At 33.1% G+C, this 144,179-nt stretch overlaps 13 protein-coding genes and 1 long non-coding RNA gene across 19 annotated transcripts in view; 6 read left to right on the forward strand and 8 right to left on the reverse strand.

The window, feature by feature from the left end:
- LOC108343068 (uncharacterized) overlaps positions 1 to 660 on the reverse strand; it is an 8,755-nt gene extending 8,095 nt beyond the window's left edge. Inside the window, exon 1 of one of the 2 annotated variants that reach the window (XM_017581113.2) lies at positions 1 to 660. This exon is cut by the window's left edge and continues 439 nt beyond it. In XM_017581113.2, the coding sequence (XP_017436602.1) occupies positions 1 to 342 (342 nt within the window). In that variant the 5' untranslated portion in view covers positions 343 to 660. The other variant, XM_017581112.2, reaches the window with a different exon arrangement.
- Positions 661 to 7,230: 6,570 nt separating this feature from the next.
- LOC108340964 (CBL-interacting serine/threonine-protein kinase 11) lies at positions 7,231 to 9,814 on the reverse strand. The gene is made up of 2 exons (XM_017578553.2): positions 8,973 to 9,814; positions 7,231 to 8,215 (listed from the first exon to the last, which is right to left on the reverse strand). The coding sequence occupies exons 1-2, from the start codon at positions 9,547 to 9,549 to the stop codon at positions 7,449 to 7,451; spliced, it is 1,344 nt and encodes a 447-aa protein (XP_017434042.1). The 5' UTR covers positions 9,550 to 9,814; the 3' UTR covers positions 7,231 to 7,448.
- A 6,992-nt stretch (positions 9,815 to 16,806) lies between these two features.
- On the reverse strand, positions 16,807 to 17,956 carry LOC108341507 (uncharacterized). Its single transcript, XM_017579181.1, has 3 exons — positions 17,786 to 17,956; positions 17,514 to 17,711; positions 16,807 to 16,860 (listed from the first exon to the last, which is right to left on the reverse strand). Exons 1-3 carry the CDS (start codon positions 17,954 to 17,956, stop codon positions 16,807 to 16,809), a joined length of 423 nt encoding a protein of 140 aa, XP_017434670.1.
- A 21,454-nt stretch (positions 17,957 to 39,410) lies between these two features.
- On the forward strand, positions 39,411 to 39,950 carry LOC128197588 (uncharacterized). Its single transcript, XR_008250194.1, has 4 exons — positions 39,411 to 39,430; positions 39,504 to 39,585; positions 39,660 to 39,749; positions 39,861 to 39,950. It is a non-coding gene; the product is annotated as an uncharacterized LOC128197588 (long non-coding RNA).
- A 3,027-nt stretch (positions 39,951 to 42,977) lies between these two features.
- On the forward strand, positions 42,978 to 43,991 carry LOC108341508 (protein FAR1-RELATED SEQUENCE 5-like). Its single transcript, XM_017579182.2, has one exon. It carries the CDS (start codon positions 42,978 to 42,980, stop codon positions 43,989 to 43,991), a length of 1,014 nt encoding a protein of 337 aa, XP_017434671.2.
- Positions 43,992 to 44,222: 231 nt separating this feature from the next.
- Positions 44,223 to 45,399, forward strand: LOC108341510 (protein FAR1-RELATED SEQUENCE 9-like). Its single transcript, XM_017579183.1, has 2 exons — positions 44,223 to 45,164; positions 45,250 to 45,399. Exons 1-2 carry the CDS (start codon positions 44,223 to 44,225, stop codon positions 45,397 to 45,399), a joined length of 1,092 nt encoding a protein of 363 aa, XP_017434672.1.
- An 8,968-nt stretch (positions 45,400 to 54,367) lies between these two features.
- Positions 54,368 to 55,719, forward strand: LOC108341511 (protein GRAVITROPIC IN THE LIGHT 1). The gene has a single exon (XM_017579184.2). It carries the CDS (start codon positions 54,368 to 54,370, stop codon positions 55,679 to 55,681), a length of 1,314 nt encoding a protein of 437 aa, XP_017434673.1. The 3' UTR covers positions 55,682 to 55,719.
- An 8,190-nt stretch (positions 55,720 to 63,909) lies between these two features.
- LOC108318754 (transcription repressor OFP4) lies at positions 63,910 to 65,269 on the forward strand. Its single transcript, XM_017556027.2, has one exon. The coding sequence runs from the start codon at positions 63,996 to 63,998 to the stop codon at positions 65,139 to 65,141; it is 1,146 nt and encodes a 381-aa protein (XP_017411516.1). The 5' UTR covers positions 63,910 to 63,995; the 3' UTR covers positions 65,142 to 65,269.
- Positions 65,270 to 69,478: 4,209 nt separating this feature from the next.
- Positions 69,479 to 75,073, reverse strand: LOC108343228 (probable serine/threonine-protein kinase WNK4). 2 transcript variants are annotated; one of them, XM_052879313.1, is made up of 8 exons: positions 74,230 to 75,073; positions 73,071 to 73,143; positions 72,633 to 72,898; positions 72,129 to 72,352; positions 71,882 to 72,039; positions 71,489 to 71,792; positions 70,977 to 71,309; positions 69,479 to 70,096 (listed from the first exon to the last, which is right to left on the reverse strand). In XM_052879313.1, exons 3-8 carry the CDS (start codon positions 72,869 to 72,871, stop codon positions 69,630 to 69,632), a joined length of 1,725 nt encoding a protein of 574 aa, XP_052735273.1. In that variant the 5' UTR covers positions 72,872 to 72,898; positions 73,071 to 73,143; positions 74,230 to 75,073; the 3' UTR covers positions 69,479 to 69,629. The 2 variants fall into 2 exon arrangements, with proteins under 2 accessions (XP_052735273.1, XP_017436854.1); XM_017581365.2 differs by lacking the exon at positions 73,071 to 73,143.
- An 11,945-nt stretch (positions 75,074 to 87,018) lies between these two features.
- Positions 87,019 to 89,375, reverse strand: LOC108341049 (expansin-A8). Its single transcript, XM_017578655.2, is given in 4 exon segments — positions 87,019 to 87,318; positions 87,320 to 87,608; positions 88,140 to 88,452; positions 89,159 to 89,375. Coding segments are annotated over 4 exon segments (840 nt in total). The 5' UTR covers positions 89,289 to 89,375; the 3' UTR covers positions 87,019 to 87,210.
- Positions 89,376 to 100,511: 11,136 nt separating this feature from the next.
- LOC108341202 (uncharacterized) lies at positions 100,512 to 103,478 on the reverse strand. The gene is made up of 4 exons (XM_017578873.2): positions 103,130 to 103,478; positions 102,567 to 102,646; positions 101,616 to 101,784; positions 100,512 to 100,894 (listed from the first exon to the last, which is right to left on the reverse strand). Exons 2-4 carry the CDS (start codon positions 102,624 to 102,626, stop codon positions 100,698 to 100,700), a joined length of 426 nt encoding a protein of 141 aa, XP_017434362.1. The 5' UTR covers positions 102,627 to 102,646; positions 103,130 to 103,478; the 3' UTR covers positions 100,512 to 100,697.
- A 5,613-nt stretch (positions 103,479 to 109,091) lies between these two features.
- Positions 109,092 to 109,635, forward strand: LOC108341512 (agamous-like MADS-box protein AGL80). The gene has a single exon (XM_017579185.2). It carries the CDS (start codon positions 109,153 to 109,155, stop codon positions 109,633 to 109,635), a length of 483 nt encoding a protein of 160 aa, XP_017434674.1. The 5' UTR covers positions 109,092 to 109,152.
- A 903-nt stretch (positions 109,636 to 110,538) lies between these two features.
- LOC108342975 (nardilysin-like) lies at positions 110,539 to 122,493 on the reverse strand. 4 transcript variants are annotated; one of them, XM_052879314.1, is made up of 19 exons: positions 121,910 to 122,493; positions 121,590 to 121,665; positions 121,185 to 121,231; positions 120,339 to 120,451; positions 119,695 to 119,768; positions 119,474 to 119,569; positions 119,240 to 119,359; positions 118,580 to 118,810; positions 117,912 to 118,057; positions 117,639 to 117,795; positions 115,303 to 115,455; positions 114,587 to 114,969; positions 113,547 to 113,696; positions 113,258 to 113,440; positions 112,589 to 112,792; positions 112,399 to 112,505; positions 111,899 to 112,052; positions 111,324 to 111,445; positions 110,539 to 111,024 (listed from the first exon to the last, which is right to left on the reverse strand). In XM_052879314.1, exons 1-19 carry the CDS (start codon positions 122,459 to 122,461, stop codon positions 110,781 to 110,783), a joined length of 3,312 nt encoding a protein of 1,103 aa, XP_052735274.1. In that variant the 5' UTR covers positions 122,462 to 122,493; the 3' UTR covers positions 110,539 to 110,780. The 4 variants fall into 4 exon arrangements, with proteins under 4 accessions (XP_052735274.1, XP_017436423.1, XP_052735275.1 ...); XM_017580934.2 differs by having other exon boundaries at positions 117,912 to 118,060; XM_052879315.1 differs by lacking the exon at positions 121,910 to 122,493 and adding an exon at positions 121,739 to 121,803 and having other exon boundaries at positions 117,912 to 118,060.
- Positions 122,494 to 137,665: 15,172 nt separating this feature from the next.
- On the reverse strand, positions 137,666 to 138,541 carry LOC108341513 (agamous-like MADS-box protein AGL80). Its single transcript, XM_017579187.2, has 2 exons — positions 138,463 to 138,541; positions 137,666 to 138,323 (listed from the first exon to the last, which is right to left on the reverse strand). The coding sequence occupies exons 1-2, from the start codon at positions 138,539 to 138,541 to the stop codon at positions 137,698 to 137,700; spliced, it is 705 nt and encodes a 234-aa protein (XP_017434676.1). The 3' UTR covers positions 137,666 to 137,697.
- Positions 138,542 to 144,179: the final 5,638 nt, after the last annotated feature.

Here is a 144,179-nt window from a genome sequence, read left to right on the forward strand (position 1 = left end):
CTTCTCACCTTTCTCAAATAAAGTTCTCTTCTTGGATGTCGCCACACCCTTCTCTAACTTCCCATTTTTATCCCTCCCCTCCTTCGCATATACCCCTTTCTTCTTCCCAGAAGAATCTAAAATCCTCAACTGCCCTCTCTCCTCAATTTCTTCACTTAAATGCTTTCCCTTGAAGTTCACCCTTTTCTTCAACTTTCCCTCGGTCTCGTTTCCTCTGCCAAAAAACCCATTTCTCTCAAAAGAAATTTCATCCTTCTTAGTTCTCAAAGAGTTTCTTGGAATGCTTACTACATGTTTAGTCCTCTTTTTAAGCTTCTGTCTTAAACTGTCCTCAGAAGGCATATTGAACAATGGTACACTCGCTTACACTCTTCTCAACAGACAAAAAACAACACCCCACGTGAATTTTGTGTTCTTCAAATCAAATAACAGGGTCAGAAACAGCTTAAGTTCCCAGAAAATAAGGTTTAGAACCATAACCTTGTCATGTAATGTTCGAAAGTTGAGAACTTTGGTGAATATTTGAGGGATTTGGATTCCTGCTGGGTTTTAGGAGCTTTCAGTGTTGCAGTGGAACGGGGAGGCAGTGACCTTCGAACATCGGAGGGGGAGCGCAAGGTTAAATTGGGTTTAGAATTGTATTTGTCATGGGCTTGTTATCACTACCAACAGGGGGTTTCACCCTGCACCTTTTTAAGGTTTTCTTCCCGCACCTCCAAAAGTTAAGATAATTCCTATTTCATCCCTAATTAAAAACGTTTTTAATTGTAAAAAACTAAAAAAAATCTAGTAAAAGATTCTTCAACAATTTCTCTCACATTTTCGGATTTCAGTTTTTCCTTCCCTTTGCTCTCTTTCGTAGGCAAACAGACATATCTTTCTTCTCTTCTTCGTTGGACTTCTTTTTGTTGGTGCATCCAGGCACAAAGAGAACACAACTTATTCTTCTCCTCCGTTATAAAATCATAAACTAATATAATAAATTAAACATTTATAAATAATCTAATAAACTTAAAAATAATTTAAATAATTATAAAAATGCATTTTTTATATCATAAAACTTAAACATTTAAAATGTATTTTTTATATTAACAAAATTAAATAATTATAAAAATTAAGTTAACATAAATGCTGGTTTTATTTAATTTATTATAAATCAAACTTGCTAAATATTGTTAATTATAATGTTAAGATGATAAATGAGTAATAGTAATAATAAATGAGTAATAAGAATGATACTTAATTACATTAGGCTGGTACTATATTAATACTTTGCAAAAAAAAAGAAGCAATAAGACCAGAGATTAACATTTTTATAAGGCCACCTTCTCTGTCAACAAAACTGCGATCTCTTCATTAGAATATATTAATGCTGCTTTAATCAATGGTCAAAAAATTTAATGCACAACTACCTCATTAATTAAGAGGGCGTTTGTGGAAATTAGGGATGTAGAATGAAACCTTTGGAGGTGCAGGGTGAAACACCCTACCAATATGGGCTCTTAGCCTTCTTAGATTTGGGCTTAACCAATTACTTTTTGGACTTTCTGAGTTTCTTCTTGTACCTTCATTTGGCCATGGAAATGTCTAACACTGTGAGAGTTGGAAATACATTTTCTATTATATAATTCATAATACATGTACACATTTTTAAATTATGTAACCCAAAAGGATATTTCAAATTAAATAATCTAAAATACATTTATAATTTTAATATAAAAATTCATTTTAAAATGTGTATTCAAAATATATTTTTGGATTTTCAGATTACATAATTAGAAACTATATTTTAAATTATGAGATTTAAAATATGTGTTTTCATATTAGAATTATATATATTCATAATATATTTTTAAAATTTTAAATTATATCATGTAGAATAATTTTTATAAAGTTTGAAAATATATTCTAAACTCTAAAATCTATAATATGTTTATCACTATGTAATGTAAAATTCAGAATTTTAACTTGCAGAAATCATAATAGCTTTTCGAATTACACACTTTGTTCAACCAAGGTAGATTCAACTTTTTCAACACCCTTATAGATACCTTTATAAATGTAAGAAAAAAAAAGGTTGTTTTATCTTGTGTTTCCAATCCATTCATCCTACATCTTTAAACTTTTCTTAAATTTCTAAATTGTTTTTATAATGCAAAAATCTCTACATGTTCTTCATCAGATTTTAAAATTCGATGAATTTTTTTTTTTATCGGATTTCGAAATTTGATGAAGGATTTTTCAATGCTTCATCGAATTTTGAAATCCGATGAAGAAAAATGTAAAGTTATTTTTCGAAATTAAAGGTGTAGGATTAAATTATTGGAGGTGTAGGGTGAAACAGCCAAAAAATAAAGGTTGTATTTTCTCTTAAATTATGGGCGCTTTCATTTCGATTTTGGACCCTTCTCAATATTTTACCCATTTAATTTAAAGTGACAAAATAGGGAGTGTTTTTCCGTGCACCTCCACATTCCAAAAATAATCTCAGAATTATGTTTTTCTTCAACGAATTTCAAAATCTGTTAAAAGATTTTTTTCTTCATCAGATTTCAAAATTCGTTGAAAAAAAAATCTCTCAACAAGTTTTGAAATCCGTTGAAATAAAAAGAAAATGAGGTGTAAGATGTTTTGAAATGCAAGGGATAATTTTGAAATTTTAAAAAGATGTGGAGGTGCACGAAGAAATGTGAAAAGATGCAAGAAGAAACAGTCCAAAATAGGTTGACTTTGATGGGTCACCTACGAGTCCAACTATAATAAAATGGACTAGATTAGATTTTTAAACTTGTTATCCTAAAATAGTATGGTCAACATGAGGTTGTTTCTTCTTGCACTTCCAAACATTTCATCATACTCTTCCAATTTTCAAAAATAGCATTTTTTCAACGAATTTTGAAATTTTCAATGGATTTCGAAATGTGTTGAATAATTTTTCCTTCAACAAATTTTAAAATTCGTTAAAGTCTTGAAAAATCTTTCAACAAATTTCTAAATCTATTAAAGAAAAATTCTTTTAATAAAATTTGAAATTCGTTAAAATACAAAAAATTAAATGTAGAACTTTTTGAATTAAAAAAAATATTTAAAATTTTTAAAAAAATTTAAAGTACAAGGGAAAATGGTTGAAAATAGAGAAAGAAACACCTTCTTAAATTATAGGTGAGAAGAAGTAACCTAACCTACTAATCCGTAAATAGTTAAACCTAAGATTGTGTTCTCCCATTCTTCATCTTTAAGTTTTTCTTCTCTCTCTCTCATTTACATGTATCTTTTTGTGCTAAGAATATTCCTGTCAATGGTAATCAAATCTTTCTTCTTCTTTTTTCGTTTGGCATAACTTAACATACATTTTTTTGTTTTTGTTCTTCAACTTGTTTCTTCCATTTTAACTTTTATTAGGTAAAAACAATGGTGAAAAAGGAAAGAAAGGGCTTCTTGCAACAATCCTATTTCTCGCTCGTCTCATGCAGGAATCCAAAATTTTTCCTTTTTCCTTTTTCTCTATGTTAGTTAAAGTCTTCTACTTTCTCTATTTCCAATTTTAAACCTTCACTCCATTTCTTTTCTCTGTTTACTTTTGTTTTACCTTAAAAAAGACAGGATAGTGTGATATAAAGCTGGAAGTTGAAAACTGGCCAAACAAAATTACAGAGAAAACAAAATGAAAAATTGCGAAAAAAATTTAACTTTTCAACCTAATGAAAATTTTGTCATGTGAGCTGACTTGGCTCTGCTTGAATTTAGCGGGTTAAAACAGGACGAACTGACGGTTTTGTCATCTTTGATTTACTTTCAACTTTTTCATATCTTAATTTTTTTTCTCTATTTTTCCTTATTATTATAAAGTTATAATATATATATATATATATATATATTCAAATATTTTTTGTAGAAATTAAAAGCAACAAATATTGTTTTGTAATTCTTATATGAGTGTTTGAAAACAGGAAACATGTTAAAAACATATCAGTTTGCAATTAAAGAGTGAAAATAGAAAATAAAACACAAATAGTGACGGAGTCGTAATGCTTTTCGATGGATACTACAAAAATTATTTAGGGTATCCTCTAACAATTAACCAATACTTTATTTTGATTCATAGTCTATTGTTGGTTTACATAATGCATGTGTGATGACGTAAAGTAAATTATTTAAATTTGAGTTTAAATGTGAAAAACTGTAAGACCTTGGAAAATTAGACCAGCCTTCCCCTCTTAAATCACAATTAATGCACTGAAAACCTTCTCTGATTCATTAAAAACCCACTACCTTAATTCTGCAACTTCTGCCAAGTGTCACAAAGGGAATGCTCTGAAATTTGTAGTGGAAGACAAGTGTCCGTGTGTGAGAGAACGTCCGTTTGACTTGGGAAGAAAACCAATTTTCCAGAAAAACCTTCTTCCCACTCTCTGCATGCATTCTTCTTCTTCCTCAAAACCCAACTTTTCATTTTCTCCACCTTCTCTCTAGAAAGCCTTCAACTTCTCTCTAATGCTACTCACCGTTTCTTCTCCGTTCGACATTCAGAAACCATAGAACCATTCCTCGTGTCGTGAGCTTCATTTTGAACCGATCACCTCAACGTTCTGATACTGGTAAGTCTCTCTTCTTCGTCGAACGTTTTCTGTCTCATGCAAAGCCAAATCCTGGTTGCATGAAGGGTTAAGTTCTTAGTATTTCTTGGTTTTTATGGTTAGATCGGGTTGGAAGAATTAAGTGATCCTGTGAGAGTAGAGAACTGTTAGCGGACGAACCAAACACCTTGAGTTAGGACGTTCACTTCTGATCCAGGTAAGGGAAGCTTATTAAATTTAATTCATATGCTTTTGTTTGTGCTGTATGGATGTTCTGAGAGTTTTCGTGAAGCATGATCTGTAATATTTGATTTTGGTGTATGATTATAAGTATGAGTTGATATATGGTGAATATGAAATGTACTATGATATGAGTATTTGAAAATGTGAAATATATATATGCTGAGAAATGAATGAATGTAAGTGAAACTCTGAATATAAACTCCCATATGATAACGTACGTTCGACATTAAACGGTTCTTGACCGTTTGGTGTTCTAGTAAACTTCTTTGAATTGGAATACTTTCATTTGGGAAGAATTCTGGTTGAGGATGAGCTGTGTCGGTCTTCTACTTAGAGCTCATAATGAGTAGTGTCGATCTTATACCTATCATTCGTCCTGAGTAGTGCTCAGTCTTACACCAAGCGCTCATACTCTTTTCTGGTAAAATCTCTAGATGAACATAGTGTTGGTCTAACTTTAATAATGTTCTCTACCGTGCTCAGTCGTTTACTAGCATTGGTGTTCTGTCTGTGAACTATAGCAATTGGTCCCTCCGACAAGTTGGCCAACCTTGATATTCCGCGAACCGAACCTCAGGTCGACCGACCATGTTGACCATCTGTGTCGAACACCCTTGTGAATACGGGTCGACCATCTGTGTCGACCGACCATGTTGATCACCCTTGTAATACAGATCATTCATCTGTGTCGACCGACCATGTCGAACACCCTTGTGAATACGGGTCGACCATCTGTGTCGACCGACCATGTTGATCACCCTTGTAATACAGATCATCCATCTGTGTCGACCGACCATGTCGAACACCCTTGTGAATACAGGTCGACCATCTGTGTCGACCGACCCTGTTGATCACCCTTGTAATACAGACCATCCATCTGTGTCGACCGACGATGTCGAGCCACCTTGTAATATAGGTCGTCCATCTATCTTGTAGCCGGTATTACTTTATTTTGGAACGGGGCAAATTCTTCGGTCTCGTTCCTCACATTTGTTCTCGTTATAAAGAGGTCGTGATTTTATGTACTTGGACTGAAAGACAAAAATGAAGATAAAAGTGAAAGATTATAAATGATGAACATTATATGAGATGAATAAACGGTTGTGAATTTTGGACGAGCGTTCCAGGGAGGAACGACTCATGGTTGAATATGGAATTTTGTAAAGTATGACTGTGGGCATGCTAATGCTGGCTTGGTCCATCCTGATATTCCGTGATACTCATCTTCACGTAGAGGAGAGTAGTTCATGTGTGGGAATGGCAGGAGGTCCTTAGTCCATAAGTTAACATGGGCGACGTAAGAAACGGACTAACCTCGAGTGGCAGCTGTCGAGTGTAATACAGTTACTACATCACTCGGGTGCAAGGACGCCTGTAGCTACACAGATTCATACAGTCCGGACGGTCAGTCTAGTATCAGGAATTGATTGAGTTAAGGGATTGATTTAATTATATGTTGTGAAATATTTGATATGTTTGATGTATTATGAAATGAATGATTTTACTTGAATTAAATTCAATAAGCTTACCCTGTGTTCTCTTCTTTGCGTTGTCGATCGTCTTTGTACGTCCGTCCTGTCAATGCAATGATCATCCGTGTGGATGTGAGCAGATGGTGAGGTGTTGCTCGAGGAAACGATGGAAGGGGAAAATTTGGAGGAAGCAAACCCCGTAGATGTTGAAGTGAAGGCCGAACAGTAGACGTTCGGTTATATGTTTAGATTAGATATTTCATTGTACTGATTTTGGAGCGACCTTTATATTATTTTGACAGTTCGGTTTGTATCTTTGCCTTGTAAACCGTTGGTTGGGTACGCTTAGGTCGAGCGTGGTTTTGTAATTAACCTCTCGTAAGGTCGTTCGACCTAAACCTTTGCTTACGTTAATTAAGACTGATTTGGTTTATCATTAATCGTAATCAATTCTATTATATGGTGTCTACTGTATTTTTGGGATGTTACAAAAACAAACTTGCATAATTCTGTCTAAGAAACTATTATTTAGTCAAAAGAAATTAAAACCAAGAGTATGTATAAATGACTTCATAAAAATTATTAATTTTCAAAAGATGATATTGAACCTATAAAATAAAGTACTTTAATATGTGAAAAACAGTTTTTTTATTGTAAAATTTTGTGAAATAATTTAATCAATTAAACAGGAGATCCCATGTAAGTTCTAGAAGTATGGATGGGAATAAAAGTGGCCACTAAGTTGCAATAACAAAAATCATAAACCAAACAAAACTATGTGAGGTAAAGAGGAAACATAGTTGTTACAATGTCAAACAACAAAGTTCAAACAAATTATCGTGGACAATGCTTTTTCATCACTTAAATTCAATTCCATATACCCTTAAAATAAGGAGCTAATTCCGTTAACATTATTGGAGTCCCTTCCACTAAAATAAATTAAAAAATAGTTCACTCCTTTTTTATTCATTAATAATAACAATGATAATATACAAAACAGAAAAAAAAAAACTTAATCACTACCTGTTAAGTTGGCTAGTTGCACCTTCCAACTCCATCTTCTCTAACACAATAATGTTGTCTTTTTTTTCTTCACTTTTGTACATTTTCATTTTCTTTTTTTAATTTTTTTAACCCACCAATTCCATTTTTTTTTTCAGTCACCGGCAACCTGCTGCGACTCAGGTTGTTGTAGTTCTTGATTTTGCTGTTCATCTACTTGTTCTTCATCTTCGCTGTTATACGACGTCGTCGCACCTCCAAGCAACAAAGGCTTCAACTTCTCCTCCCAAACGCTTTTAAACGTCACGCCGTCGCCGCACCTCTTCCGGGCTTCCACAACCGTCAGCTCCGCCGTCAGCCGGTAAACCTCCACCTCAAACCCGAACCTTCCATTGAACTCTTCTAACTCCACCCCGCACTCCTTCTTCCACCGCACGGTCATATCCGCTGCCGCCCCCACCTCCTCCGCCATCTCCAGAACCTTTTCCGGCGACTCCTGCGTAACCAACCGGTCACCCTCGCCGGCGTCCCCGAACAGCCCCGACAAATCCAAACCGGCAGAGAAACTTATAATGTCAAAAGCGTTCAAATTCATTATCCTCTCGTCTTTCGGCCCGTACCCGATACCCGACCCAGACACGTAATCCTCCTCGTGAAATTTGATCTCTTTGTACCCTTTTTTGAACCACGGGTCACGGAGCATGCCGTCCACCGTAATCCTCGTTTCCGGGTTGGTGTCCAGCAGCTTCGCCAAAAAGCGCCGGAGTTCCGGGGACATCCACCGCGGGCACCGGAACTCTCCCTTGTAAATCTTCTTATACATTACCATCAAGTTCGGATCGTTAAACGGTAAGTAACCCGCTGAGAGAACGAACAAAACGACCCCGCATGACCAAACATCAATCTTGGCACCATCGTAACCTGAAAAAATGTCATTTTGAACAAACACTTTTAGAATTACGAAAATAAAAATAATAAATGAAGAGAAAAAATAAAAATTTAAAATAATTCTGTGTAAATCAATGTTGCAAAAATACCCATGATATAATTTTGTTGATTTTTGACAATAGAGAATTTTGTTGACCATTTGAGGTTGTATATTTTTTCTATTTATTATGATTATAAAATATTTGAAGATGAAATTGGGGTTGTAGTAGCAAGATTGGAACATCTAAGAGATTTGTAAAACGCTACAAATGATGTAAAATTTTAAAAATCGTGGTCATTGCAATAAACTACTACTGTGACTATAATTCAAAATGTTGGTAGAAAACGTTAAATAATATTGTGGCCAACATTGTGAAAGTGGTTTTTGGTTAGTAAAAAAATAAACCTTAATGAAGTGGTTACAATTGCTTAAATCCTTAATACAAATTGAAAAAAAAAAAAACTTCTGATCTGAAATTCTTGGAGAAGAACTTTTTAACTAGAAAGTCTTTGATACAAATCTCTGAAATAAAATGTTGTATCAAATTTAGCGACAAGTTATCAATAATATAATATAATATATGATATAACTATTAAAGCAAACTTTTAAAAAATACTTTTCATTCAAAACACAGATTAATAACGTGAAAGGACTAGTTTTCAAAACTACGCGGGGAAGAATAAAGAAATCATCACAGAATCTTAATTTCTTTATTTTGGAGTTGCTTATATAAATTTGTATGCATGTAACCTTTTTTGCTTAAAATCTCGGGTGCCACGTAGGCAGGGGTTCCGCAAAGCGTGTGGAGCAACCCGTCGGGTCGGATCTGGTCCCTGACGGCACTCAACCCGAAATCGGTGACCCGTAAATCGCCGTTCTCATCGAGGAGGAGGTTCTCGGGCTTGAGGTCGCGGTGGAAGACACCGCGCGAGTGGCAGTAGCCGACGGCGGAGATGAGCTGGTGGAAGTACTTCCGACTGAGATCCTCCGAGAAGCGACCCTTCGAGATCTTCCCGAACAGCTCTCCGCCGCGGACGAAGTCCATGATGAAGAAAATTTTGTTTTTGGTAGCGAGAACCTCGTGGAGGCGCACGATGTTGGGGTGGTGGAGCCTGCTCATGATAGTGATTTCACGCTTCACGTTTCCGGCGAGACCCGTTCCGTGTATCTTCTTCTTGTTGATGATTTTCACGGCCACGCTCTGTCCCGTCTGCACGTTGCGCGCATAGTGCACCTTCGCGAAGGCGCCGCATCCGATAACGCGCCCGAGCTCGTACTTTCCGAACAAGGCAGTGTCCTCCATCGCCACCTGCTCGATCTCCGGCATGGTTGCGCCGGCGGTGCAGCACCAGAGATCGAACCCTTGCTCTGAACGACGGGGGAAACCACTGGAAGCAAAATTGAAGGACGCGTTACCCGATTAGAGGGACGAATTGAAATGGGTCAATCGCAGAATTCGATTTTCGTGGGTAAATGCAAATGGGGCGTTTTTTGGGGGAAATATGATAAGGATTTTCAGTTTTTTGATTGTGGGTTAGGAGGAGTTCCGAGAAGACAGAGGATTGTAAGGTGTTGTGGGACACACGTGCTTCAACACAGTGTAATGTAATTTTGACACGTGTCCCAACCACTGCCCAGCGGGTGTAATGTGCTGAGTTATTGTTAGCCGTTGGATTTTGTATTTTGAAAAATAAAAAAGGAATAAAATAATATGCTTTCTACGTACTTTTTCATCTTTTCAATTTAGAATTTACCATTGTACTTCATTTTATTGTTGCATGTTGCAGTGATATAATAAGATTAACTAACATGTTAAAATTGACCATCTCAGTTTGCATGATTTATTATACACATTTTTTTTTTCAAAATAATGTGGTCAATAATCTTGAGAGTCAAATAAATTCTAAGGTTTGAATGTGCAGGTAGGTCAATAATGCAAATGGAACCTGAAATTTTCCAAACCACAAAATGGAGTTCCAAAAACATTGCCGGCAAATGGTAAATTGAAAAACGTGTTTGCTTGAAAGATAATAATGTAGTAACAGTTATTGAAAAATATAGCGCCAGCGGCTTTCACAATACATTATTAATTTGGATTTCTATTAATATAAGTTTTATTATTAAAAATTTAGAAGCTATACATACAGTGATATATCTTGAATTAAATCATGTCGCATACGACTAATAAAGAATATTAGAACACAACTATCAACAAATAGATAAAAATACATATGTTCTATAATTAAACAAATATATTGAACATGATATTGCAAGAATGTAAGGGAATAGTGTCGGCCAACTGTGTGGACACTTTCTGAAGTCGCGTGAAGCGTAGGGTAGGTCGACGTATAAAAAATAAAATAATTGTAGAGGAAGCGTGGACTAGCAGATGCTAAGATAAATAAAAAGAAAAAAAATAGAGAAAGTGTGAGCTATAGTTGTTGTTAATAACATATACCATACACGACCAATTTGATTGTTTTTAATAACTCATATTTCCTCTGCTTAAATTATATACATAATATTTATATATAATTATTCAACATCTCATTTAATCCATTTAGAATTCATTACAATTACAATCAAATTACAATTACAATCAACATATAATTTAATTATATTCATGTTTCCTTGAATCATAGTTAAAGTATCAAAATTATAATATATATAAGTTTATAAAAGCTAGGTAGTTATGGATAGTGTTAGGTCAACCCGTCGATCATAGTTTTGAGTTGAGTTGAGTTTGAAAAAAAATTCAACTCATCTGAGTTGAACTCGTGATGAATCAAATTCGTTCACCAATTCACCTAATTTAATTTAATTATTTATTATTTTGTATTTCAATATTATTAGTTAACACTTTTTTTTATTGTGTTATAGATGAGAATAAAGAAAAATAAATTTTCAGAGAGGAAAATAATATGGATTTATCCATTCAAGATTCTAATATTATAAATGGATAAGTGACACAAAAATGATATTGTAGAAACTTATTTGTTCACTTTTTATGTTTGTTTTTTAATTACATTTGAATTGTATGATATTTTTTTTATTTTAAATTGTCTTTGAAGTTTAACATCATTTTAGAGTGAAATTTATTTATATTTGAATTACAAAACAATTGTAATTTTTTTTAATTTGAAAAAATTGTAATTAAGTAAATTAGTAAGTCAACTAGTTATTTCCACCAACCTATGGTAGGCTAGGCTGAGTTCAAATATTTTCGATCCGTTAATAAATGAGTCGGATTAAATTGGCTCACTAAGTTACCAACCATATGATGGATCGTACTGAATTACTCATTTTGACAATACTAATCATGGATATCACATTAAAATATGAATAATTACAAATCATAATTTGATTATAATGTTTACCATACAAATAAGCCTACTAATTTAAATTGAAACTGAAATAGAAGTTGAAGTCATAGTAATACATAGTCACACAATATTAGAAGAAGCCAACTGAAGCTACATTTGTAAAATGAAAAATTAACATGTAATACATAAATATGTAAAACTTAAAAACAATGTACACCCTATAATTAAACAACACACTTTGAAGAAGAGGCTGTACAAAAATTAAACAACGACAAAGGTGTAACATAGATTAAATACTAAAATTAATACAATAATAAATATACTTCTAAGTATTGATTAAATTAAAAACACTTATAAATTAAAAACACTTATAAAAATACAATAATATTTTACTGTGTATTTATTATATACTCTAATTGAATAAAGTTATATTATCAACAAAATCAGAATACTTTGAATCATTAGCATTTTTCTAAGTGGTTTATTTTGAACAATTAAAATAATCACTTCAAATGTTTTTAATCTTAAATTTATGTGTTTTCATTTTTCTTAAGATGGAAAAGAATTATGTTTACAAAAAATATAAGTCAGTTTCTTAAAGTAAGCAAATAATAAATAGGTAATTAATGAAAAACATAATCAATTTATCTAGTAAAATATATTATTTATAATAATTTAAAGATTTTTTTATTTGGATAGATTTGGGTCTAAATACTTGTTGTCTCCTGGATAGATTTTTTTATATAATGTTATATTAATCAAATAAAAATAAACTAAATACATATTAATTCAATGGCCTGACATTTATTTGTCTAAAAACGAGACTTATGTATGATCTATAAATTTTATCATCAATAGATTGAATACTCACTAGGAGAAAAAAAAGAAGTTTTTTAACGCGCTATACCTCGGTTTTACTGAAATCGAAGCATATAAAAGCGCGGTGACATTTTTGTAATTTTAGAGAACTTATATACCTCAGTTTATAGGAAACTGAAGCGTAAAACGTCTACTACCTCGGTTAAGTCAGAAATCGAGGCATAAAGTGGTACTAGCACACACTTAAATCACGTGATAGAAGCTAACATAATTTTTGAATAAGGTCTACTGCTTCGGGTATCAGTAGAACCGAATCAGAAAAGTTTTCCAGCATCTGTTACGCGCCAACCGAGGCATATAACGCGTAGGTTTTCAAATTTTAATTATTTTCTAACACTTTAGGCATCGGGTATGCTTGAAACGGAGGCAGTATGCCTCTATTACCTCAGGTAAATCTGTAACCGAGGTAGTATACCGTTTTATAACCTCATAGATCTCTTTGCTTTCACGGTACCCTTCTCATTGTTCCTCTTCTTCTCTCTCGCTCAAATCTCCTTCTCAATGTTCCTCTTCTTCTCTCTCGCTCAAATCTCTTTGCTTACACTGTTCTCCAATCACCCTAAAATAACCACCACTCCGCTGCTCCGTCGCCACCACTCTGTCGCTGTTCTCGCGCAAGATTCAGCCTCACATTGCCTCCTGCTGCATCGTCTCCTGCTTCTCGCGCAACCGCTTCGCTGCCTCGCCGTCACGCTCTCTCCTCATCGTCGCCGGCATGCTGCCTCGACGCCATTGCCATCGTGCTCCGTCGTCGCGCCTCCACCTCCACCTCCGTCGACGAAACCTAAAACCTAGTCGAAGGGAAGGTTCTGCATCCAACCTCTCCTTCAATGCCGTTGCTCCGTTATAGCCGCCCATGGATGCATCCAACCTGCTCCCGCGGAAGCCTATTCCTCCGTCTCCGCCCCCAAAGCCCGTGGCCGCATCCTCATCTTGACCCGTCTCACCCTCAAACCCGTCACGCCTCCCACCCCGCAACCCCAACCCCACCACCAATCGCCACCCAATCTGATCCATCAAACCCAGGACCAGTCGGAACCACCACCGAACGCGATCTCAATCTGCCACCGGACGCGATCTCACTCTGCCATCGAACGCGATCTCGCTCCGTCCCCTCAGTCGAACTGGCACTGCTTCCTCGTTCTCGTCTCTCCTTGTTCAATTTTTTTTTTTACTTGGACTGTGTATGAATGATTGTATTATTATGTGTTTTGCTGGATTAGAATTTTCATTGGCCTTTTCAGAGTTTTGCTATTGGTTCATGAGAGGCGTTGCGGTTCTTGAGAGGCTCCTTGCGGTTCTTGAGGACGTTGGATTTGACCTTCTTACGGTTCCCATCGAGGGCAGGGAGAGGGATCCAGCGGGAAAAGTTGCGACGGTGTTTTCGGCGTAGTTCTTTGAGCTTGGGATTTGGGTTTAAGGGTTTGAGTTTGAGGGTGAAGTGCCATCGAAGGAAGAAGGGAAAAGTGCTACCTTGCTTACTGACCAGAGAACTGAACAACGTGAGAAACAACTTTTTAGAGAGAAAAGCCAAAAAAAAAAGTAACCACTCTACTGCCTTGATTCAGAAGGAACCAAGGCGAAAAATCCTTTAGAAAAAAGAAAAAAAAACCTACTAATTCGGTTAACTGTGAACCGAGACAAAATCCTACTCTTTTTTTGTCTCGGTTATGAATCGATGTCAAAAGCCTACTTTTTTACCTCGCATGTATATGTATCGGTTCAGAAACCGCTGTCTATATGCAAAAATAATCGTTGTCATTTCCCTTCACTATACTAGTGACTCATAAAAACAACAATGAGTCTTCAAATTTTGTCCGAGAACGGGGAAACACATTGCTTTAAACCTAATAACATGGTTTTCGTACACTTCATAATTTGGATCATTATAATCTCCTCTTTCTCATAATTTGTTTTGATTTCTGCTCATGAAACATTAAATTTTCTATAAGAAGTTTTACTTTTATATGTTTCTCGATTTTTGGATATTTTTGCTTACACCTTTTGACAAATGTAAATATTTTAATATTAATTTATGGATAAAGTTAATTTAAATATGACTCTCTCTTCTTTTTTTTCATTTCGTTAATAATTTAAAATTTTTGTTTTTGATTTAAAAGTAATTATCATACATAATATCAAACTTTGCGACTCCTAGCTAGATTGTCATTAATATTTAAATCAACTAATTTAATCATTAATGATTCATATTGTAATTATTAGCAAGCAAATGTGGTATACCAAAACCGATCAGATCTTAATTCTATGATGTGCATCTTGATTATTAAAGTCACACTATATCTGTAACACTCTGTTTAATTTATGTGAAAAAGGAATAATAACTACATAGCTTGCTTTTAAGGTTAATAAGATAGCAAGTAATATATTTTACTAACTTATAAACTAAACTAATAACGCATGGGGTAAATATATATATATATATATATATATATATATATATATATATATATATATATATATATATATATATATATATATATATATATATATATATATATATATATATTGGTTACTTCGAAATTTTTTACATTTGATTGTTGTTCTTTTAAAACTTTGTCCATTTTTTATTTCTAATTTGATTTCACTTTGCTTATGTGCCACTTGCATATAGCTAATGATTTTAGGATTTTCTTTGCTACAATAATTGTTGTTTATGTTGCCCTATTTGAAAGGTAGATGCATGAATACATTGTGCTTGCTAATTAGCAGACAAGCATGAAGCAGCACAGTGCATGCAAATGCAATTGGCGTAAATCAAGTAAATTAAGACAGCTACTCATTAATAATGTCAATTAATTTGGAGAACATGCATGCATCGAAAAATTTAGAATTTTTAATTTTATTACTAAGTGGATTTAGTGTTACAAAAATAATTTAAATATGTAATTTAACTTGTAATAATTATGTAAAAATGTGATGTAGGATAGATTTCGTTAGATCTCACATCGATTATAAATAAAACAAATTTATATATAAGAGAATGCAAATATCATCATACAAGTCAATTTTATATGAGATTGAATTAGACTGACACATTTTAGGTTTAATACCCAATTTTATCCTCAGTTTGCTTGGGAAATCTCAATTTAGTCCTTCGTTAAAAAAGTAATTGAAATGAATCCTTACTTGTAAATTTGTGAGTCAAGTTAATCCCTTCTGTTAAATATAAGCAAACAGAGTTAATGAGATGATAATGTCGCATGGTTACGTGTCAAAATGTAATTGTGTGCGTGCTTACGTGTTGGTGAATTAGAGAAATTGGGTTTTATTAGAAATTGGGGATAAATTGATTTAGGGGTGAATTGTGGCAGATTAGGGCATTTTGGTTTGTGCGAAAAAAGAGAGAGTTGTTATCGCGAGAATCATTAACGTGAAGACAGAGATCGTGTAGACATCGTTCTAGAGGGGATTTGGACACACATTCGCGGAGATCGTGTTGGTGGGGTAAATTACGAAAAGCAGCATTCGAAGGTGCGTTTATGGTAGGTTTTGTTTAATGTTTGGTTGCTTTCGGTGTGGTCTCCCCATAACTTTTGATTTTTGTATGGTATGTCTGTTTAGTGTCCCCCATTGTCGGTGCATTTGCTTTGTTTCTGTTGCGACATTGTGGTTGTGGTCCCCCCTGATAGTGTGTGGTATTGTGTTGCGCCATTTGTTTTGTTTATTGTGGTAAATGTTCTTTTGCTTTGTTTGACTTGTTTATGGTCTGTATAGTGGTATGTTTATTATTTGTTTTTTGCTTAGATAACATTTGGGTTAAGGGTTAAGCACAGATTAACTGTGAACAATTTTTATATTAGATAATATCCAACTCAGACATTCAAGTCATGTTTCACCATAGGGGAAATTTGAGAATAATGGGACATTCGGATACCACTATGGTGAAATCACAACTTTAAAAATAGACCTTGATCGATGGAGTTAATTTGAAATATTAAGCATTCTAAAGGAGATGAGTTATAGGAATGTAAAGGAGTTATGGTATTAATTGGGTTGTGGTCCTGTATTAGAAGATTGTTTGGAACCTTTATTTGATGACAAAGGTGCTTGTCATGTGATCAATATTGCTATGTTGAATGATGAAGCTCACCTTTATGTTATACACATGGTGTGCGAACTTTAGTATCTTCTGGAGTTGGAATACTTTTCTGAACCCCAAATTGATAGACCTAGCGGTGAAGGACAAGTTGAGAGAGAGAGTGCTGAAAAGAAAGTTGAGATAGAGGTTGGTGAAGCAGATGTTGAGGTAGTGGGTGAAGCAGAGGTTCAGACAGTGGGTCATGTAGAGCCTTAGGAAGAAGTTGAATTAGAAGTAGCACTTGAGATAGAAGTTGAGGTTGAGGTAGTGGGTAATGTAGAGGCTATGGTAGAAGTTCAGACAGAGGCAGTGATTGATGTACAACCTCAGGTAGAACCTGAATTACAAGTAGCCCCAGAATTGATAGAAGTTGAGGTTGATGTAGTGTCTGATGTAGAGGGTGTGGTAGAAGTACAGACAGAGGCAATACTAGCATTTCAAGTCCAACCCTATGATGTAATTATGAATCATGTTTGGATGATTATAATATGAATTTCAATGATAGATTCTCTTTTGGATGTGCATTTCAAGTCCAATTTCTGATTATATTATCATGACAGATTCTCTTTTCATTATGATGTAATTATGAATGGATGTGCATTATCAACTTGAACAGAGTCCTGTATAATTTATTCACAGTAAAGTACAATGGATTTGTTCTTGAATTATATTACAAACAGTGACACTGTCTAAAAACTCCCTTACAGTGACACTGTTTAAAAAGTCCCTTATTATACACAACTCTCTTTTTGATTTTGTCTTGCTTTGCACCAATGCAATTTCAGAAGCCACTTCCTCATTTTATTGTCAGTTACACACCACTTCCTCATTTTATGTTCTATATATCAGACAAAATGTAAATTGAAACCATAATTTCAGATGCTTCAATTCAGATTTCACGTTCATTTCAAAACATACAATTTGCCCAAAGTGCTCTTCACATAAACTTTCTAATAGAACACATCATGGACTTTTAAACAAAATACATACAAGAATGATGTTAATGAACCCCAAAAAACATATCATCGATATTAACATCTTCTCCCTTTTCTGACAATCCATAACACATTTCTCCAAGCTATTAATCTTTCTCCTTTGCCTAACAATAGTACTAGCAGCATCATCTACATAATCTTCATTACGCCATTTAAATAAATTGCATCCTTGAAGTTCTTCATTTCTTGTCCTCTGTTCAAAATATCCAACCACAAAAATTTCATTAATCAACAAATTTTTTTTATCACAAACATTAAACTACAAACCTTGTAATTAGGGCAGCCCCAGAATTGTTTCCCCTCGTTCTTAACTGTTTTTGCCACTCTCAACACAGTAGCCTCCCCACAATGGCATATTTGGCTTCCAACAAATCCTCTGGATGAACCACCACGAGAGCTTCCCCATGAGCAAGACGAACAACCTTGATTCGAAGACATTGCGAATTCAAAGCGAAGCCCAAAGCGAGACAACTACATCAATCTTGTCCGCTGTTCAAAGTATCCAACCTCCCCACAATTGCTTGGTCTTCTTATCATTCTCATTGATAACATAAAAGCACAAAGAACACCATTGCTGGGCAAACAAAGCCTGAAAAGAAGAGAGAAGAGGAAAATGAACGCTAATTAATGTTTTATTATTGTTAAGTCAAAAGGAACACACTCACATCTTCAATCTCTCATCTTTTCAAAATCAAATTGCATCATTGTGAAATTGAGGAGCACACACACACCTTCAATCTCCCATATTTACAAAATCAAGTTGCACCATTGTGAAATTGAGGAGTTAAGGAACATTTTGGATCAAACAAAATTTATTATTTTGATTAAAATTATTTTTCTACCTCTTTTTTTTTTGAAGTAATTTATTTCTTTTTGTTGCACGTGGCCTTTCTACATTCCATGCATATCTCTATCTGTTAGAGATCATAAAATCATGCTTTGAACTTTGATCGAACTCTTCTTTGTGTAAATAGAATTATTTTAGGCTTTGAAGGTCTGGAAGAGAAAAATAGGGTTATTTAAGATAAGGGAAGTTAATCATTCTTTTTTATTGATAATTAGTTATAGAAAATGGAAACCTAAGATAAACTTAGATTGAATGTGAATTATGAATTTTTTCTGTCGATTTTGCATATTGTGTAGATGTGGTTTTTTGAAGTTTGAATTATAAATAAGTCTCGAATCTTAATTTTGTGAATTTGTTGAAGAATGTATGGTAAGTCTATTTTATGCATATTGAGTAATGTATCAATGTAGAATGAAAAAGGTACTGGGAGGCTTGAGGGCTTGGTTAAAATATTGTATCTTGAAAGATATTAAAATGGAGTATACCTGATGAATTAAACAGTATGAGAAACATATATTAGAATGAGAATCATTGGATGAGATTTGATATGTTGAATAATTTAAATTAATTCCTTTGCAAATTGAATGTACAATTGATAAATAGTACTTTAGTATAGATGAAAGTATTGAATGGATATTGTATATGAAATTTGTATAAGTGTTCTTATAAGAGAGATGACTTGTAGAAATTGTTGAATGAGTGTGATCTTGATGATGATGTGATAAATTGATGATCTTGGGTTTGAATTATTTGTATATCTTTAATGTGCATTGCAATTGTACTTACAAGCATTATATTTTTTTTATACTTATAGCCTAAGGAGATTAAGAGCATAAACAAATTTAAGTAAAACTTGATTGGTATGTAGAATGTATTTTGAAAGACATTGTTTTAGGAATTGTGTAAATGGTAGTTAATGGTTAGGGAGATAAAAATGATCTAAAGTTAGATAAGACACTTAATTTACACTAAAACTAGTTTTTTGTTGCATCACCTTTGAGCGCTAAGTAAGCTTCGTCAGATATTACTTTAAAAATTTGCAAACAAAGGTGTCAAAGGAATCTTACTGTTGGACGATACCTAGTCCGGTGGCACTTGAATACTATCGAACATGGGCGAAATAGTAAGTCCATGACTTTGTGGCGTTGAACAACAGTTGCTAACGCTAGATGATAACTCTATAAGACCTTTTAATACTGTATGTGATTTATATTTTTTATAAATAATTTTCTTTGCGTGATTAAAATGAGTCAAGACTGTTTATATGAAAAATGCTTAATGCAATTATTTTAAAAAACGTTTATTTATTGCTCATTACTTTATATCCATTCATGATTGATCCAAATGAAATTTGATTAATCTGAATATAATTATATGGTATTGTATGATTATATTGTATTGTGTATATATACTAAATATTTAAATAGTTCACTTTTCGTAGAATTGTTGTTTTTCCAATTTACTTAATACATAAATAGAAAATGTTACAAAATTAGTAAACAACTTTGGACGTAGATAGACAATTAGTTTTACTCTTTTTTTTTCATTTAAATAATAGGGTGAAAATTTTATCCCAAATAAATAAGAAAAAAAGCTAGTGCCCATTTTTCTTAAAAATGTTTTCGATTTTCATTTGTATTCTCCTTTTTTCTGAAAGTAGTTTCATTTTCAACTCATTCATGGACGCGTAGGGCTGAAATTGTTGAACTAAGTAAGTATATAATTAATTTTATTTAAATTAATTTCCACATCATTTTCCCTTTTTCACTTTATTCACTTTGTTATCATTGCAAATACCTATTTCTATCTCGTAACATGTTGAATGGGTTACGGATAATGTTTTTGTAGCAATAATTTAAGTGTTGTCTAACAATCAACTCCTGAAAGAATAAGGTCCACCAGTAAAACCTGACTTAGAATGCACCTCAAATTAACGTTATATTCAGAGACGTACACGAATCAATTAGATGAAGAATATAGTTATAGTAATAGATAGGTGATGCTGATGAATCCTTCAAGCAATTAGTGATGGCATTATTGAAAAGAGATTTTACACATGCACTGCTACATACACGTGTTGCAACTAAAAAAAGTGAAAGACCGACATGCACACTATTTGTTTTATACATTTGTCTTTGTCTTAATCCAAAACAATGTCTTTGTCAAGCGTCCGTCCAAATGAAGAAGTTTCAACCCAGAAGCTACCATGAACATGATCATGGCCGTGTTGCTTTTCAAAAGAACAAGGGAAAAACTGTATTTGAGCATGGTTTTTTATTATATCTAACACAATCTTATAAATTGTAATAGTAATATTTCTGTATACATTATAGTTATTTTTAGTATATTAGGTATTTCTCAATAATATATCAATAGTCTTACAATAAATGACATAACAAGTTAGAATACAAATTCTGATGTCATAATATAAATGAATTTATACTTATAAAATGAATAAAGTTGATAGAATATATTATTTAGTGAAACAACTTTTTTGATTTATTGTCTAACTTCTTTAAGATAAATATTTTAAATAAATTATGCTATATATTATTATGAACTTTAATTTTTTAACTATCTTCCCTCTTCAATGTTTATTAATCATTTATCATTATATAAAATTGTATTAAAATAAAGAAACGAGGTGCCATCATCCATTATCGCTCTAGTCACATACGTTGAATTGAATCATTTGAAACTTCCCTGCCACTACCAAAACGTCTTCTAATATCCCAACTGAATACCCTCAAAGACGGACATTGGTGTCCAACCTATCCATCGAACTTTCCAATGATGAGGTTGCTTTTAACGGGTCTAAAATATGTTGAAACCGCCCACGAGATTCATGTTGTAGGAGATATAATGTTGGTTGCAAAACCAATAAAAAATGCATAGATCCTAACTTAAAATATTGTTATTTCTCAAAGGACTTGTAAACACTCCATAAATTAATTTTGTATTGTAACTCAATTAGATCACAAAGTTCATATAATCACAAAAAATTTTGTTTGGTATTTTCATTAAATAGTTGGTGTATAAGGAATTTACAATTTGTTAAGATTAGAGTTCATCCACTTCATTCTCATGCATTAACAAACACCTCAATTTCATATTCAAGTCAAAATCAATTCACCAAAATACTCAAATCTTATACCTAGTGACTTTGATCCTACGATAACTCATCAAGTTCCAATCCCTTGAATCCTCATAAAGCAATCATGCATTAAGTTCAAAAGTCTTAAGATTACAATGAGTCATGTTCTATCCCTAGATACAAGCTCCATTAGGTATTCAATCATATTTCCTAACACATCAAGAACCATAAATCAAGTCAAAACAAGCATTAAGCATGATTAAATACTAACATGAATTAGAAAGACATATATCATTAACAACACAAAATTATACGAGAGTTTCATGTTTTACAACTAATATCAACAAATAAGAATAACCTTCCATGGTGGAGAACTTAAGGTTCGACAAATTGAAGAGATATGGAAGAAATGGAAACCAATGAAAAGATGCAAGCCCTCTCCCAAGGTACTTGACAGCTGCTCCATGCTCTAATTGTTCCTCCCCATTTGCATCAACGCCTCCAATTCTTGGTCCATCTTCCTCTTCAACCCCAAAAGGGGGAAAACCACCATGGATGAAGGAGGAAACCTAAGGAAGAGAGGAAGAGCTTCCTAACACTCCAAACAGCCTCCAAAGCCTCACATAAGCACCCTAGATAATTCTATTCATGTAAGAATGAGGAATTATGAAAACACTCGTGAAAACATGATTACATATCAACTTTCGCTTATCAGGGCTAATAAACTCCTCAACCGGCTTCATTCTCGCTTAGTGGGGCCTAAAAATTGATCCTCTCTAACTTGTAACTTGTTGAATGAGCCATATTTTCACCCAACGTCTCGAATATTACATTTTATGCTATCAAACTCATTCATTAGGCCAGCCAGCTAACCCAATGAGTCAGTCTGCGCCCAATGGTAACTTTTTGGTCGTTTGGGGTGGTCCATGGCAATATAACCCTACAAGTGAATCTTTTTTATGTTTTTAGCCATGGGTGCAATTTTGGAGCCCCTGAAGTGGGTATTTAATTAAAAATAATTCTTTCTTGTCCAGTCATGCTTTCTTGAGTTCCAACTTGTTTTCCTCCACTAAAATTGTGTTCCTATTTTCAGATTTCACACACTCAAAGAGAGATTAGCGGTAAAACAAACAAATACTAACTAAAACACAAGAACAACCCTACCAACATCGTTGCATTGGAGACCATCACCACAATTGTCACTGATACATGGTAAGGCAGTGCCACAATACATATAGTCGGTGTTAGTGTCACATGATAATCTTAGTGCCACAAATCAATATTAGTTTCATGTGTTAGTGTTAATATTAATGTCAATGAGTTTTTTATATTTAATTTGGTTTTTATATTTATTTATTTATACTTGATTGAGTCTCAATCTCATTTAAAATCGTACGATATTAATCATGTCCACAATATAGAAATTGTTAAATATCAACTTACACTAACTTAAATATTAATTGAATTGAGTTTACTTTTTAATAATAAATAATAAATAAATATTTTAAAAAAATTGGTAGAAAATATTATTTATTTTATAAAATTGTAAATGTTGAGTAAAATTTTTATTGTATTTTTAAATTTTAATGTTTGAAAAAATTATTATTTTTTTCTTTTATTAGCTTATTTATAAATTTAATTTCTAATATTACTAAAAAACATAAAATTTAAACTAAATTATGAATATATTGTATATCTTTTAACTTAATTCGGATAATTAAATCAATTTTATAAATTTGTCATTTATTTATTTTTATTGATAAAGTAAATATAATTCAACTAATTCTTAAATAAGTTAGTGGCTAGTTAACTTGAACAAATCATATATTTTGGATAAAAACAACATTGCTTAATTTTAAACAAATTTATGATTAAAAAATAAATATATAAAAATTAAATTAAATACAAGAAATATCAATATATAACATTGATGCTAATTCTAACTGCTGACACTGACACATATTATAATCCTTTCATGTGATGCGACTCTAATACATTTTTTTTTTAAAAACAAATCCAAAAAAATTTAAAAACAAATAAAAATATTAAAAACTAACATGTGACATTTACAACTACCATATTAATCTGAATTTATCCAAAGAAATAAAAAACGAATTAACGATTAGTAATTAAAGTTTATTTATATGCTATGCCTTAAATTATAAAGTCAATAGAACCTGCACAGAATTACATAAACATTACGTATCAGGTACTTAGATATACAAGGCACTAAAGTAAACAGTTACTGAAAGAGTGAAAATAAAGTAAATTAAAATTTTGATAACAAAACTAATAGTCGATATTATGCATGATAATTCAAGAACACATGAACTATTATTTTTATTTTTTTTATCAACGTACAGTTGCTGACTCTTTCTAAAATCATGGAAAATTCAAGGCATGTTCAACTTGTTACCACACTTGCACCTCCACGCTTCTGGATAGTACTCTGCAGTCACCGGAGTACCCGGCGGCACCGTCACATGCACCGGTCTGCAGGGTGTACAGTTGCCACACTTGGAGGTGCACAGGGGAGGTGATGACCCAGGTCCAACCAGAAACCTCCTTGCCCAATCCGAGGAAATCTTTGCTTTGCTTTCAAACACCGTACCATGTCCAATTCTCCCCTCATATTTCTGTTCAAAAACATAGTTACTCAGAAATTACTTGGTGTTCAATTACTAAAATTGCAACAAAAAAGGACACAAACACCATGGACCATACAAACAGAAATTTGAGTGTAACGTGTTTTCTCTAATCTCTAATGGATGTGGCAAGTGGGACCAGAAGGATGCATGATCCTTATTAGCATGCATGAATACTGAATAGTCAGTGATCAATTCAGTGCACTGTGGACCCAATGAGGAAGCACATGGTCCACTGGCCCCTTGTGTTACTCAATCACAGTTGACTCATGTATCAGACGGCTCACATTTTGCAAAGGTTCCTGCACCCTGCAACTATTTTTTGCTGCATTAATTACATCTTCTGTGTTTGGGAGGGTAAAATGTTGGACACTTGAGAAAATGCTGTCAAGTTTTTTCACTTACAGAATTAGACTTACACTATTCTAGCTTAATCCCCATTAAGAAAACTCTAATGAGGTAATTCCTATAGTTAGATGGACTTAACATTATAATAAGGAACATGACTTCTATTGTGACAATATGGTAACGTTAATGGTAGGTGATGGTTTATACCTGATGATGTGCATGAGTTTTGGCCAACACGGGGCACTTGCTTGCATCTGCATTGGAGAAGGAAGGAAGTTGAAGTGAATTTAGTTTGATTTGAGGAAAAGTAAAGAAGGTGAGGGAAAAGTAGAAAGATTGTGGTTTTGCATACCTAAACATGCAATGGTGGTGCTGAAGATGAGAGACAGCATGAAGAAAAAGAAGTTTGTTTTGTTTATGAAGAAGTTGGCATTTGATATCTTCGTCTCCATTACAAGAAGAAGAAAGACCTCTGAATCGATGAACAAGACTTCGTTGGAGAGGTTGCAAAATATGCCTGACACTCTCTCTGACCTTTAAAGAATCTCTCTCCACTCTCAAACTACAAGCCACAGTTGTAGGGTTTACATGTACGTGCCATGCAAATGTGAAGCTAAACAAACACCTAAGTACCTAACACTTTAAACCATTTGTCTGATTTGTCTAGGGTTTAAAAACCATATATATGTATATATACATGACATGATGTAATTTAACACAGAATACACCAATGTAAAGACAAGACTGTTAAACTGAAATTTAATATCTATATACAGCTAACTGATAAGTTATTGTCTGTTAAACATAATTATTAGTTTTAATTTAGAAGTAAAAGATGTAAGATTGAAGGAAGAATATTGAAAATGAGTGTTGGACAGTAGTGAATTACTGAATTAGGGTGATATAGGTACAATGTTGAAGTGTAGACATCAGACGTACATTGGTGTAGAGAGAGAGAAGTAGAAGAAGAGAAAAAGTGGTGGATTGATCGAATGTGACAAAGGGTTGTGCAATGAGGTGGCGTGGGTTGTGGCAGAGGTGTTTGCGTTACACAAGACATGACAGATTAAAAGCAAACTAGTAAGAAAACATCCCAATCTATGCCAATCATAGCTTCATAGGCTATATACCATGTTTGGCAAACCAGACACTCAAATATTGTACCAAACACTAACACTCACACACCCTATAATTAATCACTCGTTTTACTTAAGTAAATCGTGTAAAGTTTCAATCTTTTGTGACAGAATTTGGATTTCAATAAACATCATTAAAAGTATATATTAATTATTTACACTTAAAAATATGAAGTTAATTGTTTTTTAATAATGATTGATTTGTATTAATATAATAAAAAATATTACTACTGGAACTTTTCATGTTTTAGGAATTAGAAAATTTGGGGAAGGATTTTACAAAAGATGATGAATATGTAATATTAAAAAGTAAAGTTAACTTTAAATTCTTTAACCCTTGTATAAATCTTATTACTAGAGTAAAATCAAAATGTATTCCCTGGCTTTCTTTTTTTTTTTTTAATTACAAATATGTCATTTGTATAAGGAAACATAAGCATCATGAAAACATTTTGTTCTTTTTTTATGGACTAGATTATCTACTTTCCTTGACAGTGATGAAATTTGGATGAGACAACTTGTGGAGGTAATCATTTCATGTATTAAGAGATTTATTTTTTATTTTTTATGAAAAAGTGTAAAAGGACTTTATCCATAGAAGCCCAGTTGGAGATTTTTGTAACAGGATTGTCTTGCATGCTTTTTTTTTTGTGTTATTTATTATTATTTTTCCAACACACAGAAAGGAAGAACCATTCCATTCTTCCGCTGCTTTCTGCTAATCTTTGTCCTCACTTTTACTTTCTTTTTTCCCTATGCCTTTCCCTGTGCAGAATCTATTTAGCAACTCCATTTTTGAAATAATTGAAAAAATAATGAAATATTTTTATCTAAATAATTGTAATTTCGGTCCTGTATCTTTTTCATGTAACTTCAGTTTTCAAATTTAAAAAGTAATCATAGTTTTGTTTCAATTTTTAATTTTACAGATAATTTATTTTATTTTCATCTAATTGAACCTTAAAATTAACATATGTGTTTAAGGTATCATATAAAAACAAAAATTAAATATAAAATAAAAAAGAAACATGTATAAATTAGAAAATTTGATTAAAATTATTTATCTTTTTTCTAATTTTGAAAGCTAAAATTGCAAAAAAAAAAAAACTTAAATCATGGATCAGAAATTAAACTTTGAGTCATATTTTTACTTTAAAATTAAATGAAACTTGGTCATAATATTCATTATTCAGTAGAAAATGATATCTGTAAGTGATTGACTTAGTTTTATAAATTGTGTGAAGGAAATTTTCTTGAATCACTGTGATTTTAAGTCCACTAATAACTTTATACAATTTGAGAATTCAGACACATGTAATGTATATGTAGCCAATGTCGAAGAACAAGCTTTAAAATTAACATTGAGTTTGACCATAGCCAAAGGCTGTTGGAAGTTCCACATCGACTAGAGGGGGTGTGTTGGAAGTCCCACATCGACTAAAGATAAGGCCAAATTATAATATATAAATGAGGTGCAAACCTCACCTTACAAGCCGGTTTTGTGGGGTTGAGTTCGGCTTAAAACCCACTACTAATATGGTATCAGAGCCAGGTTAGAGCCTATCCTAGCGAGTTCTAAGTGGGCATTCTATTCTTCTCTTCCACCCGCAATCGGGCCGCTATCGGACCACCCAATTTCTACTATCACGCACGAGATGTCTATACCTCGGCGTGAAGGGGGTGTGTTGGAAGTCCCACATCGACTAGAGATAAGGCCAAATGATAATATATAAGTGAAGTGCAAACCTCACCTTACAAGCCGGTTTTATGGGGATGAGTTAGGCATAAACTCACTTTCTAATAAAGGCTGAGAAGTTCATATGTTTGTTCCCAGTGAAGCACATTATCTGGTTCTATACTACACAGTCTTTCAGAGATCACATGTAGTGTTCCCTAACTTTCATTTGGTAGCAATTTGAAATCTATAACTTTTTTAAAACTAGGGTTTTCTGTTTTTTTTTTCTTTTTCTTTTACCTTTTGCTAACAATTAGCATAAGATTCACTAGCTAAGAACTTTGTCAACTCTACTTACAATATGCAAAAGCTGCAGTATATTCAACATCTATGCCCTAATCACAGATCCAAATATGAAAATCTAATATAAGTCTAAAGCATATATAGTATTTGGGTATCACAGCTTACTTAAGATACTAAAGTTATGCTAAAGTTGAAAGTGTGGATCTATATGAATTATTTTAATAAACTTGCATTGTACAACACTTTTTAAATTTACAGGTCTCTCTCTTCTCTTATACTTTGTGTCTTTTTGGTTAAGGAAATCGAGAATGCTTTAGGTTGACGTTATGATATACATCAAACATTAGCTAGCTCTAGGATTCTGACAAAGCTCTTATGAAAGCAGTTTATTTCATGTCAGGTTGACAGTGTACCAAAGCTTCGCCTAGTTTGAATTAGGGCCACGGAAATGAGTATGGAGACAAAGAAGCAAAGGAGGTAAATCTAGAACATGACCCGCATGTTATGGTGTTGAATGGACAAGTAGAGCACTTTTAGCACAACACAAGCACAATAATACATACTGCAGGCTTTATATGTGTAAGTTGTTTTGTTATTGTGTGTGCACTGTTGTGCATGATGGAATTTGGTGAGAAGTAGAGCAAGAGATGAAGGAATCACGGATTTGGTGAAAAGGAAAGTGACCACCTTAGAGAGTTATAGGTTGTTCAGACGCTGTTGTTTTGATGCATGCTTCTTGAATGGCTGTCATAATATGCAAGATATGATGTCTCCAGCAGCTTCCTTCGAATCACATAGTTTGCATGGTGGGAATGTGATGGTGACATGTGCAGGCAACTGTGTCCTGATAAGGTTCTCATTCTCTCAATTATTCAGCTTGGAATAAATGCTGGCTGACACTTTTTATTCTTTCTTTGTTTTTTCTCTTACCCTTTTTTCTTAACTCATTTGAATTTGGTAGATGGATATATCTTTGCCTGATCTCTTTCTTTATCGTGTGCTATGGTTTTCCACGTTCGAGGAAAAGTATAATCCGCAAGACAGTGATGGATTCTTGTGCTTTATGCAGAAGTTCACGTGTAATATATAATGACCTTTTTTGTCACTAACTATCACTGAATTCAACTTTCCCGATTAAAAGAACTGACTCTTATTTCTGTTTGCTTAATCATGTCAAAATAGAAACTTAATGTAATTGTTTTGTTTCGGTTTGGTTCATTGAACAGCATTAACTCAAACATTATAGGATGCTTACGTTAGTTGATGGAAATTCTTATACGATCCATCTTGTTCACTTGCATGGGGATATCCATGACTTAAAACATTGAAGGGTATTTGTACCATGGGATACCTGACATTCGCACAACACACATCTGAACTGATGTCGATCACTAGACGATCGACCATTTTGTATGTCGAGCACTGTTGGTCGACCGATCGACACTTTTATGTCGACCATTGATGGTCGACCGTTTACGATTCAACGTCGAGCACTTGGCAACTATCGACTTCCACTGACATTCGTATGTATATGTCGATCATCTGATGATCGACAATTACTAAACGATCGACCGTTTGATGTCGACCACTGAGGATCAACTGTTCACGACTCGATGTCGATCACTTGGCGATAGACCATTTATGGTCTGATGTCGCGACACAAAATTCTCTCACAAAGGTCAAGCGGTTTAGCAGATACGAACAAAAAGACACTGTCTTAATCAAAGACCACGAATCAGGGAAATAACTGATCCAGGCAATGATAAAGGTCCTAATAATGGCTAAAGCACTAAAGGTGGAGGGACCTACCACTCACGTTTGCTGCCCACTTCCAATAGATCCAGGTAAGAAGTAACGGCAAGCACTAGAAGTGGAGGGACCTACCACTCACTTACTGTCCACTTCCAATAGATCCAGGTAATGGGTAAGAGGACGGACCAGGTAGGAAGGATTGAATTCCATTCATTTTTTAGCTAAGAAAAACATAGACAGAGAGAGATCTGATCTAACTTGAGCGTCGGAGTGCCTTTTTCAGGTGCCCAGCCCACTTCCCTCGAAGGATCAACAACGTCAAAGGCAAGATAGCATGGAGATGGTCTCATCAGAAGAAAGAATCCAGAATTGTTAGGTTGATATCTTGGTCCCCATACCTCATACCGAAACAGTATTGTATCCATGGCAATTCTTAGGTAGTAATAAAGGTAACAAAGTTGCTTAAATCATTGAAATACATTAAATATAAATGCCAGAAAAAAGAATTGAATTGCAATCACAGTTTACTACAATTAAAAAAAAAGTAAAGTTATCATAAGGTATAACATTTTTTTATAAATATAATTAGCGAAAGTAATTAGAAGTAATCACAACTTTCAATTTATAAAATATCATTCATCATATTGACTCATTTCAATTGAACCAAAGTCATAATTTTGATTCAACATATTTATAAAAAAATTATCATTATGACTTCATCTTTTTAAAATTTTCAAAATGACCATTTTACATTTCATAAAACTGACTTTTGAAATATATGTTATGGAAACTTTCAAGGAAAAGTTTTCCAGAATAAAATATCTAGAACATAATTTTTGGAATAAATTTTCGAAATGTGTGAAATGCATTTCGGAACAAGCTTTCTCGAATAGAATTTTCGGAATAAATTTTCCATAATGTAACATCCCAAAAATACAGTATAAAACTATATAATAAAATAATCACATGTTAATAATACTACAAATCAGTCTTACAAAAGATAAGACGTTCGCTTATGGCCTAACGGCCTTACAGAATAACGAGAAAGTTAAAACTGTACAAATAAGTAATCTAGACCGAACGGTTTACAAAAAGCCTATACCGAACGGTCATACAAAAGAAAAAGGTAAAAGATGATCGAACAATCATCGTACAATTAAACTGACTACTGACCAAACGGTTCTACTGTTCGGTCTTAACTTCTACCTCGACCAAACTTTCTTCTTCTAGCGCTTCTTCCAGCTGCTCTTCTCCTTCTGCTCACATCCACACGGATGATCATTGCGACAGGACAATAACCGAACGTACAAAACGGACAAGACAGAAAAATAGGATAAGCTTATGTAATTTAATTCATGTATCAACATATATTTCACACAATCAACTAAACAAGATAAATCATTAACTCTTTCATGCAAAGCCTAATACTAGACTCTGACTGTCCGGACTGTATGAATTCTGTGTAGCTACGACGTTTGTGCACCCGGGTGATGTAGTAACTGGGATACCCTCAACAGTTGCCACCCGAGGTTAGTCCTATCTGTCCAAATTAACCATAAGGACTAGGACCTCCTACCATTCCCACACATGACTTACCCTTCTCTACGTAAGAACGAGTAATCACAGAATATCAGGATGAACTGCCAGCTTAGCGTGCCCACATTCATACTTTACCAATTCCAATATCCATTCATGAGATATTCCTCCCCGGAATACTCTTTCATAATCAAATTCATTTCATCCATACCATATTCCATCATCTTTCATCATTAAAACTTCAACTTAACCAATTTGAATAAAGATCCCGTAGGATACCAAATACTGAACGTTAGTTTTTAACCCAGAACGAGACTGAAAACTTGGAGTGAGACCGAGATGTCTCCAACTCAAAACTAATCAAATCGAGAGAGTTACTCACTTGTTGTGAAAGGGACCGAATACAATAATACTTCTCAGAGACCAATAGAATCGAACGTTATTTTCCAAGTGAGCCAATTTAATGAACTGACTCTTGAGATTTCAAACCGAACACCGTAAAGCCTAGGCCGAGTACTAAGACTCTAGGCCGAAACCAATTAAGACAGATACTGTAGGACATCAAATAATAGCACTTGACGGAATCATATGAAGAAACCGAACGCCAATAAATACTTAGCTTCTTAATGAGTTAAACATCAAGGAAACCGAATGCTAGTCGAAGGCCGGGCACTGTAGAGAGTGAACACTATTGAGTTTGGACAAACGCTCTTATTATAAAGATAGATTACGAAAATGAGAACTAGCTCCTGGTGTAAGACCGAGCACTTAGTACGAGCGTTTGGTGTAAGACCGAGCACTACTTAGTACGAGCACTTGGTGTAAGACCGAGCACTACTTAATTTATAGAATAAAGGCTTGATAAATATAAGATATCATTTAACTAATGTTCAAGAACGAACGAAATATACAAATACATATAGATATACTGAAGTTTATAATCAAATACCAAGGAACGAATATCCTTGGTTGAACGCTTAAGTACAAATATTACAAAACGAAACGAAGACGCTAGTCTTCAACTAGAACTCTCTCCAAATGAAAGAATCCAGTTCCAACCGAGTCCACAAGAAAACCGAACACTATATCGAACGAGCGCTGGTCTAATACCAAACACTTATTAAGAACGAACGCTACTGAGAACGAACGCTTGTATAATTGAATGGTCAATACTGACTCTCGACAACATCCCTACCCATTTCATGTCTTTCATTAATCATCAATACTTTTAAACAACATACCATATTTCATCATCAACCAAATCATCAAACACAATCTCATTCTAGTTTCTCATACAGTCAACAATGCAGTAACAACCATTTTTCATATTCATTCAGCAATCAACGAACATGCATCCATTCAAAGCAAGAATCTAATCAAATTATATAAGATTTCCTTACCTCTTAACGTGACCGAACGCTCACAGATATGGTTACTGGTTCACCTCTACAAATCCTTCTACCCTCAATGCTCAACAACTTCCGAAACTAAACCAAACAGAAAATCTAGAAACTCTCAGAACAAGATGATTGATTCATGCAACCCATAAACTAGGTTTGCATGTACCAGGAAACCACACGACTGAGGGAGAGATGAACTTACCAGCTCGAAATCGAAAACTGATCGGTTCAAACGAACGCCCTCGACGCCGGGAATGCTCAGGTGTGGTCTGTTTGATGATCGGAGGAAGAAAATAGTAAGATTTCGTAGAGAGAAGATGAAGAAATCTTAGAGAGAAGGAGGAGAAGAATGGAGTTTCAGAAGGTTGAAGAAGATGGTTGCATGCAGAGAGTGGCGTGAATTTTTGAAAACTCAGAGTTTTACTCCTACCGTCAAAACCGAACGGCCACTCCACTGCTCACACCTGTCTTCCACTTTCTGTTTTCCATCTCCCCTTCCTCGACACTTGTCTTCCAATCAGCTGGATTTTGGATGGATTTTGGATGGATTTTTAATGGGTCTGACACATAACACATATAATGCCTTTCATTATGAGTTTTTTAAAATACCTCTTCATGAAATATATTTAGGAAAAAGTTTTCTGAAACACATGAAATGCAATTGAGAAAGAGCTTTCCAGAATGAGTTCTTCTATGCATTTTCTCTCTTCTTTTCCTTGCAACGTTCTTCCTCTCTTCTTCTTTCTCTGCAATGATGCAATAGCAACCACGACAATAACAAAAAATCATAATGGTGGTGTGGTGCAACGGAGAAGGAGGTCTAATCTTTTCCAGTTATGAAAGGAGTATAGTCAGTAATTATGGGGTGCAGGAAACAATAGCATCTGAAGAAACTCTTCTACCCAATAGGTGTTCCTAGAAAAGTTTTGGGCTTGCTATTTGTATTACCTATACGTGCTGAATTCATTCCTTTTTCTTCCTTCATACGTCAAATTGCCTCATTATTCTTAATTCGTCCCTCTTTTTAAAATGGAAAATGATATGTCGACAACGATTTTTTGACAACAATTTCACAACGCCATGTGGCGTGTTTGCATTGGGTGATTAAAGTGAAGTGAAATATGGAAGAGGTTATCAGGCCGAGGGGTATTTTTGGAATATCTGAATTCTAAATTTTAAGAAATGGGTTTGGCGGTTTATTTGGGCAATACGTGCGTAGGTTTTTCAACCCTTCCATCTTCTCTGAAGGTCTGTCCTCCATCTTCACCCTTCCATCTTCTGTGGCTTGGTATCCTGTATGTTATCTTTGAAACCCTAGTGTTGTTGGTCGTGTTGTTGTATTTGTGTGGTTGGAAGGCGGTTGTGGTTACTTTGTTGTGGATTTGCCTTGTGCTGGAGGAGGCCGTGGAGCATTGTTATCCGTCTTTGTTGGTGTAAGTAAAAATGGCCGAGCCCTGACATTGTCTTTTACATTGTCTTTTTGGTGTTTCATTAACCTTAATGATATAACGAGTGTGGAATGTTATCTTGTTAGGGCGGTTTCAATGGAAGGGAAAAAAGCAAGTGCAAGAAAAATGATAATTTTCTGTTTATTGATTATTTGATTATCGTATCAATTGTAGTTATTAATATAGTTATCATCATTTTTGTGTAGTGGCGGCTTCTGATCTCGATGGACTCATCGATCATTATTGAAATGAATCGTCTACTACGAAAGTGTCATGTGGAGCGGATTAGGATGACTCCATTTATGTGGTGTTTGAATATTCATAGCCTTGTGGAGGTGAATTTGAAATTATTGAAGGTTATGGTTTGCAGGTGGGCCGGGCATGATAATAGTTTTAGAGTAAGTCAACAGTTGGTACCCTTTTCAGTTATTAATGTGTTCATGAGCATAGGTTTAGAAATAGGTGGTTTAGAGATTCCGTTTGATGAAGTAGTTGTTGGATTGGTTGGTGAAATGTTCAAATAAAAAACTATCAGTTTGAATGAGTTGACGGACATGTTTAATGTCATTGTGCATGATAATAACATTGATGTTGATGTAGTATGTAGGTTATATATACTAGTTTGTTTGGTTGTTTTTTATTTTCCTAGGAAATCAAGGCATGTTTGTAACATGCCTTTTGCAGTGTTAAATGACTTAGACAGTTTGTGTCTATACGATCGGTGTACTGGTGTACATAAACATATTGTAGAGAATTTAAATAAATGTAAGAAGAAAATTATGAGAGGAGGTATCGCGCAGTCACTTACTCTTAGTGGCAATGTGGCAGTGTTGCAGGTCACATGATTTATAGTTTATTATTTGGATGTACTGCAGAACATTGTCAATTAGGTTTGATGAAATAATATTATGATATTGTAGGCTTGGACGGTTGAAAGACTTTCTTTGCATGGTCATGCTTCACATAGGTTTTTCTCGCGCATAATGCGATGGTTCCCGTATAAATCAAGTACCGAAAAAATTGAACATATATTTATGACCGGAGATGTAAGTGTTTTGATATTCGTTATTTTTGATGTAAAAATGGATTGTCTTATTTGTCAAAATTTGTTGTGTGATAATGGTGCAGTTAAATCTGGAGTGGTATGTAAGAAAGGAAGATCGTCATCACCCGGAAATCCGTGCATCTTTCCACATGGATGACGGAGGGATGAGTGAAGGATCCTTGGCTGAAGGATCCAAGGTTGAGAAAGATGATGATGAAAGCTCTGATGACGGGACATGGAAGCAGGTGCCAAGGAGAGATTGAGGAAAAATAGTGAAGATCTCAGAGCATTGAATGCCAAGATTGGAGTTCTTACTAGGGAGTTATTTGAAATTTGTCAAACTCCAATCTTTACTGAAGAAGATGCATGTGGCATTGATGAAGAAGTTGGTGGTGGAGTTGATGAAGCATCTGAAGTTGGAGGTGACGAAGAGCCTGAAGTTGGAGGTGACGAAGAGGCTGAAGTTGGTCGTGATTGTGGATTTGAACAACAAGGTGATGGTAATGCAGTTGATGACCCCCTAGGTGCATATACTGAAGTAAGAGGGGAGGATAAAACCGCACATGAAGATGAGATAGTTTCAATAACTGATGATAACATTGTTTGTATTGAAATCGATGATGATGGTGATGAAGAAGAACGGGAGGTCGTACCATTGGTTATCCCCCCATTGCGCAGTTTTGTTGGTGATCCAAGCACCACTGTTGATGTAGACCAATTGTACAGAGCAGTCAGTGTTAGAGAGATCACTGTATACAGGTATATGCCTTGAATTGTAGTTGTGGTTGACGAATCTGTATTGTTTGTGATTGACTATTATTTATATGTTTAGGGTTGTATGCGAGATAATTGGGCAAACCTTGAGCACGACTTCATTTTACACTTTGGCCCCGATAAAATACGTTGATAACATGGTTAGTCTTGTGACATTTGTTTGTGTTTCATGTTGTAGTTTATGTTAGTAATGTGAAATTTTTTTATTGTGTAGGTGGTGTTATTTGCTTGTACGATGTTTATGTACTTTGAGAAAAGGTTGTGCGGTGTTGTTAAGAGGATTCATTTTAGTCCATTATACTCGGTAAATAAAATTTGATATTGTATCATATATTTCATTGAAGAAATGAATTTTGATTTTTTTTTATTGATGATTTTGAAATTGTCCACAGCACCATATTCTTACTGATTGTAGGAAACGTCCACAGAATCGTCATGTTTGGACGCTTCATAACTATAACAGTTATCTACGTTGCGATCAGTTTGGACTTGGAGACATTGCCACAGCTGACTTTGTGAGTAACCTTTAATTCACAATATTTGTCTAGTTTTGGTTGTAAATGTGTTACTGATATTGTTTTTATTGTTTGTAGTTCTTTATGCCATTTGTCCACGATGATCATTGGTGGTGTTATTCAGTGAAATTGAGTTCATTAGAGATATTTATGATTGACTCATTGGGTAAGGGGATCAGAGACCGGAAAAGGATAGACACAACTGTTGTAAGATTCCACATCTTTCATTGTTGATGACCCTGTGATTGTCAGATAACCCTATATTTTTTAACAATTTATTGTATTTGTTAACTGGTAGGTTGAAAATATGGCACGATTTTTTTGCATCTTGATGAATAGACCGGAAGGTAGTATTGGTCCTTTGACTGTTAAACAAGCAAATATCCCATCCCAACCAAACTTGTAAGGTTTTTGAATTGTACTGTTGGATTATATTGTGTTGTGATGAATATACGATCAAAAGTAATTTTATGTGGTGGGTATATTATTTCAGACATGATTGTGGAGTCATAATGTTGAAAGCAATGGAAATTTGGGCGTGAATTTTTGAAAACTCAGAGTTTTACTCCTACCGTCAAAACCGAACGGCCACTCCACTGCTCACACCTGTCTTCCACTTTCTGTTTTCCATCTCCCCTTCCTCGACACTTGTCTTCCAATCAGCTGGATTTTGGATGGATTTTGGATGGATTTTTAATGGGTCTGACACATAACACATATAATGCCTTTCATTATGAGTTTTTTAAAATACCTCTTCATGAAATATATTTAGGAAAAAGTTTTCTGAAACACATGAAATGCAATTGAGAAAGAGCTTTCCAGAATGAGTTCTTCTATGCATTTTCTCTCTTCTTTTCCTTGCAACGTTCTTCCTCTCTTCTTCTTTCTCTGCAATGATGCAATAGCAACCACGACAATAACAAAAAATCATAATGGTGGTGTGGTGCAACGGAGAAGGAGGTCTAATCTTTTCCAGTTATGAAAGGAGTATAGTCAGTAATTATGGGGTGCAGGAAACAATAGCATCTGAAGAAACTCTTCTACCCAATAGGTGTTCCTAGAAAAGTTTTGGGCTTGCTATTTGTATTACCTATACGTGCTGAATTCATTCCTTTTTCTTCCTTCATACGTCAAATTGCCTCATTATTCTTAATTCGTCCCTCTTTTTAAAATGGAAAATGATATGTCGACAACGATTTTTTGACAACAATTTCACAACGCCATGTGGCGTGTTTGCATTGGGTGATTAAAGTGAAGTGAAATATGGAAGAGGTTATCAGGCCGAGGGGTATTTTTGGAATATCTGAATTCTAAATTTTAAGAAATGGGTTTGGCGGTTTATTTGGGCAATACGTGCGTAGGTTTTTCAACCCTTCCATCTTCTCTGAAGGTCTGTCCTCCATCTTCACCCTTCCATCTTCTGTGGCTTGGTATCCTGTATGTTATCTTTGAAACCCTAGTGTTGTTGGTCGTGTTGTTGTATTTGTGTGGTTGGAAGGCGGTTGTGGTTACTTTGTTGTGGATTTGCCTTGTGCTGGAGGAGGCCGTGGAGCATTGTTATCCGTCTTTGTTGGTGTAAGTAAAAATGGCCGAGCCCTGACATTGTCTTTTACATTGTCTTTTTGGTGTTTCATTAACCTTAATGATATAACGAGTGTGGAATGTTATCTTGTTAGGGCGGTTTCAATGGAAGGGAAAAAAGCAAGTGCAAGAAAAATGATAATTTTCTGTTTATTGATTATTTGATTATCGTATCAATTGTAGTTATTAATATAGTTATCATCATTTTTGTGTAGTGGCGGCTTCTGATCTCGATGGACTCATCGATCATTATTGAAATGAATCGTCTACTACGAAAGTGTCATGTGGAGCGGATTAGGATGACTCCATTTATGTGGTGTTTGAATATTCATAGCCTTGTGGAGGTGAATTTGAAATTATTGAAGGTTATGGTTTGCAGGTGGGCCGGGCATGATAATAGTTTTAGAGTAAGTCAACAGTTGGTACCCTTTTCAGTTATTAATGTGTTCATGAGCATAGGTTTAGAAATAGGTGGTTTAGAGATTCCGTTTGATGAAGTAGTTGTTGGATTGGTTGGTGAAATGTTCAAATAAAAAACTATCAGTTTGAATGAGTTGACGGACATGTTTAATGTCATTGTGCATGATAATAACATTGATGTTGATGTAGTATGTAGGTTATATATACTAGTTTGTTTGGTTGTTTTTTATTTTCCTAGGAAATCAAGGCATGTTTGTAACATGCCTTTTGCAGTGTTAAATGACTTAGACAGTTTGTGTCTATACGATCGGTGTACTGGTGTACATAAACATATTGTAGAGAATTTAAATAAATGTAAGAAGAAAATTATGAGAGGAGGTATCGCGCAGTCACTTACTCTTAGTGGCAATGTGGCAGTGTTGCAGGTCACATGATTTATAGTTTATTATTTGGATGTACTGCAGAACATTGTCAATTAGGTTTGATGAAATAATATTATGATATTGTAGGCTTGGACGGTTGAAAGACTTTCTTTGCATGGTCATGCTTCACATAGGTTTTTCTCGCGCATAATGCGATGGTTCCCGTATAAATCAAGTACCGAAAAAATTGAACATATATTTATGACCGGAGATGTAAGTGTTTTGATATTCGTTATTTTTGATGTAAAAATGGATTGTCTTATTTGTCAAAATTTGTTGTGTGATAATGGTGCAGTTAAATCTGGAGTGGTATGTAAGAAAGGAAGATCGTCATCACCCGGAAATCCGTGCATCTTTCCACATGGATGACGGAGGGATGAGTGAAGGATCCTTGACTGAAGGATCCAAGGTTGAGAAAGATGATGATGAAAGCTCTGATGACGGGACATGGAAGCAGGTGCCAAGGAGAGATTGAGGAAAAATAGTGAAGATCTCAGAGCATTGAATGCCAAGATTGGAGTTCTTACTAGGGAGTTATTTGAAATTTGTCAAACTCCAATCTTTACTGAAGAAGATGCATGTGGCATTGATGAAGAAGTTGGTGGTGGAGTTGATGAAGCATCTGAAGTTGGAGGTGACGAAGAGCCTGAAGTTGGAGGTGACGAAGAGGCTGAAGTTGGTCGTGATTGTGGATTTGAACAACAAGGTGATGGTAATGCAGTTGATGACCCCCTAGGTGCATATACTGAAGTAAGAGGGGAGGATAAAACCGCACATGAAGATGAGATAGTTTCAATAACTGATGATAACATTGTTTGTATTGAAATCGATGATGATGGTGATGAAGAAGAACGGGAGGTCGTACCATTGGTTATCCCCCCATTGCGCAGTTTTGTTGGTGATCCAAGCACCACTGTTGATGTAGACCAATTGTACAGAGCAGTCAGTGTTAGAGAGATCACTGTATACAGGTATATGCCTTGAATTGTAGTTGTGGTTGACGAATCTGTATTGTTTGTGATTGACTATTATTTATATGTTTAGGGTTGTATGCGAGATAATTGGGCAAACCTTGAGCACGACTTCATTTTACACTTTGGCCCCGATAAAATACGTTGATAACATGGTTAGTCTTGTGACATTTGTTTGTGTTTCATGTTGTAGTTTATGTTAGTAATGTGAAATTTTTTTATTGTGTAGGTGGTGTTATTTGCTTGTACGATGTTTATGTACTTTGAGAAAAGGTTGTGCGGTGTTGTTAAGAGGATTCATTTTAGTCCATTATACTCGGTAAATAAAATTTGATATTGTATCATATATTTCATTGAAGAAATGAATTTTGATTTTTTTTTATTGATGATTTTGAAATTGTCCACAGCACCATATTCTTACTGATTGTAGGAAACGTCCACAGAATCGTCATGTTTGGACGCTTCATAACTATAACAGTTATCTACGTTGCGATCAGTTTGGACTTGGAGACATTGCCACAGCTGACTTTGTGAGTAACCTTTAATTCACAATATTTGTCTAGTTTTGGTTGTAAATGTGTTACTGATATTGTTTTTATTGTTTGTAGTTCTTTATGCCATTTGTCCACGATGATCATTGGTGGTGTTATTCAGTGAAATTGAGTTCATTAGAGATATTTATGATTGACTCATTGGGTAAGGGGATCAGAGACCGGAAAAGGATAGACACAACTGTTGTAAGATTCCACATCTTTCATTGTTGATGACCCTGTGATTGTCAGATAACCCTATATTTTTTAACAATTTATTGTATTTGTTAACTGGTAGGTTGAAAATATGGCACGATTTTTTTGCATCTTGATGAATAGACCGGAAGGTAGTATTGGTCCTTTGACTGTTAAACAAGCAAATATCCCATCCCAACCAAACTTGTAAGGTTTTTGAATTGTACTGTTGGATTATATTGTGTTGTGATGAATATACGATCAAAAGTAATTTTATGTGGTGGGTATATTATTTCAGACATGATTGTGGAGTCATAATGTTGAAAGCAATGGAAATTTGGGATGGAGACGACAAATACAACGGAAAAAGCATGCCTCAATATACAACTGTAAGTAGCAACTGTGTGTTTGTTAAAATTATTTTATGTGTTGGTTTCTAATGGGGAAAATGTTGGTTTCAGGAGGAGCTGGTTGGGATTAGATAGAAATATGTATGTGAATGGATCCTGGACAACGAGAACATAATACGAATGGAAGCCCTAGAGCTATATAGCATTCTTTAGGATTGCTTAGACATGAACAAATTTGACTTGTAACACAGCATGTTTATTTATGTACATAATGTTAGTTGACAATGTAGACTTTGTTTTTGTAATAAGATTATTGGTTCGATTTTCAATTTAATTGTTTTGACGTTTGTTTGTTATAATGAATAAATCTTTTATTGAAAAATTAACGCACCATTATAATAAGTATTCCAAAAGTAGGGGAGGGTTTGATAAGTTAAATTAAGGGTAATTACTGGGTGGGAGTTGATCAAGTTCTGAGTTGGGGTGGTGAAAATAGTAAGTGGTAATCGTTTACAGTGGGTTAGTAAACGATTACGCGACAATAAGGTGTGTTTTGTACAGAAAGTTGAACTAAAGTAGTCAGTGAGGGTAACAGGGGTGACCACTGTCAAAACCAGTGAGTTTGAGTGACATTTGCACTTGTGTTTGGAAGATCTTGGTGTTTGACTGTTGGCAGATGGTGGTGGGTGATGAGATGTGACCCCAAGGAGTGTGGAGTGACCCCTTATGAGTGGGGAAACCAAATTGTGCAAGGGATGAATGAGAGTGTTCAAAAAACCCTGTGGTAATCGTTTACAGTATGCTCGTAAACGATTACCCGAGAGCAAATGAGGTTTTGTACAGAAAGTTGAACTGAAGTAGTCAGTCAGGGTAACAGGGGTGACCACTCTCAAAACCAGTGAGTTTGAGTGACATTTGCACTTGTGTTTGGAAGATCTTGGTGTTTGACTGTTGGCAGATGGTGGTGGGTGATGAGATGTGACCCCAAGGAGTGTGGAGTGACCCCTTATGAGTGGGGAGACCAAGTTGTGCAAGGGATGAATGAGAGTGTTCAAAAAACCCTGTGGTAATCGTTTACAGTGTGCTCGTAAACGATTACCCGAGAGCAAATGAGGTTTTGTACAGAAAGTTGAACTGAAGTAGTCAGTGAGGGTAACAAGGGTGACCACTGTCAAAACCAGTGAGTTTGAGTGACATTTGCACTTGTGTTTGGAAGATCTTGGTGTTTGACTGTTGGCAGATGGTGGTGGGTGATGAGATGTGACCCCAAGGAGTGTGGAGTGACCCCTTATGAGTGGGGAGACCAAGTTGTGCAAGGGATGAATGAGAGTGTTCAAAAAACCCTGTGGTAATCGTTTACAGTGTGCTCGTAAACGATTACCCGAGAGCAAATGAGGTTTTGTACAGAAAGTTGAACTGAAGTAGTCAGTGAGGGTAACAAGGGTGACCACTGTCAAAACCAGTGAGTTTGAGTGACATTTGCACTTGTGTTTGGAAGATCTTGGTGTTTGACTGTTGGCAGATGGTGGTGGGTGATGAGATGTGACCCCAAGGAGTGTGGAGTGACCCCTTATGAGTGGGGAGACCAAGTTGTGCAAGGGATGAATGAGAGTGTTCAAAAAACCCTGTGGTAATCGTTTACAGTGTGCTCGTAAACGATTACCCGATAGAAATCCATATTTTGTACAGAAAGTTGAACTGAAGTAGTTAGTCAGGGTAACAGGGGTGACCATTGTCAAAACCAGTGAGTTTGAGTGACATTTGCACTTGTGTTTGGAAGATCTTGGTGTTTGACTGTTGGGAGATGGTGCTTGGTGATGTCATGTGACCCCAAGGAGTGTGGAGTGACCCCTTATGAGTGGGGAGACATGGTTGTGCAAGGGATGAATGAGAGTGTTCATAAAACCCTGCTGTAATCGTTTACACAGTCCCGGTAAACGATTACCCGAGAGAATTTGACGTTTTGTACAGAAAGTTGAACTGAAGTAGTCAGTCATGACTTGGTAGGTAACGTTTGGACAAAACAATTTAATTTTAGCCATAGATGCAGTGCTATGGGGTTGATGTTGGTATTACAGTTGTGGTAGATGGTGGGAATTGATAACAAAGCATGCAAACAATTAACTTGAAAACATTTCTATAAAAGAAACAAACTCATCATAACACAACATTAATAGAAATTCAGGTACACACCATACACAACAATAATACATTGTAGGTTTGAAATATTACAGTTATCCATTAAATACTTATAATGGTCTTAATATAAAATTATGGTGGACGTAAATGTTGAAGAGGAGGTTGGTTAGGACCATTTGACCTTCATTAAAGGGCTCTTGATATTCCACCACGGTACGTATTACTTAACTTTTTCGAAATGGGTTTATTTACATTATTTTTTTAGTTCACAGTGGTCATTGTCGTAAGTTTGATGAGTGAATATCATTTCGTTTATCTCTAAAGTTGGGTCTAATGTCGACGCACACAATTGATGTGGATGAAGTGAATGAGTATGATGACAATGTTGATGACCGTAATGAACGTTTATTGGAAATGGACCTAACAATGCATATGTGTTTTGAATCAATGATTGAAGCTAAAAAATTTTACACAAACTATGCCATTAGATGTGGGTTTGCGGTGCGGACTAGAACTTCTAAAAAAGATAAAGACAACAACGTCTACTACTTGAGAATAGTTTGTTCAAGGGAGGGCAAATATGTGTCTTCGGTCAAACCAGTGGTCAAAACACTTCCAAGTCAAATTAACCAATGTCCTGCTGGGATAACCATTGCAAAGAAGGACGACAAGTGGTTTATAAGAACCGTTGTTCTGGACCACAACCATGATCTTTGCCCGAATAACTCCAACCTATTTGCAGCGAATAGGAAGTTAAGCATGCAAGCAAAACACACCTTGGAGGTCAACCATGATGCTGGAGTTAGGTTAAATAAGAGTTTTCTTAGCATTGTCAACGATGCCGGTGGCTATGAAAACATGGACTTTGTCGAGCGGGACGCAAGAAACTACATTGGCCAACACAGAAGATCTTTATGTAAGGATGGTGATGGTCAGGCACTCCTACGACACTTTTCTTCAATGAAAGATACAAATAACGAGTTCTTCTATGACATTGCACTGGATGAAGGGAATAAAATTTGTAGTGTGTTTTGGGCTGATGCAAGAAGTCGTGCTGCATGTGAAGAATTTGGTGATGTTGTTTCCTTTGACACGACTTACTTAACAAATAAGTACGACATGCCATTTGCGCCTTTTGTTGGAGTTAACCATCATGGACACTCCATTTTACTTGGTTGTGGATTGTTGTCTTCGGAAGACACTGTTTCATTTGTATGGTTGTTCCAATGTTGGCTAAGATGCATGCGTAATAAGAGTCCTCAAGGTATTATTACTGACCAATGCAGGGCAATGGCCAACGCTATTGAACAAATGTTTCCTGATACGAGGCACAGGTGGTGTTTATGACAGATCCTTAAGAAGTTGCCTGAAAAATTCCACGGATATAGAAATAATCCCACTATCAAAAGCGAGCTACATGCGCTTATATATGATTGTGGTTGTCCAAGAGAATTTGAAAATGGTTGGGAGGAAGTATTTACCAAACATGGATTGGAGCAAAATGAATGGCTATGTAATTTGTACGAAGAGAGACATAAATGGGTTCCGTGTTACTTGAAAAAAAAAATTTGGGCCGGCATGTCTACCACTCAGAGAAGTGAGGGAATGAATGCTTTTTTTGATGGATTTATCAATTCGACAACCACACTTCAACAATTTGTGGTTCAATACGACAATGTCGTTAGGGTAAAGGCCCAGAAGGAAATAGAAGCGGACTTCTCCTCCATGAACACCACTGTTGCATGTGGCTCTCAGTCACCGATTGAGAGACAATTTCAAGTCGAATACACACATGCAAAGTTTGAGGAGGTCCAAACTGAGTTCCGTTCAAGGATGAATTGTTTCATCAAAGACACCTTAAAGGAGGACTTATGGAACACTTACACTATAAAAGAGGAACGAATGTGGGAGGGTAAACGTTTACCAGATAAATTTTACAAAATTCAATTTAATCCCCTGACACATACAAGCACTTGCTCTTGCCAACTATTTGAGTTTAGAGGAATTATATGTCGCCATTCCCTCTTGGTATTTGGTCAAGAAGATGTTTACAGTGTTCCCTCACAATACATTTTGTGGCGTTGGAGCAAAAATATCCGAAGAAGACACACACTAATAACAACATCGTATAGTAATTCCACTAATGAACCACGCATGGAAAGATACAAACTGTTGTGCAAACGTTTTTATGAAATTGCTGAAGTTGCATGTGAGTCTGAGGTTGCTAGTACTCAATTGGAAAAAGAAATTAATTGTCTCGGTAAAAAATTTGGGTTCAGTTCATCCATGACAAATAACATCATTAGTGATGCAGGTCAACTAAGATACGATACTGGTGCATGCACGTCAGTACCACATAGTCCAGTTGGAACATCTCATGTCCTTGTACACAGTCCTGCAACTGTTAAGCGAAAAGGACGTCCACGCACAAATAGGTTGAAGTCCACTATTGAGAAAAGAACCCAAAGAAGAAAGTCGGCTTCATGCACAAAGACTTCAACACCACCCACCGAACAATGCGTGAGTCATTAATTACGTTGAAAATATTGATTAAATACTTTATTTTGTAACAATTTAGTTGTACTTAATAATTTTGTTGTTGCAGGGGGCAAGGGCATCTAATGTTGTTGAACGTGATGAACATGTTCAGTTTCAAGCCGAGTCTATCCAACTATCACAAGATACAAAAATGGGTCATTTTGAATTTTTGTCGTTGTTGTCAGCTGTACATAATAATTTCGATAACATCAGTTGATATAAACAACTTCTTCGCTGTTTTTTTGTGAATTTATTATGTTTTTGTAAGTCATAATGGTCGTCGATGAAATCCCATTGATGAATGTTTGGAATGCATATGAACACACCAAAATTGACTATTGTAATCGATTACTAGTAAGTTGTAATCGATTACACGTTACAGTACATTACAGAAAACTGCCCACTACATCAGTACATATACAACGTCTATAAATTGCAATCGTGTACATAACCGCCCAATCACGTCCTTGCCCAAAAACGTTTACAAAACCTAGCTTCTGTCACTGCAAAACCCTAAACAAAATTAAATGGGTGATCGTGCAACCAAGAAACAAAAGGCATCTTCTTCCCTTGGTGGACGTCGACGCCGTCGGAGTCCAACCCCGTCACCATCCTCATCCCCTCCAACGCCTAACAATGATCTCTTCTCCTCGGATGAGCAACAGGAGAAATATGCCCAACATTTTGTCAATCGTGAAATATTGGAAAGTAAGTATGTAGACTACGGTTACTTTGAAGGAAAAAATTTTCAGTTCTATGACATATTGGCCGAAGCTGGGCTGACTGAATTTGTGTCTTTAAGAAGACATTACCACCCAGAATTAGTGAGAGTGTTTTACAGCAACATGTCAATATCGGATACTGGGGTTATTCGAAGCAAGGTAAAAGGCATAAAAATTAGGCTGAGCCCTAATCTTTTTCAACAACTCACTAAACTCCCCCTGATGGTGTTCGTTATGAAGAAAAACTTGTAGATGAGTGGAAAGAACAATACGATTTTGTTACTGCAAGGCAACTAGTCTGTAAAGATGATGCAGTCATACAATCCAGAATACTAGCGGGCCAAATGAAGGTTCAACCAAGGATACTTCATTACATTCTCACTCGAGTATTAATTCCTCGTGCAACCAATATTGGTCAGGCATCCGAAGAGGATATTATGCTGCGACGGGCATTTTTCAATTCCATTCACATTAACTGGGGACATCTTATTAGATATAAGATGAAAAGAGCATTAAGGGAGAACGCAAAGTTGCCATATCCACATTTGATAACCATCTTCATGGAACACTTTGAAGTGCCTACTGACACTGATCCCATTTCACAAGTGCAAATGTCACTCAAACTCACTGGTTTTGACAGTGGTCACCCGTGTTACCCTGACTGGCTACTTCAGTTCAACTTTCTGTATAAAATATGGATTTCTCTCGGGTAATCGTTTACGAGCACACTGTAAATGATTACCACAGGGTTTTTTGAACAATCTCATTCATCCCTTGCACAACTTGGTCCCCCCACCCAAAATGTCACTGAAATGAACTGGTTTTGACAATGGTCACCCATGTTACCCTCAATGACAACTCAAACACCAACATCTTACAAACACACCTACAACATATCGAACACAAAACTTCACCAGATTCTCAAATCCAGAAACCCTCAATTATATTAACAATGCTATTGAAAAATAAAATATGTGACCAAACCAAAAACTCAAATTTTATATTATTCAACTAAATCCGATACATTACACTTTGTTTTCTTAATCTATTTACAATGATCATTTACTTTCCATTAATCAACTCAATACACATATCACTCTTTTTTTTTTCTAAGCACTACGGTTCCGGTGTATGGAGTCCTAAGTGCTCTTCCCTTGTAACGCCTTCGTGATCCAAGCCTAACATACGTCTTCAAAGGTTGTTGGTTTCTGTCAATGTCATTAGGGGATACAAAACCAGTGTTCAGGGATGGTTCTGTACGAGGCACACTTTGTCCACCGTGATCTTTATTCTGTCGTCTTGCCTTCTCTTCACCCAATTCTGCCTCCAAACCTGCAACCCTCCTTTTAAGTTCTTCAATTAGAAATTCTTGGTCCTCTAAGGCACGCATAAAATTTTCTCTTCGATTTCTTTTTTGTATCTTATTTGGTCTAGGTTGGGCATCCTTTCTTGTTGGTGTTGGTCTGTATTCCTTCTTATCCTTGGTTGAAGCACCAACATAAACATCATCAACAACCTGAAATTTAACCACATATTTCAGACTACACAAGTTTTGTCAAAATATCAAAACATAACAAAACTTCGGATAACAAACCACATACCAAACCTGTCTCCATACACCGTTTTACGAACTTGTCTCTAACACTTGTATTAATCCAATGCAATATTCATGGAAATTTATCAATTGGACCTTCCGGTGGAACAAATAGCTCAAAAAACCATACCTAAGAAAAAAAAATCATCTTAAATTCTACTAAATAACTAAAATCACAAAACAATAAACAAACAATTTACATTTTACATCAACAAGTAATAATTATCTGCAGCATGTAAACACAACCATCCACGTAAACGTTTGTTGTACCTTTGCCTTTCTTCAAGCCTTCTGAAGCTTTGCACAAACTACGTAACAAAAAACGATAAACTAGACTACCCCAACAATAACTACCTAAACCACTTAAGTTGTCAACAATATTAAACATTACGAGAAACACTTTTCCGCTACGTTTTGGAAATAAAATCTCACATATCCCTACCAATAGGTAAAGGCTACAAAAATGAGAACAAGGGATCTTTTTCTTGTGTTTTCGCATTAGAATTTTGTATATCGAATTCACATCCTTTGTTCCTTTACCTATGTATTTCACACATTCAATATTTCCCATTTCTTCCTTTAAGTTAATATTTTCACCATCTGTACTCAATCCCAACCCTAAATAAAAATCATTTTCATTTATATTCAAAACTTTATTTCCAACTAAAAAACCACTACTCGAGTCGTCCCACTTACCCAATAACTCACTCAATATATTTCTACCTAGTTTAACATTCACATTCACATCTAAAAACCACGCAAATGGAGTCTTCGCAATCAATGACCGATGCTCGTCTGTCAAGCGTCGTTCAAAGTACATATATACTTTGTCGAAAAAGAGTGACGAACGGTCAACTGCATCAACCAAAATAAAATCAGCAAAACTACTAAACCCAATAACCAAAACAAAATGATACGAACCCCAAACCTTAACCCAAACCAAAAAACCATGGAACGAAAAACCACTTACCTTCGTCGTCGGACAATGCTCACCGGACCTTGCCATTACGCACGATAACATCTACGAAAAACACCACCTTTACGAAAATGGAGGGAGACAACACGACGCACAGACAACAATCACAGAGAAAGCAAAGTGAAGAGCCAGGGAAACGAGACCTTCATTTCCAATGAAACAGACAGAGGTATTTTGGGATTCTCACTTAAAACAAAACTTACGTACTTCCACTTCCACGGTTTTTAAAAAAATTTCATTTTAAAACAAACCAATAAACATGCGACACGTGGCATTGTAAAAAAAGTGTTAAATAATCGTTGTTGGAATATCGCGATCCTTTTAAAATACTTATCTTCACATGTTCTTCTTTTTCTCATTTTCAGTGTTCCCTTCCAAATAGAGATGAATGACCATGATTCCACCCTTATCAACATTAGAGTTGTATTAACCAATCAACCCATCTCTCCTAAACCTTTTTTTTTTATTTTCCAAAAAATATAAACAAAGTATAATTATAAGAAAATTTTCTGAAAAATAATTTTATAACCAATTCCTAAAAGTACTTTAACTAAAATTACTATGCAAGAATCACTAGAAAAAAAACATATTTTATAGTAATTATTTATACTTATTATAATTCATCATATATAAAAAGAGACGTGATAAATAAGGTAACGTTTGTTATACCGATTGTAATTAAAGCCGGTATAGAAAGTGAACGTGATAACATTTTTGTAATAAATAAGAAAACTTTATATATTGGTTCTAATTATAATTGGTATAAAAATTTGACATGGTTACATTTTTGTAAAAACAAGAAACTTTTTATAGCAGTTTTAATTATAATCAGTATTGAAAGTGGTTTCCAATTCATCCATTGTAGGGGTTTTCTACTTTCAATCCAAAATGACCCTTTTTTCTTCATCTCGCTTCCATCCACAAATCAGAATCCTAGCTGCATAGGAGACATTGCTACCACCACGTAAGAGAGACGTGTCGACTAAAGACCATCGCTTTCACCAACATTGACTGTTGCGACCTAGATCGTCATTGTGGTTGTGCATTCTCCTTTCGAAACTCCGATGCACTAGCAACATTACCACCAACGATTGTTTCTCCCCTTCTTGCTGTCACGCCTGACCAAATATTCACCCTCGTCGTCGCTAAAACTATTTGAATTTGGAACTTTTCTAGTCTGGTTTTTCTTTTTCAGGTGACACATGTAGTGATGCTCAGTTTGCTTGCGGTTTCAGATTTGCAATGGAGAGAGACACGATTTGTAGCTACGTGTGGTTTTGCATCTTGGAAATCCAATCTACTTTGCAATGGAGATGTAACTTGGGGTCGCTATGGTTTGCGCAATCTGTAAAGGGAATGCTTGTGTTTGTTAGCACGTGATGTAGGTTCAACAATGTTGTTTCGTGATGACAAATCTTTGAAATTACCTTCTTTAACGAGGAAAAAAGGAGGTTCGATGAGTTTGGCTAGTGAAAGAGGAAGATGAATTATGGTCGAATGTTTCTATACTAATTATATCTTTAACTAATATAAAAAATGATACTTTTGGTATTAGTTCTAGAACTGATATAAAAAGTTAATACTTTCTATACCCATACTTCTTTACCGTTTGAGAGCAAGTATAAAAAATCTTTTTTTTAAATATGTATAAAAATGTTTTTCTAGTAAATTTTTTAAAAATTATTTTTCAAAACTTTACCCAAGAGTTTGGAATGAGTACCCGGCATCAAGAATTTGGTGAAATGTTTTATTTGGACAAAAAAAATTAATAAATTGAAATGAAATTGAGGCAAAATTTGCATATTGAAAAAGTATAGAAAACTAGTAAATATGATTGAGAGTTCAACCAGAGTAAATTGTGAAGAATAGGGTTTCGAGTTTATACTTGTTTTTATAGTAAAAGTTAAAATTAGGAAAAGGTTGCATATACAGAAATTCAGGGGCGTGTAAATTGAAAAAACGTAGTTTGTCATATCTCATGTGTTTCAGGCCTACGAAAATGCCCCTAAATGCCCAATATCTACTTTTGGAAATAAAAAGTAAGTAAATATCTTTTTACACCTCATAATTGTTTTCTCCACCCTAATAATTTCCTTCTGTACCGAAGTCTCTACTTTGACCTTCCTGTTTATAAAAAAAAGATTATTTTTGTACTATGCAATTGAGAAATGATTTTATTTTTCACGAAAATGTTTTTAACTTACAATTAAGAAAGTCATTTTTTCATTAAAATAACTTTCGGATAGTATTATTGAGAAATGTTTTTTTGAGTTACATAATTTATGATCTTATTTTCTACGTAAAAAAATTTAAATTATGAAATTTAAAAATTACTTATAATTTCATAATTCATAAGTTATTGTTGAAGACGGAAAAAACTTTATATCCTATCAGTTACTGAATTTTAAAAATTCAACACGTGTATTTCCATATTTCACAAATTATTTTCGAGAATAATTTACTTGCTTCCTATTTTAAAATTCCTTTTTAAAATATTTTTATGTTTTCAAAAGTTTTCAATTTTATTCATAAAATCCTTAAACATTTTCAAATGTTTCATGTTTTAAGTAAAACTAAAAAATAATGTTGTAATTATTAAATGATTTTCAAAATGTCAAGTTACATCCGTTAGCTAGACACAAATCTAGTCAACTCAATGGCACCTTCCCTTGCAATACCCGATATATTTATGAAATAAGAGTCTACCTTCTTTTCCAACAAGAGAAAAGTGCGTTACAGGGAAGTAAACTTATTATGTGTCTCTTGTGCATCATTTCTCAAAGTTTAAATGTGTTGTTGTATTTTTTTCTTTGTATAATTTGTTTCTGAGTGAATATATGATTTTGCATGTGAGTATTATTTGTTAACAAATTTTTATGTCTAATCGGTGTCGGATTATGGAATACGTTTTTAGTTTTCTTAGCTTTTTACATTGTCCTTATTACTTCTTTTGAGTTTGAGTTTATTCATATACCACCGCGTTCCCTTTCTATCACGGACATGGTGAATGGTTTATTTGCCATTGACATTATTCTCACGTTTTTTTTGCCTATGTGGATAAAAAGACACATATACTTGAGTATTGCCCATGTTTCATTGCTTTTAAATATATATGAAGATGTTTTGTTATTGATATGATTTACACTCTCTTCCCTGAAATTATCCTGTGTGACCAAATATATATGACAATTTAAATCTAGAGTAACGATACCATGACACACTTTGACATTAATTTGACACAGGCTACAAGGGTAAAATGGTTAAAAAAGTGTAAACTTTTGTATTGTTTCAATAAAGAAGAGAATAAAAAGTAAGTAAGGGTAATGTCAAATGAATGTTAAATATTTAGGTGTGTCAAAGAATCTTTAGTCTTAAATCTATTGCGTCTTTGGCATATTCGAAGAGTTAATGCCACGTTTGCAAGGTAATTATCTTACTTTTATATTGTATTTTGGTTAATAGTTTCATAAATTTAATTGTTCATCTACTTCCATAATAAAATGTTTCCATTAAATTATAATTTGATAATTTTGATAAATTATCATTATTAAAATGTTTCTAGTTGAATTAATGCTAAGTGATTACTTATATTAAAAACAAGGTATTTGAGTTGGGACAGATTTTTGTATTGGATCTCACACTAATGATGACATTCCTTCTTTTTTTTTGTATTAGATTGGAAAATGACGAAAATTATAACCATTGTTGTGTACGTTGTTCCAAACTTATATGTGTAAGTATTGTTATAAAACTTGTGTCTTTATATTTATATTACAAAGGTCTCTTATGTTGATCGAGTTCATCTCATTAAGATCATGTGGCCGAGCTCATATGGCTGGGCTCTCTAAGTTCATATGGCTGGAGTTTCGGTGGTCAACCTCGAAAAATATTTGTTCATGATTGTTTTGTTAGAATTTTACAACAAGTATGTCTTTTATTAAAGTATTTTTGCTAAATTGGTTTAGAGTGTAACATAATGTCAAAATTAAATTCACTATATTACATTCTTATTTTCTTTCTCTTTAGATTGGTGACATAATGATTTGCAATAACCTAACATGTAAATTTGTCTTTTATAGGTAATTATGTTTTCAATACACTCTCTTGCCTGTTTTTTCTTTTCATTTTCTGGCCAAAAATGATGATCTAAAATCAATATTTTTAAGCTTGGTCTCTCCTGGTATTCAAAACATCTACAATAGCTACGTAACATGACTATATTGGTCAACATTGACTTTTGTATCAGTTGGTTACTATAACCTACAGAGAAGGTGTTTTGCATGGACTATTGGTATACTTAACAGAAAACATGATCAAATTAATGGTTCCGATCCAAGAAAGCATAGCATCTACTGGACAATTTACTTTGCAAGATAGCACAAGGAAAAAATCTTTCGACTCGGATAAGCATATCTTACAAGAAATGATGGAACAATTCACTAAATAATTGACATAAAGGCTAGCTCCTCAATTAACTAGCTCCTCAATTAACTAAGATAGTAAAAGTATAAGTAACTGGTATAATGAGACATGAATTTGAGCAACATGTTAATCCAAGAATTGAGTGAGGTTTCAAGAAAGTGGTCTAAGAACTTTTGCTTCACTATTGATGAAAATATTACAACCTTGAATTTTCTTAATCAATATTTAAAATTTTGCATAAACAAATAAGCTGTATCTGAAATCACTGTGGATAATAAGATGTTATACATTTCAATTATTCAAATATTATGAGTAGCATATTTTAAATTATTCCATATTATTTATTCTGATAAAAAAGTATCGTTGTCTAATATTCTTAATAGGGTGATTAGATTTTTGGAAATGATAAAGAAAATGTGTACTTATCGATATAAAATTTGTGATAAATAGTAAATAAATATTTTTAATAGAAACTTGTAAGAAATTGATTGGACTATTTAATTATTCGCTTATGACAGATGCTGTATTATGATTTTTGAATTGTGAATAAAGATTATTAACTAATAATTATAAATGAATTTTATTTTAAAATTAATTGATAAAAGAATATTAGGAAAAATAATATTAATCATTGAGATTTTTTTAATTTAAATTTATATATCTTTATATTTTTTTATGTAGATTTGTGAAATTGAAATCATTTTTAAAATTATATTTTGGTGCAACCCATTTATAATAGCTATTTAAAAAAATGATTTTATTTGTAATAATATTTTAATAAGTAATTCGATTTGAATTTTAAAATTATTATTTTTATCTAAATTTATATATTAAAAAATTATTTTTAAATGACTTTATTTAAAAATTTTAAAAATTAAAATATAAAAATATCTATGTTTTAACAGAAGAAATAACAAATAGACGTTACACTTACCGATCTAATCCCTTGTCATTCCTAATAACTACAAAGAACAAGAAAGAAAAGGAGAATCTTAGTTTTGAAACACGAGAGATTCCCCGGTTCAGCTCTTATTTCCAAAAACAGCAACAATGTAATAATGACATTTAATCATTTTTGTCTCATCTCACAATGTTTCAGTACAGGACACTGACGCATTCACAAGTTTATGTTCTCAAAATAGAGAAACACATTCACAAGTTTCAGCCTTTCAATTGTCAGAGCTCAGAACTCAACACGAACTACCGATGCATCCCACATTACACTTTCATTACTCGTTAGATTTTGTCTATACATTGTTGCTTTTTGTTCTCAACCTCACTTATCTTTTCCCAAATCTTCCTTGGTTTCAATCTAACAATGTGTCTTTCTACAACATTAACTGTGACAGTTAATTTAGCAAGTGTCTAATTAGTCCCTTCTACAGAAAAAATATATACTTAGTTGTTTGTTGAAACATGGATCATTGTCAGAAGTTATAGACGTGAATAGAAGGTTTGATGTTTGCTTATGATGGAATTTGCAAATACCCTGAAATCCAATTCAAATATGTCAGATACTGTTTGCAAGTTCTGTGCTTTGAAATCCATTGGGGTGTTACCCTCTCAAGTTCCCAATCTCCGTCACTTTCACAAGTCAATTTGCGTTGGTGCTTCTCCGAGTGAAGACAGAAATGTTGCAAATAAGGTCATTGAAATGGCTACAGGAGAGGGTTCTTGTTCTGGGGAGGAGATCATGAAGATATTTGACACTGTTTCAGCTCTGAAATCTGCATATCTTCAGCTTCAGCAAGCTCATATCCCTTATGATCCACAAAAGATTATTACCTCTTACCAAGGAGTAGATGCAGAACTTGAGAAGCTTTGCAAGTTCAAGCATGCATACAAGGAGAAGCGATATAGAAAAACCAAGTCTTATTCCAAGGCTTCGTGTTTTGACCTCTTGCAATCTGAAATTGGTCGCAAAGAAGCATTTTTCAGGAAGTTAAACTCTCTAAACAGTGTTAAAGACTCTCAGATTCTAAGGCTGCAGCAAGAACTCCAGGATTTGGAAATGGGGAATAAAAATCTGCGTAAGATGATCAAGAGGATAAGTCAGAAGAGAGAAGCAAGTGTTTTGAGTGCTGCTAAGTTCGAGGATTTCTTCAAGGCTGCTGCAAAGTCCATTCATGATTTTTCCAAACCATTAATTAGCTTGATTAAAGCTTCAGGATGGGACTTAGATATGGCAGCAAAATGCATTGAGAATGCAGCTGTATATTCCAAAGGGTGTGACAAGAAATATGCTTTTGAGGCCTATATTGCACGGAGAATGTTTCATGGGGTTTCGTTAACATCTTATGATGTGAGCGATATTGTGAAGTTTGATGATCCAATTGATGCACTGATGGAGAATCCAAACTCAGATTTTTCAAAATTTTGTGGAACAAAGTACCTTCTAGTTGTTCATCCCACAATGGAAGAGTCATTCTTTGGAAATTTAGATCACCGAACCTTGATATTGGGTGGCAAGCACCCTAGAACTGAGTTCTATCAGTTATTCGCAAAAGTGGCAAAATGGGTTTGGGTTTTACTAGGTTCTGCAGTGTCAATAGATGCCAATGCAACCATGTTTTCTGTCAACAGAGAAAGCATGTTCTCTGGTTTATATATGGAATCTGTTGAGGAGGAAGGAAAGAATGCTGTTTTGTCAGACTTAGAGAGAGCCTCCTACAAAGTTCAGTTCATGGTTATGCCTGGCTTTAAAGTTGCAGAAGCATTGGTGAAATCAAGAGTTTATATCTCAAAAACATGCTTAAAGCTAAATGGTGGTTCTTTTAACTGGTGATACTGTTTATGGACTAAAATTTTTGTACACGAGCTTTTTCTTTACGTGGCATGATAACAAATACTATTAGTTTATGTTAGAACTTAGAACCTAAATCATGTAATCTTGTACCTGTTAAAACTCTTGATATATCTATCTATTAGTTTTTTTACTGTCTCCAGTGTTTAAATTTCTCTATGAATTGTATATGTATGTTTAGTAATAAGACAAACCAGAACGTTATCCATATGAGAATACCATGTTCTCAACCATTAGATGGAGAGCGAAGAAGGTGTTGGGCCTTAAGAGTGTTTGTTGAAACTTGAAACCAGTGTTGGTGTAACTCAAACCTTTTGAACATTTCTACTCCTTACTTTTTTTTAAGGGAAAAAAGTTTATTCCTATGCTTTAAAACTTTGTAACTAAATTAAAACTTGTTAAATACAAAATACTTAATTTAACATTCTCAAATAATAATATGGTCCTAAACTATTTTAAAGTTTATAAAGGCTACAGATAAACACACTTTATAAATTTATGAATTTAATATATTTTTAATTCTTAAATACAAAATTAGAATTTATTTATTATTCCAAAATTTGATATATTTTGCATTACCTCAAAATCGACTTTTGATATCCGTTATTTTCGATATTTAATGTCAAAAGATACTTTAATGTCTTAGTCGAAGACGTTAAATTGATGTTAGAATTAAAAAAACTGACGTTGAAGGATGTCAGTCATAGAGGAGTCCAACATTAATTGACGATCGATAGCACAACAAATTGACGTTTAAATGACACCACCTCTAACAAAAAATGGGAAACATTTGATGTCTGTTACTGCACTAAAAAATGTCATTTGATGTCGGTTATGGTATAATTTGACATTAAATAATGTCTATTAGTGCACTAACAAATGTCAAATGCGACCTTTATTTTAAATATTTTTTTGTTTTTACAATTTTTCTAAACCTAAAAAACAAAAAACTTCTAGAATAATTTTGAATGTTTCTAGCACATATTCAAAACTAAAACTACGAACTAATCAAAACTAACACTAAAACTAAAGTTATCAAAAATTAAACTATCAAAATTAAACTAATCAAAGTCTTGAAGCAAAATACAATTGTTATTGTGGGTCTTAACTCCATTATTCCAAAAGATATGTTGCTCACTCTTATCATATCTTCTTCATTGTGTTATTTGTTATAGGTGATACATTCTTGAAACATTGCAAAAATAACGCAACTTCATTATGTATGCATACTAGTGTAGTTTAATGTGATTTGTAATATGTGAAATATATACATTATTATCTCAACCTAATCATCTATAATTTCTGCTCGAATGATGGTTTTGATCTAAGACATGACATAATAGCCACATGTCCATGAATCTAGTTGCTTGTTATACTAAACTTGATAAAGAAAATAATCACATATCAAAGTCATAAATTGACATGCAAAAATTAATAACTTAAAGATCAATGAATTCCAACATTTAGATATAGTACTTGAATTTGATATGTTTTAGGCTTACCCACAACTCTAATTAAATTTGAAACACAGGTTAATATTAATATAACTAAGTATATGATATTGAAAAAAATAGCACTTACATTTGTAAAATAGATTTCAAGTCAAGTTTCATCTTCTTGTGTAAGGAAAAAAACCATACAATTGTGCATTGTCTTGGTATGATGACCATTAGTTGCCAGTGTGCCCTATCATGAATCAAATAGTTATTTGATTAATTAAGTAAACCTTCAGAAAATATTGCATTTAGTAACACATACTCATCAATATATGGCACAAGGTACATCTCTCTTTTTTAATCAAACATCCATGTTTGCAAATATGTTTGCTTGTGATCAAGTGTATTTTTAGAAGGTTAAATGCTCCGAGGTTCAATAAATACATACATAAAAGCACGACCTTGGTTCACAATGATTGTGTCCATGTACATGTAACAAGAAAGTTAAGTATATATTAAAAAGTCATAATTCTAAGATTTAAATATGGAAGTCAATGTAAAATCTAACATGCATCATAGTTGTATTATTGAAATATTCATATCTTGTCTCCCTCAATGACCTATAGTGCATCATTTAGAGTAATCTACACTGGCACATGACATTAAGGCCAAATACACTTAACTCCTACTCCAACTCTACCAATCCTTTATTAGACCTATGTAATTTATTCATGAGCTTTCCTAAAGGACCATTCTCTACTTCTACCTTGTCATCTTCTTCATGGATAACAGGTTGACACAAGGCATACTTCTCAAGATGGAAGAACAAGGATTTTCAAAGATATGAATAATTTATTTATAAAATCTTACATAAAAGTACTAAGAATAACAAATAGTACCTAGGTGGGCTAAAATATGACATTATAAATGCTTTAACCCAAACTATAAATGTGTCTAAGGCCTCTCCCACGAATTGAATTTCTGAAGTTGGCACAAGCACTCGAGCATAAGAATCTCAAACTTCATCAATCGTCACATGCGTGTAGTGGGACAATAGATAAACACTATGAATAATCTGCCATCTTTCAAATTATAGCCCTAAGACCACTACACTCGGGGGATCTTCATCAACTAATAACTCAAACTAACAAGTGCAGTTAGTATGATCTACAATAAAGCATAAGCCTTTTTGTGCTCATACAATGTCCTGTTAGAACCTCAGTGGGTAACTCCATATTTTATTGGTCATGGACAACTTTTCTTCAAGTGCTCTCTGTATGTGTTGTTGTTGTTGTTCCATGGAACGCTGCTCCATAACACTCATGCGTTGGTTGATTATTTATTCTATTTGGAGCTCCATATTCCTTAACTCCTCCTGACTCAAGGATTCACTACTTATTTGTGAAGGGTCAAAGTAGTCTCAAAGACCAATTGCACCTTCAAGCCACACACATGACCTGAGTGCTTTGGCTTTCCAATCGTCATTGTGAGTATATCATCCCTACCTTGCCCAACAAAGGAACCTTGAGTTTGTTGCTCAACTAACTCATCCTATACCACATAATCAAGTTTGTGACATAAAGCACTTAATATGAAATATGGCTTTAGGTTTAAAGTTTGTGCTTACAATTTTTTCAGATATTAATTAAGCTGATTGTGATGTCATATGTCTGTCAGAGTTAGTTTGAGCAGCCTTCCATACCACGTACCTAGTAGGTGCAAGTATTAGGTTAGGGGACTCAAGTCCTAAAGTCTTTGCATGAGACTTTCTCATTCGTCTCTCTAATAATGCATAGCCACTTCATGAGAATACGTGTGGTGCATCATTAATCTTTTGACTTTAATGGGCTATCATCTTTTTTTCCTATCACACCGTATAAATTTACAACTGTAAATCACAAATGAATACCTTGTGTGGCTATAAAAAAATTTAAGAAACAAACATGCCTATCCCCAGACTCTCTAGATAAAATGAGCTCTTCCAAAATGATTTTCACCAACATTATGTATCATGTCCTCTAAATGATCACTAATTCATTCATCTATATAATTTGTTCCTTCTGAGGTTATAGGCTTGTGTAGTACTTCTCCATACCAAGTCCAAACTATATAGCTCCTCATTATACCGAAGATGAATAAACACGCGTTGCCCAAGTCTTGATGTATTTGTTACGACAATGAACACAAGGACAAAAATATGTCATGTTCATAGAGATTGTGTTCTTGAACATATTGCAACAACTCATAAACTCTCTTTTCATACTCTTCACCGATGCGACATTCATTCATCCAACTTTGATCCATACTATGTTTGTAACAAACTCTATCAATCTTGAATTTTTAACTCTCACAAGGTTAGACCTTACCTATTCGAAAAAAATATTTTTCATAATTTGCTAACACATAAGAAGTTTAACATCATTATTTTGATAAAGTTTTGACAACATTTTGCACTTATCTCTAAAATACGTGAAATGAAAGTGATTACTCATAACCACAATCAAGTATGCCCGGAGAACAATACAAAATGATCTCAACTGAAATTTTATCAAATTTATGCATAAACTTCAATGTACATTTTATAGCATATTATGAAAAATAATTATTCTGAATTGTCTAATCGAACAATTCGAGATTTAATAGAAACGATTATAAGTTTAATCATTTATACTAAATCTCAAACGAAAACTAAGGTTCACTCAGTGTTTAACTATCATTATAATAAATCTTAATATAATTAAAATTATTTAAACATACAAGATCTAATAATAAATCTAAATTTCATACTACAAATATTTTAAAAATATAATAAAAATAAAAAGTCAAAATACACAATAAAAAAGTTGTCTAAGATAAAAAAAATAATGATAAAGACAAAATATAATCAATTCCATATACAAGAAACAAGAGATAAATTGCAATGAGAACTAAAAATACAATTTAATCAAATCAAATTTCTAAAAAATTTGGCTAACTATATGCAAACAGTGATATCCAAAAATTTGACAAAGAGAAACATCGAAATCACATTCAACAACCAATCAAAAGACAAAGTGCAATGTATATTAGAAACCAAAAACTACAAACTAATCGTGCAAATTGGAGAGTGGTGCTCCCACCCCATTGAAGGAGTCGTCGCCGATGAGGAAGAAAAGAGAACTCGTCGTTATTCAAAATAATGTTCGTGAACGAAAACAATCTGTCTAAACAAAAGAAAATCATACCCAAAGCATCTAAGTGATGTGCATTAGTGTTAAATGGAGCAAAAATTACATTTGGTAGTGGTTGCACTTGTTGCCAAAATAGTTCGAAGGCTTGAGAAGAGAGAGTGAGAAGAAACAGTGGAAGGTAAAGGCTCTCTCGTGTTGTTTTCTAAATTCATAAAACAACACAAGATGTCAGGCTCTAGGGGGCGACGTCATATCACATTAGACGTCGAACAAGTAGGAGGTCGGCGTTTAATGGATACAAAAAAATGACTTTTGTATTGCATTTTTTAATGATTTAAAAAGTATTAGACATCTTAAGTAATATAACGTAAGCCAATTGATTTTCTAATGTCATGATGATACAGTCAAGGTCTTTTCAGGAAACGTTTTTTAATGATTTAAAAACCATTAGACGTCGCTCACTTGACTATCTTACGTCTAGTGGGTTATGACGTCAACGTATTGACTTTATGACATCAAACTCTTCATTCCTTTCCCAACTGAATTTTTAAAATGTTTAAAAAGAATATAATGTCATTTCCTAGACTATTCGATGTCATATGGGTACAGAAAATGTGTTTTCAGTTAAGTTTTTTAATAATCTAAAAATCATATGACGTTGGCACCCCATAAAACATACGTCTAAAGTGTATATGACGTCGGCTATGTGGATGGTCCGATGCCCAATTGTTCATTTTATTTACAAAATTGTCACCTATATTTTTTATGTCGACTTTTTTCTGGGCTAAAGTTGAATGTTAGACATTAAAGCTCATTTCACATCAATGTTGGTTCTCAAACTTTAAAAATGAATAAATATAATCCTTTAATTCAAAGATATTGATTTTTTTACACATTAAACAGTATTTCAAATTGACATTTAAGTTTAAATGTGTTAAATTATATAACAGTATTTCAAATTGATATTTAAGTTTAAATGTGTTAAATTATATAAAATGCTCAAATGTTAATCTAGAACATATTTAAAAGGTTAACATTATTAGATTAAAAATACTATATTAATTTACTTTTAAAATTTGAAGAACAAAATATATTAAAATTTGATACTAAAATAAATTCCAATTTTACCTAAAAATTTATGTATTTAATAATTTTCAAATAGTTACAAATTCAATTAAATTTTATTCTAGGTTAAAATAAAACTTTACTTCTTTTTATATGAAATTTTGGTTTCAATTTATGTTCTCAATTTCTTGCCAGTGTTTTTTTTCTTCTCAGATTTGTATAGACTTTTCGAGAATTTTTTTCATTTGTTGTATATGGGTTTGCTTTTGTTAGGTCTTTTTGTCTTTGTTTTTTTTTTTGTTTTTTTATGTAATAAAATTTTCATGATGCGATGACAGATACATAATAATGTATATCATGAGTATTATAAAAAAAGAAAAAGCAAATAAAAGGAATGCAATTGTTTAAGACATGTTTATGGATAAAAAGGCAAATTAAGTAATGATTCCTAAAGCCAGGAATTAGGGAATAAATGAAATCAGCATTGGCCAGTGTTTGCTAAATTCATTATTACATGTTTAATTTTGAATGCATGCATAGTCCAAACAAAGCGTGGAGAACCTGATTATGACTTTCAATCCTTCAACTGCCAACAAAATGTTCGTAATCACAACACCTCATAAATGTTCAAAAAATATCTTAATTATTTAGTCTCCTTTAATTTTAAATTTAATATTAAATAATCAGAATGAAAGTTAGAATATTATCTGAATATAAACATCTATTTAATTCGTACCGATAAAAAAAATAAACGGGTAAAATTATGTAATATTTTAAAAAAAAATTACGATATAACGTAAATGGATTAAATGTTTAAAAAGTGTTAGTCACTTTTAAAATAATGAGATATGAAATTGATGAAACTAAAATGATAAATGAAATTAAAAAAAAAAAAACTTAAAAAGAAATTCAAAAGTAGTGATGGACGGTAATCATGTTGCTTTTAGGATATTTAAAGTGACTTCAACCTACAAGCTACTTAGACGCCTATGCTCCATATAAGCTTTTAGCATGCAGCTTTTTAATATTATATCATGGTTTAATGTCTTAATAAGTCTCTATTTTTACCCAGAATTTCAAATAGGTCCCTTTTTTTTTTATCTCAATTGAGTCTTTATTTTTGTAAAATTGAATCAAATAGGACCTTTCCGTCAAATTGAAATGACGCCGTTAAGAAGGGTATGCTGACACTGCCAACATACCCTTCTTAACGGCGTCATTTCAATTTGACGGAAAGGTCCTATTTGATTCAATTTTACAAAAATAAGGACTCAATTGAGATGACGAAAAAGAAAGGGACCTATTTGAAATTCTGGGTGAAAATAGGGATCTATTGAGACATTAAACCTTATATTATTAACCCATTGATGCCATTTAACTTAGTAAAATCTACAATAAATAAATTACACCAAATGCATTAAATGATCCCAATAAAAAAATTAAATATGTTTTTGACCCTTTTGAAAATTGGAATTAATCTCTCTTCAAAACTTTGGTCTAATTTAGTTCCCAAACTTTAGAAAGTATGTGAATTTAGTTCTTTTAACTAAATTTTGTTAAATTTATTTGATGTTTCAAGTGCATTTCATGATAGCATTTGAGTTGTTTACACCGTTTGACACATTTTTGCTTTAATATTAACTAAAAAATGCATTTGAAACATCAAATAAAGTTAACAAAATTTAGTTAAAATGATTAAATTCACACATTTTTTGGAGACTAAATTGGTCCAAAATTTCAAAGAGGAACTAAATCTATTTTTCAATGAAAGTTAAGGAACCAAAAACATATTTAACCCTATGCTAGATTTTTATAAATAAAAAACTATTTTTATGTGTAAATATGTGATTTTTTTTAAAATTAAATTCTAATATTTAATCTCCAAATATATAGATAGACAGAAAAATATTAGAAAAATATCTAAACTAATGCTATACATAACAGGAAGTCAATAGTCCTAGTTTACTTTGGATTCCAGGTTAAAGTTAATTTAAATTTATATATTTTTTAATCTTTTAAATGATAAAATGGTGAAAGGAGTTTCATATTCAAACAGGAAATATCTGGAATGGAGATTCTGAATATGTTATCTCAACTTAAAGTGAAATCCATTTAGACATGAGCTGTTAGATTGATGGTTAATTCTTAAACAATGAGCTGGTTTTGTTTATCATTCTTTTGTAAATTTCTATGCAGAAATTAAGATTCCAAATATCTTTAGGCATCACCTTTGCATAAAACGAATAAAGTTTAGGAAAGGTTTGTTCTGGGCAGAATCTTCTTGTTTTACCATGGATTTTGTAACTGAGATGAACGTAGTAGATATGAAGAAAAAAAGCAAAAGCTAAATGCTGTTGTAATCTACAGACCAACATAGATCTGTGCATGTTTGCTGGAAGAAATGATGAGAAAAAGTAACTCGGTGGACATACCTGGTCCCCTTGCTTTTATTTTGGAACTTTTCTTATGCAGTGGACCACCAACTTTATTTTTTTCCTATTATAAACCATGTTTTCTGCTTCTCTAATCTTTCATTTCTCATGAAGTTGAACAATTCTGAGGTATCACAATAAAGAAACAGTGAGAGAAGAGAGAAGGCAAGGCTGTGCTTGTTGCATATCCTTGATGGGTAATAACAGGTTCAGATTGTCTGATATGATGCCAAATGCATGGTTCTATAAGCTCAAAGATATGAGCAAATCAAGGAAGAAAAATGGCCCTCATGTTATGAAGAACAAAGTTACCTCACCAACAACCTCCCAAAGGTCACAACCAAGATACTCTCACTGTTTCTCCATTGAACCGAACATAGCTGGTAAGTTATACAACTCTCCTATTTACACTAAGCACTCAGACAACATATTCATTGATTCACCAAGAAGATCATCTAAAAGAAGAACCAAGAGAAAAACCATTTATAAGCCTTCTCCCACAGTTGTCTCTTCACCAGTCATAGAAAGTTTTAGTTCTCATTCCACAAATTGGATTAAGCCAAATCCACCTCACTCTTCTGACTATTATCTCTCCTCCTCCCAGAGTTCTTATGAATCAAACTTCCATGAATATGTTTCATCTGAGTCTGAGTGTGACAAGTTCACTATTCCTGGCCTGCTTAATGGAGTAGCCTCTGAATGCAGTTGTAGAATTAGCTCTTCCACCAATGACATCATCATTGACATGAAAAATGAACCACTCACTGGAAATTCTCAAAATCTTGATGGGTTTGACACAATTTCACAATTAGGCCTTCCTCCAATATTGACAAAGCCAGTGAAGTTTGATGATAAGGTCATTGAAGCCATTGAGTTGAGAAGATCAACTAAATTTGATGAGGTAAATTCTCATCAATCTCAAGCTGTTAAAGTTAGCAAAGAGGAAAGCAGTAGAACTAAGAGAGACAGAAAAACCAGTCCAATATGTAGAATTTCCTCTGCTAATTCTACTGGTATAAGACTTAGAGTCAATTCTCCCAAACTTGCAAGCAAGAAAGTTCAAGCCTATTCAAGAAGGAGTGTTTCATCCAAAGCAGGCAAGGCCTCAGTGGATACAGGGTTTCCAGAGGGATTTGCTGTTGTTAAGTCCTCACTTGATCCACAAAGAGACTTCAGGGAATCAATGGTGGAGATGATAGTGGAGAACAATATCCGAGCATCAAAAGATTTGGAGAACTTGCTTGCATGCTATCTTTCACTGAATTCAAGGGAATACCATGATCTCATTGTCAAAGCATTTGAGCAAATTTGGTATGACATGGCTCTACTTGGAATGTAAAGATTTTAGAATTATCCAATGCATGTGTATAGTCTTGTAAGTAACACTTCTCTGGACCAACTTTTGTTCTGAACTCTCATATAATGCTGTATCAATCTTTCACAAATTAAAAAATGTAGTTGCCAAAAGGAATTTGAGTTCAAGAGTGTGCTATCAGCTCACTTACTTCACAACTAGCTATGGATGAATTGTGATTGATAACATCATAAAAGCACCAGTTTGTGATCCATTCTCTACCCATATGTCATGATGAGCAACAATCTGCTAACAAAAATAAATAAATAAATAAATATACTTTCTGAATGGCCCTGCCACTTCCTTATGTGGGTTTTGTTGTTCTAGTTGCTTGTGTTCATCTATCATGTCAAATTCCAATCGGATGTCCTTTGAAGACTTGATTGTGTCTATATTAAAGTCTTTTTAAATTACTAGTTGCAAAAGAAAAAAAAAGGTAAAAGAAAAGAAAACAGTCATCTTTCTTGTATCCCTCAGTGTCCGAAAAGTTGGTGCAATTAGACAAATGTTACTTCTGCAAAATAAATAGCAGAATTTACTTAGAATTAACATGACCAAGTGTTCCTTCAGAAAATAAAGAAATTAACAACCAAAGAAACAGATTTTTATTCTAATCACTATTTTTCAAGAATTTCCCCTTAACTAGTCCGTTTGTGAATGTTTGCTGTCAAATGATGAGATTTATTACCAGTGTTCCTGTAAGAACACAACACCAGAAAAAACATCAAACATATTTCTTCTTTTATAGTAACTTACTAACAATCCTCAAAGGTATGAAACTTTGAATAGTACATCATCACTAGCCCTTGGCCAACTAAAAACACTATGCTGGATTGGTAGTTTGGTACCAGTAGCCTTAACTCTTTTCCTAGTCAACCCTAGTAGACTCAAATATTTACCACAAATACATGTGCAAGTATAGGTAGTTCCTAAAAAATGTAACTGATCAAAACTTTACCATATTGGGAGAACTGAATTGGTCCCATTAATTCATTACAAATGTAACTGATCAGAACTTTACCATATTGTAAATTTCTTCATCTTTTGGTTCAATTTTTGGACTGCAAGTTATATATTTGTTGAACTATTTAGATTTTTTTTGGGATAAATATGTGGAATAGTTGGAATAAATATGTGGGCAAGAAGATAACATGTTGATGGCATTGTTTGTGGTGGGGAACAGAGAATAAAGATGAATCTGTGACATTTACATTTATCTATGAATCTACTATTCATCTGTCACGTATTGATGGATAATAACTTTATACTTGAACATGATAACAATTATTAGTTACTTTATACACTACAGAAGTCTCATTTCACTAACTAAATGAATCACAAACAATCTAAAAGAACTTAAGAAGCAATATTAACAGAGGTGAACACATTGTCTTATGAACCCCTGAAGTAGTCGCTTCCAACACCGACACTCCTTTGATATCCGTATGTAACAGTAACACAAGAAGGATGTTGTTCTTTTATACACACATGCCGACACTATGGATTTTTCTTCTTCTTAATTTTAGTTGTGAACTTTAAGATTGTGTAAATCATGTTGATGATAAGAAAAACTGTAGTTTAGATAAAACTTTGTCAACTCACTTAAACTGTTTCAATCACAGTGAGAAAGGTAACTACAACTTAGAAGCATAATCATATTATCAATTACGTTTTGTTTTAGTACTGATAACGTTAGTCATGAAAATCAGAGCCAATGGAGAAAAATGGAAGATGTAAAAACTGTAAACATGGGTTGAGTTGTGTGGAAATGGGAAGTGTTGAAGCAAATAAAGGGAAAAAAAAGGAAGAAAAGTTAATGCAGCAGAAGATGAGGACCACAAAATCATGACAACACAGGCTGTAGTAGAAATAATCAAAGGTGTGGGAGGACCACATTAGAGTGAGCAAAAAAGTCCACTTAGCCAACTAGACAGTGTTATAAGGTGAAAAATGTATCATAATTGCACATTTCATCACTCTCTTTAATTTACTTTTCTTTGCTAAAAGTTGATCAGTCTCTTTACACACACCCTAATGTTTGAGGTCATGTTTCTTTCAAAAATCCAGTAGAGACAGAAAGTTTGGATTTTAGATGGCCTCAAATTTTAGTGTTGTGGGACAAGTTCATGACTAGTCAACATAGAAAAAGTTGCATTCAACCCCAACCTCAAATAGAAAATTTGTTCACTTCCTAGCCTACTCCAACATGTGTTCAACTGAAATTATTAAACTTCATCAACAAGGGATTTGTGTGTCATAATTTTAGTTTAGCATGAATGTCAATTATAGCCAAAATAGTATGTTGTTGCATGTAGCAAATGAGTCATTCCACAGCTTTTATGATAAGGATTCACTGGTGTAAATGGGTCCATTGCTATAAATCTCATTTTACTATTAGTGAATTCTTGGAGTAGATCAAAAGGGTCAAATTTTTATGGTATTTCTTGGATTCAATATTAAGTAATTGGCTTAATTTTGGAAGTGTACCTTGAGTTAGCAATTATATCACATCCAAATTCAATAAGCCAATGATGAATTGATATGCTTTATGATGCTGTTGTCTTTGAAAAAAGCTTAATACTTGCTTCTTCTTAACCAAACAGTATCGTACATGATAAAGCTATTTACAAATAATTCAGTAGAAAAAAAAAACAAAAAAACATAAAATTTTAGTTGTTAAAATTAATTTATATTGAAGATAAAGTTAAATTCAGAAAATTTTTCTTCATTTTTCTTCATTTTTTTATAATTTTTCCGCTAAAAAAATGTCTTTTATCTGTTTTTATAAGAATTAAACACACAATCCCTGTTACGATTTGTTGACAGATAGAGAGAAACAGTTTTCAAATCATTTAAATCTTTACAATTTTATTTATTATGAAACGATTCGCGTCAATATATATGCCAGTCTACTTTAGATAAAGTCGATTATTATTTTCATCAAATATGAATATGATACTCTTTTTTCATTTTCAATTGACATATTTTTATTATTTTTTCCTTTCTTTTATTACTTCATTAATACTCTCTTTCTAAAACAGAGAGTAAAGTAAAAACAAAATATATGTTTAGTGCCTATTAATAAAAAATTTAAACTAATAAATTTTCTCAAATATTTATTAAACATTTTAAAATGAAAATTATAAAAAAAAAACAAAAGATAAAGTTTCCTTCCTATTATATTATATGCTCCAGGTTAAATACTGATAAAAACACATGGAATACATGTTTTTACATTTTTTATGATAATACAAATTAATAAAATTATTATTATTATGGTTATCATTATAATAAAAAAATTAAAACATTTTTTTGTAATTTTATTATAAATAGTTTTTATTTATTTTATAATAAAATAGTTAAATTTAAAATAAATGGTCAAATAAAATAACAAATAAAATTTTTAAAATAATTATTTTAGTTTGAAAAAACATTTATTTAGGGAATAAATTTTAAAAATATATGTAGATAAAAAAAAAGAAATATATATATCTATATCACTTTTTAACAAGTCTTCCTTGAACATGAAATATCATCTCAATAATTAAATGTATGTTATTTCATTTTAAATAATAAAGAATAAATTAAAATGGATTAATTTATTTATTTTAGGCATTTCAGAATTACAAATGTGCATTTAATTTACTAAAATAAGTTATTAGTAAATTATATTACAACTTAATTGATTATAAAGATGATTTAATTGATTATATCAACTAACTCAAGATTTTAGCAAACATATTTAATCAACTTAACAGTTTGAGTTTTGTAACTTTTTCTTCTTCTTCTTGAAATAATAAATTAAATAGTATGGCAAATTGTTTCTTGGTGTTTTGATAGGTGAAAATGAGTTGAATATAAAGTCAATAAATAGTTATTTGTATATTGGTTAAGACATACACTAAAGTATATAATAACTAATTGTATATTGTTTAAGATTCAATCATACATTGTAAGTAAAGTTTACGTGTGAAATTAGTAATTAGGAAAATAAGTTAATGCACAATCATCTCATGTAATTAACATCTTATTTGAGAGTAATTGTCTCATGTTTGCCATGATGGCTAATTTATTATTTAGTTTGCCTTGGGAAATTTTCTTGATTGTTTGTTTATAATTAGAGACATCTTTTTATAGTTTATGATGCGTTTGAAATCTCTACTATTTTTGTTGTTTTTTTAAAATACTTTTAAATGAATATTTTTTATTAATATTTGTTAGTAAAGTGAGATGCAGATTTGTTAGTAATTTTTACAATACAAAACAATTTCCAAATAGTTTATATTCATATATATTATTTACAAGTTATATTAACAAATTCATAATTTAACTTCTTGAAATTACCATATTTTGTGGATGTTTGTAGCCATGAAACATACATTCCAACAGACTCTATATCATTTGCTCTTATCCATGACACAGAATTTATCCATATTTTCGTATTTGATTTGAAAGCTGAAGACAGAGTCACTTTCAAATTTTTTTTTCTCTCAAGTTTTTTCCCTTCGTACTTGAAGAGTTCACATCGAAAGCAGCACATGCTGGATTTGAAATTTTGTTTGTAACCTGATAAGGTGTCACAAATCCAATATTTTCCACAGCTCCAACTGTCTTGAATCTTCTTTTGTTTATCTCTTCAACCAGTGATCTGTGCAGTAGCTGGCTTCTCGTATCAATTAATGACTTGTTCCTAGTTAGTCTGCGATTGTCTATCATCCTGTTACTTTTGCCAGTAGAAGGTGTTTGTGGTCCTGCCAGAATTTTGTGGTCTTCATTAGGGTAAAATCTAGTACACATGTGACTCTTTATGATGAGGTCTTTATCTTTTCTTCTAGAACCCTTATGATGTTCCTCCTCCTCATCCATTGAACACATGTTGTTTGAGTTCGAACATATCCCATGTGAAGAGCATATTGAACTTCCATCATCAACTATATCACCTGCAAATAATAGTACACCAAGGTTACCACAGAAACTAGAATTAGTTAAAAACAATATGGTTCATTTCCTCAATGTCATTGTTCTAAAATACACTATATTTTCATCAGGACTTCCTACGTAATTCATGCCCACCATAAAACTTAACTAAGATATCATGGTTCCCTTTTCAATTACGTGAAAGATTTCATGACACCAAGCCTACAGTCTTGCTTTTGCTCCTTCCCAAAGTGAAGTTTCTAACAACTCATTGCTATTTAAGTCCCCAAAGATAAAAATGTTAGGAATCCAAGTATGAATTGAAAGTCTCACATTGAGTAGTTTAGTGGTATAAAAGAAAAACAAGATCCATAAACATTAAGTTTTAAGATTTTATGTTGGAAGTGGTGCCGGATCTCTTATATGGACAACTCATATCTCGGAGTTGGAAGTCTCATATTGAATGGTTGAGTGGTATATAAGAAAAAAAAGGACCCATAAACATTGAGCTTCAAGGTTTTATGTTGGAATTGGTGTTAGGTCTCTTATATGGACAACTTATATCTCAGGGGTGGTCAATCTATCCATTTTATCCTTGGAAATTTGAGTGAATAACTGCAAGTAAAGAAAAAAAACTCTAGTTTTCATTGTTTATTACATGAATCTTGTGAAAAGTATAAAGTAATATAATTCATTTAGGTACACTAGATCAGTGGATCAAGATTGAATCACACAAATGAATTTCACACTACATTCAACTCCAAATCATGTTAGATTTGTAGGTCCTTTTCAATTATAAGTTGCTCAAATTGATTATTTCTATTCAATGTTTGACTTCCTATTCACACTTGCACACTTCACAAGTAGCTATTGTTGTAGGGGGTAGGGACAATGGAGACATACCATTGAGCCAATGATATCCATTCAATAAGTCATCCACTCTGTTGACTGAGCCTAGTATTGATTCTAGGGATGATGAGCAAGAAGAAATAGAGTGGAAATGATGCTGAGGATCTTCATTGTCCTTGTCATCATTATAACTGTATGTATGGCAGCTCTCTGGACAGTTACTATTCCTCCATTTCGGCAGCAGCACAGATATCTCTCCTTCAATCATACGTGCAATATCAGATGGCTCCAAATCTGTGATTTCCAACTCTTTCACCATCTCTATTGCAACATCAACAGGGGTGTCTGTGTAAATGTCAAAGGGAAAGTATACATTCCTACAGGAACCTGTGAAAATTGTACAAAATTTTATCATTACTTCAATTAAGCGATCAAGTTCATTTACCAAACAAAAGTAAATGTTAAGGTGAAAGTGTGCTTGCAGACATGTATTTAAACAAGCTCAGAATAGATTTTTCTCTATAACGAATGAAAGAGGATATCAAGAGTCAAGTAAATATCGATACCATCCTTCTCAGAAATTTTCACTTTGAGAAAGATAGTGTCATCTTGTGAATTCAGCTTCCCAGTTATTGACATTTTAGTCATTGGTAAATCATCACTCAGTTGAAGTTTTTCCATTTCGCTGTAATTTAGAAACGGCTTCTGAATTCTAATCTTTGCCATGGATGATTCATCATTAGACAAAAGAAATGGATCATGCAACAATTCTTTTGCAGATGGTCTCTCTGCTGCAGCTATTAGACATTTGCCAATAAACTTTTGTGCTTCTGTGTCTTCAATCCTGAAAAACGCTGCTGGTAGCTTCCCCTGAGCATAAGCCAGAAAAGTTGCGTATATATAAAATCCTACATATCTCTACTGACATTTTCAAACCTTAAACCACGATGAGAACTTACTGATGTTACTTTTTTGTATATCTGTGCAGGGTTAGTACATTCACTGTATGGATAATCAGATGTAAGCATTTCCAAAACACACATGCCAAATGAGTACACATCAACTAGTTCATTGTATTCTTCCTCATACAATTCTGGTGCCATGAACTCGGGAGTGCCTAGGACAGTGGAAAAAATTCAACACAACAATTGAAGAGTTTCAGCAGTCAATATTTTCAACATTTATTGGCAGGAAAAAGATAAATACCTATAACACTGTGAGCTGGTTGGGAACCATGGAGAATTGCTGCTAGACCCAGGTCACCAATTTTCACTTGTCCAAGATGGCCATTGACAAATATATTGTCACATTTGAGGTCCCTATGAATTACTGGAGGATCATGTTCATGCAGATAAACAAGACCCTGTAAGATTTGCCGAGCCCAACTCTTTATTGCTCTCAGACCTATGTGCTTATATTTCTTCCGGTATCTGCATAAGTCACAAACTAATCAGTTATAGTACTTTTTATAGTGATTTAAAGGTTAATTCTGCAATCATGCATGGATATCATGTAAAGTTAAAATAATTCAAGTAATCTAACAATACTAAATGTGCTGGCCATGAAACTACATATCCCTATCATATGGAGTTTAATATATAGTATTCCATCGATGTACACATTAACATAGAATGATTCTGAACACCATCATACTAAAATGTGAAGGTTAAACGAAAGGAGGAATGTGATTTTAGTCAGAAAGGAAGTTACTCTCTTAGAGTCCCTGAAGTAAACATTTCTGTGATGAAGTTGAAGGTCTTATTGTTGACATCAATCCAAGAGGTGTAGAATCTCATGATGGATTGGTGCTTGAGGGTGCTGAGGAGATGAACCTCTAAATAAAGCCTCTCCAAGTCCTCTGGTTTTCGAAATGCATCATTCAGTTTGACCTGACTCCATGCAACCTCTGTTCCAAGAACCTCATCAATTGCTTTATACACTGTCTTCATTGCCCCTTTTCCTAAAATATCTCCAACCTAATCACATAAAAACACCTTTTTTTACATCAAATCATCTCTGTGATGGTATCCAAATTTCCATAAGACTTGAAGTAAAGAATTAACAGAAATTCTATGCATAGCTCCTTGAAATAGAATTTAGAAATTGTTTAGACTTGGGTCAAACCAGGAAAAGGAGAAAAGAAATTACTGTTGAAATGATGATTTCAGTCAACACCACATAGTTTTACAGCATAACGTCCATGACATCACTGCTTATAAATCTTGCAAATATCAAAAGAAAATTCAAATACTTCCTTTTTCAGTAATTAATGCATATATCAGTCCCACTTTTAAAATTCCAGTCCTACATAGTCCCATATATCCACCCTTTTTGGTAATTCAATATCTGTTATATCACATTTGCAATATATTTTCACAATTATGATAAATTCAGATGATATTAAAGGGAAGTGATTGATCAATTTTTTTTTAAGATAGCATTCCACAAGCCTATCCCTTTTTTAAGAAATCTACAAACGGATATGGTTTATTCTAGATTCATTTTCAATTGTTAATTTGTCTGCCTCAAGTAAAGGATTGGTGCAAAACAATCCCAGTAATTTAAGCCGGGAATATTTGCTGCAGAAATCAAATTTCTTAGGATGACAATGCTTTCACTTGCACACATTCAAAAACAATCATTTGCATATTGAATTTACACAAATATCCTTTCTTAAATGCCACAAATCTGCTGTAAATGGGTAAGCATGCAGTGAACGATGGCTATTTAAAGTAGACTCACACTACACGTACAAATATCCTGTAAAGTTATTCAACCACTCAAACAGATTGCCCAAAAGTAATAGAAGTTCAACTCCAGAGGATTCTGCTATGAAAATTGAGACAAAATAATGAGTCATAAGAAATAACAAGTTTGACAAATTTATACGCAGGACCTTAGTCGCTTTTGATACTATTTCCTAATCAGAATTTATAGTTTTTATACAGATAGGTGAAACTTAAATTCTATTTAGAAAACAATAACAAAAGCATCTAAAATAGAGCATCTAAGTTTTGTCCCGAGATGTCTAATCATTTGGCATTTGATTACCCACGTTATTTTTTGAATCAGTTCTTTCCATCAGCTATCTAAGATTTCACTAAAATCTAGTAACACAGTATCACAGCTCAGTGAGCTCACTAGAGACAAAGAAATACCAGGAAGTTGTTTCCCCTTTTATACACACAAAAAAAGTACCTTTTTAACATTCAAATAACAAAAAACCAATCCAATTTCGAACAAGATTAAAATATTCACAACATATTTGCAAATGAAAAGCCACAAAATTATATGATTCAGAACTTACCCGAGCATATCTACCATTTGGGTCGGTTTCAATGTAACGAGGCTCAGCTTTGCGATCATCTCTATACCCTTTATTGGAATACATGTAGAATTCTTAACTATACACTCCAACTAAGTAACTAAACTAAAAATCACCAAAACTTCGAAAGCTATTGTCTGCAGACAACAACTTCAGTGCAAAGAAAGTTGAAAAGCAAAGAACAAAAAAGCGGTTCGTTCTATTCTCCAAGGTACTTGCAGAATCCTAAATCCGAGGTTTCCCCTCGTGGTAAACGTGGGAGAAGACCCCAAAAAACAGCCAAAAAAGCCTCGAGTGATCAACACACTGCATTATCCTACCCATTTTCACACCAACCGCGCATGTCAAGGGATCATAGTCCTTAGCAACCATTTGATTAAGTTTGCTCGTTCGTTTTGAAAACAGAAAAGTGCAGAGAGAGATAGAGAGAGGGAGTGGAGCTGCAAGATTTGACAAGATAAGACAGGTGAGAAGAAGGGAATAAACTGATAATAATCTTCCTATGAAACCGACATGTTCCTGTCACTGCCCTTCGTGTGTCAAAAAATTTGAAGGCGCATAAGATACTTGTGGCTTTTGGTAAGGGTCAGTTTAGGCCATTCACAGGGACCATTCACAAGTGGAAGTGGTTATGAGAAACAGTACACGGAACTTGAAGAATCTATGGCAACACTTTTGTGTAACCATTTGTGAACGTCAGTGGAAAAGAAAGCAAAGAGAAAACAAAACCCAGAAAGGGAAACAGAAGAAGAAAGTTGGGAGAGATAAAAAGAATTGAACTTGGAAACAGTGGAGAAGATTGAGAAAGAGAATTCAGAACAGAGTGAAACTAGAATGTGTGGGGGGTATGTATATCAGGTGGTGGTGATAGTGTGGGCCAGGGTGTGGACCCCAGTTTGAGATGAGGTGGCAACGTTTGAGGCTTGGTGATTGTGTCATGTGTTTTGGAATTTGAAGGATGACGAGGTTGACTTTGGGTTGTCTTGTTTCGTGATACTGTTTTTCGTTTTGTCTTCTTTTGGTGTGGATAATCTTTGATATTTTTCTATGCTTATCCTGATCTTTGACCTTTATTTACGTTGTCTATGGAAATTTTGGCTTCAGATGTATAGGTCATATTTGGTGCCCATTGCAACTAGACACAGATTTTCATCTAAGTAAACACCAATAATTATACATTCATAAATAGGTATAATTATATGGTGAAAAAACGGGTCAATTTCACCTCTTTTGGCCCGATTTATTATTGGTCATTTATATATCATAAAAGTTAAACCTTCTCTTAAATATGCCCTAAATATATAATTTTTTGAGAATGTATTGCTTGGTATGGATGGTGTGGAGTTGTAGTGTTTTTTATGGCATAAAGGAAAGCACAATCTAAGGCTGGTAGGAGCCAGCCAGTTGTTTTCTAAGTGAGAGATGAAGAAAAAGATGATAATGATTAATTGAATAGTTTAGTAGCTAAAAATAGTTTTCAACTATTATCTTAATAAGAGTCTATGGCCACCATATCTAGATATGCTTTCACAGGAGATTGTTTAATCGATGGTCAAATGAAATACTACTCTATCGTTTTCAAATATCTATTCTTACTTTTCAGACTCACATGTCTTGTATGAGTGTTTGAATTTGAACAAAATTCATTTCATTTATTTATATAAACAACTTCCTATACTCTTTTAGTTTCACAAGTATTTGCTTTATATATAAATATATAAAGGGTTCAATGATTTCGTCATGAAAATATAATTGTTTCAAAATGATTTCTACAATTCTTTCGGCTTTTCTTTGTGTGTAAAATGCTCTAAAATATTGTTGGGCGTGTATGATTTTTAAAATAAAGAGATTAATTAATATATTTTCGCTTTCAAACTTTAAAAATAATTAATATAGCTTTTTTAACTTAATAATATTAACATTTTTTAAAGTATCAAATTATGTTTTATGAATCTTTTATCCAATTTGACACGTTGAACTCAAATGTCAATATAAAACACTAATATATAAAAAAATTAACATAATTAGATTAAAAAACTATATTTATTTTTAAAGTTTGAGAACCAACACTAATACGAGATGATCTTTTAGCGTCTAGCATTCAATGTTAACTCAGAAAAAAGTGAACGTAAAAAATGATATTTTTGTAAATAAAATGAACAATTAGACATCGGACTATCCATGTAGTTGATGTCATATATACTTTAGATGTTTATTATATGGGTGCCAACATTATATGAATTTTTTTATCGTTAAAAAACTTAACTGAAAATACATTTTTTGTACACGTATAGTGTTCAATAATACATGGACTAACATCATATTCTTTTTAAACATTTAAAAAAGTCAGTTGGAAAAGGAATGTTCACGAAGAGTTTGACTTCAGAAAGTCAAAAAATTAAAGAGTTTGACGTGAAAAGTTAGATGGAAAAGAAATTTTTATATATTTATTCTTAAGGAATTGAATGTACCTTATAAAATCTCTTTTTACTCTACGAACTTTTTACTATTTTGTATTCATCTTCTAAGCTTCCTTCATTCTTTTGGATTAATGTAAAAAAATAAAGTCAGTTAAAATAATTTTTATATGTATATTTTATTGACCATGGGTCCACATATGAATGGACCACAGTTATGGATCCAATGACTAGCTTACTTGTAAGAATCTCCACATGTTTCTTAGCTAAGTTATCCAATGTGAGAATCTACCGGTAGGTAGGCGGTATCTTAACTTGTTGAGCAACTTGATTATCAAAGAATAAATGCGGGTTTTAGTATGAAAAACATAATACTCGGTATCCAATATTCGGTAACAATTAATGATAGTTGATCTTACTCATTTAGTTGTCAATCCTTAATATCCAACTAAGTGATCCATCCTTCCTAAAGTACCTGGTATCTATTAGTTATATTAATTACAAGTTACTTAACATTAAGTATTCGACAAATAAAAATACGTCAATAGATTTTTAAAAAAACTTGTAATATATTGACGCTATTCTATAAAAATACGTCAATACTATCACACTTAATTATCAGTTAAATATATGAAATTTGAAAAACATTATCGAATACGCAGGAAACAAACTTTAATTATAAAATTCACAAAATTATGATACTATTATATATATATATATATATATAATCAAATTATTAGGAATGCAAAGTAAAAGTTTTCACATTAAGAAAAAATAAAAATTAAATAAATGTATAAGAAAAATAAAACCCATAAATATTAAATTTTAAATTTTATGTTGAAAGTGATATAAGATATCTTATATGAACAATTTCAGATGTAGTCCATCTTCCTTGTATAAAAATCTAACACAAATATGTTTTTGATTTTCATAGCAAATATAAATTGCCATTTTCTAAAATTTTTAGTATTTCTTATATTCTCCAAAATAACAAATATGTTAAAAAAACATTTATAAATTTTGTTAGGTCTTTTATATTTAAGCGGATGAACGGTTAAATACTAGTTAATAACGGATTTGAACTTGGTTAATAATATGACATATATTTATCATTTTAGAAGACCAAACAAAGTTTTAGAAAAAATAAATAAAAATGAACATTTGGAAAGAGATTTGTACTTTAAAATATAGTATTAGTTAGTGTAGTGGCGTGGTGGGATTTTTTTTTAACATTATCAAAGATGATGGGAAAATGGGTATCATAGTAAAAAGTAATGACTTTGAATAAATCACATTCATGGAACACATGATGGAAAATAAACTCTTGTTAATTTTCAACAGATTGCTTTTGGGGAAGTTCATTTAGGAATATGAATGTTTATATATAAGTAGTTTAGGTATGTTTTTGTGAAAAATATTATTGTTGTAACTTGTTGCTAGATGTTTGGAGTCAAAATTGTTTTTTTATGTCCAATATTTAAAAAAGGTTAAAGATATAAAGGAGAATTTATCTTTTTAATAAAATTAAAAGTTTTTGTTTATAATTGTAGAGACTAAATTATTTTAGAATTAAATATATTTTTAGGTTTTGTATTTATGAATTGAAATTCCACTGTTCATATAAAATTCATCTTATATTTTATTAATTTTATTAGTGTATGAAATACGTCTTTTAGAATCAACAACATTAAATTTTAATATTTAACGGTCATGTTAACAGGATTAAAATGTCACACATGTAATTTAAAAAAAAATACATATTTTTTGGAGAGTATATTATATATTACTAAAATACAAATATAAATTTATATGAATTTTTTAAAAAGTTAAATTTTAATTTCGTTTATATAAATAAATTTTATATGAATTTTGATATAGAGACTAATTTCAATATCACATATAAATATAGAAATTAAAAAGATACTTTACCCTTATTTAATATATATTATATTGAGCATTTTGATGTAAAACCCTAAACTTTTCATTTATCTCCAAAAATACTATCAAATATTGATATTGCCATAATCTCCCAACAGTGAAAATGAACTATTAACTTTTTAATTGAATGACCCAACTCACTACTCATGTTTTTAGACATGAAATCCGTCTCATAATATTTCACAACCTTAAAACAAAACATATAAATAAAAAATAATTAAATATATCGTATAAATGATTGATTAATACTAATCCAATTTAATTATACATAATGAAATTTTGACAACAAATGCATTTTTAATTGAACAACCCTGAATTAATCAGTAGGTGCTTGTATTTTGTTAGATGTCAATTTACCATTTTTTTAATCTTCTCGAAGTTCAATGAACAGTGCGTAATTGACTGTTCAAACACACTTTTAAACATTTTCCAACCATGATTGTTGCAGGTGTTGATGGGTTTATTTATGACACTGTCAAAACAAGAAAAATGAATTATTTAATAATCATTAATTCTTAGAAAATAATTTCATTAAACTGCATTAAATACTTATCTCAATGTGTTCATCTTTACAATTTCAACAAGCAAAAGATAAAATAAAATATTAAAATGATACTTGATGATAAAATTACTTTTTTTAGTGCACAAACAAAAGGAAATAATAGTTTTTAATAAATTAAATACTTTAAAAAATTATCAATACATCACACATAATATTAATTCATGAACACAAATCCACTTTAGCCTCTCTATTTTCTAAAAATACAAAAATCTGCATTAATATGTTGACACAAAGGCTCAATAAATTAAAAATGAATTGGTAGGTGAAATCATTAATCTATATATTTCTATTGTTTTATGAATCCAACAAATATATTATATTTTATAATCCCTAAATACTAACAACGAATAAAAAAAATAGTTTTAAATGGCGTACATAAGAAAATAAGAATAAATTTAAACGAAATCTTACTTATAAAAACAAAAATTACATTTTAATCAATTATTAAAAAATCATAAATTAATAAGTTTTTGCAATAACTACTCTATCTTAATAATATGAAATTTAATTAAAATTAGGTCTCTACTGTTGCATTGAAATTAGGTCTCTACTGTCACATTTCCATATATTTTTTCTGCAATTTCTTAAATGGAAAATTTCTCACTTTATAATTAAATGTGACTTTTATTTTCAATCTGAAATTGTTTTTTTTTATAATTCCAAAATCAGTTTTTTGAATAAAATATAAATTTTCAACTAGTTTGAAAATAATTTTTTCATAAAATAAAAGTTTCCAAATTGTGTAATTTGGTAATATTTTTTAGAAAGTTTTCTTTTTCAGATTATACAATTTGATCTTTTGATCCAACGTGAAGAGCTAATATTTCTTGGACGTGAGCTAGGCTTCTGGCCCAATATACAATTGAGACCTTTTCTCCCTACACCACCATAATTTCTAACAGCACCACATACCTTTTAATATCATCATTTTATTCTTCATCAAGGTGACTTTCGAATTACTTGTTATGAAAATCTTTCAGAAAAATATTTATGAAATTTATAAAACATTATTTTAAAACAGAATTTTTTAAACGCATAAAATACATTATGAAACAAGTTTTTCAGAACAAAATTTAAAGAACAAGTTTGTGAAACATGAAGTGCTTTTCAAAATGTACTTTTAGAACCAAACTTATTAGAACAAAATTTTAAGAATATACGAAATGGATTATGAAGCAAAATTTCTGAAACAAGTTTTTTCAAAATATACATAATACTTTCTAAAACTAGATTTTAAGAATTAAGTTTGTAACTAAAGTTACCGATATTTTACTCCTTTCACTTGCACTATGGGATTGCAATTAATAATTATAGAAGTGCATGAAGAAAAAGTGGAAATTGATAGTATAATGACTTTACTACAGAATTTAACATACAGGAAAAAACGATTAGATATCTGACTTCACGTTTTGGATATGATATTCTATTATAGGCTATATATAGTTCTATTGAAAATAAATTTGTTTTTAATTAATGGTAGGTGAAAAATAAAGGTTAAATAAGTTTCTTTAGATTTTCAAATTTAATTTTAGCATAAAAAAGAAAAGGAATAGTCCAATATGTTTTTAATTATTACAATCCTTATCATGAGTTCTAAGAGTTTATATTTATTACATCTGATTATACTCTTTATATAAGACATGTTATAAGAAGATATTTTGAAACTTTTTTTCTTTTTAATTAGAGAAATGTCTTTTTTTAATTGGCATTCCTTACCATTAGTTCAAGGATTATCTTTACCTCTCACAATACTCTTCATTCAAAAACTTCCATAATAAAAAACAATATCTATGATAATAAGTAGAATCAATATGTTTGATATTATGTTATAATTTGATTTATGGGTATGCTACTTCAGGATTATAAGTTAGAAAATATAGGATTTTAATAAGTAAAGACAATATTTTTTGTAATAATTAGAATTAATATATATATATATATATATATATATATATATATATATAATATTATGATATGATTTGATTTTTTTTTTAATATGTTGCCATCAAAATCAATTATTTTTTTTTATTGTTCATTATAATTAAGGATAGAGTTACGTTTGTTTGTATTACGATCTTTGTGTATACAAGTACATACTCTCTCATGTAAAAAAGAGGAAAAAAAAGAAAAATTTCTACACCTTTGATGAATCTAAATAAAAACTTAAAAAAAGAGGAAAGAGAGTAAATGAATTGGAGTGTAAGAAACAAAATAGTGAGTTATGTTGTGTTTAAATGAGGCAATTTAAGAGAGTAATTCATTTATTTGGAGAACTTGAAATTATTTTAACTAAAATGACTTGTTTGGATGAGGAAATTAAAAGAAAATTAAATTTTAGTAATTTTAAGAAGGTATTTCAAATAACTAAAATAATAAAATTTGAATTCATATAAAAAAGAAGGAAATTGAAATTTCACAAAGTTGTGAAGTTTCTTATTGGTTAGGATAAAAAAAGTTCATAGGTCGAAAAAGTCAACTCATATCGACTTTCAACTCAGGTTGAGTCATTTCGACATCTAGTTTGAGTCAAATCGATTCGAGTATGAGCTCATACTAACTTGACTCGACTTCGAACCTATTCAGCTTAACCTTCAATCTGAGCTTATTCGCCTCAACCTTCGACTTAACTTGATCTTTGACTAGTGTCAAATAATCTCAAACTTCATCCATGATTGACTCGTCGACTTAGCTTGACTTTCAGCCAAGGTCAACTTGTCTTGCCCTTCGGTCAAGTCGACTCAGCTCAAACTTTCGCCTGAGTCAACTCGGTTTGACCCTTCGACTCTGATAGGTTGTCGTTGAAGCTATCAAATTAATACTACTTTTCAAGGCAACTTCAGTATTGCCAAGTAGTATTCAAGAAGGTAGATAGGACTAAAGTAACCCTGAGTCGTCTCCTAACGAACACAAAATTGCTTTTGAATATCTGACTCTTACGAATGTTATGCAATGCTTATGGATAAAAGTAATGTTTGGAGAATGTTTAAAGAACAAATAAGAAATTTAAAAACAGTTACGATGAAATAGGCTAATTCCACTACTTTTCCAAGATAGATTCATCATCAGTTATTCACAGATAATTGTTCAATTGATTATTGTTTAAGTTTCAAATTAATTAAAGTACATTCTTAATTAATTTGAGGGCGATCATGCATTTAACCAAAGTAAATTCTCAATCAAATGCAAAACCTTTCTAGATTATTCACAATAAATTCAACCAACGTACATTCTCAATCAAATTCTATTGTGTTTAATCATGTCTATTCTTAAATCTCCTAACCAAGTTAAAAGTTAATCAATCAAAGTAAATTCTCAATTGATTATAGTTGAAATTATTACTACCAACCAAAGTACATTCTCAATTGATAGTAAAAACCATTTAATCATATGAAAGTTCCTAAATTAAATCAAAGTAAATTCTCAATTAAACCTAGAAACCCTAGAACTCATATAATCAATATGCATGTAGATTCAAACACATTATGATGCAAAAATCTTTACTTTTAACAAGATAGAGAGATGAAAGACATAGAGAGAGAACACTTAAATCAATAATCAAAATAAACAATTGCATTAACTTAACGTAACCTCAGAATCCATCAGGAAATTACAGCAGAATAGCCCTAGATGCTTACTCTCCATGAATGGAGTTGAATACAATATGAAAGAAAAGTGAGAGGAGTACCAGAGAATGAATGAAGTGCAGTCTCCCTTGGGTCTCTTTATATAGGGCTTGATTGGGCTTGGACTCTTAATATTTAGTTGACAGAATCTTTTATCTTATATCTTCCAAATAACTAAAAGATTTGAATAATTATAACATTATTTGGAAGATATTTTCGGTTGATATTCTCTAATTAAATTAATTTAACAACTGAACTTTATCTTTTAACTTTTCTAACTTTCCAAAATTGCACAAATGCCCTAAAATTTCCCCTATCTACACTTTAGCCCTTTCAGAATTCTCCAAATTTGCACCAGAACCCCTGTTGACCAGCTCTGACCGGAGAAAGGACGCGGCCAATAACGCGCTGCCACGTGGCATTCCCCCTTTACCAAATTAGGGTTCAGATTTGGGGAAAGGACTTGCTATTCGACGCTGGAGAAGATGACGATGCGAGATGGTTGCGGCGGCCATGGAGGTTCACGATGAAGGCTGACGCGTGTTGATGGTGACCGTGCGGTGTGGCAGCGGGAAGAACTCACAGAGGCGCGATGACGATGAATGTTGCGGCGACTTCGAACCCTTGCGCGAAGGAGAAGGAAGGTGGCGGCGGTCTTGCGGCGTGGTTGCGGTCATGGCAACGGCGAGGATCGCGAAGTGATGACGGCTTTGGGTGGCATTCTGCAGCGGCGTGATGGTGATGATTTTAGAGGAGGAGGCGTACAGTGCTCCCGCGATGGTGGATGAAGAACTCGCGTCAGGTCTCGCGATGGTGGTCTCGCCGTTAATGGCGCGGTTTCATGGCGGCGTGGTTTCACGGTGGCGCCACAGCATGGTGGTGACGAGCGTGGCCTTCCGGCGAGAAAGGAGGGAGAAGAAGTTGGCCGACGATGAGGATGGTACGGCGGAAGCGGAACGGCGGCTTACGGCATTGGCAGCTAGGGTTTCTGTGGAGAAGGTGGAGAAGATTATGCTCATGTGTTAGGGCTGAGTGGTGTGTTCTGATTGGTTCACTAGTTAGTGAAAGGATCAGTGATGTGGCATCATCTGGGTGGTTCAATCTGTTAATGGTGGATTGCCATGTGGCATGATCTGGTGAAGTCTGACTAGTTAGTGGTATGAAGGGTATGGGTAGGAAAATTTATGAGGTGTATTCAGAATAGGGTTACTGTTTGGCTTAGTATTGGGCCTGGTTAAGAGGAGAAGGGTGTATGTAGGGAAATTGGGAGGTGCAAGGGTAAAAGTTGCCTGTTTGGCCCATCTGTACATTATTTTTCAAATAAAACCTGATTTTGGGCCTTGAATTTCCATTTGGACCAATAGAACTTATAATTTCAGCTGCGCAAATAAACATTAGAACATCCAAGAATAATTTATGCGCTAAAACACACTTTTTACGTCCCTTTTATTTCCAAACACAATCGATCCAATCATCACAAATCTTCTTTAAATCAACCATTTAAGCACAAATATCTCATCAAAAATTTAAATTTTAAAGCATAAATGTGGGCATAAATATGCACTCATCAGACTCCGATCGACTAGGCTTGACTTTCGGCCTAGACTTACATGGCTCGACCTTTGAGATTTGAGTGACTTGGCACGATCTTTGGTCCAATCTTATTCAACTTGAACTTTAGTGTGGGACTATTAGACTCGACCTTTGGCACGTGCTGACTCGTACTGGACTTCAATCAAGGTTGACTTGTCTCGAACTTCGGCCAAGATGGACTTGTCTCTACCTTCAATTATGGTTAACTTGTATTTAGCTTTGGTTGGGTTGACTTAGCTCGACCTTTTGCTTGAGTTGACTTGGATCAATCCTTCGACTTAGGCAACTATATTCGGCCTTCGACACAAATCGACATAGCTCAAACTTCAGTCCAAGTAACTTGGGTTGACTTTCAGCTCACCTTTGGCCTATGCTGACTAGTTCTAAACTTTGATCAGGATTGACTCATCTCTACCTTTAAACCAGGTTTACTCATCACAAGTTTCGACCAAGGCCAACTCATCTCGACCTTCGACCAAAACTTACCCATCTTGAACTTCGGTCAGGGTTGATTTGTCTCAACCTTCGGTTGGGCAAACTTGGCTAGACCTTTTTTCCGAGTCAACTTTGTTAAGCCTGATGCTCGACCTTTAACTTGGGCCTACTCGGGTTGACCTTCAGTCTGTGTCGACTCTTCTCAACCTTCATCCTAATGTGATTCACCTTGATGGTCAACTCATCTTGATTTTTTGTCAAGGTCAACTTGTGTTAACCTTTGGTCATGATCAACTATTCTTAACCTTCAGCTAGGGTAGAGAGGTCTCAACTTTTGATTAGGATCGACTAATCTTGACTTTTGGCTAGAACCATCTCAACTTGACCTTCTACCTTAGTTGACTTGACACAACCCCTCGACTCATACTAACTTGACTAAACCTTCGACACTAAAGGTATAGTTGTTTCAGCCCAAGATGAATATGAGCAGACTCGACCATTATTAAGGGTTTCAATGAGTTGGCTTGAGTTGAAGATTAAAACAAGTCAACTTAGGTCGGAGGTCAAGTCGAATCAACCTGCAGCCAAATATTTTTAAAATGAAATTTTACCTTAAAGAGAAATTAATTTGCTTTATAAAAAATGAAATTCAATATATTTCAAATTACTCCAAAAAATCTATTTAAAAAATAAAGAGAATTCAATTATAAATAATTCAAATACAATATATTTAATTTTTAGAATTGTTAAAATTCCCTATCCATATGTTAGGTATAATATTTTTGCTCTTAAATAGTTTATCTTACCAACATATATATGAGACCAAATATGCATTTTATTGAAAGACAAAGGTATCCTTTTGGAAAGTAAAATGTTTTATAAACATCAAAGTGGAACAACAAACCGTTTGGTGTAAGAGACCTAACTTTGGTATGTTTTGCAACAAAAACTTGTATTCTTTAATTTGGTATATCTTGTTTTTTAGCTATTAAAAAAAGGTAAATCAAAAATAGATAGAATTATATTCGGAATCATGTGTCGATTTTCTTAAATATTATATTTAGTTGCAATCTTTTTCCATTAATCATGAATACAATCCATTTTAAAATAGATAGAATTATAAAACGTATTATAAAATAGGAGAAGGAAAAAGTATATAAATTGTGTTAGATCTCAACTAGTGATACAAGACAAGATTATTGGACGAACATGATCATCACATAGACACAATGCAAGATTTTGCAGGCATATAACATAATACAAATTTGCCACATGAATGAATAGCTTACACTTGTTTAGGAGAAGGAGCTTTCCCACATAGTTTCCTCCATAAATGATGATATTGTCTGCATACTACAAACCATGAAACCACAGACAAACAACCCTTAACACAAGGAGCAGGTCCTTGGCTTCTGCCTATAATTTCAATCAACAATGTAGACATCACAATAGGAAGATATTTCTTGGAAAATAATGTTTCTTTCCTTCCTTTTCTTCAAGATATCATTTGACCAAAGACTCTTCTGTTGAAGATTTAACATCTTAAAACCAACTTCAGCTTCAGCATTTGTTTAGGATATTACTCATCCATGATTTTATTTTTTCATGCAAATTCCAAAAGTTCAAGCTGTCATATGAAAATAAGTAAATGTGAAACTGTTGTTGAGGTATGTTCTGCATATTAATCCATTAGCACAGATCAGAAATAAGCCAAATTCATCACTGAAAGAGTTGTTTGGCTTGAAATGTACACGTCGTAAAGCTTCACCTGTTGCATGAAAACTCAATTTTCTCAAACAAAATATCATTCATCAAATCATGAACACCAAATTTCAATTTTTTCTTTTCTACAAATTACATTGAAAGCTAACAACACTTTTTTCTGACACTTTAAATGTGGATTTTACGTAGTTCTCCATGAGATGGACTTCATTTTCAAACTAACGGAACACATGAATTTGAATCGATAACTGATAAGCGTGAAGTACAGAGAAAATGAAGTTATAAATTGTGTTACTGATACATTTTGAATAAAATAAAGACATTGTTCTGTCATATATCATACTTAAAAAAGAGTAATGAGTGAGTTTTGAATCAAACAAGAAACAAGAGAGTAACACTAATTAAATTGATTTAATGATCTAACAACTGATCATTATGAGATAGGTGAAACAAATATTTCATGCAAATAAAAGTTCTCTGATGAATATAATTATTAACTTTGATTGAAGAAAAGCAGCACAACACACAAGATAATACATAACTCTCTCTCCATATATGTATGTTATATGTGAAGTGACCAGCGGGTGCCATATAAACACCTCAGCTACTTTCTAGACCAATAAAATAAAACACTGGCCTTTCAGAATCAGTTACAAGAATTGATCAATACCTATTATGACATTTTATGGTTGTTCCAGTGAGGTGAACAATAGTAGGTATACAAACTTTTTTTTGTACTGTTTTCTACCCTCATTGCAATAAGGTCTCTAGAATTGGCCTCCTTGGAAGGTCTGCCCAAATTGCCAATTGCCTGGTGCCACATTGTAGCTTGCCACAGTTCTGCCATCACTGGTGGTGACTTGAAAAGAAAGGGCTTGTCCATTCAGGTAGGAGTTGCTCTGCCAGTTTTGGCCCCAATTTCTTGACATGGGTTGCCACCCAGTTTTGGACCCTTTGATGGACACTGAATGCACATCCCCAGCACCAGCCACATTGGTGACCAAAACTAGGTTGAAGTAAGAGTGACCATTGATAGTGAACCTTATTCCTCCCTTCTTCACACAAGGAACCCTGCCATCATCACCCAAATTTGCAGTATACTTTAGTTTAGCACTAGTTAAACATATGACCAATTGAACCATAAACATCATACAGGATAAAGTAAGCAATATCAGTCATAGATAAGAAAATTAACTGCATGAACAAATCATGAATGTGTTTGAATACCAGCTGTTTGAGTTTTTCATCAGCATCTGAAATTACTAGTTTTGTCTTTACTCACTTTATAAGCTTAAGAAATATGGTTAGCATAGATAAAGGTAATTATGTTATTCAAGTCTTTTCAATTTGAGATCAGTTTGACATGAAAGCTAGAAGTTGAGGTTTGTTAATGGCTACACCAATTTTCACACGTTCATGAATAAGGGCCATTTACTAAAATGAAAATAAGTGTTATACCTTTATGTGACTTTTTAATGAGAGAGTAATTCATTTTCAACATTTAATAAATTCATAAATTCATAAATTAGGTAATATAGTTGTTAAGGAATTAAATGTGACCTTTAAGCTTGAAAGCATTGTCAAATTTATGGCTTCATTTACCTTCTGAAGGCCACTGGGACAATTCCAGCTCTATATTCTGCAATCTGAAGGAAGGCAGGTTCAGCCATATCAAAGTGTTGCAGAGGTGGGTTGCACCAACCACCATTGTTGTTTGGCAAAGATGGATTTGGGGGACAGAAGTTAGTAGCAGTGACGATAATAGAGCCAGGTTTGCACCATCTTGGGTCATCATCACATCTCATTTCATAGCAAGATCCACAGCTTAAGCCATTGTTGAACAAAGCAGTGCTTAGAGCCACAGTGTCTGTTCCATAACCCTGGCTATACAGATTTCCATACCCACATGCTCCACCTACATGTATAAAATAAAAAGTATAAACCCCATCATCTCAACTTTCAATATAACAGTAATGATAGTAATTAAAAGGAGTTTCTTGATCATGTTAAAAAGAGTAGTGTTTCAAGGAATTTCACATAACTGAAATCTGTCATGTGACAACGTTTTCATGTTTTGCACATTATAGCATTAGTTATGAATGTGTTGCTATTGCTAGTGTCGGCAAGAGTAAATGGTAACATGGCACATCAAAAAAGTGCTAAAGAAGTAGCTTAAGTAAAAAAACGGGCTTTGCTCAAAATATGTGTACAGTTTCACTATTCCAATATTCGGGTCCATGAAAAGAAATAGAATAGAGTGAAATGTAATAAAATGACAATAGATTTCAGTGTTTTTGCCTTTTTTAAAGTAAGATGCATGGAATAGAATTTGAGGCAATACTTTCATGCAATTTAAAAGTGTAAGACAAAACCACTTTTTTATTTTTTATTTTTATTTTATCACAGCAATGTCAGAACTTCATTTCATCTACTTGATTTCTTTTCATTCATTTTATTCCATTCTCTTTAGCATTCGAAATCAAAACAGCAAATATGCATGAACATCCATACTAGTTGATAATTATGGAGAAAAGTAAATAATTGTAGACATAATATATGGTATGATGTCACAAAAAGAGAAAAAAGATAAATACATATATGAAGAAGTAGGCTAAACTCACCCATTGTGCCAGAAGCATCACCCCCACCATAGAAAGTGGCATGACCACCCTGCCAACCACCATAGTCAGCAGTAACACCTTGGAGATTGATGTTAAGAAAGAGAACAGCAATGAGAGTGAGAAGAGGCATGATTGTGAGCTTATGATAAGGCCTAAACAGGGGAGCAAAACAGAGGAATGTGCACTTTCTTTTGCTATGCTGTGAGGTCAAGTGCTTCAAGGGGGGCCTCTATTTATAAGTAACATCTTTTTACTTTTTTCTTTTCTCTTATTACTAACTTCCACAAAAGTGTTATTTTTCCCGAAAGCCACTGAACAAGTGACAAATGAAGTGCACATGCGCTGGTTCTGGTTGGGGTTCCCAACCGCTAATATTGTGGGCCACACCTCTGCACATGCAACCCCAACTATCTTTTCTCCCCAACTTTATAGACCAATAATATTTTTCTGTGGCCTATAGTATAGTCAGCATTTCTCCCTTTTTTTCCCCTTAGCAGCACACATTTTAAGTCATTCTTTCTTACAATTTTTATGACTTGTTCAAATCTAGAAAATACAACTTCATACAACCAGAACAAAATTGCAGCTTTATTAAATTTTAACTGATAACAAATTATATATCTGACAGAATTTCTTTTGCCTTTTATGTAATGGATAAATGGATAAGAGCTGAAGTATGAATAGCTCTTGCATGGTGTGAAGAGTCCCAATGATGAAAGACTTGCACTTTGAATTGAAATGTGTAGGGTCTTGAGAAATGATGAACAGTATCTTAGCACATGGAGAAGTATCTGTATAACTGGGCAAAATCAAAAAGAGAAGCTACTTAGGACATTTGTATGGTGCAGCTCCCCTTTTCCTATATTCAAGGGTCAAGAGGGGGGATGGTATAGTATCTTCTCTGTGCTTCAGAATGTGCCACATAAGAATGATTTCAAGGGCCTGGTCATTTTATTTTATTTTACCTTATTTTATTGATGCATTTAGTATTTTCAGTTCTTGAATATGATAAAGAGTTGGTATATACTTTAATAGAAACAGCCTTGCTTACAGTTGGACAAACTGTGCATGGTAACTGGTGTGCTTTCACAGATACAAATGCAAGTTAACTACTTGACCCTTCCCTCTGAGAGTTTTTTAATTACATTGAAGAAGGAGCTTCTATTTGGTGGAAGATCATGTCCAAATTAGGTGCTGCATATATTACACTCACTAATTGATCTGGTGTTTGACACACAAAACATGTGGACAAAACCATTATGTGGAGTCTTACAAGTATTTCTTGAAAAAAGTTGTCATATATGTGTGTAAATACATCATAGGAATTTACTGAATAGGAATCAATGAAATTAAGAGGAAAAAAGAAGAAGGGTAGTTAAAAGTGATAAATGACACTAATAGCTGTTTTAGCAACCACAGTATGTTCTGAAAGTTAATGTTGCTGTTTCCTTTTCTCCCTTCGTGGGGACAAAAGTTTAATAATTAACAAAATTAACATTAATATATGCTTTCAGACGAGGAAAATTGAATTTAGACTCTTTCAAAATTTTATCATTATATTGTGAGCAGGTATTCTTGATCTTGTTTCACGAGTGTGTAACCCTCTTATCTGGTGTCAGTGATTTCTTAATGAGAGAAAACTAAATTAACATAGGAATCAAGAGATGAAGAATATTTAAGGATCTTGATTCTTGCTATTCGTCCACAACAATTTTTTTTCTTTTATTTTCGTTATTTTCTTAGAGGGTTCATAGTAAAGTGATGAATCAAATGTATAATTTGACACATGGGATGAGACAGACGTTGTGGATATGTTCTGCTGACTTTTTGTGGGTGCTTTGATCACATGCAATGCAATGGCCAGAAAACTAGTATTGACTATTGAGTATATGGTTAATACTTGAAAGCATACATTACCAATGCAATATTGATTCAAACCAAACCAAGATAACATGGTATTTTTAATCAGTCCGATTATCTGTTTTCTTATTTTATATTCTTTTTAAATATAGCTTAACAAATTTTTCTTCTCTTCTGTGGAAGATTCACGTTCAATGTCTGTGAGTAGGAGTGTTTGAGTTTTGAAAAATAAAAGATTCTACATGGGAAAGTATGTTCATCCATGAACTTTGAACGCTATCATTGGTGCATGTGTGCTTATTTTGTTCATATTCAATCATAACACATTCAAGGTGCATAGACACACCCTTAAAGGTGTATTGTAGAATTTCTTAGAAACATGCTTCAAAAGAATACAAGCTTATCAATAGAAAAACTGTTCTTTTTTCATTATTTATCAGTTTTCAACACAATCTGTTATTTTTTTCCTTTACTCTCTTCTGCAATTTTCTCTCACCCTGTAAAGCACATATACACTTTATATTAAAACTAGCTTGTGCTTCTGTTGTTGGGTTTAACCAAAATTTTCAAGTTGCTTAAATCAAAACATTATTTTGACCTGACAAAAAAGAAATGACACAAATAAATGATTCAAAAAATGGAATTTTGTTGCCTTGGTGTTGAAAAGCTAGTAGACATCCAAATCCATAACCTTGTATAATTTAACTGTTGCCGTTCAAACGCATCTTCCCAATTATTAGTTAGGTAGTTCAGTTAATTATATTCTACAGGACATTTTGAGTTAATAATAGGATCATTCCAAGCTACTTCCTATGTATTCACACCATGTAACTATTCACCCAAATACAAAAATAATTCATAACATATAATAAACGACCGACAGTACCAGTGGGTAATTTTTCTTAAAAAAACTATGTTTAGAAATTTCCTCTGAGAATACAAAACATGTGTATCTCAAAAGGGTTATTTTTTTCTTTTTTGTTTCATCCATTTATTCGGTTATTTTATTGGTTAAACTGTGCTATTCTGTTCATAACTAAAATAAGCTACTAATAGTAGTTAGCATGACTTATCTAATAATGAGGTAACCATTTTGTAAACCATGTTGATTATCACCAAAGTCTCAAACTTTCAACTGCTACAAAATTTATTATAAATATGGGAGCAGGATCACATGATATATTTGAAAATAAAGTATGATGCATAATTCTTTCTTGCTTGTTCTAAATGACATTGATAAGGACAGTGCAATGGCTATTATTGCACAAAATGTTTTGGAGACTGTCATATTTCCTTTCAAATCAAATAAAAGAGAAAATAGCTTATGACCGACTATATGAGAACCCTTTTACATATTTATCTATTCATTTTCATATTATTTTCTAGGTAACAACCTTCTTTGACAAGGACAGAAGAGAAGTGAATTAATCTCACATGGATGCTTACACTCATCAACAATGCAAGTAGCAAAAGTCTATTCATCTCGTGCTTCTTTTTTTTCTTTTTCTCTTTCTTTTAATGAACTTCTAAATTGCAGAAATCAGTAAAGAAAGTATAATTAGAAACCAAACTCCCTTCATGTGAACCTACAAGCTATTTCTGCAGAATTTTGGACATTCCCATTAAGTTTTCTCACTTTTGTTATAACAATTACGACATGATAAAAACTAAGTGATGATCTACTTATTCAGTAAATGAATCAAATAAAAAAGGTCCACTTCAACTTCTATCTCATAAATCCAAGTGATTAATGAATTAAGGCTCCAGTTTCTTTTAAATGAACTGGTCAAAATACAGAAACTAAATTTAGGAGATAAGGAGACTAATTAATTCAAAACAAAAAGTGACTTCAATTTCTTTTCCATTCTTTACAATCATAGTTGAGTGATCCATGCTTTGTTATCAATGAGATTTCAGGTATTGTTGTTGTTACATACATAAAGATCAAATCTCCTAAAATCTCATAGAAAACCATAATTTCAATAAAAACCATGTTGGTGTTTTAGTTCTTTTATTGTTCTATACTTTTGGTTTCTAAATTCCTTTTAGACCCTTTATCAATTAAATCTTCATGTCACCATTTTCTGGCTTATAATCATTAATAGCCATAAAATAGCCTCTAAAATATTATACTTTATGTGACAGAACAGATAGAGATTAGTTTGTCATGTTGTTATTATAAGTCTAGCTAAGAATAGATTGGGAAGAAACCATGCTAATTGTGATTTTTATTCCTAGCTAAAGTAGAGAAAGAAAATGCCACAGTAGCTGATGAAATTATACTCGACCCTACCATGTTAGGAGCACATGCAAGCTTCGGTTGAGCTTTCTCTTAAATCTTAATCCCTGTCTTTCTTTATCATTTTCCCTTTTCTTTTCTTATCTTCTTCTAAGATTTTATGTACCAATCAATCATATACCATCATAAATTAATGACTAGTACATATGTAAATGAACTTGAGAAAGAATCCTTCCTAACATAACTTTGGAGTCTAAGTAATATTTTATCTTAACCACCATTAGATTCTCTAGTTTCTAGGAGAGCTTTTTGCAAATCATTCAGACAGATTACTATATTAATCCTCTATCTGAAACTTATTCACACTTAAACTTGGCTCTTTATAAAGATGTACTATATAGGAATTGAACAAAGTCTTTTCTTTTCTAATAAACGTTGTTGTGAACTGAACTACACTTATCAGTTAGAATAATACTACTAACTTTTTTAAATTTCCATCTCAAAAAACCAATTTTGTCACACTCCCAAAGGAATCTACCCTCTCTAATAGGTTTGGATCTTGTTTGACACCTTCCCTAAGGAGTACATACGCGTAAAAGTACTTGAAAAGGTATGGAGCTTACCATAAAATCACATGCCTATCAGTATATGAAATGAACCTTCTATGATGATTCAATGCTAATTCTTAGTCCTAGTGTAAGGCATAGAAATGGACAATTTTGAGACATAAAGGGGAATTTCCACAAGAGAAAGTGCAAAAAAATGAATGTAAAAGATAACCAACATGGGAAAAAGTAGGCTAATTCAGTAACCAAACAAGTGATGAAACAGGAAAGTTTTTCTTATTTATTTTGAAAAGGAAAGTGATGAGTATAAGATATACCAGATTTGTTTGGTTTCTGCTGTTGGTTTAGGGACCAATGAAAGTTCCCTTCACAAGGGATTGTCCAATTGATTTGGTCCCAATTTTATGGCAAAGGAACTTGTGGATGACCTTGGGAGGCAGTGTTTTTGTGAAGGACAGTTGAATTATGAACACATATAAGGATCCAAAATGGCCACTTGTACAAAGGGTAGGGGTCTGAGGAAACTCAAAATGTGTATACATTTTAACCTTATGAAAATTGTAGCAATAATATATGGGTCATAGTCAAGCCATCGATGAAATTTAACAAAAGAGCTTAAAAGTATATATGCTTTTGTCTAGGTTGGGGAAAATGAAATCCAAAAGTTTACATAATTTATGTCCACAAATTAGTAACCCAGATGTCTGCAATAAGAAAAAAAAAGTCATTTTTCTCATAGAGGGGAGGGAAAATGGATTGGATTGAATTTATTTTTTTTTGTTGATTTTTAAAATATATTAAAAAGATTTTTAAAATACTAACATATGTTAATTCTCAGCTGACAACAACACAAAAAAAATTAATAAAAAATTTAGACTCCTATTAATTCTTGTTTGTCAAGTTTTATTATATAGTTTTAATGTTTTAAAGTACTAACATCATTTATTATAATACTCAACCGACAACATCATCACAAAAATTTAGTAAAAAATCTGGAATTAATTCTTGCCAAATTTCTGTTAAATGTTTGTGGTAGAGTTTTTTCCATGATTGGTTCAAATTTATCAAATAAACATAACAAATCAAAGAATTGTTTTCCTTTAAGGAAACCTCAACGGTGACAAAAATATAAATCAATTTTAAGATATAGCAAGGTAGCATTGAATGTGTTTAGTTTGATATTGTTATATTTTTGAATCAATCAATAAAAATAAATAAACTAACATTATGGTAATGCACTCTTGTAATTATTATTAAAAATATACAAACATTTTTAATTTAATATATTCACATTCAAAATATTTATTCATTTGAAATGGTCCTTCTCAAAAAAGTACAGCAATATTTTTATCAAGTCATTAATGAATTATACCATGTGACACATGTGAGGTATAAATTGGTTATAAATTACATAGAAATATAAAAGAAAAAACAAAACAAAACCATTGTGCATTCAATCCTATAAAATACTATTTCAAAGTATAAGTAAGCATTCAAATTAGGCATATATAATCCTCTAAAAATAAAAATAGACACGTATTATAACTTCACATACATTTTTCTTGAAAATATCAAATATCAGTTTTACTCATTTAGTATTTATTTTAGACTTAATTAACTTTCAAATTGTTCATAAATATGTCTACTTTTAATTGAGTTTTATTAAAAAAAATTATATTCATGATTTTTATATTTTAAAATTAAGTTCCTGATATTTAATGTTTTTATTATTTGAATTACATGACTATTATATGCCTGTTATATTTTTTAAATTTTTAATTAAAATTTTTGTAATTAATATAAACTAATATTAAAATAATAAAATATTATTTATTATTTTATATTAATCATAAAAAACTTAAAAAATAAACAAGTAAAATATAAGATAAGGCATAGGTCACTTTATATAATTAATAAACAAACTAATCAACATAAATTTAATTAAAAATATAAAATTTTAAGTACCCAATAAACAAAACAAATTTATTAGAAACTATGTATAAATTCATGAAAGACTTAAAATTTAATTAAACCCATGATTAAATATATTTATTAAGATTACAAGATAGTTACATAATAATTTTAAGAAGTTAATATTTATATGCCAGAAAAATAAAATATACTATTAGTTAATCAGAATATTGTTTTTAAAATAAAAGTCAATAAATTATATGTAATAACTTTGCAACAATTATTTACATTTTGAATGCATGCAAGTTTATTCTTTTATGTAAAATAATACATGTTGTGCATGGTTGGTAAGTAAGACAATTATCAACTCATTAAGTTTGTGAAGCTACCCATCAATTTCAATCATGAATTGGACTGCAGAGTTTTTCCATTTGTCGCATTGGATAAGAATCTGTGGAGAATTGAGTTCATATTTGGTTAACATTGTTTTCATATTAAAGACTGGATAGAGATTATTTTTAAGTAACATCTCACAATTCAAAACAATTATCGATTGAGAAAAGGAAAAACATTATCTGGTTGTCTTTTTCATAGATTTTTAGACAAGAGAAAATATGTATTGAATAACTTAATCAAGATTAAAATATTATTTTTAACCAAATTACATCATTCTTTCCTGAAGGAAACTTAAACCAGTGTCGAAAATCTTAGATTTACTAAAAAAACAAATTACTTATATTATTTAATGAGTTAAATTTTAATATTTATCTTAAAATAATATCAGAATCTCTTATAATAAAATTAAAATGGAAACAAACCTCATCGAGTTTAAATAAACTATATTGTGAATTATTTAAATAACATGTTCTAAAACAAAAAATACTTTTTTTTTAATTTATAATGACCTTATCTATAAATTAGAGCTTTCATATATGACTTAATTTCAGGTTATAATTGTTTTTTAAAACAACATAAAATCAATCTCATATATATCTCCCAATATCTTTTAATCATAAAAATTGATTTTTATAGTTGGATGTAACGTTAGCATCTTCTAACAAAGAAACATTAATTTTTTAGCATTAATACATCTAATTGATTATAAAAGTATCAAACAAAAGATGTAGAATATACAAAGCAACAAAATATAAACATAAATAAGAACAAAAGTTATATACTAAATCTTAAAGTTAATATTTAAATCTAATTTTGGATTTCAGTAATTATGTCTTTAGACCATACTGAATTCTTGATCCAGATATCCAGAACTTTAGTTAAAGAGACAAGTTGGCTACATTTGAAGGCTACAAAGGGCCATAACTTAGGGTGGGCAAACTATTCTATAGTTCACTACACTATATAAATTTATAATTAACTATAAATTAGTTTATGAAAACTATACTATACTAAAAAATAGTTCAGTTAACTGAATTGAACTAATTATTTTTTAGTTAACTATAGTTTAGTTTAATAAACTATTTTAACTCAAACTAACGGAATATTTTGGCACTGTTGTTAAATATTAGCATTGCGCCCAAAATTAAAGGTGATCCAAATCTTTTTTGCAAATTGTTTATGAATGGTAATACGTGTCAGGCTTTTGCTCACTGCACCCCATAATTATTAATTGCCGTTCTATAATTTTTGAAATGACCATTTTAATTTTTATGCTATGTTTTCTTTATTACGAAGCCTTTCGAAATAAGTTTTATTAAACAAAATTTTTTAAATAAGGTTATTGAAACAAGTTTTTAACAACAATTAGTTTTAAATCTAATTTAATTCTATAAAATCAATAGATCTAAAAATAAGAAATCTTATTAAAATAAGTAACTATGATACTACATGTTTCAACTCATTTTTGAAACAAAATTTCTAGAAATTTTTTAGTATCCTACATAAACATCATCTTCCCCTTTCAATTAAACAATTTGAATCAATTAAAAAATTCGAAAGTATTACGGTTTTGTTTTCAAGTTAGACAATCCAAAAAAGAAGAAAATTACATTTTAATACCTTGGAGATTATACACGAAAACGTGTGTTCATCATGTGGGCACAATGATGGGCTTTCAGTGGCCGCGAGTTGAGAAAAAATTGAGACAGAGAATGATCTAAACTCTAGTTAACTCCAGTTAACAGTTAACTATACAATAAGTTCAGTATTTCCAAACTGAACTATTAAACAGTATAATTGGTCTTTAGTAAAAATAGTTTAAATTTTTTAAGTACAAAACAATATAGATAAACTATAGTTTATGGTTTTTAAGTGAACTATGCCCAACCCTAGCCATACCCATTACAGAGAGTAGTTTTCCATTTTATGAAACTAGCTTGAGTGTGAGGAGTACCCTTAAAAAAATGGATATCAAGGTACATGAAGGTCAAGGAGCCATGTTCAAAGCCTAGAGGTGCTTCATGGGAATCACACAAGGGTGAGATATTAACACATTTTTTAGTAAGTGAAATTAAGTTTAACTTATAAAGAAGCTGACTTGTAATATAAAATTTAAATCTTTTTACATACTATAGACTCGTTTTGTTTTTAATCATTCCAATATTAATAAATTAATGAATAATACAATAGTAAATAACATAAGTCTAACAAACAATAAATAAATCTAACTTAATTTTATAAAATTAATTTGTAAAATTATATTTACCTTCAAACTTGTCTTTAATTGATGTGAAATCTCCAATAATAATATAAAAATATCACTTGTTAACACTAACTTTTCTCCCACTTGGTCATATGAGGTGATTTAAGCTTATGAAGGTAGCCTGAAAAAAACGATAATGTCATCATAAAGGGTAAAGTATGAAATTAAAAAAAAAAAAAAGCTTAACTCAATTTTATTAATAAAGTTTTAAAATTTATGTTTAACTCAATTTCAAGTAATAATAAGGTGAACTATGGTTTTGGTTATCTTTCTTAGAAGGATGTGATTTTTGTCTTTTTAAAAGATGTATCAGTTAAAAGCTTCTTCGGCTAAGCGAAAAGGAAAAATAATCCAGCATATGCCCTTTAACGATAAAGGAAAGCTGAGTAGTTTTCAGAATAACTCCGATATCCTGGAGTAAAATCTGTCACTGAAACCAAAAGCCTTGAGCACTAACATTAAGAAAGTTTGAGTCCAACGTAGCTTAGACCCATTTAATATCAAATTTGATGGTTGAACATATTAACAACTTAAGAGGCAACATAGATTCCATCAGTAATGTTTCTATCTTTAACGAAGTGCCTTTGTTAAGGAGATGTAATCCTGTAGGCAATCAAAGATGGTCTATTAAATTTTAAAGCTAACACTAGTCCAAAAGTTGTTAATGTGGTCAGCCTCTCGGAACTTAGGAATAAGGAAAAAAATGTTCCAATTTACGTCAAGGATCTAACCCTAATGAAAGTGGAAGAATTGAGACAAAGTAATAGACATCTAACCCAATGATATATCCCAGAAAATTTGGTAGAAGGAGCCACCACAACCATCAAGGTTAGGGGCACTATGCCCATTTAGGGAGAACACGACCTGTTGGACCACTTCGAAGGAGGGAGGCTTGGTGAATTCGACATTATCTTCATGGAGCATGGAGTGAGGAATAACATTCTGGGCCAGGTCATTGTCCGGAGAAGTCATTCCCTAATCATAGAGAGAAGAAAAGTAACCTAAAAGATACGAGCATCCAAGTCTGATTGGAAAGTTAGAAACTTATCCCTATCCCTAAGCATTAAATTTGATTGAATAATATTTGAACTTCACCACACTGCAAAAGAAACCTTGGAATTTCTATCTCAGTTAGCAAACCATTGAATCCTAGATTTCTTTTTCCGAAAAGCCTTCTCAACCCAGAAGGCATAACTAGGCGTAAACCTAACTTCAAGCTCTTGATTTTCCAAGGAGATAGGATAATTTAAAGTGGCAACACTAATTTGATCCTACAAGACCGGAAGTTTGACCTTAACCTTTCTGACATTGTTATGGACATTACCAGTGATATCTCTATTCCAGGATTTCAGGACAATTTCGGTTTTCTTGGGCTTGTGTTTTAAGATGTGCATGAGGTAAGTTATCAAAATCTTCCTTCGACACATCTTGGTTGATTCTACTTTAGTCCTTGTGCTCTTTCCATATGTAAAGGAACTCAAAAGTGTGAACCTGCTAGGAAAAACTGCAAAAGGAGACAAGCAAGAGAGAGCGGGATTATAACTGCAATTGCGTTGCCCTTTCACACAGGGAACGACAGAAGGAGGAGCTCACTCACCAGAGCTACGCAAGCACTGTGGAGAGATTATACAGAAGTTTTCCTTACAACGAGGAAACTTGGGCAGGACCTTATACAAACCCCAAAACATCATTCACGATTCTAGCCAAACACTTAATAATCTCACTTAATTACACAATAAAATGAGGCAACGAAATCAAAATTATAGTGTTCCCATGAACTGGAACCATTTATGGTCAGATATTAACAAATAGTGCTCGGATATTACGTGATCTTTATGTGTGTCTGTTTAGTATTATGCATGTTTGGATCATTGAGAACAGTAAACTGATTGGAATCCAGTAACCAGCTGAGGAATCCAGTTTACTGTTCTCAAACAGTTAACTGATTGAGAACACTAAACATTGCAACTGACTATTGACCCATTACAGCAGTAACCAATCACGTAAGAACCCAACGCCCAGGGAAAATAAATTCCACACATTACAAACCTGAAACCACAGCCAAGGAAATAATGTGTAGGCAGAGGCAATTTCTAACTACTACCCATACGGAAAGCAATGCTCGAAAAAAATGAATCTCGGATGTCAGAAAACTTATCTTATCTCAGAAATCATAGTTCTTGCCTGTGCCTGAAAAGCAACAAAGGCTAGCAGTAGTACGATACGTTACAAGCAATTGAATGACAATATTTAGATTATGTACTCATCCAAAATGTAAAAATGTGAAAACGGTAAGATATAAATTTATCGGCCCAAAAATGCAACACGATCCTTTTGAACTGCCTGTGTTAGGTTCATATCAAAGAGTTCACAACGTATAGGCATCTCCATCTCATAGAACGGATTTTTCAAAACGTAGTCCGTGTACAATTCATAGACAAATTTCAGTAAATTTTCCATGTGTTGAGCTCCAGGCTCACACACCACAAAAAACTTTGTCCCTGCAAGGGAGAAGAAACATTTTTTGTTAATACCAATATTATGAAGAAATAAAAGTGAGAAATCTAGGATGCTTATTTTTGCCGGTGACATTTAACCGAATATAGAACTGCTAAGTAATAAAAACACAGTTCCAATAAAAAAACAAGTGCAAAACATAGATGCCAAAGTAGGGTAAGAAAACAGCTAAACAAGAGCCAAATATCTAGAACAATGTCTACTATCAAGAATTCAAGTTCATTGATCCAAATCCGAAGATGCAGGTGTGACCAAGAGGAATCGAAAATGGAGTAGTGGGTGTTTATTAGCACAAAAATGACAGTGCTGAGAAAAACCAAATACAGTCAATATACTGGGTCATGTCACCAAAAAGTTAGATTTGTTGCTACAATAACCCAACCTGCCTTCCAACTTAACGATTCTGTTTTTTTACTCCAAAAATCAGGTGCTCGAGAAAATAATTCACTTCTGTTTGCAACATAAATAGCATTGTCAAAGTGTCAAAGTATTAAGTGGACTTCGCCTTATAATAGGGTTTATTTATAATGAGGTTTACTAATAACTATCTAGAGCTTCAGATATACTCAAACCACAACTACCTTCAAGGCCTTAAAGGCGTGCATGAAAAAGAAAAAAAAAAGGGGCTAGCTACCAGACAAACTAATAATTTTATTTACCGAGTAAATTGCAAAGCTAATGCAATAATGGTTAAAGACTAATTACCTGTCAGCGACTGAAAGCAATGAAGATCAAACGTATCTGCTTGGAGAAGTTCAATTCCAAAACAGCCTAATACAGGTGATAACTGCTGAGAGATAGCATGCATTGAGTGCCATAAACTTGCCACCCGCAAGCTGTCATTGGTATCCATTCGTCCAGCAGACCCATAATCCTAAATGCAAAAGAATTAACGTAATTTTGATAGATTCCATGTAAAAAGAAAAGCTTAACTAAAACTCTAACTAAAAGATTGAAATTGATTTTTTAAAACAAAAGGTTGAAAGAAAACTAAGCTATTGTCGCTAACCATCTTCCCAGCAAGTCCATATCCAAATTAGTAAGATTCAGCATACTTCTTAAACATACTGACTATACAAGACTCTAAGAAAGAAACAAAACTCCAAATATCAGACATATGTACCGAGGAACCAGTGGAATGAAATGTAAAAGGTATCTTGGTCATTTCATAAACAGAATTTAGAGGCTGAAGCTCAATATACAAGCTGATCAGACATACGAGACTTAATTAACAATGCAAAAGAAACCATGATAAGGTACTTAAGATTAAAAACAGAAATATATTTTTGGAGGGCTTTAAGGACTCTTCTCATGTTCTTCTATTTATATTGATGAAGAGCTGATACAATAGGGAGATAAAAGATCAAGGGACTGTCCTAGACTGCTAGACACAGAACTAGGTACAATAAGAAGAGATGACCCATCACACTACTCCCGACTTTAGTCCTACTGATTACACTAACATAACTTAATAATTATTCCCCGTTAAAATTTTAGCTTTCTGTCACTTTAGAAAAAGAAAAAAAAAACTGTACAAGCAATAAATAAGCTTTATGCCATCAATATCAAGGGAATACACAATAAATCTCTTAGAAACCTAAGATAAATAATTTGAAGTTTGAATTAGTGAGCAACAGAAAGTAAAGACAACCATACCTTATAATAGATCAATCCACCAGACTTATTGATGATGTAAAGACTGTAAATTGCTGCCATTCCAAAAACTTTTCCAGAATCTGAAACGAAGATGATGACAGAATTTAACAGCGAACTTCTCAAAATTAAACTCTTGTACTTACCACAATCACATAGTCTCCGATTCACAGCACCAGTTACAAACTAACATTATCGTGAACATTAAATGAAAATAATTGATAATAAATAATTAAAACATGTATCAGCATCCAAATGCTCCTAGAGAACAGCCAACGACATTCAGCAAACAATACCATTACATTTACAAGTACCACAACAAAAAATTCAGAACCCCAACTTTTTACTTCTTTCAAAAGAAAAACATTTCATTAGACAAACGAAGCATGAATGCGATGAGGACGGGACGCGGCGTCCAGAACAAAATCCAGTACTATACCTAAATTCAGATATCAACATTCATTTAGCAGACAAATCCAGAACATAATTTCATCACAACACAGAACCAGATCCAGAAATATCTTATCATCTGAAAACCCTTGAGGAGAGAAGAAAAAAACTCATACCTTAACGGAAGATAACCTGAAAACCTAACAAAGGGGAAGGACAGGAGTGTCAACGTCGTCTGCGTGAGGTGCCTTGCCTTTGCCTCGCCGTCGCCGTCGTGAACTCGACGGAGGAGATCAAATGAGATTGCGGCGGCGGGAAGAGAGATTGGAGATGAGATTCGTTTCTCGTGAGAGATTAGGTTGCCGGTTGCCGGTCGCCGCTGCGCCGCGAGCTTGAGGGTGAAGGCGATTCGTTCCTGTGGTTGAGTTGTGTTTGCTGCTCTGCCTTCTTGTTTGCAGTTTCAGAGAGAGTGACGTGTTACGGGTTACGGGTTATTCGAAAAGCCTAATCGGGCTGAAATGCCCGACCTCCGTAAGATCGTTGTATTTAATTTTAAGTATTTAATGATTTTTTTAAATTAAATATTTAATAAATTAAAAGTTTTGGTTTAAATATTTCTTATTATATTTTTTCATCATTGTTTCGTGTGTAGGGTTGAAAATTTTTTCACACTTTTTTACTTGTCTATTTAGGTTATCTCAAGCATGTTTGGTTAAACTTCTCTAAATTTTCAATGTCTAAGCTCAAAATCGTAAGGACATAACTTGTCAAAAACACTCTAACGTTTAAGTTAGTGGTTTAAACGAATGGGTATCACAATGAAATCTTAAATTTTCAATAAATATAATCATCTACCTCCTTATCTTTGACATTTATTTATAGGTTTTAAGATGAGCTTATGATTAGTAAAATCATAATCACGACTCAATAGAATTACCAGTAAACTTGATTAGGGGTTGTACTTAAGGTTGCTTAGGACTACAAATCGTTCGGTCTCATCGTTTCCTATGTCCGACTGTCCACAAGCATAGACCATATGGACATACGGTACATAGGCCCCCCAAGCTCGAGCCAGGTTTACCTGACGCTGAGGTTTGTTATTTTAGGCCCTTCATGATGGCCTGTGATCGTGGGGGTATTTGCCTCTCATTCGAACGATTGATGCGTCGTTCGGTTTAATTTTGAATCATAGTTATGGCGGAAAAATGTGCGCCTTGAGGGAGTGGCAGAGGCACGTCATCTAGTCTGTTGATCGTGGCTAGATCCAACGATGGATCAACGCTGGCGGTTACGCAAGATTTTTCCTATAAATGAGGTGGGGTTTGACTTTCATTTTCACCATTTTCTTCCACTCGCTCTACCAACCATACGATTTTATTCATAATTTTAGATAATAAAATGTTTATCATTCATTTGTCTTCGTCTAAGGAGTCGATGGGAAGGGACGACGGGGGATTTGCTAGCGATGACTCGCGGTCTTAGTCTTCAAGCTATATGTCTTCTTAAATCTTCGAGACAATAGAGCGGCATAACAGCTTAGTCAACGATTCAACCACTATATATAGTGATCAAGCATTTCCTAGCATAGAGATCGATTTTCACTACAGGAGAGTGGAGGTCGATGGACAGGATAAGGGGAACGAGTTCCAACAGACTCTGCCGGTTATCCTAGGTTACGATTGGTCGTCTCGTGAAGTGGGTGAATATGTCACTTGCTTTTGTCTGAAGAAAGACCTAGTGGAGTGGGCCGAACGAGTATGCATTTTCCGTAACGTGGACGAAGCCACTACAATAAAGTTGGTAGTCTGTAAAGGAAACGAGTTGGTATATCATGGAAAGGGAGACAGTGTTGGGAACTTTTTCTTTGTATACACCTATCTCTTCGTCTAGATGTTCGTTCGAGTTCCCTTTACCAACTTTCAAGCGGCGGTGCTGAGAGAGCTAAACATGGCTCTCACCTAGCTAAATCCAAACGATTGAACGTGCATGCAAGCATTTACGGTGGTATGCACTACCCTGGAACTAACTCTCACTCCTGCCATCTTCCTCAATTACTTCTAAGTTCGCCTGATCGCCAAGCAAGGTTGGGTGTCTCTAATTTCCATGGAGAAGAAATGGTTGTTTAAGTCATTCTCAAACTCTTTCAAAGGGTTTAAGACAAAGTATTTTAAGATTATAATAAAAGATTATGGTCGGTCAGAGTTTTTTTTATAATGTCGGGCGTCCAAAATCCCTCCTTTATTGGACAAAGAGTCCTCGGAAGGTGACCTCTTGGTTGTGAGCCGATATGACGTCGACCGAGATTGAAGCGATCGGGGTCATCGACAGCTTAACCCTTCGCCTTCCCGCCCGCTAACTCATTGAGTGCATCGGTAAAGAGGAGTTTAATATTGAGGCGTTTAGTATGATGTCTTTCCTTTTTTTCATTCTTGTTAGGCGTTTGGTCTTAATTTGGCGAAGTTTTTTATTTTCTTTCAAGCATCATGGTTGCCTTTCCACCTACAAAGAAAAGGAGTGTGTTTAAAGAAATGGCTGTTGTCGCTAAGTTGAAGAGGAGCATTGAGGCTCCAAAGACTTTGGATCCTCGTTCGGCCACATCCAATCAAGCCGCCCAGATCTCTGAGAAGACCAACTATCTCGTTCCTCTCCAAATCGTCCCTCATGATGGGACTCTTCGTCCAACTCTATCTGTAGTGGAGCTCAATCAACCCTCCATTGTATCTATGGCTCCTCCCCCACCCTCGATGGACAAGGAAAAGAAATGATCACATCGGGAGGGGAGAATTCGTCTTCTCACAAGAGGAGCCATCGCGAATGGAGCACACCTCAGCCTCTTCATGGGATGATCTTTGGTACTGATTTCCAGATCGCCGGAAGATCAATTTTCATATGAATGTAGATGAGCAAAATCTCTTGGACCAAATGAATGAGAAGGAGATGGTGAACGCCACTTTGGAGTTGATGGTACGAGCCTCGATATTGAATTGGTACTTGGCCAATTTTGCAGATAGGAGGTGATCGAGGACGTCCAGGCAAAACTGGCAAAGGCTGGGAAGACCCTCGTCGGTCTTCGTGATGAACAGAAGGAGGTAATCGTGACGCACAAAGAGTGTGAGGAAAATCAATATGATGCCAAGTTAATTCTAGAAGAGGCTTACTATGCGGCGAAGGAGATTGTCGATAAGGCCAAGTCGCTGCAAGTGAAGAGCGAAAAAGTTATTGAGGAGTGTCGGAGGCTAAAGACCGTTCTGGATGAAGTCTCCAACCAAAACACTGAGCTGCTCGGAGAGAAAGGGGAGCTGGTCAAGAAGAACTCGGCATAGACTGTCCGCGAAGGGCCTAGGTTTAAGGGCGGTCACCACATGCTGGAGGGCAAACTCAGGGTTAAGGTTCTTAATCCGTCAAATAGTTTTCTGATAGCGGTCCATGAAGGTTTTCAGGGGGTTCTTCCTTCTCCTGCTTGAGGCTCATTAGAGCCAAAATAGTCAAGTCCTAAGTTCGGCAACCTACAAACTGTTGACTGAACATGTTCCTTATGCTAAAGAAATTCTCCACTAAGTTGGATGGCAAACAGTTAAACCACTCTAGAGCTTCTTCCTCCAAGAATAAGGAGAAGGCCTTGCATCAAATGACATCGCTTGCCGTGTAAAATGGGGTTGACGAACATCTTGAGATGCTCCTCCGGATCAGTCAACCCATCATATATCTTGAAACTGGGTGGGACAAATTGTCCCGAGATGTGTGCTTCCATGATTGCTGGGACAAACGGTAGCATCTCGACGGTATATGCTCCATTTTCACTGGATGACGCTCTTTGCTAACTGTGGTGCTTTCTCCCGGTGCAATCCTTATCGAGCCATCTTTAATTTCAGTGCCAATAATTTGGTTTGTTCCTATCGGGCCATAATGTTGTGTCGTCTGCTCCACGTGAACGATCTTGTCTTCCTCTCAAGCGACCATGGCCATGTTCTCAGCCCTTAGGGTAGCCAGTTCTTCCTCGTATCGTTGTTGCATTTCCAACATTTGTTGTTGTAGCGCTTTGATCATTTCGGTCAGGTCGTGTAAGTTCATGTTTCTTATAGTCACCATTGAGTCTACTTCGAGAATCTCTGTCAAACACTCCTTCACACTTTTCTCCTTGTCTATTTACGTTGTCTCAAGCACGCTTGGTCAAACTCCTATGAATTCTTAATGTCTGAATTCCAAACCGTATGAGCGATTACTTATCAAAGGCACTCCGACGCTTAAGTCAATGGTCTAACTGAACATGTGTCATAGTAAAATCTTAAATTCGCAATAAATATAATCACCTACTTCCTTACCTTTAACCTGTATTTATAAGTTTTTAGATAAACTTATGATTAGCAAAATCGTAATCACGGTCCAACATCTAATAAATAAGACTTACAAATAAACTTAATTAGAAGTTATACTTAAAGTTGCTTAGTACTACAAACCGTTCAGTCTTATCGTTTCCTGTCCACAGACATAAACCATACATACATATATATTCTACTTATCTCTTGAATTCCATATCAAATTTTTTCATATAGATTGTTAAGTATTTCAAAAACTAAAACCAAACTAAATACAAATAAACATTATCATATCAAGTATGTTTTATTAATTAATTTAGTTTTTCTTAAATTAAAATATTTCTTACCATTTAAAAATATAATGATAATTAAATTTGTAATTAATAAATAGCACAATTAATAAAATAATAAAAGAACTAAATGGTTTAACTAAAAACCGGTTTTGTTGGTGACATCTTGATACTGTGGATGATCTACCCAACAATAGTATGAGAAATTCCCATATAGATGTAATTAAAAGTGAATAACACATATTCAGTGCATTGGATAAATAGATAATTGATACATTTTCATTTTGTATTAAATAATTAATGATGACTTAAGATTTATAGTATTGCTACTTCATATTTAAATAATAATTTATCCAATTTTGTATATATCAATGGATTTTTTTAGAATATTTTAATGCACACCTAAAAAGTAAATGATTTATTGAAGTATCTTTCAACCAGAGAAAGTTTTTGTAATAATAAGATGAAAATAGTATTAAATCTTATTTTAATATACACGTTTTAATCAGTCTTACACGGTTCAACATTTTTTCCTTTTCATAATGGGTTTACGTTTTAGTTATATAATGAAAAAGAAATCACGTTAAAAGATTTTTTCCCTTTAAATAAGGCTACTTCAATTAATTATTATCAAATATAATTTATAAATATCAAGAATTTCACTCCACAATTTTAACACACGACCACTCTTTTCACTTATCCTCAATATATAAACATGAAAATCCCAATTTTTGTTTATCATCCAAAAATGGTAGCTTTTTTAGATCCATTTAGAAGTTTTTTTATACAAGAAAAAAATAATTAAACAATTACTTTTATTTTTTTTATTAATTTGTATCGGCTTTTAAAAAAAAACCTAAATCTAAAATCTGATTATTAAAACTACTTTTAATAACTCATCATAAAAATTAGTTGTTTTTAAAAGTGTATTTTTAAAAACATAAGTTAGTTTATACCTTTTTAAAAATAATCATTACGTTCATTGTAATCACTTTTTTAATCTGTGAAATTTCTCTAATTGTTCATTGTACAGGAATTTAATTATGAATTTTTTTTTTTGCGTAAATGTATTTGGTAATTGAGATTTTCTATTGATGCACCTAGTGAGCTTTCCCTAATTTGAATATACTTGCATCTTAAAATATGCTTATATAAACAGCAAAAGAGTGAAACTGAGAAAAGCACTTCACATTAACAATATTTTCTAAACTCTCTTCTGATCACTGTTATGGCCAGAAAGAAGTTGGATCTGGCATACATCACCAATGACTCAAAGAGAAAGACAACCTTAAAGAAAAGGAAACATGGCTAGTGCTTGATTTCTATTTCTCTTCAGACATAAACTATTATTGTTAACTTTATATCATCTATATGAGAAATATTCTATAAATTAGTTTATAGAGTTTTATTTTATTTTATTGTTTTATATATTTCTCTTCTGGAAATGTATATGATACACATACACATACACACACGTATAGACAGAGAAATTCAAACAAACAGACACACACATCCACACTTTTATTAAAATTTCAAACTTCAGATCACTTCTCATTTCTTCATTATGTTTTATTGACAGGTTTGATCAAGAAAATGAATGAAATTAGCACCCTTTGTGGGATTGAGGCATGTGCCATAATCTATTCTCCAAATGATCCTCAGCCAGAGGTTTGGCCATCTGAGCCAGAAGTACAAAGGGTGCTTTCCAAGTTCATGGAAATGTCTGAGCAGAAACAATGCAGAAAGATGTTGAATCAGGAGAGCTTGTTGAAGCAAATAATCATCAAAGGCCAACAGCAGTTGACAAGACAAAGGAATGACAACAGGAAGAAAGAAATGACTCATCTCATGTTTCAGTACTTGAATGTTGGGAGGGTTTATGACAATCCTAGTTTGATAGATTTGAATGATCTCTCATGGCTGATTGATCAGAACCTGAATGAAATAAAAAAGAAGATGACTATGATCCAAATCCAAGAAGGGGCCCCAGTGACTGAAAATGGAGGAGAACGTGGACACATGCATCATGCTCAAGGGCCAGAGAACAGGACAGACACCATTCAGAACCAATATTGATTCATGGAATCCTTTTCAGTTGTTAATGTCTAAAAAGCCTTTGGCCAAAACCATGTCTCCTTTAAAGAGAGTTTCTATGGTTTTTCTCATTTGAACAAGCAATTCTTAGCTTAATGTCTTTCTTCGTACTATGTTTTTATTTTGGTTTCTTTAGTGTATGTTTTTTTAATTGAGTAATGCATGCATATTATCTTCACATTTGATGGTTGAGTTTATTATTTCTGAAAACAAAAAGAATCACCAATTTTTAACACATTCGAATTACTTTTGTAAACCAAAACTATTTTCGATTTGTCTGAAACGTAATAGAAGAAGTTTTGCAAGGTTATAAGTAAGCATACTTTTGACTATTCATTTTGCAAACTGAGATATATAGATATTGTATTCATAGATAGTTTCAAAGAATGACAGTAAGATTTTCAAAACCATGACTCATAATGTGTTCATAGTTTCACAATAAGTAAAATTTTTGAACAAGTCATACACATTATTGTTAAAATGTAGGAACTAACTCAACAAACATGGAACTTATACTCAACATCGTGTCCCATCAGAGTAAGATTTTCTATATTTTATTACCTTTTGTCATTATACCATTGATCCATTCCTTTTTGTTGAATGGATGTATAACTTTTATTATTTAAAAAGAAAAAAGAAAACATGTTTTTGAAAAAAAAAAAGCTTCCAGAAAAAACAAAAAAATTGTCTGTCTTACCATTCTCTCTTTCCCTGCTCTCTGCTCTCTTCCTCCCTTCCGACTCCCCTTGGTTTCTCAAGGTAAAAGAAATAAAAGTGACCAAATAATTTCTACTTCTAAAGCTTTTGGTTTAAACCTTAAAATGGCTTTTAAGAGAGTCATTTAAAGAGTGCAAGTAAACAAATATACAAAGGACAAAAATGTATAGGCAATGGACTATAATAACTTGTTGATAATTTAATATTTTCTCAAATAAATGTAATTTACATAAACAAATCTGATTCCAGTAACACATTTTGTATTCCCCTCCTCCTTTTAACTTCTGCATAAACTTAGTTTCATTTTAAGTATATCAATGGCACCCCTCGAGTCTACAACCACTAAATGAGAAATAAAGACTCTATTGTTCTAGTAAAGCTTTAACTTCCAACAGTTGAACACTCTAAAGTTAACAAAAACTTGGATAAAACTTGGATTGCTTCTTAAAAGCTGCTGCATCTGTAATGACCTGCACAGATTCTGGTGGTGCTTCAGCCACTTTCAAGTCTGTGTTGCAACCCCATACTCGAATGAGTAGACGCCGACACTTCGGAGATGACGGTTTAAAGTAAGCCTTGTACCATTCAACAACATCATGCTTGGTTATGTTCTTCAATTCCTCTGCTTCCTTCTTTGAGAAATCGAAGATATACCTGAAAAACATAATGTTTATAGTCACATACACCATCATTGTAGCAACAAAATGCAGCAAATAATGATATTTCCCATAAGCCCTTTTATTCCTCCTTAAACTCTATCATGACTTGGCAGAAATTGCTCCTGCTTTACCAAGATGGATTCAGTAGTAAAAAGACATAGCATAAATATGTACATAAAAGATATCAAACAGCTGAGCCACATGGAATAAGAGGCTGCTGGTTACCAGACTTCAATAAGTGACAACTTTAATAACTAAGCCTAACACTATCTAGACCACAAAATATGTAAGTACCTTTTATCAACAATTTGGTTCCATAATCTATTGCTTTCATATGTGAGTGAAGGATCTTTCTCTAGCAGCTTTGCCATTAACCCGCTCTTGTAATTCTCAAAGGAATCACCCTCCAGTCCATCCTGCAATCCCAATATTTTTCTCCAAAACATAAGTCTTCATTCAGAAAATAAACACTTCGATAAATCATTTAGACAAGAATCCACAAATCAAGTCAGAAACAGAAAACCCTGCGGTAAAATAAGTACATCAATGTAAATGGCAATAAAAGAGCTATCCTGTTAATATCAGGCCAACAGTGCTGTTAAATTGAAGCAGCTAATAGTTTATATTTTGGATTTTAAAGCTCTTGCCAAAATAGACTCCTTAGACATTATTAAAAACTGTTTGGAACAAGTTTTTGATGACAAATTCATAGCATTATACTATTTGCATCCATTTTCCCTCTTTCTCAGTAATAATAGGGTTGGCCTATTACAACTTCTTAAGAACCCAAGTCATGTTAGCCTTATTGCAGCTCACAAGGAAGCAGATAGCCTAAGAACATGAAGGTTGAAGGAATGAGGAACTCTTACCAACAATTCTTCCAGGCCATTTAAGAAGTTGTCAATTCTACCTTGCAAGTAAACTGGGTTGTACTCAGATGACTGAATGCAGAAACAAAACCCAAAGACACGGTATGTTACTCTAGGGCTGCACTCAACATTATAACCAAGCTGCTCTTTTGTCCTGTATCCAGATATATGAATTTTAGTCCTCAAAGAGACAAAATAGGCAGGATTGACAAAAGAAAGATAAAGAAACAGCAACCTCAACACAAGCATAGTCAGTAACCTATGCTCTGAGCTAGTTTACAACAATTTGAGTTTAAGAGATATCAACAATTAGAGTAGCTTGCTCACATAAATGCAAGTACAAGTTCATTTTGCACTGAGAAGATGGGTAACAAATTGTCATTCTGAGAGGTATTATTTGGCATGGAATGTCAATCACGAGAGAATAGGAGAAGAGAGGACCTATGGTCATTAATAAATATCAGAAGTCAAATACACGAAACTGAGCAATAGATTGTCACCTCAGCTGATTAAAAAATGGCTCCTCCACGATTTCCTCAAAAAGATCAATCAAAGCTTTCAATTTGATTGACCCCAAACCAAAATCTTGCTCAAATTGAAAATAAAGCTGCATAAAAACCAAAACTGAAGTAAGAAGAACAATTTATCAGGGACAGAGTTGAAAAAAACAACCAATCTAACTAAAATTACCTCAGCCACAGAGTTCTTTTCTGACTTATTCTTCACACTGACATCTCTAACTAAATTGGCACCAGATGGCAGGCAAATAACCCGCTCAGTATGCCTCAACTCAGTCGGGAGTGGATTTACAGGAAAATTCATCTTAAATATATTTGATATGCCAATTGCTTCTTCTTTCGAAAGATTTCCATGACATAGGCCCTCCACATATAACTGTACCAGATTAAGATATAAAAGAATAAATCTCCAACATCACAACTACAAAAGACAGAACTCAACAAACCATAAAATCCTACAATTAACCTATGTTGACTTATCATATTCACAATATAACTCATTTAAAAATCAACTAAAAACCAACAATATATGACAAATATAAAGGAGTAGTAGTTGCTTTCTTGCAGTTGTTAGTGTTACAACCTAGGGCATGGGACTTCTACATGCACATTAAGGTCAAAATAGGGAGCAATTTTGGTAGCACAAATAATAAAGTTATAAGCACAATAACAATTACTCAATCATGTACCCCTTGGTAGTTGGCACAACACATTCAGGTGCAATGATGCATGTTGCTCACTCGTCATCACCCATCATAATTGGAATTTAAAAGACAACAAAATCTGAACAAAAGTATAATAGAAAATACTAATATTAATACTAAATATATTTTATATCAACCTGGGAGAGAAGTCCAGGGACAAATGCCTTCAGATCATCAAGACACAAATCATTTAGATAATGCAGCTTCTCATCAACGTCATAGAAGCTCTCACACAAAACTTGCAATCTCAAATATGTTGAATGGCTTAGTGGCTTCATGTTGGAGTTCTTTAAAGTTCTCTTCATATCTTCTTTTATGACCTGTTCAGATAATCATTGGTTCATGACAAGCAAAGACAGAATACAGAAAAATTAAAATATGGTTAACACTGAAAAAAATAAAAATAAAAAGAAACATATCACATACCTTGAACCGATCAACAGTTGGCAAGAAAGATTTAGCTACTGAAAAGAATTTAGATAACAGAACAGGAAGCTTCTCGTTGAAACCATAGACCTTCAGCTCAAGCATGTCGCCAACATAATTGACATAAGTTTCTAGCTTGGCAACACTAGCCTGCATCCACATACAAAAGCTTGTTTACAAAAAATATCTAAAATAGGATGGGACTATTGGCATAACCTGCATCACTTATAAGTGAATTTCTAAATTGCAATCAAAAATTCAATAAAGGAAACTACAATTTGAAGAAGTTGGTTGGGGGCGTAAATAGCCCCAACCGTAAAGTACTGTTCTCTATTGAATGACTTGTGGTATATGCATACTTTATTCAAGGAATACTAAATAAGGGTTTTAATTAGTGTTCAATACTAAAGCTTTATACTGTGTACTTTATTTATTAACATTATTACAATGAAAGAGAAACACAACATTGGTGATACTACACAAGGGTTTAAGGACCTTCAAATCTCATGAAGATATTTTGTCATTTATTTTCTATAAGTAATATCAGGCCAGTTTCTTGGGGCAATATACTTCAATAAAATGAAAATTAAACCAAATTTCAATCAATAGGAAAAGAATAAAAAGTGAGCTCTAGAATGTCATATATAGGTATTCTTGAATACTCATTTGTTTCCACAAATATATTAATGGGAGCATTTTTAGTCAGCTAATGGTTATCTGGTTTGATGATTAGTTTAAGAAGACCTCCAGAAACATTTGAAAGGATAATTTATATATGGTGAAGAATATAGTGAAAAATGAGAGCATTTTTTAAGATGTGCTTATTTTTCTGTAATATATATGTATGTATATACATGAATATGCATATATGTATGTGTGTGTATGTATATGTGTGTGTATGTGTATATACTTGATAGAAAAACAGTATCTAAGCCCAAGTTGTCTTTTGTTTCTAAGTTTTGTACTTCTATCATGTTGTTGGTGAATTTTCCATCCTCCTTTATTGCCTGTTGTTTCTTGTAAATAAATAGATAATTAACCTGGTATGTGATTTCATTCAACTCATCTTTCAGAAGGTGAATGAACAATTCAGATAATACACAACTCTTCACGTCGGCATATCCACCCTTCATGCTGATTCGAAAATACGTATTGGCACGAGGAACTTTGAAAGTGCAATCAGGCTTGTACCAGAATTTTATCAATGCTTCATCAACTATACATCTAGGAGAAGTTGAATTTGCAAAATCGTCAGCACATGTGTCACCAGCACGAATAGAAAAGTCACTTGGAATAAACTCATTCTTGGAAGGAAGATGCAGTGAGGCATCAATTTCTGGAGGATTTCTCCACAACTCCATCATCTTTTGAGAAATATCTTCTTCCCCGTAACGTGAACCAAACCAAGGTTCATTCTGGAAATCTGAAAAAAAAAATTCAAAACTTCCGATTGTCTTGGTGAAAATATAACTTCCAGAACTAATCTTTGAGCAGTGAAATAATGGTCATTATCTTCTAATATTTCAAAGCAATAGGCACATATAGTAGAAACAAAATAAACATCATTGAAGAGAACCCCAGCCTCAATCCCCATTATTGAATAAGGATTATTTAAAAGCATAATGATAGGCAACAGTCAATGATAGGCAACAGTCAATGGCCTAGACCTATGCCAATCAATGTTATCAAGGATTCAGGCAAAGAGAAAAAGCCAACAAGCAATTGCCAATTAGATAAAGGAGAAGAAATAACTCACCTTCTGACTTAAGGAAAGACTTTGAAACAACATCCACCCTCATGTTTTCAGGAATGAAGAAATCAAGAACTTGTTTTAACAATTGTTCATCCCAAGTCTTGTACACATAGTCACCATAAATGACATGCTCAGGTGGATAAAAATGCATATTTTCTGCAGAATTAAAATGAATAAATTTGTAAAAACATTATATCATATTTCTAAATAGCAATAATACCTACATAAGGGAAACAGCCAGAACATGAAAGGACCAGCAGACTCTTTCATATAATTGAGTTGAGAGCATAACAAATAGATCTTCAGTTTTTGCTACAGTTTCTAAATGACTAGTATTCCTTTCATCTCTAGGTATGTTAGCCTTTTTTCATGTTTATGATTATCAAAATACTATAGACCAATTGAGTTCTTCAATTAACTCCTATGTATATAAAAACATTGTTTCTATCCTTTTACAAGAATTATCCTACATAAATTAACATCATATTCCACTCAAAAAACCAATGATTTGGATCTCTGCCTGTATTATCTGACAAGAAAACATCTTCTGCCACCATCACAGGACTCCCCCTTTTTCTCCGGCAACCACTGAATTTGAAGCATCTCTCCAAGGGACACCCAACCTGATTGGTTACAAAGGCTAGTTCTCTCATGCTCCATCACACATTGCTTCTCTGGGCTGCTCAGTTAGGCACACTTAGCCCACTTGCTGCCTTCCTGTCACCGGAACACCATCATGCCATCACTAGCAGTTTCGTCGAATTCTTCTATTCCTATTCCAATCTAATCCCTAGAGGGCTTTTCTCCTCTTATGGGATTTTGGTTTCTGTTGGCGCTATGGAACATCTATCTATTGGACCAGCCCACTTGTTTCTGAGTCCAACAATTACTTTGGAAAAACTTAAAGGTAAAAATTATTTATCTTGGGCTGCTTCTATTGAACTTTGGTTTCTTGGCCAAGGTTTTTGATAGGAGCTGGAAAGTTTATGAGAGAAGAAAGAAACGAACGGCTAAGGGCGACGGGGAAGGAGCCGAACGGTTAAAAGCAGCAGGGACCGATCGGTCATTTGCAGGGGGAGAAGTAGGGACCGAGCGTTCACATGCAGGGGGAGCAACAGGGAACGATCGGTCAAATGCAGGAGGAACAACAGGGAACGAGTGGTCAAATGAGGTGGGAACATAAGGTGAATGCCGAACGGCTGAGGGAGAGGGGGAAGTAGTCGTTCGATGGAACAAGAGACGTTCGGTTGAACAATGGAAAGCATAACGGTATTAACGGTTTTGGGTGGACAGAACCTATTATAAATAGAATAATCGTCAGTCTGTTGGAGGGGGGGATATTTTTACTCGTACAGTCAAGGCATTGGCCTGAGGAGGGGGATTAGGCTCCCGTAGTTACCCATACTTACGCCCATACTTACATCCATACTTGTACATTGACTTTCGATACTGTTAATGTGCAAATAAATCAATACGTTTCATTCATTCTTCTGCTTTGTGTTCTTGTTGTGATTTGCGAGAGAAGGGAATTAGGTTTTCGATTACAGAAACCTAACAGTTTTCATAAACCCTTGGAAAAATATCATAGTGAAATATCATCAAGTGTTGAACAAGGGAATAAGTTGGACATCCAACTTTGTGCTTTGCTTTGGCAATCTATGGAACCTAATATATTAGGGACCCTCAAAGCATTCAAAACATGTAACTCTTTTTGAAAGATGGCTCAGATCACTTGAGGTCATGTGAAATTCAACAAATATGGATGTATTGTGATAATCAAGCAGCTCTTCACATTGCTTCCAACCATGTGTTTCATGAGTGGACAAAACTTATAGAAATTGAATGCATTTTACTAGAGAAAAGTTGTTGTCCAGGGAAATTGACCCTGAGTTTGTTGGCTCCAATGATGAACTTGTAGACATTTTGACAAAATCCCTAAGAGGAGCTCAGATTCGATTTATATGTTCAAAGATTGCAAAAGATAAATGTATGTTCCAGCTTGAGAGAAAAAGTTAGAATAGTTGATATTATCTTCTGAGAAGAAACTGTTTGTTTTGTATCTATTTGTAACCTAGAATCCTGAGGCAAATTTCTTTCTCTTTCCTTAAGCTTCTGTTGTAAGACATTTATCCTTAGGTGTGTGTGTGAATCTGAATCAATAGGGATATCTAAGTTATGATCTCTCAATCTATCTTCCTCGCATATACTCTTTAAAGTATGTTCTGGTACCAAAACTGCATCATTTCAAGCACCAAGATTTTCAAAAGGCCCGAACATTAAGAAAAATTCATACCAGAAAAAAGAGTTTGACTATACTACCAAGAAAATAATTTAGAAACCTGCAAGCTCAGCAGCATAATCATCCTGAGGTTGCTCTTCCACAAATCTGAAATCCATGTTGCCAATACTTTGAAGTTCCTTAAATATCCATTCTTGGGGTGAATCTTGACGCAATAACTTAAGGTATTGATAGACAAAGCCAATGATGTCAAAGATCTGGGGAAGTGGAATAAAAGTTAACTTTACAACTTGACAAGTGATGGCTCACTATAAACACAAAGTTACACACTTTCCATCTGATGTGCCTCTAGAAGCTAACAAAATGAGATTACCTTTTCTATACCAGAGTCAGTGAGGTGTATGGACATGACAAAGACATAAGCTATAGATGACCGATAAATTCCATCATCCCCAACACCTGCAGATAGAGAAGTAGCCCACCCTCTGCTCTTGAGAAAGGAGAGCAAACTTCCTCTGCCTTCTGAAAGGTTAATTAAGCTATTGTTAATGAAAATCCCACATAAAACTTTCAATCTTGAAATTTTAGATTTAAATGAGAAATAGTTAGTGCATATGAATCTACAATGTATATTACTGTTATCCGTGAAAGAGAGTATTCTATACAAAATGATGTTTCAGAAGTTTATCAAGCATTTTAAGTTGGGACAAAAGTATTTAAAAAACAAAAAAAAATCAGCAGGCAGGCGGGAAGAAACCATGTGGCTGTTTGAGAAATAAAATCTATCTTGCTATTTTTATCAACAAAAAACATGATAACTGGCAGTTACTGTGCAGGAAACTTTAGACAAATTTTGAAATACCAAAAGAAAACAATGGACAGCAATGCTAAAGATAAACTCTCCAATGTCAATTGACATGAAAATGTATCACATTAATTTGAAAAAGAGATATACAATATGATGCATAAAAATGCATGATAATAGATACATGAAAATTATCATTCAACTCTTTAGGATTTATCCAGAATGAGAAATCTTACCATGCCCAAGGAGATGAGCTAAATAATCCTCTGGCTTCTTTAAATACTCTTGATGTAGACAGGGCAGCGTCCATGATAAGTCAAGGATATGGACATCTTTGACAGCTTCTAGGCGGTAAACTTTACCAGATTTCCAGATAGGACCTTCCACTGAGAACACGGGGTTTGCTTGACCTTTTTTGACAGCACCAAACAGTTCCACAACCCAACTCTCAAGCACATCGAGAGACTCTGTTACAAATAGTGAATCAAAAAAATTATTTACATTCTAAATACTAAGTTGACAATCATTGGCTACAGGTGCAACTATTCAATATTAGAAAACAAAAAATAACAGAAAATGTTATCAACATCAACAGGATGCAACTTGACTAGCTACTCTCCGAATGTATTGCCCACCTATTAGTATTTGCTATACTAGAACAAGTCCTGGGTACATTTTTTTCTCTGCCCTAAATACAACCTTTCGTTAGTTTGCTCTATTTTCAAATTAGCCACATGTGTGACAAAAGATAGAGACCGTCCCATGTTAAGCTACCTTAGGAAACAGTAGACACACTATTGCTTGGACCTATATATTACTATCATAAACTTTGTAAAACTTCTTGGTTTTAAATAAATAGAGTAATAATACACAAAAATAGTGAAATTGAACCTCACCTCCACCAATAACTACAAGCTTCATCAATCCACCGTGGTAATAATCCCCATATAATTTCAATATTTGCTCCTGCAAATTAATACCCTTCTCCATTGCATCAACCAAGCTCTTTTTATTCCCTTCATGTATGTGAAAAGGAAATAAAATAGTTTATTATTGTCAAATAGCTTTAGCAAACAAAATAAGCTGAAAAGCTAATTGATCAACAAATGGATTGACAAAATCCAACTTACCCCAAAAGAATCTATTTAAAGGATGATTATGAGAAGAAGTGTGGCACTGAAGTTGTTGAAGACGGCATGCATCACTTTGTAAAACCTGGTTGAATTCTATGAACACACCATTATGGTATATCATTGTAAGCCAAAAGCACATTTCATCAGCAAACTAGAAGATAAGAAAGTTGGAGCACTTTCTAAAGTTCTTTATTTAAATAAATAAATAAAAAATCTACCTGAATCTACCGCAAGTACTTCTCGCTCCATTGCCTCCATCTTTACAAGAGGTGAAATAAAGAACTGAGAAAATCTGATGATGAAAGAAACCAATAAAAAGGCTCAACAGAAATATAGCACAATAATGATATCTAGCCAACAACAAACTCCGATAAATTAAAATATTACCAACAGATCATTTATGATACATGATTCCCTAACAGATATTGAGATTATTAAATAATTAATACTTACAATCAAATACACTGGATTAATGATCTATTGGTCTTGTATTTCACCAAAAACTAATACGACTCAACATAACAAAGACATAGGATGGGACTATTTTGCTGGATTAGCGATCTAAAAAGTGTTTTATGCTGTACAACATATACTAATTATGTTTTACGTTTTACAATATAACACATTGCTACTGGCTAGTAATCTGATGAACAGACAAATATTTTCAAAAAAATTACTTCTACTCAACTGCAGTAGCTAAAATGCTCCAAAATATGAATGATCATCACACACTATACAGATTTATATTAGTAACCAGTGACAAAAGACAAGTCTGAAGTTAAATGCAATGTAGACGTAAAAGTAGAAAGCAGAACCTATCTGTAATAAGTAATGTGTAAAACCACCAAACAGAAGAGTTTACCTTTTCAAGGCACCCTTCAGAAACTCTCGTTTCACTTCAAAATGGTAGCAGGTGTATTCCGTTTCTGTGTATGCATTTGATGAGCCACCATGCTTGGACAAATAGCTATCATACTAACAATAAAAAGAGTGTCAAACACTACGCCAATTAACTTATGTTATGCTTCTAGCACATACAGCAGGAATACAATCAACCTCAGAAAAGTGAGAATTCATACCATGGATACAAAGAAATTAATCTAATCTATCTTTATTAATTTTAAGTTTCATCAGAGAATAGGATGGAGAATCAGTTGGGATTACAACTTAGCTAAACTGGGTATAAAACCACAATGTGGAATCTGACACAGAAGAAGTGAAGAACCACTTATATTACAACTATGATAGTTAATAATAGTAAAAGGATACAGAAATTTATCATTTAACCTATCAGTGGCTATACAAAAAGTTGAAAATTTAAGAAAGACATTCCGGTGGCAATGTGGCATTCAGTGAAAGAATGCAAGAATGCTCACATAACTACAAAATCCAACATAACATGAAGTCAGGAAACATGTAATACATTTCCATCGAAGGCTTCACATAGTGAAAATTTTCTTTATTGAAGACAGGTAATATTCCTGAAGTTGAATTCAGGCACACATATGCTAAGGAAAAAGCAATTAGAGGCATGCTAAGTACTATCATGACATAACAGCACATCTTCAGGTTCAGGTTTTCACTTTTACACCATGCTTCTAAACCAAAGCAAACATGTTATAGATAAATTGTTTTCTCAATAGTACATAAGAATTCAATCATTTTCAAACAGACATGAATAATCCGCACATCACATAGCCAAAAATACCTCATTCTCATCCGGAAATTCTTCACTCCCCATGAAGAGCATGTGTTCTGCAAATCAAATACGTCAAATTCTCAATTTTAATCCAGGATATCTAAAACAGGCCACACAAGTATAAATCAAGATAGGAAAACAAATTAAGGTCCTATTTGTATAAACTTCCCAATAAACACTTATAAAAGAATAAGACAAGTAAGTAAAATGAATTAAACTTGAGTAAAAGCCAACTGATACACTTTAGTTTGCTTAGGTATTCGATGAGAGAACTTTTATAAAAAGCCTCAATACATAAGTTGATTCTAACTTATGAAAACATTTTAATTCATTGTACCTTCCCAGTTCCTTCTCATATAAGCACTTAGGAACAAGTTTATCCAAACAGTACCTAAATGAGGAAAATATCCAAACCTAAAAAGTGTGCTAGTCCCTGAGCTTCATTCGGGTCAGAGAAGCTGCCCATTCCTACACACATAGCTGCTGCAGCCTGCAAAAAACAAAAATACATAATTCATTCATTCACATTGAAAAACACCAAAGCAACAAACCAAATCACATACAGCATAACCGCTCCCAATCCCCGCTCACATCCCCACATTTCCGCACAGAACCCAGATCCCATCTACACCAGAACAACCAACCAACAAAGCCACAACAGCAGCACACTGTAAACCGAAGCTAAAATTGAAATAGGCATTCCCAAAATAAGCATAACACAATAAAAAAGCAACCTTTTTGCTCTGGGCAGCAGCCCCACCACCCCCCTTGACCCCATCCTTTTCCCCATCACCCTCATCATCACCTTCCTCCTCCTCCTCCTCCTCCTCCTCATCATCATCATCATCATACTCTTCTTCATCGTCCTCATCTTCCTCTCCTTCCTCAACCTCATCCTCCTCTGGAGCATGCTTGGGAGGCCCCTCTGGGTAAATCTCGGGATCATGAACGAGCAGAGCGCGAAGGCCGTTGGGGAGATGGAGGAGGCGGTACAAACGACGGTCATTTGGGGACTTGAGAACGAGGTTGTCGTGGTGTGAAGCACCGTTCATTCCCATTATGAAAGGTTGCTTCTTCCTCTTGTGATTGTAGAGAAAGTGGGAATGAAGTGAGAGTGAGCGTGGTCTGGCAGCAAAGAATGTATTGTGAGCGTTATTTGTAAGTGTGAACTGCGAAAGGGAAAGCGTAGTCTTGATTGGAGCAGGAAGGAAGGGGTGTGGAGGAAGTAAGCCCAGTGTTCTTGTAGTTTGGTGAGGATAAAGAAGCAATCTTGATTCTTTGCTCATCTCATCTACGCACCCCCATTCACACCAACTACTTCTAAATCAATTGGGCCACCTTTTCAGGGAAAACAAAATACGCAATCCACTTGATTTTATGAAAATAAGTAAAATCAAACAAATCTTCAAAATTTTAACTTAAAAACCAAAATATTAAATAGCTTTGGATAAAAAATCACCTTAGACTATGTTTGGATTTTCATTTCCGAACCTTGAACAAACCTTTTTACAGTAACTATTTTATTAATTTTACAGTAACTATTTTTTTAATTTAACTATTTTTTAAAGTTAATCATTTTAATTATAAAATTATCCAAAAAAATAAAAACTATTTAAAATAAAATTATTTAAATTATTTAAATTTGTAACAAAATTATAAAAATTATTTTTATTATCATAAAAAAACATATATGCATATATGTCTCCACTAATTATTTCTTATGTTCACGATGTTAAGAGATTCTTGTAATTTTTTTAATGTTAAATTTAATTCACTCTTAAGAGCGTTTTTATTTAGGAGGATTACTCTCTCCACCACTCAGACTGTTATTTGTACTATCATATTTTTTAAAAATTCCAAAACAAATTTTTATATTTTAAAAAATCCTACACTATCACTTCTTTTCTTCAATGGATGTTGATATTCGTTGAAGAAAAGATTCTTCAACGGATATGCCACATCCGTTCACATTCGTTTAAGTTTTATGTTTTTTTTTTAGTTTTTAGTTAATTAATTTATTGTATTAATAATAATTATTTAATTAAATAAAATAAAATTAATTTATGTAATATATTATAATAATCTATAAATTAATTAAAATATATTATTTAAATATACTAAAAATTTAAAAAAACTTAAATGGATGTGGTCACATCATAACGGATGTGGCAATCCGTTGATTATAATTAATTAAAAAAAATTATAATTTAATTAAATTAATAATAATTATTTAATTAAATAAAATAAATTAATTTATTACGTAATTATATATAAATTAATTTTATTTAATAAAATAATTATTATTAATTTAATTTATGTATTATTATTTAATTAATTATTTAAATATTTTTTATATAATTATTTAAACAGATGTCACATCTATTAAGGTTTTCTTTATTTTTTTCTAGTTTTTAGTTTATTAGTTTATTGTATTTTAAATTAATATATAAATATATTTTTTTAATTTATTACGTAATTATATATAAATTAATTTTGTTTTATTTAGTAAAATAATTATTACTAATTTAATTTATGTATTATTATTTACTTTATTAATTTATTGTGTTTTAAATTAATATATAAATATTATTTAAATTTTTTAATATTTTAAATTAATTTATAAAGTATTTAACTTTTTTTAATAATATTATTAAAATAAAATCTAAATTAAAAACAATAAACTAAAATATAAGAAAAGTTAAAATATGTATCCGTTCACACGAATGTCAACATCAGTTAAAAGTGAAACCTTTAATTATATATAAATTTATTTTATTTTATATAATAAAATAATTATTACTAATTTAATTTATGTATTATTATTTAATTAATTGTTTAAATATTTTTTATATAAATACTTAAACAGATGTGACTATATCCGTTAAGGTTTTTTATTTAGTTTTTAGTTTATTAATTTATTGTATTTTAAATTAATATATAAATATTATTTAAATTTTTATTATATTTTAAATTAATCTATAAAGTATTTTTTTTTTGTTTTTTATAATATATTATGTAAATAAAAAATATTATTAAAATAAAATATAAAATAAAAACAATAAACTAAAATATAAAAAAAGTTAAAATATGTAAACGGATGTCAACATCCGTTCACGAATGTCCACATCCGTTAAAGGTGAAACGGATGTTGACATCCGTTTTATGGCAAGGGTAAATTGGGTATGGGGTGATGTAGGGAGCATTTGGTGGTGGTGGAGGGAGCAACACTCTTTATTTAGTGTTGTCAAAATGGACCACCTGGCCTACCACGTGGATTGGTTACTTAGTGAGTCAATTTAACCCGACTCATTTATTAACAAGCTGAAAAATTTCGAACCCAACAGTCATCACGAGTTGATGCGTCAAACGGATTGACTCACTTAATTACAAGTTTTTTTAAAATTAAAAAATTACAATTTTTTGTAATTTAAATTTAAATAATTTTACTCTAAAATGATGTTAAACGCCAAAGACAATTCAAAATAAAAAAATTAGCATACAACTCAAATATAATCCAAAAGCAAACCCAATAAGTGAATAAATAAGTTTATAATATTGATAATTTTTGTGTCACTTATAAAATTTGAGTCTTGAATGGATAAATTTATAATATTTTGCTCTCTTGAAACCTCTTTTTTTTTATTATTATCATTTACTATACAATAAAAAAATGAATTAAACTAGGTGGGTTGGTGAGCCAACCCAGCAAACAACGGGTTCACTCCGGGTGAACCGGGTTCTAAGTGCGCTGAGTTTAAAATTGGTCCGTATAAAAAAATTTCATTTTTTTAAACTCAATCTGGTCTGAACCCGTTATGAGTTAAGTTGACCCGCAGATTCTAACCCATTTTGATAGCACTAGTTTTATTAATTAGATTAAAATTTAAAATAATAATAATAAATTATAATTTTTAAGTAGCGATTTAATTTAAAAAATAAAATAATGTTTATAAAATGTTACGTGTAAGTCATAATAAATTTGATTAAATTAATTCTATAAAACACAATATCTTTAAAACATACATATTAGAGTAAATCTAGAATTCGAGTCATTTATTTATATTAAACTTATGGTGAGTGAATTTATTAGGGGTATATTTTTGACTCAATCTTAAATATTTACTTGAAAATAAACACCCCTTGTCAAACCAACATGAAAAATAATAATTGGAAAAACATAAATGAAACTCTAAATAATTTTAGAGATTATAAAAATAAGAAGTAATTTCGAGGAATGAATTAATTACTATTAGTGGGAATTGTTCCATAGCCACACACATTAAAGTTATAAGGATTATGTCTCCAACACAATATGACTATTTTCAAAAATAAAATTTTAAATTATTAAATACTGTTTTAATTATTTAAAATATAAAATATGTGGATTTATTATCCGCACGTTGATTTCTCTAAAAATATTAACACATTACTAAACCATAACACTTTAGTTATATTATTAATATTTACCGTCAATTAGTAGGCTTGTTATATTACGTTCATAAATGAAATTATTTTATCCTTCTTAGTTTGAATATTGAAAATTTTCAACAAAAAAATAAAATTAGAGATCATGTAACTCTCATGTTTTTTATATTTATTCTTAATCATATATATTAACTCTTTTATTTGAAAAGTAGCATGAGTAAACAGAATTGAAACCTAAAATCTACTACGATTTTTCATCAATCAAATAATTCAGATAATCATAATAATGACAACAACTTCAATCACTTAAAGCAAAGAAATACAAAGAGACTTCATCAATTTGAACAACTAAATCCAAATAGAAAAGTTGTAAATCCTGAAAAGCTATCTTCAATCATTTCAACAAGATATACCATTTAACAATTAGTTGTCCCTGTTTTTGTGTATTCGCGGTCAAAACAAATATTGAATCCAATGTTCCACCTTAAGAATAAACTTAATAGCTCATTTATAAACCTCGAAGGTATAAGACAACAAACCAACAATAATTGAATTTACTAGTTGAATTATCCCCCATACTAAGTAATTTTCCTAGAATTATTACGAATCTTATCAGCCAAAAATTTAAAATTTGTACCTTAGGAGCCACAGTAAAAATTGGCACACCCAAATAAGTAAAAGTAAAATTATCCTTGATTACAAGAGAGAAACCTCTTAAAACGTCTAACAAAAGAATAAGAAGCATGAGTAGTGTAAAATTCATTTTTAGCAAGACTAGTCCATTGACTAGAGAATGTGTCATACTCATGCAAGAAAGATATCAAATGTTGTAAATAGAAGAAAAAAAAATAGGCTTAATATACCTATTTTGGTCCCTATTTTCGTTAGTTTTTTTTAAAGTGGTCCACGATTTTTTTTTTTTTAAATTCAAAGTGGTCCAAAATTTTTGTAATTTATGTTCAATTTGATCCTTTTCTGTGATGACGTCTAAATCATTAACGACCTAGTGTCCACGTCAGCCATTACTCAATGAGGTGCAAGTCTTTTGACATACGTGGAATTGCTCAATGAAAGACTACCACGTGGTAGTTTCATCTTTCACCCAAAATTAAGGAATCAATTTTTTCAGGTTGGGTTTCCATGGCATGATGAAGCTCGTAGTTTAAGGATTTCTTGATTTTGGTTTCTCACAATTGAGTTTTCATGGCGTGATGAAGCTCGCGGTTTGGGGCTTTCTCGATTCTGGTTTCTCACAGGTTGGGTTTCTGCAATTTGGTCTGGCTTTCTTGAACAAGCTAGGTGATGGGTGACTCGCGGTTGATTTGGAGATGGTCTAACCTGGTGGCTTCTATGATGGTATTTTGATTTGGGTTGTGGATTTAATGAACGAACTAATAAGATAGTGGATATGGAGGTGCGTTGAGGTTGATGGAGATTGAGGTTCATAAAGTGGTGGAGAAGATCTCACGATTTAGGGTTCTTTCTCGCGATGGCGCAATGTTCCTCACGATGTTTGTGTGTGCTGCATGTTTTTGAAGATGAAGGAGAACAATGGCGGATGTTTGATATGACATAGTGGTCTATTAGTGGCGATAGAAGATTTTGTGAAGGTGGTTTTACGATTCACAGTGGTTGTGATTTGGGGTTTCGCGAGGGTTTCGCGGTGGCATTGTGGTGACAGAGGTTGGTGCGACGAAGATGGTCTGACAATGGATTGATGGTCTGACAATTGATCGATTTTCATGGTGGTTTGAACCTGGGTTCACGATGGTGAATTATTGTACCTTGCAGTGGTGACGTGATAAAGGAGAAGGCCATTGTAGCTAGGGTTCCTAAGGTTGAAGATGGAAGATGATGAAGTAGCCAAGATGAAGATGATGAGGTGGGCAGCCACGTTAGATAAAGTAAGCCATACCATTCACTGATGGTTGACCTGAACACTGTGTGATTAACAATTTAAATGTTGTTAGAGAAAAGGATCAAATTGAACAAAAAGTACAAAAATTAAGACCACTTTAAACGTCGAAAAAAGCCGATGACCACTTTGAACAAAACTGATGAAAATAGGGACCAAAATAGGTATTAAGCCAAAAAAAATATATGTCATCAACATAGATAGTATGAGAAGAAAATTACATCCCTCTAGGACCAAAACCTCCTCTACAAAACATGAAAACAAAGGAGAGAAAGGGTCCCCTTGTCCAACCCGTCTACCACAAGCGAAGTAACCAACCAAACCTTCCTTAACTTGGATAAAGAGATGAAAATATTGCAAGATATGAAGAATACTCATAAAAAAAAAAAACCTTCATTAAAACCAAAGCAATATAACACTTGAATTAAGAAATGTTAACTGATGTTTATCAAAATCCTTGGTTATATTAATCTTGATGACTACATTATTATCCTTAATCTTTATTGATAGAAGAAATTGAGCGTATTTCATTTCAAACAATTGTATTTCTTAATTTTTGGAAAATTTATAATTATGTGTTGTTACCAAAAGAGTTATATAATATATTATAATTGGAAAATCTTAATTTCTTGATATTTTGTTGAAATTTCTTTTATAAATTATTTTTTATGTCAAAAAAAGTGAGAACCAATATTGTATTGTATATTGCAATGGGTCCATTAAACAAAATGTTTCTTATACAAGTATTATGAAACTTTATTACAAGAAAAATTGATATTATTGACGAACTATCGATAAAAAAAAACTTATTGATAAAATGTGTGTTGATAAATTTTACTAGTAGATTAGGAAATTTGTCGACAATTACCAACAACCAATAATTCATCGGTAATTATGATGAAAACATTCATCAATAAATATTCATCGGTTATTACTGACAAATTTTTTTCGTTGATAAATATTGTAATTTGGTTCTTCATCTTCCTCCCTTCTTTTTATTCCTTTTATTTTTTCTTTTCTTCTTCTTCTTTTTCCTTATTTCCTACTCCTCTTCCTCCGACAAGTTGTGGCCACTATCATTAGCTCCATTGTCATCATGGATTCTTTCTCCTCTTCCTTCTCCTTCTCATCCTACTTCTCTCATTCATCAATTTTCACCTCCACCTTGTTATTCTTCTTCTTTCCATCATTGCACCGCCTCTAGCTCCTCTCCTTCTCCTCCTTCTATTACATCTTCTTTCCTTGCTTCTTCCATTTGTTTTTCACACATATCTAATTAACTTATAAACATATTTCATTGGATTGGATGAGAAAATTTGGAGCCCAACTTACGGCTTTATCAAAAAAAATTTGTATCGATAATCAAAATTCTATTTCACCAATGATTTTAACCACGAAAACATCAGAGCTCAAAATGGAAAATGCAATACCATTTTATCAATGAGAAAATTCATTAATAATAACATTTCTAAATAACTTATGGAACGATGGATATTTATTAACGAATATTTTTATCGATAATTCAAATTTCAATTTATTAACAAATCGACGAATTTATTTTCATCAGTAAATATAAATGAGTTAATTTTTGCTAAGTATAATAAAGCAAAAAACAACACAAAGGAGTATATTATGATACTCTCTAATCTCGTGTCAAAACTTAAGTGACTTAAGTTAAAGCTCGTGAAGAACTACTCATTTATTTTAAATTTTACTTTCAACACACTTTGAATAATTCAAAATGAGTTATAGTAATGACAAATTCTCCATTAATGCGCTAATATATATTAAGAAGAAAGAATGTAAGATATTAGTGAAAATGTTCACTTGACTTTCACATCTGAGATTTAAGGTTGAAGAATTTACCTAATACTTTTGTAAGAAGTCAATTGGCACATAAAGAAAGATAATTATTTTTCTTGTCTATTATAAAGTTAATTTATATTTTGTACTAAGGATACTTGATTAGTAGATTCTATTACTCACATAAAAATGATCATACAAGGTGATTGTTAAGTGATAATGAACAAGGTGATCAAACTCAAAAGTATACATAAATTTATAAAATTTTCGTAAACTTCGGTAGTAATAGATTCAACATGAAAGATGATATTATACGATACCCAATAGCTAATTAAAAGGGTACAATTTTAGGCTCAAAGACTGCTCTAATAATAATCTTGAACTAAGATGCAAAAAATTGTATACTTAAATATTATTCGTCCTAACATAGATGCAATATTGGAAAAAATAACAAAAACGTGTGATGCAATACTTAAAAAAGATAAAATGATGCATGCTCAGTTAAAATAAATGTAGTATGATATTCCAATTTTAGTTGTGATAATAAATAGTAGTTCATTGTTGTAATAACTATAAGATATAATTTACAAAATGTTAGTGACCATTTTACTCCTATAGATAGTTCTTGTAGTACCGTAATTTAGCAGGAATGTCATTTATGTTATAAATATTATTTACTTCAAATGTCTGTAGTGATTGAATTTTAAAAAAGATAATTTTATATTTATCATTTTATTAAGCTTATTGTATTCTATTATTCATCTTTAAAAATAAAATTTAAAGAAAGTTGGAAATAGACATGATTGAGATTATTATATTTAATCACCAATGCAAATATGTAAAATTACTATATAACTAAGTTACAATGATAAAAAAATATAGACTATTTAAAAACGGTGATATTTTTGAAATTAATAACAAGAATAAAGTATGGTTCGGTGAACCCAAAATTTTCTTCATTTGTCATGAAAAACAAACTCTTTCTCTTTTCTTCTGTTTGCTTTGACTTGGATCCTCATTGTCCTTCGTTCAAGTTCGCGTCTCCTTTTCTCTTATTTTCTTTTTTCTTTTGTTAGAAGTTTCACATCAATTAGAGATAAGACCAATTTATAGTATGTAAGTGGGTGCAAATCTCACCTTTCAAGCCGATTTTGTGAGGTTGAGTTAGGCTTAACCATTTGTGAGTTTGTTTGGCTTAAGCAATTGCTCAAAGAGTTATAAATTGAAGATGTCACTCAAATGACACTTATATGTGATAATAATATTGCTCTTCGTATTAATTCTAATATTGTCTTTCATGAGAGGATCAAACACAATGAGATTGACTATCATTTCATTTGAGAAAAGATTGTATATCGAGATATCAAGACTGAGTTCGTCAATTCAAGTGATCAGTTAGCAGATATTTTCACTAAGTCTTTGTGGGGACCAAGAATTGATTATATTTGTAACAAGATTGGTACATACGATTTGTATGCACCAGCTTGAGGGGGAGTGTTAGGTATATTATCTTTATATTTATCTTTTATCTTTAGTTAGTTTGTTATTATTTTTTATTTATATTTTGGGCTTAATCCATATTTCTTCTATTATAAATAGAGAACCCTATGTGTATATTCAACACAAGGGAGATTAATCTCATAGATACAACAAGATTTATGTGGGCATATTGTTCACCCACTATCGAGTCATTATCGGACCACCCATTAATGTCTAGTCTCATGCTTAAGATGTATATACTTCAACCTGAGGGATGTGTTGGAAGTCTCACATCGACTAGAGATTATTGAAACAGTAGATGAAATATACACCAAACAGAGAAGACTCGATAACTATACTATACCAATTATCCATCGAGAGAAGTAAAGGTGCCATACCTGATAGGAGAGCTTCTGCAGATCTTCCCTAGCACGGTGATGCGGAAGGATGGAAGGGTAAAAGATATGCACACAATGAAAAATGAATTACAGAGAAGGAGAAAGTAACAAAGTGCAAGAGAACTATCCAGAGAAACGAAAACTATTATTGATGTGATATGTTTTCAGTTAGTACAAAAGAAAGAAATAAAAAGAGTTGGGCCGTGAGCCAGAAGGCCCACCCAACAGTATACATTATCATCCCCCCTCAAGCTGGGAGTAGATGTTTGTCATGCCCAGCTTGGTGTGAAGATACTTGAAAACGGCAGGGGCAAGAGGTTTAGTGAAGAGGTCGACAGCTTGTTCAGTGGTTGATATTGGGAGCAGCTTGAGGAGGCCAGTGTTGAGTTTGTCCCGAACAATGTGACAGTCGATTTCAATATGTTTGGTACGTTCATGGAAGACTTGATTAGAAGCAATCTGGATAGCTGAGCGATTGTCACAATAGACTATGGTAGGTTGAGTGGTGACAATGCGAAGATCATGGAGAATATAGGTCAACCATTGTAGTTCACAAGTGACAGCAGCTAAAGCCCGGTATTCAGCTTCGGAAGAGCTTCTGGAAACAGTTTGCTGCTTTTTTGATTTCCATGAAATGATAGAATTGCCATAATAAATGGAGTAACCAGTGACATATTTTCTAGATTCGGGACAGGTGGCCCAGTCTGAATCACTGTAGGCTTTAAGCTGAGAGTTGTTGTTGCTTTAGAGGAAGATGCCATGGCCAGGGCTTCCTTTGAGGTATCGGAGAATGCGGTGAGCAGCTTGTTGATGTAAGGTGGTAGGAGAAGAAACAAATTGGCTAAGGTTATTGACAGAGAAGGTGATGTCGGGTCTAGTAGTGGTGAGGTAGATGAGGCGACCAATCAGTCATCGGTAGGAGGAGGCATATGCATCATTAAGGAGATCGCCTTGACTAGTAAGACGTGAAGAATGGGCCATAGGAGTAGGCATAGGGGCACAGTTGATCATTCCAGCTTCTGTGAGAAGATCGAGAGTGTACTTGCGTTGACAAAGGTGGATTCCAGAATTGTTTCTAGCGACTTCTATCCCGAGAAAATAGGTGAGATCACCCAAGTTTTTGATGTGAAAAAGGCTATCTAGAGAAGCAGTGATTTGTTGTATCTCGGTGGCGTTGTTTCCCGCAAGGACAATGTCGTCAACATAGATAAGAATGGCAGTGGTGTAGCAAGTATCATGTTTCAAGAAAAGGGAATGATCAGCATTAGATCTAGTGTATTGGTTAGATAGAAGAAAAGTGGAAAGTTTATCATACCATTGTCGTCCAGCTTGTTTGAGCCCATATAGAGAGCGTTGAAGTTTACATACCTGATTGGGGTTGTGATGGTTGAATCCAGGAGGAATTTGCATATAAACTTCTTCTTGTAGGTCACCATGAAGAAAAGCGTTGTTGACATCAAGTTGTTTTAGAATCCAGTGATGCGAGGCAGCAATGGCGAGAAGAATACGTAAGGTAGTTAATTTTGCAACAGGAGCAAAGGTTTCGAGGTAGTCTAAGCCTTCAAGTTGGGTGTATCCCTTAGCAACAAGGCGGGCTTTAAAACGATCAATAGATCCATCAGACTTATGTTTGACTTTGTATATCCAACGGCATCCTATAGCAGTTTTGCCAGGGGGAAGGTCAGTGATGATCCAGGTGTTGTTGTTGGTTAAGGCGTGGAGTTCATCTTGCATAGCTTGCGTCCACTGTAGTATTTTAGATGCTTCCTTGTATGTGCGAGGTTCAGTGGTAGACGAAATAGAGAGGATGGTGTGCCTGAAATCAGAAGATAACCTGTCATAAGAAAGAAAATTTGTAATAGGATATTTACTAATGTGATTTGCGTGAAAGTCTGAAAGATATGCAGGAGGACGTTTGGGTCTAGTAGAACGCCTAACAGTGCCAATATGCTCATCGACATTGGAGTCACTATCAATGTGAGTCCCGATTAGAGGAGTATTAGCAGTGTTGGGAAGACGAGTGGTGTCGTTGGTGCTGGTGACAATATCACTAGCAACGTTAGTTTCAGTAACAACAGGCACATAAGCATTATGATCAGGAAAAGTAATATCATCATAATTATGACTATAATTGTGAGGAATAGGCAAAGAAAGAGAGTTAGAACCAGATTTATTGATAGAAGTATAAGGAAAACAATTTTCATGGAACAATACATTGCGGGACATATCAATCTTATGGTTTTGTAAGTTAAGAAACCGATAACCTTTGGTGTGTTGTGGGAAGCCGAGGAAAATGCCAGGGACAGCCCTTGCATCATATTTCTTCCTGTGAGCATTTAAAGTGCTAATGTAGCATAAACAACCAAAAACACGCAGAATAGAAATATCATAGAGATTTCCAAATAATTTTTCATGTGGAGTAGCATCATCAAGTAAGGGAGTAGCCATGCAATTAATCAATAAGGTAGCATGTTCAGCAGCAAAACACCAAAAAATAGTGGGCAAATTAGCTTGAAACAAGAGAGAGCGAGTAACATTTAATAAATGTTGGTGTTTACGTTCAACTATGCCATTTTGTTGAGGGGTTTCATTACAAGTTGTTTGATGGTTGATACCTTTAATGGAGAAAAATTCGTGCATAGAAAACTCAATACCATTATCGGTACGTATGGTTTTGATAGTAGTAGAAAATTGGTTTTCTATGTTTGTAATGAAATCAATGATTATTTTCCTAACAGCAGATTTATCAGTCATAGGTATTAACCAGGTGTAACGAGAAAAGTCATCAACAATAGTGAGAAAGTACTTGAAACCACGCATAGAAAGAATGCTGCAGGGACCCCATATATCAATGTGAATGAGATCAAAGATTTTTAAACTTTTAGAAGTACTGTTAGGAAAAGGTAACTTTCTTTGTTTAGCACGATGACAGGCATCACATATGTATGTAGAATTGTGAACAATGAATGGATATTTAAGTTTCAAAGAATTCAGTCTAATATCTGAAGGATGTCCTAGTCTAAGATGCCATAGACCAGTTTTATTTACAACAGTATTTGCAATCTGAGTAGCAGAGGAAAGTATGTTGAGAGAACAGTCTAAAATGTACAAGCCACCGATGAGTTTAACTATAAAAGTCTTTCTTTCTGGTTTGGGTGTCCTGTATAGTACAGCCATGAGAGGAAAAGGTTAATTCATAATTTTTAAAGGAAACCAACTGAGATATAGAGACGAGATTAAAAGAAAATTGTGGAACATAAAGGACATTCTGAAGGTGAATATTGTTGTTAAGAACAACGGTTCCAGAATACTCAGAACAGACAATTTCACCATTAGGTAAAACAATCGAAATAGGTGTGATTCTTTTATATGATGAAAAATTTTGAAGAGAAATATTGATGTGGTCTGTTGCTCCAGAGTCAAGAATCCAATTGAGCTTAGTATGTTTAGGAGTAAAAGTAGGATTGATATTACCTAGAAAAGATTGGTTGACCGAGGCAGAGCCAATGTGATGAATTTGAGCAGTAGAAGCATCATTTAAATTGTGGTTTTTGAAGAGCTCTGCCAGGATTTGAAATTGTTGAGATGTGAGGCGTATGTCATCAGCAGTGCCAAGATTATTACTTTTGACATTCGCATTGTCTTCTTGAGCAGACGTATGGTGAATCTGGACTTGCTTGTTATGAAGCTTATGTCCTGGGGGATAGCCGTGCTTCTTATAGCAAACCTCAATAGTATGGCCACTTCTGTTGCAATGAGTGCAATGCTTTCTGCCATTCGGTGCGCTTTTGAATCCTCTGTCTTGATTTGGGAACCCATTCTTGCGATAGCAGACAGCTTCAATATGCCCATGCTTTCCACAATAGTTACAGACGATGGAAGAGGTGGAAGAGGTGGAAGCGGCGCAAGCGGTGGCAGTTTCCTGAGTCTTGACAGCAGCAATTAAATTTCCACTAGATAATTGTCTTTCTTGTTGTGCCACCAAAGAAAACACTTTAGTGATGTCTGGAATAGGATCCAGAAGAAGCACGTGTGAGGTGACATTGCCGAATTGATCATTCAGACCTCGTAAAAATTGCATAACCTTATCTTCTTGCCTCCTTTGTTTCACAACAGTTAAGACTTGACAATCGCATTTGGGTTCACATGTGCAAAAGGGGTTCAGGTCGGAAATTCTCAATCTCATCCCAAAGAACGCGAAGTTTAGTGAAATATTCTGAAACAGTAAGATCACCTTGATGAAGGGTAGCAACCTCAAGTTGAAGGCTAGAGATCCGAGAGAGACTTCCTTGGGAAAATCTATTCTTAAGATCGTTCCAGATCTCTACGGCTTTACTCATCCAAATAATGCTTTGTCTGATGGAGACAAAAACTGAATGAACGATCCAAGACACGACCATATTATTTCCGCGAATCCAAGCGGCATACTCCGGCTTGTCTTCGTTAGGTGGGCGAACATTACCAAGAACGAACTCGATCTTGTTCTTGGCACTAAGTGTCGTTAACATGGAGCAACTCCAAGAATGGTAATTGTTATCATCAAGAACCGGTGAAACAAGAGTTGTCGCTGGGTTTTCGCCGGGATGGAGATACAGGTAACTGCTGATGAAGCTGTCTTCCGCCATGACTGAAGGAAGAAAAGAAGAGGTACAAGAAAGGGGAACAGAGTAACGCAGCAGAGCTCTGCAAAAGAAGAGCTCTGATACCATATTGAAACAGTAGATGAAATATACATCAGACAGAGAAGACTCGATAACTATATTATATCAATTATCCATCGAGAGAAGTAAAGGTGCCATACCTGACAGGAGAGCTTCTGCAGATCTTCCCTAGCACGGTGATGCGGATGGATGGAAGGGTAAAAGATATGCACACAATGAAAAATGAATTACAGAGAAGGAGAGAGTAACAAAGTGCAAGAGAACTATCCAGAGAAACGAAAACTATTATTGATGTGATATGTTTTCAGTTAGTACAAAAGAAAGAAATAAAAAGAGTTGGGTCGTGAGCCAGAAGGCCCACCCAACAGTATACATTATCAGAGATAAGTCAATTTATAGTATGTAAGTGGGTGCAAACCTCACTTTACAAGCCAATTTTATGAAATTGAGTTAGGCTTAAAATCCAGCTCTTAACACCTCCATTTGTTTTCCCCCTCTCATAATCCTAAACTTTTGTTTGTATTTGATTAATTATTTCTGTTGTAGTGATGAGTCACATTGTTGCTATCCTTTTGCATGATTGTATTGCTACTCGTATTGGTGTTACTCACATTTTTATTTAAATATGTTCCTATTTAAGTACGTTCTGAGGTTTACATTTTTCTCTTCACCTAATTTAATGTGTTGAAAAAAGATTTTTTTTATCTATTTTGTTAGTAATTTCAATAAGGCTCAACAATTGGATTCTAAGTTAATGAACTACATTAGAAATACTCGGACAACCTATTTTATAGAATTGTATAACACAGTGAGCTAGATGCCTTTGTAAATTTCTTTCTGTAATTGACAATTGTAATTATTCTTCAAGGTAGTGAATGATATATGTAATTGTTCGCTGTCTCTAGTTTCGAAATGCACTGTTTTTGGTTCTAGTTTTATCTTGGTTCAAATTGTTTGATTAAGAAGAGCAGAGAAACTAAAACAAATCAAATATTAAAATATATATATATATATATATATATATATATATATATATATATATATATATATATATATATATATATATACTATTAAGAGAATCGTAATTTATAAATAATAATAAACTATGATTATTGGGAGAACTGCAATAACATATTATAGATATTAGAAGAATAATAATTTATAAATAATAGTAGTCTATGATTACAACCTTAGTTTAAAAACCTTAATTTCCCCTATACTCTAATATACTACGATTTTATAACTGTAGAGTAAATCTTAAAATAACAATAATAGTCTATAGTCTATTTGCCTTCTGAACTCTCGTTCTACTTATCCACATGTTATTGAACACTATCAAATTGAAGTGAAGTGATTATCACTATAATTAATGTAAGAAGTTATTGCAAAAATTGAAATAGTTCATTTCTGCTCTGTGAGAGGGATCACGCTATTGTAACATTATTCATATTAATTATTTACAGTGGACTCTTGAGCAAGCGTGACTCTTTGATGGGTGTTGAACAGATTTTAATTAATTTAAAGCAATTAGAAAAATTAACCGAAATAAACGCGTTTACGCAAGTTAATTTTGTGGGGAGAACCGTCTTAATGAAATAAATAAGTAATTAAATATATAAACCGCCTCTCATTTGTAAAGATATAGATGTGGATGTTAATCCTTGAAAGCATGATAATTGAACTACTGAGAATTGCTGCATAATTTGATAGATAACTGAGTTCTCAAAACAACGACAAACATGAAAGAAAACCTAGAACAAAATGAAAACGAAACATGGAACAGTTGAAACAAGAGAAACCCTAGAAAGCTTGCCGGAAAGAACAAGAAGAGGTACGGTTTTTCAAGGGATGTATTGGTTAAGCCAACCACTTTGGACATTAACATCATCCAATGATAACATCTCATTGGGAGCAGCAGCATTGATGATATCAGCAGACCAGTTCAGATTCTGCATGGCATCAACATCAGTGTAAGGCCCTTGGACTTGGACATGATTCACCCGTGCTTGTTCTCCATGGCGAGTCACAGTTTCTCCACCATTATTTTCAGGAACTTGTGTTCCCATCTGGGCTTTGCGAGCAGCGATTTTCTTTGTGATGTCCTCCAAGCATTGATCAGCCAAGAATGAGATATCATTGAGATCAATGATGTTGGCAGTCTCAAGGTTGTTCCCAACAGTGATGTATTGAGAAATGAGATGGTTAATCTCTTTCTTCCTATTCTCATTCCTCACTTTCTTCAACTGTTCTTGGACCTTGACGATCCTTTGCCTCAAGAAGCTTTCCTGACAGAACATTTTCTTGCTTTGCTCCAGTTCAGAAACACTCCTGAACCTGGTGATAGCACTTTCAACTCCCTCCTCAGAGGGCCAAACCTCTGGCTGTTCAGGTTCATCTGGTGTGTAGATTATAGCACAGGCTTGAATCCCACAGAGGATGCTGATTTCACCGATCTTTTTGATCAAACCTGTGTTGAGAAAAACATATATAAGAGAAAGAAAGGTTAGAAAAAGTAGATTTCATATTAAAAGGAAAAACATGCATCATAGAAGGGTAATTATAAAAGCAAGGTTAAGATGAAAGAAAGAGAAAGAAATGATTTGAACCATTTTTCCTTTTCTTGAAGGTAGCCTTCCTCTTTGAGGTTTTGGTTATGAAAGTAAGGTCGACCTTCTTTCTAGCCATGAGAATGAGCAGAAAAGAACAAGAATGGAGTTCTGAATTGCTATGTTTGTGTAGCTTTCCCATTCTTGATGTGTGCTGTTTATATAAAAAAATTGAAGAGGTAACAAGATTGAATATAGGGAAAGTATTTCTCAATACCAAATCAGGGCCATCTGAGTTGTTGTCTTTGCATAAAACTTTCGTAATTAATTTCATCTACATTGAATTATTACAGAGATTTTGCAATAAAATATTGCTTAAATAACTTACCACTTGGGGAAGAAAAAGGGAAGATATGAGTTGTACAAGTTGATAATTCAGGCTCATATCATCTTTTTTTTATCTGTTCATTTAAGAGAATAACATACAAATTAAAAATATAATTAATATTTTTCTTACCTTTGTATCTGTCCATCTACAACTTTAACTAATATTTCTTTCTCATAAATAATACCCAGTAATTAATTAGACTCTATTGAATTACTTCTTACATACACCAATGAAATGAAAGGATAATAATAAATATTTTTATTAATATTTATGAAATAAAACCTACATTTTATTATATAAATATATTTGGGTATTTTCAAAGCCACCTACACTAACAATTTTAAAAGAATAAAAAAAATTATTAGTTCTAAACTTAGAAGCAAAATCTAAAATTTGATTTTTTTTATAAGAATAAAAATACAACCCTGTTGAGTATTATGTCTCAAAGGATCCAAAATTTTATACCCTATTAAATTTTTGTATTTTACAATGGATGTAAATACCTAAGTTTTTGTGGACCATGGTCTCTTTGAAACTTAAAAGCATTTTATTTTCTATAAACTGAGATCCATCGGTTTCAGGATTGTTATTTGTTAATTATACTATATCATATTTGACTTTTGCCTCCTTTTCTTTTATTTATTCAAATTCTATGCTATTATTTTTTACAGAACATTTAATTATTTATCTTTCATGTTTTCAAATTTTAATTTCGTTTATTGCAATAATTGAATGTTGAACCAGTTTTGGTTGTTCAATAGAACATTTTTCTATTATTGAAAAATTAATTTTTGCTGCATATTATTTTAATATAAGTTGACATTATATGAAATAATTTTAGGTAACATTTGACCTATCCGCTTGGTAGTCAATATTATTCAACATATAAGTGCAGCAAACATTTGTGAATTTGTAGAGACTAGTTTAGTGTATTTTATTTTTTAAACGTTTCAATTTGATTTAATTTAATATTTATAATTTATAAAAAAATTAATTAAATATGACTTCAAAATTGTTGTTTATTTAAATTAAAAGATTCAATATCTCCCGTGGTTCTTGCAACATGTTTTATCGTTTGGTCCTTCAAATTTTTTTGTTATTTATTGTCTCTATAATACAAAATTCTTCTTATTACTTATTAAGTGATACCATGATAAATATGATGTAACATTATTGAGATATAATGCCACGTGCCTTCTTATTTACAACATGACATGCCAATTGTCACATCATCATTTACACAAAGAAAAATAAATCATTAATTAGAAAATTAAAAAGACAAAACCAAATAAATATAATAAATATATTATCATAAGTATTTTTATGTTTTTCTTTTAAAACATTACATCATTTTAACTCCTATTTTTTAATTATGGTTAAAGAGGTTAAGTTCTTATGAAGAAAACTTGGAAGAATGAGCAACAACAAAACTCAAAATCTTAAAATAAGTTGTGAGAATTTTAATATATTATTTATCTTGTTAATTTATATTCAACATGAATTAGAGATTCGATACTAATAAATTACAAATTATATAAAAAAACATAATATTATAAATTTAACACAATAAATTGGTGAGTATTTTTTTTTATTGTTCATAATCCTTCTTTCTATTCTTAAATTAAACTCAAATTAACACTTGGAACCAAAGAAACTGATAACTAGAATCATAAAAAATTAGTATACTTTTATGAAAACCTATTTCAGTTTATTTAAGGTAATTTAACTTCACATTATTATTAGGCTTAATACACTCGTGGTCCCAATTTTTGTTAGCTTTCACTAGTACAAAAACAACATATAACATTACGTGTTTAATCTCTAACCACTGAATAGCCAACTTTAAAAATGACCGGTTGCATTTTTGTAAATAAATACAATTATTAAACGTCGTTTTTAAAATTGTAATTCGACGTAAAAAGGATATAAAACGTCAAATGCCCCAGTTGTTAGACGTTAAAAGGTTGGTGAATTCAATAAAAATTTGAGCGGGAGATTGAAAATTCATTCACTTTATCTTAGTGCGCGATACCCTCTTCTCTTCTCAAACTTTTCTCAAACGAAGTTTGACGACCATCACATATAATCTTTCTTTCATTTGATACAAATGCATTTTATTTATGATTTTCGTTTGTTTTGACCGATTATTTTCGTGATTTTGATCTTCATAGGCACATTCTTCTTTCTCTGTCACCAGTGACGACACTTTATTCCGACAAACTCACCTTTTGAAGGTTAGTTTTCGTTTTCGTTTTGAAGAACTTATTTGTTGTTGGTTATTGTTGTTTGTTGTTGATACTACGTTCATAGTTCTTTCTTTATAAAATACCAAAAACTGAAATTTGTTATGCTTTTTAGGTCTCGTAAAGTTGTAAAAAAGGATCACAATTAATTAAAAAAAATTGATTAATGTCATATATTAATAAAATTTGACTTTAAGTTAATGTCGTATATTTACAAATTTCGACGTTAATTTAACATCGAATTTAAAAAATTCGACGTCAATTTAACGTCTCCTAATATGATGTCGTTCGCGAATTATTCGTTAAAAATCCAAGATATTCGACGTTGTACGCGATTTTTGTACTAGTATTTGTTCAAAATGACCTATTTTTTTAAAATGTTCAATGTAGTCCTAAAGGTCGTAATTTGTGTTCAATTTAGTCTTTTTCGCAAACATCATTTAAATCGTTAACGACCAAAATGTCCAACTGTGCAATCAGTCACACATTACCCTTAACGCGTCATCATCATCTCATACCTCAAGAAATTATAATTTCCCCCTACACAGAAACCTTAGCCACCACCTAACCCTAACCGCCGTCGTCATGCTCACAACCAGCCACCATCTTCACACCTCCATCATTAGACATATCGAAACCTTAACCAGATGGTCGCGCCGCTATTCCAAACGCTCCGCCACAAGCATCGCGAAACCGAATCGTGAGTTCCTCGCGCCTTTGAGCAACATCGTGAAGCTTCTTCGTTCTCCACCAGCCACCACCAACCTGAAACACAGAAGATCAAAACCTACAGAACCAAAAATCTACTTCAAACCAGAAGCGCGATTCGCGTCACAATGGTGAAGAGCCACCAACATCATCATCAACCTCTCGTGAGCAAAACCCAAATCGCAGAAAGGCAAACCCAAATCGCACCAGCGCCTCTCCGCAAGCTTCTACACCACACCTTCTTCATTCACCTGCAGGATAAAAACCTAGAAGCAAATTAACTATCACAAAGTTCACCCTATGCGTTGTGAAGGAGAAACACTATTCTCGCGTGAAGGTAGTGGAGCAAGCTTTGCCCTAATCTACACATGCAAATTTGAAACCCTAATTTTTGGGTGAAAAAACGGGGTTGCCACATGTCAAGCCCTTATTGGCGTGATCATCCTTAGTCAATTCTGGTCCTAGCCACGTCAGCCAATAATTGTTATGTAATTCACTGATTGGTGATGTGTCGTTAAAAATTTAAACGGCGTTTGCAAAAATGACTAAATTGAACACGAATTACAACCTTTAAGACTACATTGAACATTTTTAAAAAATGAGGCCATCACTAGTACAAAAACAGCGTACAACGTCGAATATTTTTGGCCTTTCATGTTGAATTCGAGAACGACGTCATATCGGGAGACGTTAAATTAGCGTCGAATTTAAAAAATTCGAGGTTAATTTATAGTCGAATTTTGTCAATATACGACGTTAATTTAACGTCGAATTTTGAACATCGACGTTAATCAATTTTTTTTATTTTTTTAATTAATTGTAATTTTTTTTAACAACTCTACGAAACCTGAAAAGCATAACTATGAACAGTAATATAGGATAAAACCAAATAACAATAACAAACAACAAACAAGTTCAATCAAACAAAAAACAAGTTCAATCAAACAACAACAAACAAGTTTAACCAAACAACAACAACAAACAAGTTCAACCAAACAACAACAAACAAATTCAACAAAAAAAAAACAATAAACAAGTTTAACAAATAAGTTATTCAAAACGAAAACAAAAACTAACCTTTAAAAGGTGGGTTCATCGGAATAAAGTGTTGCCACCAGTGAGAGAGAAAGCAAAATGCGCCTATGAAGGACAAGAACACGAAAATAATCGGTGAAAACAAACGAAAATCATACCTAAAGTAGTTAATTAACATACATTTGTATCAAATGAAAGAAAGATTACATGTGATGGTCGTCAAACTTCGTTCGAGAAAAGTTTGAGCAAAGAAGAGGCTCTCACGTGCTAAGATAAAGTGAATGAATTTTCAATCTCCCGCTCAAATTTTTATTGAATTCATTGGCCTTTTGACGTCTAACGCTAAGGCATTCGACGTTTTATATCGTCTTACGTCGAATTATAATTCTAAACGACGTTTAATAATTGCATTTATTTACAAAATTGTCACTTGTCATTTTTAACGTTGGTTATTTAACGATGTTATACGCTGTTTTTCCTCTAGTGTATTTTGAACAAAACTGACAAAAATTGGGACCATCAGTGCTATTAAGCCTTATTATTATCATAAAAATACAAGTTTATGAAGAACATATAAAGTTTGTAAAGCTTTTTCAAATATTATGCATAGAATTCAATACGGTGTTGTTGGGGTGTTAGATTCCTTGTGAGAAAGCATTTACAAGAAAATGGAGCAACCAAGATTACTAAGACAAAAACAAAGGTGAATGCTTATAATTAAATTCTTGTAACTGTTCGTTACAAGAGGATCAATACTAGAATATTTTAATTGAATGAATATGCAATAGAATTTACCTTTTTTTTTATTTATTTCAAATGCAAACACAACTGTCTCTTTTTTTTATACCTTTTAGAAATAAAATGTGAAATTCACTCTAACTTGCACTAGTATAAGAAATGAGCTTATAACATACTTAATACGATTAGGTTTTCAAGAAACTGAAACATAATAAGACGTGGTGACATTTTCGAAAATTTAACAAACATATAAGGCTCAGTTCAAAAAGAACGAAAGCTTAAAAGAGTTTATGACCTCTGTTATTCGAAAAATCAAAGTCATAAACAATGCAAATCCCTATGCCAAAATGACTTTTTAGCTGACACCGTTTTAAACATGATCTATGACCTTGGTTATTTATAGAATCGATGCCATAAACCATGCAAATCCCCTTACAAAATTGACTTTTCAGCTAACACCTTTTTAAACTAGACCTATGGTCTCGGTTGTTAGAAGAACTGAAGTCATAGACCCTGCAACTCCTGTTACGAAACTGACATTGAAAATTGTCACTTTAAATTTTAAATATTTAATTTTTTTCAAGTTTTACGCAACGGTTGATTAAGAACCGATGTCATAAAGGTTTTATACCTCAATTTTACAAAGAATTGAGACCAAAATGTTG

This window comes from Vigna angularis, chromosome 6 (genome assembly GCF_016808095.1).
Source record: "Vigna angularis cultivar LongXiaoDou No.4 chromosome 6, ASM1680809v1, whole genome shotgun sequence".
NCBI classification, from domain to species: Eukaryota; Viridiplantae; Streptophyta; class Magnoliopsida; order Fabales; family Fabaceae; genus Vigna; species Vigna angularis.

Bases quoted from the DNA above. Each gene is read 5' to 3' on its own strand.
- LOC108341511 (XM_017579184.2), top strand. From the start codon at position 54,368: ATGGAATTTGCAAATACCCTGAAATCCAATTCAAATATGTCAGATACT.
- LOC108341202 (XM_017578873.2), bottom strand. From the start codon at position 102,626: ATGGCAGCAATTTACAGTCTTTACATCATCAATAAGTCTGGTGGATTG. The intron at 101,785-102,566 runs GTATGGTTGTCT...TTTTGCATTTAG, and splicing joins GTGGATTGATCTATTATAAG to GATTATGGGTCTGCTGGACG. The intron at 100,895-101,615 runs GTAATTAGTCTT...TCTCCCTTGCAG, and splicing joins TTGCTTTCAGTCGCTGACAG to GGACAAAGTTTTTTGTGGTG.
- LOC108341510 (XM_017579183.1), top strand. From the start codon at position 44,223: ATGTCTACCACTCAGAGAAGTGAGGGAATGAATGCTTTTTTTGATGGA. The intron at 45,165-45,249 runs GTGAGTCATTAA...TTGTTGTTGCAG, and splicing joins CACCACCCACCGAACAATGC to GGGGCAAGGGCATCTAATGT.
- LOC108343228 (XM_017581365.2), bottom strand. From the start codon at position 74,313: ATGTATTCCAATAAAGGGTATAGAGATGATCGCAAAGCTGAGCCTCGT. The intron at 72,353-72,632 runs GTAACTTCCTTT...TGACTTATGCAG, and splicing joins ACTTCAGGGACTCTAAGAGA to ATACCGGAAGAAATATAAGC. The intron at 72,040-72,128 runs GTATTTATCTTT...CCACTGTCCTAG, and splicing joins ACCAGCTCACAGTGTTATAG to GCACTCCCGAGTTCATGGCA.
- LOC108342975 (XM_017580934.2), bottom strand. From the start codon at position 122,461: ATGAGCAAAGAATCAAGATTGCTTCTTTATCCTCACCAAACTACAAGA. The intron at 121,232-121,589 runs GTTTGGATATTT...TTTGATTTGCAG, and splicing joins GGGACTAGCACACTTTTTAG to AACACATGCTCTTCATGGGG. The intron at 119,360-119,473 runs GTAAGTTGGATT...ACATACATGAAG, and splicing joins TTTAAATAGATTCTTTTGGG to GGAATAAAAAGAGCTTGGTT.
- LOC108318754 (XM_017556027.2), top strand. From the start codon at position 63,996: ATGGGTAATAACAGGTTCAGATTGTCTGATATGATGCCAAATGCATGG.
- LOC108340964 (XM_017578553.2), bottom strand. From the start codon at position 9,549: ATGCCGGAGATCGAGCAGGTGGCGATGGAGGACACTGCCTTGTTCGGA. The intron at 8,216-8,972 runs GTTACATGCATA...ACATTTTTTCAG, and splicing joins CGAGATTTTAAGCAAAAAAG to GTTACGATGGTGCCAAGATT.
- LOC108341507 (XM_017579181.1), bottom strand. From the start codon at position 17,956: ATGTCTTCGAATCAAGGTTGTTCGTCTTGCTCATGGGGAAGCTCTCGT. The intron at 17,712-17,785 runs GTTTGTAGTTTA...TATTTTGAACAG, and splicing joins GGGGCTGCCCTAATTACAAG to AGGACAAGAAATGAAGAACT. The intron at 16,861-17,513 runs GTATGTATTTTG...CTTGTAATTCAG, and splicing joins GGTTCATTAACATCATTCTT to GTTCTACCTGAGGTTGTACA.
- LOC108341512 (XM_017579185.2), top strand. From the start codon at position 109,153: ATGAATGAAATTAGCACCCTTTGTGGGATTGAGGCATGTGCCATAATC.
- LOC108341513 (XM_017579187.2), bottom strand. From the start codon at position 138,541: ATGGCTAGAAAGAAGGTCGACCTTACTTTCATAACCAAAACCTCAAAG. The intron at 138,324-138,462 runs GTTCAAATCATT...TTCTCAACACAG, and splicing joins CTTCAAGAAAAGGAAAAATG to GTTTGATCAAAAAGATCGGT.
- LOC108341508 (XM_017579182.2), top strand. From the start codon at position 42,978: ATGTCGACGCACACAATTGATGTGGATGAAGTGAATGAGTATGATGAC.